This window comes from Pleurodeles waltl, chromosome 3_1, assembly GCF_031143425.1.
Source record: "Pleurodeles waltl isolate 20211129_DDA chromosome 3_1, aPleWal1.hap1.20221129, whole genome shotgun sequence".
NCBI classification, from domain to species: Eukaryota; Metazoa; Chordata; class Amphibia; order Caudata; family Salamandridae; genus Pleurodeles; species Pleurodeles waltl.
This window is the reverse complement of record NC_090440.1, coordinates 472,706,503-472,850,681: the sequence shown is the minus strand read 5'-3', so window position 1 is coordinate 472,850,681 and position 144,179 is coordinate 472,706,503.

Genomic DNA, 144,179 nt, shown 5'->3' with positions numbered 1-144,179 from the left:
CAAGGCTTTTTCCTCTTTTTATGTGTACTGCAGAATGCATCACAAAGAAAGATGAAATACTAGCAGAAATACAAATATTTCTCATTGTTGCTCCTCCCCTGGGAAGGTGTAAGATGTTGACACATTCACAGGTTTATAATGCTTTGTACATCTGGAAATGCACCAAAACCAATGGGTTTTACATGAGAAAACCCATTGCAACACCCATGGATCTCTGATGCAGTGTAAGGCAATGCAGCAACATGCTACAAGGCCATCAAAAGGCAAGTAAAGTGGCTTTGTGTGGCCTTGCAGATATGGACCTGCATTATGCGCCCCTGGTGCGTCACAAAAGGCGACGCGCCAGCGGTGCTGAGGGCTTGTAAATAAGCCCCTCAGTCTTTCTTAAGAAAGATGTATCACAGTACTCCTGCGTGATCAACTTGAATGTGGTGTGATATCTATCATTAGCTACTAAGGGCAGGAGGGTGAAATATGTTTCTTGTGAACATTTTCCTTTGGTTCTATCTTTCTTTATGTTTATACATTTCTGATAATAATGATTGACCAGACTTTAAAAATGTTTTTAAAAATCAAATGATGAATTGAAATACAAGGAGGGAGATAAATAGGTTCCTTCAATCTTAGTGAAACTGGCAGATTTATTACATGTTGGTAATTTGGGCATAACAGTAAGAAAAAACAGTTACATGGAATATTGGTTACGATAGAAACAAGGAACATACAATCATAAAATATGAAATTTGCAAGCCATGGGACACTAATTTGAGCTTTTGAACAGCATTAAGGGACTAAGGGCCACATGTACAAAATTCAGGTTTTGTGACTCACAAATTGCGAGTCATAGAGACTCACAATTTGCGAGTCGCAAAACTTGATGTACAACAATGTCAATTACACTGTTTGCCATTCCCAATGGGGTCGCAAATTACCTACCTCATGAATATTCATGAGGTAGGTCACAATTTACGACCCCATTGGGAATGGCCGCCCTCACAGGGATGGTGGCCTGCTGGAGACAGCAGACCACCATGTATGTGACTGCTTTTAAATAAAGCAGTTTTTTTTGTTTTTTTTTTTAACTGCAGCCCATTTAACTTAAAGGAAAATGAGATGCATTTCAAAGTCTAAAATGAAAACATTTCTTTAAATTTTTTCAGAGCAGGCCATGGTCCATGGGACCACTGCCTGCTCTGAAAAAATATTTTCGCTGCCATTCACAAAGGGAGGACCCCTTCCCGTTTGCGAATGGGTTAGCACTAGGTTGAAACTGGTGCTAACTGCGATTGTTTTGTGACCACGAATACCATCTGGATTCAGTATTAGGAAGGGACGCCCTTGTCATGCCCCTTCCTCATACCGAATCACAAAACCCAAACTGTGATTCGGTAACAAGTTACTGAATCGCAGTTTGGGCTTTGTACATCCCAAATAGCATTTTTTTCAAGTTGCAAACAGCCCGATTTGCTGTTTGCGTCTTGAAAAATGCTTCGTAAATCTGTCCCTTTATCTATCAGTTTGAAAGGTTCGGCAAACATGCAGACATTGCATTTGTCACAAGGTATGTGGCCTATCTCACACTGGAGGAGTGACCTGCTTGAGTACATAATTCAAAGTGCCAGAGCAATTATCTTTCAATTCGGCATCCAGGGCGCACTCTCTTTGAGAACACTGTAAGTATAGACCGCGATATACGTGTGCTGAAGTTTATTGAGGATATCTGGTGTCTGAAACACTTTCAGAACAAACACAGGAATGTCTCTTATTAATGCTATTGTCTCTTTATCTCAAATATATATTACAGTTGCAAGTGCTATGACAGGCAAAGTCTCATACCTTTCTCCCATCTTGGGTTACTAATACAAATGATAACATGACTTTTGCAACATTAAAAGGTGCTAAAATATTATTGTAAAATGTTGTATAAGATGACATTGCAATGACACTGATGAAATTTCTGTAATGGTAAGAAGTACATGTTTACCTTTACTAACGACTGTGATGTGTGATTGTGGGCATATTTTTCAGGTGGCAAATGACAACCATGTCATACAATACTTAGCCTGCTAATTTAAGGTAGTGAAGCCAAAAGTCAATTGGATGTTTAAGTTATTTCCTCCTTTGGTCTTGATGAATGCACTTTGCAAATGTACAGGAGTTGCAACATGTTGACTAGGGTGGCAGAGGAACGAATGGAACTTTACCCACAGAAATGTACATTGTGAATAATAAAATAGATTGCTGGAGTATTACTCTCACGACTCTAGATTTTCAGAGGGCTGATACTGAACTTGAGCCCTTTCCCATAAACCTATAACTTTACATTGAGGGTGAAAATAGTCAGAAGTAGAACAAAAGGTGGCAACACCACCACAGATTTGGACTTTTAGGCAAAGTGGCTGCAGAAGTTAGCATAGTCGATTCTGTCCATGTGCCAATGAGGTGTTCGGCAGTATACCTCTGTGGAAACGGTATCAATGACAAAAGTGTAGCAAATCATGTACAGAGTATAGATTTCCAGAAATCCAGTGCTTTGTGAGGTACCTTTACTTACAACATTTTTTTTATGACTGTTGGGTTTTGAGAGGTTAAAAGCGAATCAGCATTAGTCGAATCATACAACTGAGAGAGCGTAGCTTATATAATCTATATTAACATGAAATATGTATGAACTAATGTACAATAATGCTGCATAGAAACTGTATTAATATATTCTACTAAACGTGCGCTTGAAAAGTGCCCACGGGGAGTGGCCGCCAATATTTACGGGGACGAATAAAAATGACTAATGTTGATGAATTCTTGTATTAAAGATGTTTTTATACTAATTATTAATGATTATGTTATTAAAGATTTGCTAATAAATCTTTTAGGCCTTAGTTAGCATGAGTCGAGGCCTAGCTGCCTGACTCTCATATTAAATGTGTTTTTTTCTAAAGTGCAGTGTGCTGACTTGCTAAAGGACATGAACTCTTGTTTTTCCAAACTAGAAGCTGAATGTAACTATAGTGGATCCGTTCTCATGAAATTCATATTGCTTGTAGAAATGTACTAGCTAAATGCAACAGTGTAGATTAATATTAAACACAAGGTCGCCCAAACCGGTACAGACAATGGAGCCACTGACCGAAGATGTGCAAAGAATTACAAAAGGATGAAATCATACCGGACATTCTACTTCTAAAGACGTCAATCATATGGACCAATAAAGTGCCTGAGAACTGATGCGGGGTGAAAGATTCAATGACATAATGCAAGAGTCAATTGGCTAAAGATAGTGGGGTGGAACATCTGTCCAATCAAATTTTAGTGGAATGTTCAATGAAAAGAGGATAAGAACCCCTGTCACCAGGAAGTAAATCAGAATTAGGGAGTAGGAGACTAGGAGAGGGGAGATGCTGATGCGATTTATTATGATCCAGAGACTTTGTCACTTTGATTAGTGACTTGCTGATTTATTTAGAACCATCCTTGCCCTTAGATTGCCCATTTACACTTTACCTCCTTATGAGGGAAGTGCCCTTTCTGAGAGCTGAGTTCCTGACTGATGGCGAATCAACTGATGTCCTGAAGACGAACACCGAACCTGAGTGCTGACCCAAACTTGGAGGGTAACTATGACAATGAAATTGTAATTGTCTGTTTGCTTTTCCTTTCTTGGTACCAAGTGCTTACTTTTGACAGAGACCATAGTTAGATGTTTTCCAAATTGGTGTTACTAAATTGTTTTGCATGAAGCCCAACATGCCATTGCTATTTAGAGGTTAGTTGAGAGGGGTTCACCAAACTGATACAAATAGACAAATGACCGAATCCATGTTTCGTTGACGATACTTTGCTAAGGATAGTCTATGTTCACACTTTGCTATGTTCTGATGTTTGTGATTCTTGCTTTGATGAAATCTTACCAGAGTTGCTATATTGTGACTATGTTATTGTGCTTATTGGTTTTGAGACTAATAAACTTGCTAGTAGTATTGTAACAAAATAGGGAATAAATATCACTAAAAGTCATACTGAACTGTCGTGGTTATTCATAACTGCAAGGTCATGGTGGTGTCTTGAGTTGGTTAATGTCTTTGACTAAAGTGAATTGCGTAGTTATAGTAAATATTGATTACATTATTGACGTATTGATTGACATGCTAATTAGTTATCTCGTCCTAAGGTGTCTCTCAACTGGGTCAAATGATTCAATGGCCTAAAACAAGTCCCACTGTGTAATAATTTATTATAAAGGGTCGCGTTAACACAACAATGTTATGAGACACAGTAAGGTCTCTTTGGTTCTTAAACCAGACCATAGCATATTATCAGGGTATCGCAACCCTTCTAGTTGTACAACAATGCTATTATTTATATTGAATGTTCTTTTGTGAATATAGGCCTTGTTCAATTTCCGTCATTTCCTCTTTTTATATATTAAAAGACACAGTAATTACCTGAACTCTATGACAAACATCGGCTATGAATAAGTGAATCCACCACCGTTTGTGTACTTTTCACCAATAATATTTAGGGCTCCTAGCTGTCCTAGATCATATTTACAAGGAATGATTGTGAGAAGAAGCCTCTTTTTCCATGGTTAGCCCCCACTTTTTGCCTGATGTTGATGTGATCTAGAACTTGGTAGTGCCCAGGGTCCCTGCTAACCAGGTTCCTGGTCCAGAGCTCTTTCCCTAAATCTGTTGTGATGTTTGGCACAATTGGATTCACTCTTAAATACCCCTATAAGTCCCTAGTAAATGGGTACCCTAGTTCCCAGGGTAAGAGATATTAAGAGTAGACCCCTGGGAGCAGCAGCACTGTTTGTGCCATCCCCAAGGGCCCTGCACCCAGATGCACCCAGCACTGCCATTGCAGGCTGAGTGTATTGGGGCAAACCTATGTAGACAAACTCAACTTGGCTCACTCAATATGTGCTCTATGCACCCTACATTGCATATATTATGGGTAAATTACCCCTCTGGCAGGCCTTCCAGCCCTAAGGAAGTGTGCACCATATTACATGTGAGGGCATAGCTGCATGAGCAATATGCCCCACTGTGTCCTTGACAAACCAAAGACATAGTGAGTGAACAGAGAAGCCATTTCATATGCATGTACTGGGCACTGGTCCAACTAGAGTTTCCCAGCTGTATGATGGCTACTCTGCACCCTGGTTTGTTTGGTATTAAACAACTCAGAATAATACATCCAAAGTGGTACCATTGTTGGATTTAACCCTAAATGTACCCAGGGGCCACCTTAGAGGTGCCCTATGCAAAAGCTAACTCTAGTTGGTGTAGTTGCTGACTGGTTCCATCCACCCTGCCACTCCAGCTGGCCAATATACAAACCTGGGAGAGAGCAATGGCTCTCTGGTTTATAAGACAATGCCCTTCCTGGGTGGAGGAGCTGACACTCCCTCCCTCAGGAATGTACAACACCCTGTCGGTGAGCTTCAAAGGGCTACAACCCCTGAAACTTGAGCCCCAAGGCCTGCTGCTAGCAGCAGAGGGCTTCCCCCTTACAAGCCCCCACTTTGGGAGCAAAGATGGGAAAACAGACAAAGGGTAGGAGAAGTGGCCTCACTGAGAATGCACCACCCCCATGGGCTTGCATGCAAAGTGGACCCTCTGTCTCATTTTTCTCCATCTTGGAATGGAGGAAAACAGCCAATGAGTTTTAGGGAAGTGACCCTTCCCACAGGACGTGGTCACTGTAGCGGACGTAGCCACTAAGGGTAAGTGTCCCATTGGACCCCGACAGGTTACCCCTAAAACGCCTACTAAATTCAGTATTTAGTGGGCTTCCCTAGACCAAGAATTTAGATTGAACAGGAAGAAAGAAGACAGCACTAAAGAACCTGCCAGGGTGAGAACCGAGGACCTGATGCACCAGAAGAGGCTCCAAGACCTGTGCTTGTTGTACCAGAGTCCCAACAATTGCCACTGCGGAGGAGCTGACAACTGGATCGACCTGAAAAGCCCCAGAGGACCTCCAGGCTTTGCAAATAGCCTAAATCTCCCTCCTGAGTGGAGACTCCACTCAAGAAAATCCAGAAACCTGCAAAGGACCAACAAACCAGTGAGGTTCACTTCACTGAATTGCCAATATCCCTGTGACCGGAAGACACAGCTAGACCCGACAGCACACTGACAACCACCCAAATGAGACCCCCATCTATGACAAATTTGGTGGCACTGCATCTTCCAGTGGCCGAGTTACAGCAATACCCTTGATACTGGTCTGATGTCATTGGAACAGCAGAAAACTTGCTCCCCTAGAGTTAAAAAATGATTGGGGGGAAGCCCCAGTTGAGGGACTTTAAGAACACCCCAGACCTCCAACCAGAGTGTCCCCGTGGTCCTATAGGCTGCCCTCAAAGAGACTCACCTCCAGCTCCGGTGGACTCTGTTGTGCACAGCATCCAAAACCTCCAAAACGCCCTGCACCTGGGTGCCCTGGGCCTTACATCGCAGGATCTGCTGTGTGCTCTAGGTCCCCAATCCCTTGCTACCTCAACAGCCTGAGGAGACCCCAAGGCACCATATTTAACTCTGCAAACCAGCTCCTTTTCCAAGTGGCCCCTCCAGGTGGCCCTGTGCCTGTGCCAAGAACCTCTTCAACGCTGCTCCTGCTGGAATCAGGAGATGCCAGAGAATCTCCAGCCAGCACAGTGTTCCCACTGACCATTCCAGCCACCCTGCAAGAGAAGAGACTAGTAACTCAACTGTGTGATTTTTAAAGGTGACTGTGCATTGATTCCAATGGTGCGTAATTACGCACAGAAAGACTAACTTTATGAAAACGTATTTTTTTATAACTTCTGGTCTTGAGTTATTCTTTGAGTGTGTGTGGGGTATGGTGGATTTGTGATTACAGCACATACTAAGCACATCTACTGGATTAGCCTAACTGCTCGACCAGTTAGGAGCATTAGGTGGTCTCATTTTTACCACTGGAAACAAAGTGTGGTTGCCTGGACCCTCTGCATAGTGTACTCGATTTTGTACACTACAACAATGACGCATCACTGTGTTGCAGCAGCAATGCGTCAAAATCACTTGCGCTGCATCAAGAAAGCTTACGATGCCATGGATGTATCAAATTTACAATGTGGGTCACCTTGGCGTAGGGTCCCAAGGATGCATCAGAAATACTCAATCCAAAGCAATGAGGGCCCCTGCAACAAATAAAGAGAGCAGTTTACAGGGTAAATCAAGCTTTATAAAAGACAAACGTCACTGCATCTCCTTATGATTTTGATTCACTAAGGTATAATTAACTAATCTCTGATACTGATTTCTGTAAACCATGGAGCTAAAACATAGACTGAAACCTATATGAAAATAATATCTTTATTCCAAATATTTTGTTATAAGCATGATAATATTACATATACATCCTATACAAAACTAACAACTGTAATCCTCAAACTCATAATATAAATCTTATTTTTTCACTACTCATCCTTAAATATCTCACACCACAAACCACACTCATGCCAAACCATTTCCATACCAACACACACAACCAACATTAAGATAAGTAACATATTTGCATAGATAGAACAAAGGAAATACTGACACATACTGACACATCAGTGGGAAGGATGCTGCAATGCATCCGCCCAAAAAGTGATGCATTGTTGAACTTGGGTTTAGAGACAGCACAACTTCAGTACTATGTCAAAAACACATAGGCAATGTGTCAGTTCTAACTGGTGCAAGTAGCCGTGGGGGCCAAAGTAATTGAGTATGAAATAGTGGAAAAGTCAACTATTACTCCTTTACGTAGTAATGGAATGGAATGGAAGCAAGACAGACAAGGATGGAGTATGGCTATGTGTCACATTACAGTGGGCAGAGCCTACTTATGTGTACCTAATTACCTAAGTATGAGTGACATATTGAGTGACAGTGTAATGTGAGTGGACACAAGTATATGTTGTAATTTAAAGTGGGAAATCATGTGTTACCTACCTTATGTGTGTACTTAGCTGTTGTGCTTTGGAGTACACCTCTCTGGACTTGGAGATCCATTCCCATGTAGAGATGTGCAATTCTGGCCTGTCCCTTCCATGGAGTACACAAAGTCTCATTGCATTGCTCTAGTGGATGTTAATATCTCAGATGCCATGGTCCCAGGTTGGTCAAGGGATCCTACAACATAACTGTTGCATGTGTAGGCCTGCTACACATTGATGGAATGTGATTTACTTTCTCTTTACAGTGTGTTAGGTGACTTCAGCTAGTCAGATTCCTATTAGAAAGCCACTGCATCATTTCCTACGCCTGGGTTGAAGAGGCATTGGAATTGTGGCTTAGAGCAACACATCTCAAAGACGCATCACACATTGAAAACTTGTAAATATCACTACATCTGTCCGAAGTGGGTATTTACAAAGGAAACGGCTTTCCTGCATCCATTATAACCTGCGTGGCCCAGCTGGTTCCAGCACAGGTACTTTTTTGACGCAGGCCTACGAAAACTGATGCATTGAGTCAAATGCATCATTTGTACATATGGGGTAATATGGAGCAGAGACTGCACTGTGGATGCAAAAAAAAATGACACAATGGCAGCAAAGCTCCTTGTAAATATGCGCCCTTGTATAGAATAAGTCTCCCTCAAACTGTCCACCTTAAGTATGGAGATCGGAGTACCACTTTTATTTGATGTCAAATTAAGGCCCATATTTATACTTTTTTAGTGACGCATGTGCATCATTTTTTAATGCAAAAGCGGGCAAACTCACAAAATACAATTGTATTTTGTAAGTTTGCACTGCTTTTGCATAACAAAATGACGCAAATTTGGCGCTCAAAAAGTATAAATATGAGCCTAAGTACATTAATCAGTCTTAAATTTCAAATTGAGACTGAAGTATCACCATTGTTAATGACTGAAATAAAAAAATGACTTTTGTTCTGCATATTCATTTTAGGAAACTATATTTTATAATCTAGCATACTAACAACCTATTGCAACTGTATACCATTTTCCTACTCCGATGTCAATACAAAAGGGCTACAAATTTATGGCAGGATGGAACCTAGCACGTTAATAGTGCACCTGAATAAGAAACATTTTACAGCAGATGTCTACGCTGTTACTGGTAAGGAAGGAGAGGTCCTATTTTGCAAACAATTCCCTGTTTCTCAAATGTTTGGGTGATACTGCTTCTTTTAGTCTGGTAACTTGAAAATGCTTGCATGAGAATTCAACGGGTTATGTATGAACGTTTTGATTCATTATCTAGGAAGTAAGCCAAAGTCCGGTACGACAAGGACTAGAAAGAGTACTGACTAAAGCTTTGTTCCGAATGAGCTTTAAAATTATGCAGCACAGCGTGTTCTGATGCAAGCAATGCATTCCTTTGTGGCGACTGAATTCAGTCTATTGTGCGGGATAACAAACACTTTAGACTGGGAGCCACAAATAAAATGAAAACATCCAGATGCTAAATTGGTTGTTTTGCTTCATGGGAGACCAACGTGCTGTTGTGGTTTTTGAGCAGGAACAGTTTAATTATGTATGTAACAAATACAATTACAATGTCTACTACTAAATGTCGCATTATTTCCACTGTTCAGTCCCTCTCAATGATTCAAAGGGCGTCTATGGAGCTTACATTTGGGGATCTAAAGTGTCTAGTAACCAGAGGAATGGAAGTATAGCTGTGTTTATAGGAAGCCCTTTTCGGGCAAGGAACACAGCTAAACATTTGTAGGTTCTGTGCAGTCGAGGCTCGCTGTGCTCACAAGGGGTGGGGTGGGCACGGCGTGCAGGGGTAGTGGGGGGATAAAAAAAACTTACCTGAAACACTGCCACTCCTCTTTCTCCCGTTGCACTCCGCTCATCCTCGTCATCCCCAATGCCCCGCCCCTTTCACAAACAAAACAATAATAAACATGGTTTATTATTGTTTAGTTTGTGAAAGGATATGCAATGGCTGCTGCTTGCGGGTGGCAGCGCTCCTCCACCCTGAAGAGGGAGTTGCCACTGGTTCTGTGTTAGACGTGCCAGCCTTCGGGTGGTCTTTCATAACGTTTTTGCCTCCAAACTTCCTGTTTTGCTGACCTCTTTTTTGCTGGCTTTAGGACTCTGGTACTTTAGCACTGTTAACCAGTGTTAAAGTGCATGTGCTCCCTCAATGAAAATATGGTAACGTTGGTGTATTCACAATTGGCATATTCAATTTACTTATAAGTCTCTTGTAGAGTGCAGTATATGTTCCCAGGTCTCATAAAGTATATGGTATTGTGTCTGCCTGATCGATTGTGCCACCCACTTATTAAGTAGCCCTTTAAACATATCTCTAGTCTGCCACTGCAGAGCTTGTGTGCACAGTTTGACTACTGTATCGACTTGGCATTTAACTTTAAAACCCCTTCGCTAAGCTTTAGACTCCCTATTAAATTACATGAGTTACCCCTAAGGGAGGCCCTAGGTAGCCCATAGGGTAGGGTACTATATAAAAAGTATACATGTCCTTTTAAGTTTTACATGTCCTAGTAGTGAAAAGCCCTCAATTTCATGTTTCACTACTGTGAGGTCGACTCTTCATAGAGAACAACATTGGGGATTCCTTTTTACATTTAATAAGCTGTAATTCTTGATTGGAAGTGTTGGACCAGTGATGTTTAGTACTTATGAAATGTTAAGGATAAATCGTCTTTAATGGTAAAGTCAGATTTATTGTTACAATTTTAAAAATGCCACTTTTAGAAAGTTGGCATTTAATTGATTTTAGCCCTGTGTGCCTGCAGCCTGTCTCCAATACATGTCTGCGGTTGGGTGACAGCTGAACTTGTGCATTCCCTCTAGACAGCCAAACACAAAGGGAGCTTAAGTGTGTCTGATCGGCCATTCACAGCCTGATGGGTCATAATAGGCTGGTTGGGAGGGAAGAGCTGACACATACACCAGAATGCCTATGCCTCTTCCCACACAGAAAAGGCTGCAGAGCCCCCTGTAGTGAGTCTGGAGCCAGGGTAAGAAGGACAGGCCAGGACTCTGTCCACTTCAAAGGCCTCTCTTTGAATCTCCCCCTCATCAAAGGCACCACTGGGTATAAGAACCATACCTCAGCCGCCATCAACTCAGTACACTTCTGGACCTGTGGATACTCTGCCAGGAAGAAGGAATGCTATACTGCTGCATGGCCTGCCACTCTGATGAGCTGCTACTTTTCTGGACTACTGCTTTGCTGATCTTACCTGCCCCCTGCTGCCCTCTTGCCTGGGGAAGGAGAACTGGACCTTCAACCCTCCATCTTGAACTGAGGACCCAGCAGTGACTTGAAGGTCTAGTCTGCTGGCCTCCTGATCTGAGCCTCAAGGACATAGGCTTCCCACAGCTCCTGGATGTGTCTTCAATAAGCTCCTGAGCCCCAAGAGGCACCTTTCAGGTCCTCGGACGTTGGAAGTGTGCTAAATTCAATTTGGAAATAGCTAGGAAAATCATTTAAGGACTCATTTTAATAGTAATATAAAATCCAACTTGATGGTCAAGTTGTATTTTATATTACTATTTACTATGTTACTATTTTGGAAATGAACCATCTTGAAAGTTGCCATTTTCCTGCACAAAACTGACAGACTTCCCTACCAGTGTCCAGCTGTCAACTGGTCCCTGATGGCACCCTTGTGGCGAGATGTGTATTACTCCTTGACAGTGAACAAATGGCATTAGGTGTGTGGGAAGAGGGGCTCATCCCTTTGAAGGATGGCCTGGGAGACTGTGTCTAGACCATTCCTGAGCTTTGGAGGATGCCTACTGTGTCACTGGCAGATAAAGCTCACACCTAGTCCTTCCTCCCTTTTGACTCTCTAGTCAGGCTGGCATCAAACCCAGTGGGAGGGGAGGCACTGACCAAACCTGGTTTATGAGGTGGACAGAGACTTGCCATCCACGCACAGACTGGCACTTGGCATAAAAGTGGACTCCACAGACCTCTCCTAAGAACAGTGATGACTCACTTGTACCTAGCTACCACAGGTTTAAGCAGGTGTAGCTAGAGTCATTAGTAGTCACCTGACAAGTATTGTGATTAATAATTAATGTGGGTGCTCACCCCCTTAACTAATACTCCAATTGCTTACACACCTATATTTAATTGACATGCCAATGCTGATGTATGCAATCTGGATATTTCTTAGCAGAGGAGGACTTCCTAGTAAGTTTATGGAATCTATTAATTTCCTCTGATACCAATTTCCTTATGTCATTTTCTCTGTATGACCTAGCCGGTAGTGTAGCATTTCTTTACTCAGCACCAAAATGCCATGCACTACGGTAGTCCCTGTTCTCACCACAACACACATCTTCAATCACAGGTTTCATTTATGACTTCTGACAATACACTAGAAACTGAACATTGCATGCACTTCGAACACAGCATAGATATATCATACAGTTGATTATAACCTGGCTCACTAGGAAGCAGCAAGCACTGTTGTATGCCAGGACTCATTATGACCCTTCTTAGGAGTGATCACTGCTCTGAACCACTCTCCGTAGCCTTTGTTTCCAGTTTGTTTCCAGGTCTTAGATTACCAAATGTGAAAATATATTGCCCAGTTATCCCAGGTCTGCAAACATATACTTGTTAAACGTTGCTGGCTTCAGGCAGCTAATGCACTACACATTCCAAATGCGTTCCCTGTACACAATGTGGTGAGATGGAAATATATTGTTTCATTAAGTCATTACAAAAAAGAACAAACAAAAGAAATAAAATTGGTGTTCGAAGAATGCAAAACAAAATCAGGTTTGCTAGCAACAATTTTTTAACCTCACCTGTGCCGGAGGTAAAACTATTTTGCAAAAGATGCAAAACCACTTGCACAAATAAAGGGTCAGATCAGTCTAAGTGTGAATACAGATTTAAGATGTTTCTTGATTACCAACATAAACTTGACAGTTGTACACTGACCCCACTGAGGGATGTTATTACAGCTTGGCACCAAGTGTGAATATTCAAGGCTAAGAAAAATTGTTTCAACTGAGACCTTACTAATTGATCTGAGTAGGGACAGAATAGAGGGTGTGCAGTGTTGATTCTTTGCCATAAAGTCTGCAATTTTTGATGACTTCAGTTTTAATTCATGGAGGAGTTTCATCTTTGTAGAAACAGATGCCAAACAGATACTGTAGTAGTTTTCATTTGCATGTAGAGAGAATGGCTGCAACAGATATTCTTGCATCACTCCCTGAGTGTAGAAATTAATGCTAGTCCAAGCGTGGTTGGCATGGCCAGACCAGTCAAGATTGCAGAGGAAAACCTTTGAGGCTCTTCTCAGCTGTCTGCTTATCGACAATCATCCTGTCCTAGACTCCTGCCTGCTTACCACTGGGGGCTAAATCTATTGCCAGCAACCCCTGTCAGAGCTGACTGCAGTCTCTGGGGCCCTTTTGCCCCTCCCACGAGCCATGTAGTTGAAGAGCAGCGATGGCCTCCTCCCTGTCCAGGTTGCATGAGTCACACTCTAGTTAAATTCTTGCCGTCCAGCGGCCCTGCCTCCCTCTATGGTGGCTGGCCTCTTGGTCACTTGGAGGGGCCTGCTGCCTCCTAGTGAAAACACGCTAAGTGACCGGGTTCCCTGCACTGAGAAGTGATGCGGACATCGACTCCAACAGGCTCAGAATACCCTGCTGATGCAGCAAGAAAGAAGGCAGGCAGATAAATACCCATACCTCACTCGGAGTTCCTTTCCCATTTTAAGTTGCTGCACCATCTTCGGAGAATCATCTGCCCACTTTACCCTGCGGGACTCAATGCCATCTTCTCTGCCCATTAAGTACCCTTGCTCCTACACCAGCAACCACTGCTCCAGGGCGCATCTCATTGAGGACCCACAACATGGGCAGATTCTGCTTTGCCACCATGGCCCCAGCCTCATCGAGTATGCTTCCCCAATTCCCGACACACCACAGAGGGGATCCACTCTGAAGGCGCCCACATCAGAAAAGCTAGATAAGGTATTGGCCACCAAGAACACACTTGCATTTCGGTGGAAACCTGTTTGGGCACTCAAGCTACTGAACTCAGTTTTCTCCGCGATCATCATTGCAAGCTTTCTGATAAAGTATCAGATAGAGAGAAACAATTGGCCAACCTACACTCTATTACCATGGATAATCGGCAAACTTTCCGGAACCTGCAGGAACAAGTCCATCAACTAGAAGTTAGAGCAGACGACATTGAAGGCCAATCACAAAAAAGCAACATATACAAACTGGACCTACCAGAAGGAGTTGAGGGCCTAGACCCCATACAATACCTTGAAAACTGGCTTAAATCCTTCACACTAGCATCAGAACTCACACCTTTCGTCACACTGGAGAGAGTCCACCAGGTCCCCACCTGCCACTCCCCATGGGGTCCACCCTCAACCTATGGTAGCAAGACTTCTTCGCTTTAAATCCTAGGATGCTCTTCTGTGAGCAGCTCTCCGGGCCGGCCTACTCCACATAGAGGTTAAAGTGGTCACATTTTTCCCTGATTACACCAGAGTATTTCAGCATCAGCCAACCTCCTTCCTGGAGGTCAAACATCATCTACACCAACAGGGGTTCCAGTACTCACTCTTATTCCCAGCCCACCTAAAGGTCATCTCCGATGACACCACATTTTTCTTCACCGACCCAAAGAAGCTTGGGATTGGATGGAACAACACTATGGGACCTCAACAACAGACATTCCTGACCAAGTTAAGATAGAAACAGTGTAAAAGATCCCATGCAGGTGATGCCCCACGACCAGCCCAATAACACCTCCAATCCTTGAACAAATCATTTAGATAGACAACAGGCCATGCAGGCTGCAGAAGACATAGGAATCTAAAACAATACTACAAACGATGAGAAAGGCCCCCAAATCTTTACCACTGATGATGATTCGCTCCTCTCAGATGACTCCTGGAAGGATATCTTGACCCCTCCGAGTGTGACTATAAGCAGACTCTACTGATGTTCTTGGTCTGTTTGAATGCTTTGCTGAATACCAACATTTTCATGGCATGGCCATTTCTCCTCCCCTTTGCTCCTCCCTATTCCCGCCAACAGATTCAACCATCCACTCTGTGGCACCCGTGCTCCACAGTCACCTATACCAAAAAACACCCCTTGTTCTTAAGCAGCGTGTCTTGTCCACATGGCCCCCCGGGTATCTGCAGATCTCTGAACTTACTGCACTCGTACCAATGTCACTTGTACAGACCTCCGCCCCCAGTGGAACCAGTGGGTCTCCATGGCCCCTACACTTTTTCCCACTAGGGCATACGATATGTGGCACCCTGCACCAGCTCTTGGTCACCCTCTCACTACTTCTTCACCAGCACTGTTTGTGTGTACTGCCATTGCATTCGGCTCAACCCAGTTCCAGATAGTCCTATGTCCTACATGATTCCCACTTCCCACCGTTTGCATGTCCAGCCACTGATGTACAACCCCAACATTCAGAGATGGCAGGGTCATCATACTGACAGGGACAGTGATACCCCCGCCCTTCCCTTACACCCCCCACACTTTCTACCCACCATGCAGACCCCAAGTGACAGGCTTCACATCCTTACACTGAATGTATGCAGCATGTAGACTGCTTGAAAGAGCTATTCAGTGTACTCTTAAATAAAATGTCACCATGGACAAATAGTCTTCCTGCAAGAAACACACACAATGAGAGAGAAGATGGAGACCTATTGGAGAGGCTTTTTATACGCAACAACCTATATAGCTTACACCCAAAGTGTGCTGATCTGGATTAGACCTGACATCCCCTTTCAGGTACTTGACACCACAATAGACCCAGGCTGCTACATACTACTGGAGGGATGTCTGGATAGCCTTCCCCTGCTCCTCAGGAGGATGTATGCTCCCAACTCTAAATAAGGGGGATTTTGGGATAACATCTCCACTACACTGACTCATAAAACTGCACTTCCTCGGTTTCTTGATGGGGACTATAACTGCGCTTTCGATCTCTACCTTGACAAGTCACACGTCCTCCTCCCACAATCCTCCCCTTATACACAATCAGCACAACTGCTTAACTGGATACAATATTGGTCCCTAGTTGATGATTGGTGGTCCCATACCCTACGAGCAAACTCTACTCATTTCACTTAATATCTCACAAACTTCACATACATCTCAACTGCTTCTTATGCTTGTCACCCCGGTCCCCTCTAGTATGCCACTCAGATTACTTAGGCCACCTGGTCTCTGACCACGATGCTCATTTTGTAGACCTACAATGGATAGTCCCTAGATCGCCGACCCCTACCTGGCAGCTCCAATGCGACTATCTAGATGATCCAGTCTGCCAGGAAGAAAAAGACACCCATATCCAATCAATCAATCAATCAATCAATCATTACTTTACATTATCCAACATAACATCCAACATTATCCAACATTACTTTACAGAGTACCACGGTACTGCTTCCATGAGAATTGTGTAATGGGACGCTTTTAAAGTGGTGGCACGCTAATTCTGCATAAAACAAGTAGAAAGCATTCACAAAACTTTAGACAATGATATAGCAGATGACGAGAAAAATCTCTCAGAGCTGAGTGAGGCGGTAGATCACGACTCTGTGAAGATTAAAAACTTACAATCATGAAAACATCCTACACACTGCTCTTAGAGCACCTCTGTCACTTTAACGTCACAGGGATCTACAGGGAGGAGGACAAGGCAAGCTGACTCCTGGCCTGGTTAACATTGGAGGAACACTCAACAGCCCTCATCACAGAACAGATAGCACTGACTGGTACCTACATTCGTAGAAATACTTCAAATCTTTCACACTTATTATTGCCTCTGTGTCACACTGTGCATGACCAATCTCATTGCTCCCCTTCCCAGCCAAGGTAATAGAAAAAGCTATCAAAACACAGCTCATGGAGTTCCTTGAGGGAAACCACATCCTAGACCTCTCCCAATCCGGATTCAGGAACAAAAATAGCACCAAAACTGCTCTCCTTGCAGCCACAGATGACATCCAGATCCTACTGGACCACGGAAAAACAGCTGCCTTCATCCTCCTCGACCTCTCCGCCACCTTCGGCATCATCTCACACAACACCTTGTGCATCAGACTACATGACACAGGCATCCACGGCAAGACCTTGGAGTGAATCCGCTCCTTTCTCACCGGAAGAACCCACAGAATTAGACTCACACCACTCATCTCAGAACAAAGATAAATCAGCTGTGGAGTCCCCCAGGGTTCCTCTTTGAGCCCCACCCTCTTTAATATCTACATGTCCTGCTCGTCCGACACCACAGTCTCAACATTATCCCCTATGCGGACGCCACACAGATAATTCTATCCCATACTGATAAACCATTAATAGCCAAGAGCAACTTCCACAGGGGAATGAGGGCAGTCAAGGACTGGGTGGAAGACAGCTGCCTCAAGCTCAAGTCAGACAAGACAGGGATCCTCATCCTGGACCCCACACCCATCGCCTGGGACAACTACTGCTTGCCAACTGCCCTTGGAGCTGCCCCTGCCCCCGCCGACCACGCACACAACCTTGGCATCATTCTTGACTCCTCATTGTCCATTGCATGCTAAGTCAACATCACCTCATCATTGTGCTTCCACACATTTCACCTGCAAGGACGGTCACCTACGCACTCAACAAACTCAACTATGGCAATGCAGTTTATGCCGGCATCACAAAAAACTTCAAACAGGACTCCATAGAATACAGAACACAGTGGTCAGATTCATCCTAGACATCCACCCCACAGCCACATCTCCGCCCACCTGAGAAAACTGCACTGGCTCCCCATCAACAAATGCTTCACCTTCAAACTTCTGACACCCGCTTACAAGGCCCTGCCTATCTTACTACTACCTATCCTTCTACTTATCCTCCAGACAACTCTGCTCTGCTCAACGATCCCTCGCCGCCACACTTAGAATCAGGAAAAACATAGCAGGAGGTATATATTTTTTCTACCTAGCTGTGCAGACCTGGAACAGGGTCCCACTCCCTCTGAGGCAGTCCCCCTCACTGAAGCAGTTCAAGAACAACCTCAAGACCAGGCTCTTCAACTGATCAGTGCCCCCTCACCAGCACCTTGAGATCCCACGGATGAGAAGTTGCACAATACAAATGATTGATTGATTGATCTCCCAAGCACACTCACACACTTCTTGTGGACATCACTTTACCCCTTATCACCACCTCTACTAGGCTCACTCTTGATACCAAAGTAACCACAAATGATGTCACACAGGTGATCAGGCACCTGGTCCACAACAAAACCTCAAGACTTGATAGCCTACCACTTGAATATTACAGTGCCTTTCGTACACTTCTGGAGCCCAAACATGCATACATGTATGTATGAACTTGGACAAACTTCCCCAGTAGCTCATGGAATCACACCTGGTGTTGATCGCTAAACAGGGCAGAAATCTGACACAACCATCATGGTATGAACCCATTGCAATTTTAGAGACTGATTATAAAATTCTGTGATAAATATTGGCCGATCGCTACACCTGGGTTCTCCTGGACGTCATCTACATAGATCAAAATGGGTTTGTCTGAGGGCGTAGCACCTCCCAAAACATTCACTGGTTATTTTAGATTCAAGATTGTGTTCAGGGACGATACCAACCAGCGGCCTGTTTGATTTTGGACCTGGAGAAGGTATTTGATACACTGATGTGGCATTACCTTTTTTAGGTCTTAACTCAAATGGGAATCAGGCCTGACTGTTGCATACACTCAACTTCTCTACACCACCCCAACATGTTGAATGTGCCTGGGACATCTCCTTTCTGTTCCAATCTCAGTGAGCAGAGGAACTGGACTGACATTACTTTTTGCCCTCATGATGGAACAGCTAGCTATACATTTACGGGCCGACGGCCACAATTGGGGAATACCCTTGGAGGGCGGGACTCCTGCAGTGTCCCTGTATGCCGATAACCTCCTCATCTACTCAAAAGACAGCATATCAGACCTTTCCCTATTGCAAAACACATTTGAGATGTTTAGTAAAGCTGCCAGACTTGAGTGAACTGAGGTAAATTGACCAAAAACCCCCTCCACCCCAACTAAACACTGTGATCCATACGCCTATGCGACACCCCCTCTTTGCTGGCAGGGAACGGCTCCTCGTCCCCTGGTGGTCCACCTTTATCATACCACTCCAGATATCTTTGATGGCAACCTTAGGATGGTGATGATGGGCATTAAAGTGCAAATGTCTGTTCCCTCAACAGATGTCCCATAACTCATGTTTCAAAAACCTTCAGCGCTTTATGCTACACTGAGCATAAATCACCCCTGGCCAAATAAATCATTTTGTTTCCCCAGGCAGGCGCACGCTATCTATGCTGCCGACTTCTGGACGCAGACCTGGTGCATATGCTTTGATCCTGCCCAGCCCTCCACCATTACTGGGTAAAGGTGCATGCCATACTACAACAGGTCACGAAACACACAGACATTCACACCTACCTACACACACCTGTGCGGCATGCTCCTTTGGCATCTTCAAATGGTGCAAGCGATACAAAGTATGCACATGCTTGGTCTCCCTGGCACTCCTTCTTGCCAAACGCACACTCAATCTCCACTGGTGCTTCCTGACAACCAGTGCACAAGCTGCTTGATATGGGACAGTCTGTAAATGGAGGATGGCTGAAGAGGTCAGCCTTTAATACGAGGAGGTGTCAAACCTTCCCATGTGACCCATCTCCTCTCACTGGGCTACCCTTCTTTCACAGTGTCTGCAGCACACTCGAAATGATGATCCCCCACCATAATAGTTCCTTAACAAGATAGCTACTCGCTGTCACCTCAAAAGCAACATTCTGTTCTTCACTGCTCCTAGAGCATTCCACTCTCTTTTCTCCACCAACATGTCTTATCTTCCTGACAGATACTGCAAGTCGAGCTCCCTCTTCCATGCTCCTCACATTCCCTTCTACCTTAGTTTGCAAACCAGACCTCATTTCAGACGGTCTTGACAACATACTCTTCACTTACTAATGTAAGCATTTTTTGCAGCCTTGCTCATGACACATTTTCCCAATTGCTAATACTTGATACACCTTTATTTATTCATCACCCAGATGATCTGTACAAACGGACATGCATGCCCAATCAATTAATTGCTATTGACTGTATTTGTTTCCATGTTTATAAAACCTAACTAAAATGATTTTAAAAAATAACAGTACAAGCATGAGAGTGTTTGCTAAAAGTATTTTATATGTTCTCCATACTGATTTGTTTGCTACTTTTTGATGTGAGTGTGAGTTTAGCTGCCTGTCCCATGCTTCTTCTAAGTCTACATATTTTATTGTATTTTGTAAACGGACTGGCCACTGCTTTTTCGTGAATGAGTTCCTGCAATTGATTTCATACCAGATGTTAGACTTTTCATCCTTGGCGTGGTCTCCCTTAACTTTTTGCCTCTGTTTCCCAGGTTGTTGATGCATACTGGACTCTGATTTTTTCTGTTTGTGTTACTCTGGGCACTTTACCACTTCTAACCAGTCCTAAAGTGCAAGTGCTCCTTTACACAATGTGTATGTAATTGGTTAATCCATGATTGGCATATTTGATTTATTAGTAAGTCCCTAGTAAAGTGCACTAGAGGTGCCCAGGGTCTGTAAATCAAATGCTACTAGTGGCCCTGCAGCACTGGTTGTGCCACCCACATAAGTAGCTCTGTAATCATGTTTCAGACCAGCCACTGCAGTGTCTGTGTGTGCAGTTTTAACTGTAAATTCGACTTGGCAAGTGTACCTGCTTGCCAAACCTAAACCTTCCCATTTCTTACATATCACACAACCCTAAGGTAGGCCTTAGGTAGCCCCAAGGGCAGGATGCAGTGTATGGTTAAGGTAGGACACATAGGTGGTCATTACAACCCTGGCGGAAGGTGTTAAAGCGGCGGTAAAACCGCCAACAGTCCGGCGGTAAAAAAAATGGAATTACGACCGTGGCAGAAACCGACAACATAGACAGCCACTTTAACACTCTGACCGCCACGGCAGTACAAACAAACACCGCAGTGGTAACTGCCAACAGCCAGGCGGAAGACAATGTACCGCCCACAGAATTGCAAGCTACCAATCCGCCACCTTTTCCGGGGCGGATTCACCGCAAACAAAAACATGGCAGAAACAGGAATTCGAAGGGAAAACGCTCACCTCTACACACCCCACGAGGAACCAGGACGCCATGGATCGGAACTTCAGATACTCCCAGCCTTTATCTTTCTGCTCCTCTACCAGGAGCACGAACGCCAGCGGCGAAGACCACAGTGAGTACTGCACCTACAACATCGGGGAGGGGGGAGGGAAAAGAGAGTGACACCCACACGCAACACGCAACACTCCCACCCCCACCCTCACCCACAACACCATACACACAAATACATATTGATAAATCACAGTTACACCCCTCAAACCCCCCGGAAGAATGCAAGGACAAAAGGAAATGAGTTGAATGATTGTAATATATTAAAATACAGTAATCAAAAATATTTACATATATACACATTTACACTATGAACAATTATATACACCAAGAACACAAGTCCAAGGGATTCCACCATCATAGTCCGTGGACCACTGGGCCCAAAAGGCATGGGCGAGGCCCACACTCAATACCTGAACAAGATGGAGAGAACGCTGCAGGGGCATCAGATAGAAATAAAACAGTCACCTCAGGGGGAAGGGAAGGGGGGGCATTTCATCCGGATGAGTGCACGACGCCAGCTCCACAAGGGGGCTCCATGCCCATTGATGTATCCTGGGGACTGCAAAGCCACAGTCTCTCAAGTCTCCCCAGTGGGAGGGTTGCCCACTGCTTTATCCTGGGGAGTGCAAAGCCACAGTCTCTCAAGTCTCTACAATGCTTCTGCAGGCAGGTCGCTCCCCGATCCGCCGCCCAGCGCCACCTCCTCACCGTCTCTTACTTTGCTTTAGTCAATTCCCCCAGCCGCTGCGTCCCCTGCGGCCCCTCCCGCCTCTCCCCTCCTCCTCACCTCAGTTTCTTTTTCATTTTTTCCCGCCGCTGCCATCCCCTACGGCCCCACCCCACCAGCCTCCCCATTCGAGCTGCCCTCCCTCCTCCCAGCTGCCACTCCCACCCTCCCCTCCATTTATGGCAGCCGGGGCACAGTCGCGCTGCTGGCACGCCAAAGGTGCACCAAAGGCAAGCCCATCTGCACCCGTCCGCACCAAGACTGCGCCCAGCGCCAGTCCCCTTGGCCCTCTTAGACAAACCTACTCACCCTCCGCTAACTCACCCAGGCCCTCGCCCCACTTGCACCCTTTCCTCCAGCCCCACACACACTCATGGCCCCTTCACTTGCCACAGCTGTCATTTTTCCTTCTCCTCCTCCCTCACACCACACACCAACCACAGCGACCCCCCCCGACAACACACACAACCCCCCAACGTAACACACACCTGCTCTGTCCCCACCCCCACTAACCAGCCCGCAGCACACCACCCCACAACCAGAACACACACTGCAACAACACCCTCATGCACCACACCAACGCCACCCAACACAATCGCCTCAACTGCCTGCTCCTCAACACCTGCTCCCTTCACAAACAAGCCATAGAACTCTGGGACCTCATCACACTCACCCGACATCGCCTTCCTCACGGAAACCTGGACCAACCCCTCCTCAGAACCCAACATAGCTATCGCCACCCCCAAGGGATACGAACTCCAACGCAAATACCGCCTCAACAGGCCAGGGGGTGACATCGCCATCCTACACAGGGACACCATCAAAGTCACCACCAGCTCCCAAGACACTATTTACAACACAGAACACATGCACTTCCTAATCCACATTAACAACAACTCCACCCTCAGAGGTACACTAATCTACAGACCACCAGGACCACGCCCCGCCTTCTGCGACATCATCACCGACTCCATCAGCTCGCATGCCCTCACCTCTAGAGACTAAATCCTCCTCTGTGATTTCAACTTTCACCTGGAGAACCCACAAGACCACAACTCAACATCCCTCATCGACAACCTCACTAACCTCGGACTCAAACAACTGGTCATCGCACCCACCCACTCAGCAGGACACATGCTTGACGCAATTTTCACCTCAAGCCAACACATAGCCTACACCCACACCACCGAACTCCTCCGGACTGACCACCATTGTGTCCACTTCTCCTTCGCCAAACCCCCCACACACCACCATCAACACACCACACCCTACCGCATGTGGGACAAGATCCCCACAGAACACCTGAACTCCCAACTGGCTCACAACCCCCCCCACACCAACAACCCCAACACAGGAGCCCACAACCTCTCAAAATAGATCACCACCTGCGCAGACACACTAGCCCCCCTCAGAAAACACATTGCCACCAGCAAAATCAGGAACGCCCCATGGTTCACCCGTGAACTCCAAGACTCCAAGCGCAAATGCCGCCAAGCGGAGAAAATATGGCAACAAGAACCCTCTACAACCAACTTCTCCACCCTCAAAACCACCATTCGCACCCATCACCAACTCATACGCACCGCCAAAAGAGACCACTACAAGACACGCCTTGACAACATCTCCCAAAACAGCAAAGAACTCTTCACCATCATTAATGTACTAGCCAAACCGAAAGCCAGCAACATAGACCCTTCACACACACAGCCCCCATGTGACGCCCTCTCCAACCACTTCCACCACAAAATCCTGGGCATCCACAACAGCTTCATACCACCCACACCCACCACACACACCCCTCACTCACCCAACTCAACCCCCACTCATGATCCCCCCACCACACTCACCACCTGGGCCCCCACATCACACGAAGAAACTGAAAAAAACATTAACTCCATCTGCTCCAGATCCCCCTCCGACCCCTGCCCACATCGCATCTACAAAAAAGCCAGCCCAACCATCGCCCCCATACTCCGTGACATAATCAACTCCTCCTTCGACTCCACCACCTACCCAGACCCCTGGAAGCACATGGAAATCCCCGCTCTCCTAATAAAAAACAAGGCCGACCCAGAGATCTTCTCTAACTATCGCCCCATCTCCCTCCTCCCTTTCCCCGCCAAGGTTGCCGAGAAACTAGTCAACACCCGCCTATCCCACTACCTCGAAGCAAGCAACACTCTTGACCCCTCACAATCCGGGTTCCGCAAGAACCACAGCACGGAAACCGCCCTCATCGCATGCACTGACGACATTAGGACCAAAGTCGACAAAGGCGAGACCGTCGCACTCATCCTCCTAGACCTCTCCGCAGCCTTTGACACTGTCTGCCACCACACACTCCGCACACGCCTCCACAACATAGGAATTCACCACAAAGCCTTAGACTGGCTCACCTCCTTCCTCACTGAACGGACCCAGTGAGTCCACCTCCCACCTTTCCACTCCACCGCCACCAAGATCATTTGCGGAGTCCTCCAAGGGTCCTCTCTCAGCCCCACACTCTTCAACATTTACATGATCCCCCTAGCCAACATCCATGATCACACGGAATCACTATCCTCGCCTATGCAGATGACACCCAACTCATCCTCTCCCTCACCCGCAACCCCACCACTGCCAAAACCAACCTACACGCAGCTCTACTCGACTCCGCCAACTGGATGACAACTAACCACCTCAAGCTTAACTCCAACAAAACTGAGATCATCATCTTCGGCCCCAACAAAACCATATGGGATGACTCCTGGTGGCCCATTGCCCTAGGACCCTCACCCACCCCTGTAAACCACGCACGCAACCTCAGCATCATCCTGGACCCTTCCCTCTCCATGACACAGCAAATCAATGCTCTTACCTCCTCCTGCTTCCTCACACTCCGCACTCTAAAAAAATCCTTCAAATGGATTCCCCCAGAGACAAGGAAGACAGTCACCTATGCACTCATCAGCAGCAGACTAGACTACGGTAACGCCCCCTACGCCGGCACCACACTCAAACGCACACGCAAACTCCAGAGAATCCAGAACACAGCCGCGCGCCTCGTCCTTTGCCTCCCCCGCCACGAACGAATCTCATCACACCTCAAAACCCTTCACTGGCTCCCCATAAACAAGAGAATCACATTCGAGATCCTCATCCATGCACACAAATCCCTCCACAACACCGGCCCGACATACCTCAACGAAAGAGTGAACTTTCACATTCCCACCCGCAACCTCCAATCAGCCAACCTCGCCCTAGCCACAGTCCCCCGCATCAAACGCACCACCACAGGAGGCAGGTCCTTCTCCTACCTCGCCCCCAAAACCTGGAACTCCCTCCCCACCAACCTCCGCAAAACCAAAGACCTCCTGCTCTTCAGAAAAAACCTCAAAACATGGTTGTTCGAACAGTGAGCCTCCTGCCGCCCCCAAGGGCCTTGAGACCCTCACGGATGAGTAGCGTGCTTTATAAATTCTTTTGATTGATTGATTACAGTGGGTGGGTTGCCCACTGTTCAATCCTGGGGAGTGTAAAGCCACAGCCCCTCAAGTGGATAACAGTCTCCACTGGTTCTGGAGGGGGCTTGGTGCCCAGAGTGCTTCATCCTGCCAAGGACAGAGGTAGTGGATGCCTTTCTCCACTGGTTCTGGAGGGGGCTTGGTGCCCAGAGTGCTTCATCCTGCCCGTGGCGGCCTCAGTAGCGTAGTAATCATTGTCGCTCACTGTCCTGCTGTGGTGCTGGCAGTCTTGTCCTGGGCAGCCGGGCTGCTGCTGGCGGTCCTGTCTTGGGCAGCGGGGCTGCTGGCGGTCTTGTCCTGGGCAGCGGGGCTACTGCTGGCGGTCTTGTCCTGGGCAGCGGGGCTGCTGCCTGTGATCTTGTCTTGGGCCACGGGGCTGCTGGCGGTCTTGTCCTGGGCAGCGGGGCTGCTGCTGGCGGTCTTGTCTTGGGCAGCGGGGCTGCTGGTGGTCTTGTCTTGGGTAGCGGGGCTGCTGCTGGCGGTCTTGTCTTGGGCAGCGGGGCTGCTGGCGGTCTTGTCCTGGGCAGACGGGCTGCTGCTGGTGGTCCTGTCTTGGGCAGCGGGGCTGCTGGCGGTCTTGTCCTGGGCAGCGGGCTGCTGCTGGTGGTCTTGTCTTGGGCAGCAGGGCTGCTGCTGGCGGTCTTGTCCGCCGTGCTGATCTTCCCAGACTTGCCGGTTTTAATGTGCCCCTTCCCCAGCTTGGATGGTGTCGCAGCTGTCTCCACACTCCCAACTGAACCCCTGGGAGCAGCTTTGGTGGCTGATTTCTTTCCCCTCTCCCGCCGGGCACTGGGCAATTTTTTATGCTTGACAGGTGGGGGACTGTCCGTACTCTGGCTCCTTGCCACACAGGCTGCCCTGCTGCCTGGTGCACTCCATAATCCGGTGACTACTGGCACCACTGGTCCCGCCGATGTTGAGGCTGAGGTGCTAGGTTGGGACCTGGAGAGTCGGGCCCTAGGAGACTGAAGGGGTGGGGAAGGTGATGGAAAGAGGTCAAGGTTGGCCAGGAAAAGTTTCTTCGGAACACTGGGACGGGTAGCTGGAGGGGGTTTGGGAGTGGAGGAAGAGGTAGTGGTTGTAGGAGGTGTACGTTGGCTGACTTTGGGTGAAGGTGCATGGGCTGGAGGCTGTCGTGAGGTGGATGGCTGTTGGGTGGGTGTGTTGCTGTGTTTGTGTACCTTGGGAGGTGGCCTCACAGACACACTGGGAGAGGACACAGGGGACTTGTGAATGGTAGTGGGGGTGGTGACTGCACGTGAGCGGGGTGTGGTGGTGGGTGTGCTGGTGATGGACGTAGTGGCTGACGATGTAGTGCATGCAGGTGTGAGCTGAGACAAGACAGGGAGGGAGGAGGGAGATGAGGAGGAGGGGGACACAGTGGAGGCAGTGGATGTTGGTGTGTCTGCATGGTCTGATGCTTGCTTGAGTGCCTGTGGGATGTGTGGTGCTTATGTTTGCCTGAGCTTCCTTTGTGTGTTGAGGTGTGTGCATGCTGGTCTGATGGTGTGCTTGGGATAGGCTGAGGTACAGGGGTGTGGGTCTGGGTGGAGGAAGTTGTAGGGGGAGGCTAGAGACAGGGACAATGGCTGCTATCAGTGCTGAGGACAGAGTCTGAAATGCTCGCTGAAGGGCTGCCTGACCAGAGTGAATGCCCTCGAGGTATGCATTGGTTTGTTGCAACTGCCTCTCTACACCCTGGCTAGCATTCAAAATGGTAGACTGCCCAACAGTGAGGGACCTGAGGAGGTCAATGGCCTCCTCACTGAGGGCAGCAGGGGTGACTGGGGCAGGGCCTGAGGTGCCTAGGGCGAAGGTGATGCTCACCCTCCTGGGTGAGCAGGCACGCGGCAAAAGCTGAGGGGCTGCTGGGAGGGCGGTGCTGGTAGGGGGGGTGGCGGCTGTACCTGTAGATGCGAGGGGCACAGATGGGCCCACCACCGCAAGGGAGCTCCCATCAGAGGAGGAGTCCGTATCGCTGGTGTCAGCTCCTGTCCCCGCCGTGGAGCTCCCCTTGCCCTCCGTCCCACTGGTGAATTCAGACTCCGTGGTTTCACCCTCCAGGGCCATGTGGGATGCAGCTCCCTCCTACTCCGGTGCCACTGCTCCTCCACCTGATGATGCTAATGCACACAAGAACAGGGAGACCACAAAAAGGGGGGGAAGACAGAAGAAAGACATGTTGAGTGCATGCAATACCGCTACCGTTGGCGGACACGACAGACACAGAAGCCCCCTGCACTACGCTGCGCACTTGGAGTCCACTATTCAATCCCAGGGACATGGGTTACAAGGCTATGACTGATTTCTGCACCCATGGATGTCACAGGAGCCTGACTAGGTGTAGTTGGCACTGTACACAGGTGGGGTGGGGTGCCACAGGGCCTGCCTTAAGCAGGGTCCTTGCCTACTAAGCTTGCCCTGGCCTAGGGGAACCCACAGCCCACCTCCCCCACCCAGACACCTGCAATGCTGTGATGCCCTCAAGCACCCATCCAACTCTGGGTATGCCACAGCCAGGATCCTGAACATCAGGGGGGTCATGGTGGAACGGGCACCCCTCCCACGTTGGGAGGCCATCCCCAGCTGGGCCTCCGCCGTCTTCTTGCTCCAACGCCGAATGTCCTCCCATCTTTTCTGGCAGTGGGTGCTCCGTCTGTGGTAGACCACCAGGGTCCGGACTTGCTTGGCGATGGCACGCCAAATGTCCTTCTTCTGGTGGACGCCTACCTACAGGAATAGTACAGGGGAAAAGGAGAAGATATTACCGCCCGCACCGTCACAGTCATTGGCCCGCATCCCTACCCTTGCCATGACGCACATGCACTCACTATCTTCTCATGCATGCCTCATTCTCACCCCCCCTATCTTTCATCCACCCCACTCCACACAGGAATTGCCCATACAGCATGCTCACAGTGTACTTACCTGTTTGTCTGGAGGACCGTAGAGTAGCGTGTACTGGGGGAGGACCCCATCCACGAGTTTCTCCAACTCCTTTGTGCTGAAGCAGGGGCCCTTTCCCCAGACACACGAGGCATTGTCTCTTCCAGACTGAGGTCACAGCAGCACTTGCAATGTAGGTCCTCTCCTGTCGAAGATCAGATATCAAGTGATTAAACAGAGAGAAAATGGTGGTCACGTCTGCGGCGGTGCGTACCGTCACCGCCGGCGTACATCGTCATTGGCTCCTGGGACCCAGAGGGTCCAATGTTAACCAATGCAGGATTGCGCCGTGGTCTTCGACCGCCTACCACAACGGTGTACAACACCAGCGCAGTTACCTCATATCCCCTTGTCCCACTTTACAGGTCAGGCAGCCGCCATTTCATGGGCCCACATGGCATTATTTTTTACTGCGTCACACATATGTAGGCCTTGCCTAAACACTCATACAGGCTAATTTCGAATTGCCAATATTTTCAGAGTAAGCTGTGTTTACGTACCTCAGAGTTGGTTGACACTCTGCTCGCTGTTCTCTTCACTGTCCGCTGGGGCATGTGAGGAGATGGTGGCATCCTCCAGTGTACAGATCGCTGGTGGACCTCTCTACAATGGAGGAGCGACATGTGATCATCACCTACACGCTTTATCGTGCCACAATCTATGAACTGTGTGCCCAGTTGGAGCCAGACCTGATGCCAGCTATCCGCCATCCCACAGGAATCCTCCCTCAAGTGCAGGTTCTGTCAGTACTCCATTTCCTAGCAAGTGGATCTTTTCAAACTACAGTGGCCATGGCATCAGGGATGTCCCAGCCTATGTTTTCCAACGTGTTGTCCAGAGTGTTGTCTGCCCTGCTGAAACACATGCGGAGATACATCGTTTTCCCTCAGGTGGAGGATTTGCCTACAGTGAAAGGTGATTTCCATGCCCTGGGACATATCCCCAACATCATAGGTTCCATTGATGGGACACATGTGGCCTTGGTACCCCCCCCCGCAGGAGTGAACAGGTGTACAGAAACCGGAAGAGTTACCATTCCATGAATGTGCAGATGGTGTGTTTGGCAGACAAGTACATCTTCCATGGCTCAGTTTAATGACGCTTACATCCTGCGGAATAGCAGCATCCCTTATGTGATGGGGCAACTCCAGAGGCACCGGGTGTGGCTATAAGGTAAGCACTTGGACCCAATACAGTGGGAGTAGTTGTCTGGGTCTGTGGATATCCCTATGAGTTTGTGTGTGCCTAACTGTTGTCCCTCGCCATTTGCAGATGACTCTGGTTACCCCAACCTGTCATGGCTACTGACCCCAGTGAGGAATCCCAGGACAAGGGCAGAGGAACCCTGCAAAGAGGCTCATGGGTGGACTAGGAGGATTATAGAGCGGACCTTCGGCCTCCTGAAGGCCAGGTTCCGGTGCCTCCATATGACAGGTGGTTCCCTATTCTACTCACCAAAAAAGGCATGCCAGATCATCATGGCCTGCTGTATGCTTCACAATTTGGCCTTGCAATGACAGGTGCCTTTTCTGCAGGAGGATGGTCCGGATGGAGGTCTTGTGGCAGCTGTGGACCCTGTGGACAGTGAAGACGAGGAAGCAGAAGAAGAGGACATCGACAACAGGAACACGGTGATCCTGCAATACTTCCAGTGAGACACAGGTAAGAAGACAATACTGCCTGCTAAATCTGAGTTAAATGTACTACCTCTGTACTGTCTGTCATTTTCACCCAGTGTATGGTCACTGAGTTGTCACTTTCCCTTATGATTTCACAGATGTGGGTCCCACTGTGAGACATCTGCTTTGTTTCCTCATGGACTATAACTATGTGACATAGGTATGTTGACATTACATTTGAATGAGCATTTTGCCACTGTAATTGCTAATACACTATTTCGAAATCACAGACAGACTCCTGATTGTTTTTTGCTTTAAGGGTGTTTATTTAAGTTCTCAATATTGGAGGGGGTTGTAAAATGGTGAGGGGTGATGGTGGAGGAATGTCTATGGCAGAGTCTAGTCTATTAGTCTCACAGGTGCATTGTCCAAAGGGGCATAGGAAGTGGAGCTAGGGCAGTTTAAGAATGGACAGGGTGACAAGGTGGGACAAAAGGATGACAATCTGGGTGGTCTCATTTCTTGGCGGGGATCTTGGCATCATTCTCTGTCTTTGTCCTGGATCTCAGGGACCATTTTCGGGGTGGTTCTCCCTCTGCAGGGGGTGGGGTGCTGGCGTGGTGGTCCTTTGGCGGTGCCTCCTTTCCACTTGCGCCGGCGGAGGTGGTGGGCAGTTCATCGTCCAGGCTAGTGTCAGGGGCCCCTTGTAGTGCCACAGTGTCCTTCCTGGTGTTGACGAGTTCCTTCAGCACCCCTACAATGGTGCCCAGGGTGGAATTGATGGATTTGAGTTCGTCCCTGAAGCCCAAATACTGTTCCTCCTGCAGCCGCTGGGTCTCCTGAAACATGGCCAGTACCGTTGCCATTGTCTCCTGGGAATGGTGGTAGGCTCCCATGATGTTGGAGAGGGCCTCGTGGAGAGTGGGTTCCCTGGGCCTGTCCTCCCCCTGTCGCACAGCAGCCCTCCCAGTTTCCCTGTGTTCCTGTGCCTCTGTCGCCTGAACCGGGTGCCTACTGCCACTGCCACTGCCCCCAGGTCCCTGGTGTTGTTGGGGTGGTGGGTTAGCCTGGGTTCCCTGTAGTGGTGGACATGTCCTGGGGACAGAGGTATGGGCCCGCTGGGTGGGTGCTGTGCTGGTGTTTCCAGAGGGGGAAGGTCTGTAGTGGCTTGTGCCAGTGTGAGGGGAACCGACTGTCCCAAGGTCCCAGATGGGCCGGGCTGGTCATCTAGATCCAGCTTGACAGAGCTGCTGTCATCACTGTGGGCCTCTTCTGTGGGTGGAGTGGACATATCTGGACCCTCCTGTCCGGTGACGATAGGTATGGGTCCTGCAGGGGTGTAAAAGCATGATTATTGCATCTGTGTGTGCCATGGTGTGTAATGGGTGGATGACCGTGTACCCCAGTGCTTGCATTCCTGTGTAGGACCTTGTGTGATAATGGTTTAGGGGGGTGTATGGGTATGTGCAGTGGCCATGCTTTGGTGATGGGTGTCCATGCTTTAGTGTTGCATGCAGGGCTTGGGTTTGGGATGTGTGATTTGTGATATTGGGACATGTGTGAGGAGTTGGAGTGAAGGGGGTGAGGGCGAGGGTGGGGGTATGTGATGGCATGCAGGTAGGGTGTGGGATGAAGTAGTAAAGATTTGTCTTACCAGAGTCCATTCCTCCAGCTACTCCTGCGAGGCCCTCAGGATGCAGTATAGCCAAGACCTGCTCCTCCCATGTTGTTAGTTGTGGGGGAGGAGGTGGGGTTCTGCCGCCAGTCCTCTGTACCGCGATGTGGTGTCTTGAGACCACGGTACGCACCTTCCCCCGTAGGTCGTTCCACCTCTTCCTGATGTCATCCCTAGTTCTTGTGTGCTGTCCCACTGCGTTGACCCTGTCCACGATTCTTCGCCATAGCTCCATCTTCCTAGCTATGGAGGTGTGCTGCACCTGTGATCCGAATAGTTGTGGCTCTACCCGGATGATTTCCTCCACCATGACCCTGAGCTCCTCCTCAGAGAACCTGGGGTGTCTTTGCTGTGCCATGGGGTGGTGTGGGTGATGTGTGGGGTGGTGTGTGTTGTGATGTGTGGGGTGATATTTAGAGGTGTGTTGTGTGAGGTGTGTGGATGTTATGTGGCTGATGGTGTTGAGTGCCTCTGGATGCGAGTTTGTAGATGGTGGTGTCTGTCTCTGTCCTTCTGTCGCAATTGTGGTCGTAGGGGATTGTGGGTGATGTGGGTGTGTGTTTTATATTGTATTGGGTGTGTGGGAGTGGTGTGTGTATGTGTATCAGGTGTGTATCTAACATTATATGCACATAACATGCACAGAGTCAAAGATAGGTGGGAAGGATGACACAGCAGGCAACACATATGTAGAGCAGTGTAGAGATACACATATATATAAAACACAAAAAGAGAGTACTGGGAGTATCGCTATCCCACACCACCTCCCAATAGAAATCTATATAATCACTAAGGGTGTGGGGTAGTAGAAGTTGAGGGTAGAACTGAGTCAGTGTTCCCTCGGTCGGCGGTGTCAGTTAGGTCGCCTTATGCTGTGAAATGGGGAAAGAATGGGTGAAGAGTGTCCCAGCGGCGGGGCGCTGTGTTGTCCTACAGGGGGAGGGGGGAGTTCCCTTATGGACTAGGTGGTCTCACACACATAATAGTGTCTTGCTTCATCATTTGACCACCTAGCCCCACCCAAGTAAGATGGTACTACTTGGGCGGACTCAACCTCTTGGTTAAAAGAACCAGAGGTAGTGCTGAAATTAAACTGACTGGATAATTACAGAGATCCAGATGAGGTGGAGATAAAATTACCATACATGTCACCGGTTGCTCCTAGTTAGTTTTAATGGGGGTGCATGTTGGTAAGGTTAAGAACAGGGGACGAGGCTCATTCGAGGATAATGTCTCTTAGAGTCTAAAAGAAAATACGTATGAACATGTTCCTGCCCTCACAAAGTGCTGGTAGGTCAGGGGCATTCGTCAGGGTCGGGGCACTAGCAGTAGGTGAAGTGCTCAAAGTGAATCATGAATGGCCTACCTGAACAGGTAGTTCATGGTGTGGTAGGTCTGTAATAGCTGATAGATAAACCACAAATTAATACGAGTGAGAGGTGGCACACCACTGCACACAACACAGCAAAAAGTGACAGTGCATGGGAAAAAGAACTCACACACACATGCATTAGTGACTTACCCCGGAGTCGGGGGCGGGTGGCCTCTGGTCTGTCTAGTGCCGGGGGAGGGGTTTCCCTTGTAGTCACACTCTGAGGAGATTGAAGGTTTAGCGGGGGAAGATAGGGAATGAAAAGAAAGGGAAAAGGTAAAGGAGAGAAGAAAAAAGAAAGAGAAAGAGAAGGAAAGGAAAAATAAAAAATAAAAAGGAAGAGAAAAATAGAGGAGGAGGGCAACAGGGGAAACAAGAAAAGGGGAAGAAAAGAAGAAAGAAAGGAAAAATAGACAAAAAGAAAAAAGAAAGAAAGAAAAAAGAAAAAAAGAAAAAAAGGGGGGAAGGGGAAAAAAAAGTGAGGGGAGGGAGAGAAAGGGAAGAAGATGAGGGAAAAAAGGGCTGGAGAGGAGAAGAGAGAAGAGAAAATAGAGGCAGTAGGCCAAAAGGGCTGTGGGCCAAAGAGGGTGTCTCTGGTATAGAATAAGGAGAAGTCCAAAAGGCCAAGAAGGCTCAAATTTACCACTCCAAAGGGATTACCGGGGGGACTACCTACATGCCGGTGCCAGGCCGCTCTGGTACTCAATGGAGGGCTGGCCTGGTATTTATGGTGGCAATAGCCAATCAAATGCGAAGCCAAAGGTAGCAAGCAATCAACACGGGGAATGAGAAAAAGATGTGCCCGGCATCGTCGGGCAACGTGCGTCCTGACTGGTTGAGACGCATACGAAACACCTGCGTTCCGACTGAAATCAGCGAGGGGGCCGAGTGCGGCCGGGCACATTAAAATGACGCACTGGGTCCGGACGGGCGTGGCCCACCGAGGGACCCGTGGGAAATGGACCGCGGGACTCTGGGAAGAGAGTCCCGCGGTTGTGGCCCAGCACCCCGCGAGTGCCGCAGAAGTGGTGGGAAAAAAGGAAAGGGGGGAAAAAAAATAATAAAGATAAAGGGGACTTGGAGGGGGAGAGAAGGGAGTGTAGTTAACAATTAAGGGGGGGAGAAGGGAAAAAGGGAAGAGAACGAAGAAAAGAGAAACGAGGGGAAAACCAATAAAAAGGAAGAAACACAAAAAAATGGTGAAAAGGGCAGAAAAAGAAAAGAAGGGGGGGGGGGGGAAGGAAGAGACCAGGAAGGAAAGAAAGAAGGAAAAACAGAGGAGAAAACAAATGAAAAAGAAAGAAACTAAGAAAAACGGGAAAGAAGGCAGGAGAAGAACAGAAGGGATGGGGGGGAAGGACAGGAGGGGGTTTAAACCAAAGAAAGGGGGGGGGAAGAGGGGGAAAAAAAAGAAGAAGCGGAGGGGGGGGGGGGGTTGGGTATTGTATAGGTTGGGGATTAATAAAAGGAGAGAAAAAGAAGAAAAAGAGGAGAAAGAGAAAAGGCAGAAGGGGATTGACCGGATCGAGCTGCAAGGAGCTGGGAGAGAAGGGAAAAAGCGAAGGCTGAGAAGAACGAGCATGAAGGATAGAGCGAAAAGGGAAGAGAAGGAAGAAAAGAGCGAAAGAGAGAGACAGAGGGGGTTGAAATGACAATAGCTCTTATTAAGAGGTTATATAGAGGTTATATAGATGAACCGAGGACATTAAAATGCTAGATGGTGATTGTCATAGTAGGATATTCCAAAATAAACGTAATATGGAAGTTGGTTGCATGCTGCCATTGGCAGAGGTAGTTATATGCTGGGTAGAGATAATGCGAAGTCTATCTTAGAAGTCTATCTTAGACAGGATCTACTAGTGTCAAGCCATTAGCCTAAGGCTGACCACTGGACACTGTCACATGTGCATCTCTACATGCTGTCTACTGTGTGGTTGATATAGGTGAGTAACATGTCCCTATACAAAATAATATGTCCACATCTGTGTATTAAAGGTGGCAACTGTAGTACTATGTCTTCCTAGGAGACCCTTTACCTGTAGCACTTATCACATTGTCACAGCTGAGATACTTAGACATCATACACCTAACTGTCAGAGGCATATACATTTGTTTAGTCATTACTTACTCCCTTATGGCTGCTGTGCTGCCCTCAAACAACCAGACACCTCAGGGTAGGCCATCGCCACAATGAGGGCCATTAGGTGGGTAAGGGTCTGACGGGCACCCCTTCCTCATTGGGAGGACATCCCCAGCTGGACTTCTGTGGTCTTCTAGGACCAGCGATTCAGGTCCTCCCACCACTTCCTACAGTGGGTGCTACACTGTCTGTGGACCCCCGGGATCTACATTTGTTTGGTGATGGCATGCCAAATTCCCTTTCTTTGATGGGTGTTGACCTGTCTGGATGATGCAGACAAAAGCAAAAAGCCATGTCCATATGCACCAAAACAAAACAAGTGGACAGAACACTTTAGTGGCAGCAAGTAGGCAACATTACCACTGTCTCAGTTCACACATGCATCGACACCTACACATTTCAGGTACACAATCATATACCACAACGTTTACACATTGGTGTACCATTGCACTAATCTGCTCCTCTGGTGCACCACATACCTGTCCATATAGGGGTATGGCCTCCTACATAAGCATGCCCAGCTCTTCTGGGGGGAAGGCTAGGACCCTATCACCTACAGGATGTGGCATGATAGATCCGAGAGGCAGTATACAGCAGCTCAGGTAGGCGGACATCGGAATTGGCCCAAGTCCGCCAAAGGCAGCAGTGTGTTCCAATGACGATTTCCACTGCGGCAGTGACCGCCCACCACCATCTTTTTCACATGTTCAGTACAATAGATCAGGCGGCTACCATTTTGAGCACATTTCATGTATGGAAACGTTTTTGAATCTGTGTCCTTAACAAAACCTTATATTGATCTAATTATTAGTGAGTACTGCTGTTTGACCTGACAGCTTTAGGGTGATCACCCCTAACATTTTGCCTGCCTCACTCCACTTTTTGACACTGTTTTTGCTGGTTTTAGGACTCTGCGCACTTTACCACTGCTAACCAGTGCAAAAGTGTATATGCTCTCTTCCTTAAAACATGGTAAAATTGGGTGCTGTATAGGCAAAAGGTAGGACATTTACCTGTGTGTTTTATATGACCTGGTAGTGGAAAACTCCTCAATTTGTTTCCCGCTGCTGTGAGGCCTGCTTCTTTCATAGGCTGACACTAGGGCTACCCTCATCTATTGTTTGAGTGGTAGATTCTGATCAGAAAGGAGTATGCAGGTCATATTTAGTATGACCATAATGGCAATACAAAATCCTGGTGACTGGTGAGGTTGGATTTTATATTACTATTTTAGAAAAGCCACTTTTAGAGAGTGAGCATTTCTCTGCACTTAAAATCCTTCTGGGTATTACAGCCTGTCTCCAATCCATTTCTGGGCTGGGCTGGCTGACAGCGCCCGTGTGCATTTCACCCAGACAACCACAAGCACAGGATGCTCAGTCACACCTGCACACATATGCATACTTAATGGGTCTTCTTGGGCTGGAAGAGTGGTGGACCTCACACTTATATTTCAAAGGACAGTGGCCTACCCTTGCACAATGGACTCCCAAACCCCCAACAGGGACCCTGGTAGACAGGTCTGTACTGAAAGGGGACCTTGTGCACTTCATCACCACTCTCTTTGAAGTATTCCCCACTTCAAAGGCACATTTGGTATATAAACTGGGCCCCTGACCATACCAACTTAGACACTGCCTGGGACAGATACTCTGAACCACACCCTGCAACCTGCCAAGAGGAGGTGCCTTGCTGCACAAAGGACTCACCTAGACTGCTTTGCTGTGAAGGACTGTTGCCTTGCTGATGCCCTGCTGCCTTGCTGGCCTCTGGCTCTGCTGAGAGGTGCTCTCCAAGGGCTTGGATTGATCTTGCCTTCTGTTTCCTGAAGTCTCAGGGCCAAAAAGAATTTCTGCAAAGGAACACCTTGTGAGGTGAAAATCGACACACAGCCTGCCAGAATCGATACACACCCTGCCTAGTGGTGAAAGAATCACTGCATCGCCAAACCGGAATGGCGCAGCCCGGTTCTCCAAGTGAAGATCGACACAGTGCCAGCATTGTGCCCGTAACTTCGATGCACAGCCCACTGAATCGATGCATCGACGAGCCGGAATGACACAGCCCAACTTCCTGTGGGAGGAATCGACTCATCGCTTGCTATGCAACAGAAACTCTGGTGCATCATCTACCAGATCAATGCAGCACCTGTGACATTGCCCTGCATACCCAGGATTTCCACGTATCATCCATGGGTGTTAAAAGACCCCGCAAAGAGGGTTCAAGTCTGTGCACCGGAATTCAACGCAACGTCCTTGCCGTATGGAAAATAATCGACTCATCATCTGTGTGCACCCAGAAATCCGATGCACACCCTTCGTTTTCCTCGCATACCCTCCTCTGCGGTCTCGTGCATGTAATTTTGAAGCATACCAGGTACTTTGCTCTTGCAAGAGACCTTTGTTGCTTTTTAAAGACTTAAGACTCTTCTTATGATTGCAAAAGTGATATTTCAACTTGTACTTATCAAATCTTGATTGTTTTGACCTTAATTCACTCAGATAAATATCTTATAATTTTCTAAATTTGTGTGGTGTATTGTTATGGTGTTTTCACTGTGCTATTGCATGATTTATTGCACTAATACTTTACACTTTGCCTTCTAATTTAAGCCTGACTGCTCAGAGCCAAGCTACCAGAGGGTGGGCACAGGATAATTTGGATTATGTGTGACTTACCCTGACTAGGATTGAGGTCCCTACTTGGATGAGGGTATATACCTCTGCCAACTAGAGACCCCATTTTTAACATTGGTGATCAGCGGTGAGGATAGGACTTGTGTTTCTGCAGTAACATACAATAGCTAAGTGTACACTAACTACCCATAGTTAAATGTCAACATGATTTTTTTTCTTTTTCTGCAATTTTGTTTTTCTGCTTGACATTTTAACCAAATCCTCAATCAACATGTCTCTAGCTGGGTCTCAAGTAGGAGCTGGAAAGTGTGTCTTAGCCAAGCTGGAGACACACACTGTCAGCCAGCTGAAAGGGTTCTGCAAGTGGATGGGAGTACCTACCCGGGGTGCCTCCAGGAAGGAGGAGTACCAAAAGGTGCTGAGAGCCTGGGCAGAATCCCGTTCACAAAGGATGCTGAGGTGGAGGAGCCAGAGGATGGCCCCTCAGAGGATTTGCCACCATCAGTGGGGTAAGCTACCCCTGGAATTATGCCCCCTGCTAAACCAGGGAACACTGTCTCTGGCCATGGCCTGACCACACAGGAAAGGAGGGAGGAGAGAGAATTTCAATTGCACATGGCGAGGTTAAACAGAGAGGCAAAGGAAAGGAAAGCTCAGAGTGAGGCAGAGGAGAGGAGAACTGAGACTGCAACGGAGAGAGCCTAGACACACAAACTGAGTTTCAAAGAGCTGGACCTCAAGCCTGAGTCCAGCCGTTATGGTAGGAGCTTACATGCAGGACCTACTGGAGAAAGTAAGGTTTGGATGCCCAAAGAAGTAGTGCCAGGTTATGTGGTGGGAGATGACATGATAAGTGGTTAGCTGCATATGAAGTTGCACTAAGGGCCCATTGGTTTTCTAAAGACCAATGGTGGTGGGTCTGTGACAAAATGTTACAGTTGTTGGGAGGGACACACTCCACACATTAGACCGAAAGGGTCAGAACACATATTCGGCCAAGAAAGCCATTTTGATTGCCAAATTTGGGCTGATCCCTGAAAAATACAGTCAGAGGTTCAGGGACAGCACCAAACTCTCCACACAAACCAGGGAAGACTTTTTAAAATTTTCTAGTAAGGCACTGAATGGATGGGTGCGAGCAGTAAAGTAAATGATTATGTGGGGTTGTATAATTTGATCCTGAAAGAGCATATGCTCAGTGGTTGCTTTACAGAGTTGCACCAGCACTTGATTGACAGTAAGATCACTGATCCTGGCAAGCTTGCTGAGGAGGCAGACCTCTGGGCTAGCACCAAAGTGTCCAAAAAGGTGGTCTAGGTTTCTATCAGAACAAAGGTGGGGGAATTAAAAATAAGGAGTTCTCAAAAGGCCCCCAAAATAATTCCAAGGGGGCGGTGGTAACCAGTCCCACCCTGATTCTGTAAAGAAGCCAGGGTTCTTTGACAAGAAGAAAGGGACGTTTGTACCCAAATGCTTTGAGTGCACTAAGTATGGTCACTACAAGGGTGACTCTAAGTGTCCCAGGCAGGCACAGCCCCCCCACTGGAGGGCAGACACCTGGGTTGGCTAGTGTAGTGCTCAGGGAGGAGGTAATCCCAGATAGCTTTGGGGAACAGATAGAGTTAACCCCAGTGTCCCTGGGAGATGAGGAAATGGTGCCAAAAGCCCACATGCCTGCAAATACTTCTAAGTATAGGCAGTGGGTCACTATTATTGGGCAAAGAGTGGAGGCTCTGCATGACACAGGAGTCAGCATGACTTCTGTCAGGGGTCAGCTGGTGCTAGCAGAGCAGGTCATCCCCAATACATTCCACCAAGTCATAGTCGCTGTCAATCATGAGAGTCACCTCTCAGTGGTTCTCGTTCCCTTCGATTGGGGGTGCCTCTGATGCTCTAAAAGTAGCTGTGAGTCCTGCCATGCCTGTAGATTGTCTGATAGGCAATGACCTTGAGCATATTGCCCGGAAAGAAGTAGAGCTCAGGTCTCACCTGGAGATGTTAGGTTTGTCTGAGTGGGTCTGCATGACCACATGGTCCATGGCTGCCCGGGAAGAGAGTCAAGGGGATCTGGAGCCTGTAACAATGGCCCAGACAGTTGCAAACAAGAGGGGCAAGTGGTACGGGAAACTGGCCCCAGAAGATCCCGCAGTGGTTGATGGGATCCCAGAGGAGGAGGCCCCTGGGCCAACTGGGGAGGACATTGCCGCCCTGGGTAACCTGCCTGAGCTTGCTGGCTGGCAAGTTGAGGGTGGGCAAACCAGGAAGACGTTCTCCAAAGTGCAGAGAGAGTGTCCCACTCTTGAGGGTTTCAGGCGACAGGCCGCTGCTCACGCAGCAGGTAAAGCCTCTGGCAATCACCATATCTATTGGGAGAATGATCTCCTTTACAGTGAGCCCAAGGTGCCAGAATCTGGGGCAGCATGTGTGCTAGTGGTCGCCCAGTGCTACTGAGCCTTCCTACTGAATTTAGTTCATGACATCCCCCTGGTAACACTTGAGGCAAGACAAGACCTTCACCAGGCTAGTCACCCACTTTTATTGGCCCTGAATGAGGGTAGCCTCAGATGCGTTCCCAACCGGCCAGGCTAGAGGGAAAAGGCACAAGGCCCCTCTGATTCCACTCCCCATCATTGGCATCCCCTTTGAAAGGGTGGGCATCAACGTCATTGGTCCCTTGGACCCCAAACTGCCGTAAGCAATAGGTTTATCCTTGTTTTGGTGGACCATGCCACCAGCTATCCAGAGGCGATCCCTCTAAGGACTGTGACTGCACTAATGGTGACCAGAGCTCTAATGGGGATATTTACCCATGTGTGATTCCCAAAAGAGGTTGTGTCTGACAGAGGCACAAACTTCATGTCTGCGTACATGAAGACTATATGGGATGCGTGTGGGGTGACCTACCGGTTCACTACCTCTTACCATCCTTAATCCAATGGGCTTGTGGAAAGGTTCAACAAGACCCTAAAACCCAAAACTGGGACATCCTCTTTCCAAGCCTTCTCTTTGCTTATTGAGAGGTGCCCCAGAAAGGGGTGGGGTTCAGCCCCTTTGAGCTTATCTATGGATACCCTGTCAGGAGACCCCTAAGCATAGTGAAAAAGGGGTGGGAGAACCCCCCAGGATGTGGTCAGTTACATGATGACCCTCAGTAATCAGATGTAAGTTAAGCCACTCAGTGCCAAGTTACCAGAAGGTGGGCACAGGATAAGTAGGATTGTGTCTGGCTTACCCTGACTGGGATTGTGGTCCCTACATGGACAAGGGTGTATACCTCTGTCAACTAGGGACCGGATTTCTAACAAATGCCTTCAGGTCTATTAGTCTATTTTTGCATGTGAGTAGTTAAAACAGTGTAACAGAGGGATTTGTGTTGATGCAAATGTACACCTATTCTCAACATCCCATGTGTGTTGGTAATGTAGATGATATGTTACAAAATGAGTTTCACATGTAAAGTCGGTTTGGTTAAGAAACGCTGGCAGTCACAAATAAATATGCTTATATAGTACATTAGATAATTGAGGGAATGTGCACCAAGGGGAGTGTCATAGGGTACATAGAAATATGCTGTCCTGTAGATGTCAGATGTGATAACCAAACTCGATTGCAGCTATGTGTTACTTGTATATGTACGTTGTTAGACCTGACATCCTTGGTGTGGCCTCCCCTGTCTTTTCAGACTCTGCTTCTCATGTTTTGACTATGTGATGAACTCTGTCTTTCCTGTTTCTGGTACTCTGGGAATTTTACCACTGCTGACCAGTGCTAAAGTGCAAGTGCTCCCTGTATACATTGTATGTGTAATTGGCTTTTTCATTATTAACATATTTGATTTACTAGTAGGTCTCTAGTAAAGTGCACTAAAGGTGCCCAGGGCCTGTAAATCAAATGCTACTATTGGGCCTGCAGCAGTGATTGTGCCACCCACATGAGTAGCCCTGTAAACATGGCTCAGACCTGCCACTGCAGTGTCTGTGTGTGCTGCTTAAACATGCAAATTCAACCTGGCAAGTGTACCCACTTGCCAGGCCCAAACCTTCCCTTTTTATACATGTAAGACACCTCTAAGGTAGGCCCTAGGTAGCAGGGTGCAGTGTATGTTAAAGGTGGGAAATGTACTGATGTGTTTTACATATCATAACAGTGAAATACTGCCAAAGTCGGTTTTCACTGTTGCAAGGCCAATCTCTCTCATAGGTTAACATGGGGGCTGTATTTAAATATCCTTAGGTGTGGTTTCTCTTTGTGAACATACTGAAATATGGTGTTTAGTGTCTGTGAACTCACACTTTAAAAATACATATTTTGGTAAAGTTGGTTTTTAAATTGTCAGTTTGAAGATTACACTTTTAGAAAGTAGGTATTTTCTTACTTAAACCATTCTATGACTCTGCCTGCTTGTGTATTTCCTTTCTGGGTCAGACTGACAGTTGGGCTGCTTGTGAATCCCCTCTAGACAGTAACACAAAGGGATCCTGAAGGCCTTCTGGGATGCAGTGGAGGGAGGAGTAGTCACTTACACCTGAATTAGCTGTACCTGCCCTCACACAATGCAGTCTTCAACACCCTGGTGTGTTTCTGGGACCAATCCTGGGCAAGGCAGGATCTTGTGAACAACATAGACTTTCCTTGGAAGTTTTGCATACTTCAAAGGTGGAAAGAAGTATAAGTAATGGATCCAAAACCCCAGATTTTTAGATTACTTCTGGAATCAAGTGGAACCCCTGCCAAGGAGAAGAGCTGAAGAGCTGGAGGTGGAGTACTGCCCCTTTGCCTGTGACTGTGCTGTGCTGGGTTGGCCTGCAGTTGCTACTTCTGCCTGAAAGAGGACAAAGACTGGTCTTTGTGTGATATTCCTGCTTGTGAAGAATCTCCAAGGGCTTGGACTGAGCTTGCCTCAGGGCCTTCAACGACTTCCTCTGCCAGCACCTGGACACTCTGCTGAGACTCCTGCCCTCCCAAGCAGTACCCTATCCAGTCCCTGGGCCCTTGAGAGGTGAAGTTGCCAGAACAAGGATTGAAATCCACGCACAGAATACTGTGCGGGGAGAAGTTTGTATGTACCACTGCAACGTGGCTGAAAAACGATTCACCACCCCCTTCGCTGCTAAAATTGACGCTCCACTTTCATCGCGGCTGGGAGATCAATGCATCGCAGCTGGAGAAACAATGCAACACCCTCTGGCAGTTGCTGACAACCACTCAAACTCTGCGTAGCACAGTTTTTCAACACCGTGTGGCTGGATTTCTCATGCATCATCGCTGGGTGTCAAAGTCGTTGTGAACATGCACGAATTCGAGGTATGCGAGGTACCCTGTCTGGAAATCGATGCATTGCTCTTTTAGGGGGTGGAAAAACGGCGCATCGGCGACCCGACTGGAGAAGAAACAATGCACGGCCTCACTTGCAAGTAAGGATTCAACACATTGCTGCCTTTTCTGGGACACGCTCGCCCGTACAGCTTTATTTTTTACGCAAACCAGGTACTTTGTGCAAAATGAGCATTTACATTGTTTTGTATGGAGTGAGACTCTTATTTTTATGGGTATGTGATACAGCTTTAGCAGGTGATACAAAGGACAAATCTGTATGCCTCATGGCTTGTAGGAAGACTGACATGTCCCTAATTTCTGTATCCTGTGGTTTAGCAGTGTCTGACACCTTAGCAAATATCCTGATGTTACTGACAGTTATACTCTATTTGCTCTTTGCAGATCTACCAATAAATGTTTGTGGATGCTATATACAACTGTTTTTTAATCTTTCCATGTTACAATCCTATTGTAATGAGTCTCCTGCTGATAGAGTCCACGTGTGATGTTGTTAACAAAGGTTGCACAATACAGATATACATATTGATAGGTGAATTGGCATGCATAACAAATATACATTGTTGATAAATGACATATACAAAGGACCTGTGTTTAGGTATAATTTATTGTGGACAGTAAAACAATATGTGTAACTAGAAACGTAAATGCACAAAAAATGTGAAGGGTTCAGTCATGTTGGCAGGAATCATGCCAGTAGCTGCAACACCATTAGGATACACAAGTCCAGTGTCCTTGCACCATGGGAAAATGGGGTGCATATGTGGCACACAAGGGGAACAGGTCAGAAGAGATTTGCTTCCTGGCACTGGGTTTTTTTTGGCATCTGCTCCTCTTGGATGTATGGGTGGACATCCACGGTTGATGTAGGTTCCTCTGCTAAAGAGGGTGGGTGTCTGAGATATGTCCTTCCCCTGGCAGGCCCTCAATTCCACTAGCAGCCACAGAAGTTGAAGGATCTGAAGAGTCATTACTAGTAGAAGAGGCTTGATGTTGTGTTGCAGATCCACTCAGGGTAGAGATGATGACCCTCGGCACCCCAGCAATGGAAGCCACAATGGCATTTTGTGCCTGCCACTGCTGCATGACTTCCTGTTGGTTGTACCTATGCAGCTATTGGCTTTCATCCTAGCATGAAGATTACCCGGCCGATCATCCCTTGGGACATCTGGTAGGCTCCCAAAACTGGGGAGATGTTTTCCAGGCCAGTATTGTACCTTTCAGCCCCCATCCTCTGGCCCACAGCATCCCTCCCACGTACTCTACCCACACGTGCCTGTGCCACTGGCACATTGTGCCCACTATCAGTGGTGGCAGGGACATCATTGGCAGGGGTGACAAGAGAAGACTAAGGTACTTATACTGTGGGGCAAAGAATGGATGAGACAGTCCTTGGGACCCAGGTTTGGGGGTCAACGGTTGCCTGTGATGTAGATGGAACAGGGCTGGGAGTAATCGATGTGGGCAGGGTGAGGCTGACAGTTGTTGACTGACCCGGTGTCCCTGATGGGTCAGATTCCTCTTCAGTTCCACACATCCAAGGGTGTTGTCCAAAATAGGGCCTTCATCCAGAGGGGTTGTGGCAGTCTCTAGTATCCTGTGGGAGAAGTGGAACACAGAGATGCTGTTACATGTAGGGTATTACTGATGTTGTGGGAGATGCAGACAGTGCCTTTTGATGATCCCTAGAAATGACAATGACAGCTGCTGCACACTCTTGCTTTCTACAACATGAGACTCTAATTTCAATATCATACAATATGATTGAAGCTGTTAAACTATCTTGGGAGTGATTGGACTGCTAATGCCATCTTCTGTTCCCTGATTATTGACATAGGTGTTCATCTTTGTTGCCTAGAGAAGTGTCATGATACACAGCACACAAAAGAGTTGTATAATGTACAATAGTCTCAAAGTAGTGAAAAAGTATGGGAGTAAGCAATAGACATTGACCTGTATCTGGACTACTGAATGTGCATCCACTTTGGCATCTAGATTTCCACCCCAGGACGGTATATTTCAATCTTAGTTATCTTTATTCTAAGGGCATTGTGATTGGGCACTCAGCTATAGCTGTGGTTTGCTTGTGATGGTAGTGGGAGTAGACCATTGCATTGCTGTCATTAGCATTAACTGTTTCACACTTGCTCCATCAAGATGGGTTAGATTGGTACTTAGTTTGGCAATCATGGCATTTCACATTTGGTGCACTGTTCAGATTTTCACAATGGTGGGGTATTGCATTCTGGGAATAGTAGTGCTGTGAGTTGCAAGTACTTCATGTGTCATTCCCAAGGGCTGTGGAGCCAGGTGAGCTTATTGGACTTGTAGCATGCTAGAGAGCGGTATTGGAAAATTTGGAGAGAGGTGTAGTGTTTGGTATATTAACTGGGGTGGGTCAAGGTGGTGTGGGAGCATGCAGGATATGAACATTGGGTGACATGGATTTTGTGGGAACTTACCCAACTCCACTCTCCCAGGTATTCCTGTCAGGCCCTCAGGATGCAGTATGCCCAAGACCTTCTCCTCCCAAGACGTGAAAGTAGGGGGAGGAGGTGGAGACTCACCGGCAGTCTTCATAACTGCTAGCTGGTGCCTAGATACCATGGAATGTACCTTCCTCCCTTGACCATGGATAGGTGCCTCCAGAATTGACCCTGTTGACTATTATTTGCTACAACTCCAGTTTCCAGGCAACTGATGTTTGCTGAACCTGTGCTCCGAACAGATGTGGTTCTACCCTGACAATTTCGTCCACCATGACACTTAACTCCTCGTCCATGAAACGTGAATGTTTTTGTGGGGACAAGGTGGTGGTGGTAAAGACAGAGTGGTAGTATTTAAAGAAAAAGGCTGGTGAAAAAGGTAAATGGTGAGGTGTAGGTGCTGTGATGTGAGTGAGTAACTGTTGTCATGGATTGTGTGTGGGAGTGAAATTTGTGTTGTGTATGTTGTACAGGTGTGTGATGTGTGCATAGTGAAATGTATATGGATGCCTACTGTTGGTTTTTCTACATCTGAGTCCGATTGTGCTTGTCTGTGACTGTGTGTGTTGTTCTGTTTGCAAAGGATTGTCGCTTGTGTAGAGGTGTGTTATATAGTGCACTGTGTAGGTGTGTTGGGTGTGTGGATGTGTGTCAGGTGTGGGGTATTCAAACTATCCAATGTGGTGCTGTGTTCATTGTGATGTGAGTTTAGTCCACCACAGTTCACACTGCCACTAGTTTTATGCCATGGAAGAACCACTGATTTGTGGATCGTTTTCTGAAGGGTGGATTTATGTCAGTCTGGTGATGGGGCCGCCTCTTTTCTGTCCTCCAGTGTCCTGGCCGTTTCAGAAATGTGGCTGTTTTTTTACGGACTTCTCAGTGTAACTCTTCATACGGTGCTCAAGTTACCTTCAACATAGCAGCTTTTGGGCAGCCTCCACTGTGACGGGCTTACCGTCAGACAACCAAACTCGTAAACAGGCCCTAAAACGTGCATGTACACAATCAATACTCCCTAGTCACATATAATTTTTATGCATTAAATTAAAGTACTTAGAAGACACAATAACCAAGACTAAAAACATATAGATTCAAAATAAAACATTGCCACGTAAAGCAATGGGCCTCCTTTACGAAACCCTAGTGGCACACTGCACCACTGGAGCATCAGTTGCTTTGAGGCTCCAGTGGCACAGTGTATCAGCCCATATTTACATGGCCACGCAAAGCCACCTTGCATGGCTTTTCATGGCCTAGTAAATATGGACCCCTTTCACGCATAACACTGATGAAAGGGGCATTCCATGGGTGTTGCTTTGGGTGTTCCCATGCAACACCTATGGAACGTGAGGAATATGATGCATTACCAGATTTATGAGTCTGGGAATGTGTCAAATTCCTATGCCACCTCAGGGGGGGGCATCAAAGTGACGTAATTGGGAGAAGTATTTTTATTTCTCCCCGCTTGTCTTCTTCCTATGTGTTCTGCATTCTGAGCGTGCTAGTGTGCTACATATGCCACAGACACCGCCCTCTGGAAAAAACCGTCAGCCGACCCTGAAGTACTCAGCAAATACTGACTCATCTCGCAGTGAGGGCCCCTGCACTGCCCATGCCACGGTCATGGGCAGTGCAGGGCACCCACAGTGGCCCCCCCTGCACTGGCTTTCCACCAGCCTTTTCATGGTGAGGTTCCCACCATGAAAAGGTTGGTGGAAAGTTGAGTTGTAATCAGCACAGTAGTGCTGAGAGCAGCACCACTGTAGCTGGCCACAACTCAGACCACCATCAGCCTGTCAGAAACCAGGTTCCTGGTGGGGATGACAGTCCCCTGGAGATCTGACTGCAAGGCCATAATGTGGCAGTCAGACTGAGTGGAGTGAGGTGATCGGACTGTCACAAGAGGCTCATGCTCCCTAACCTCAAATGAGCCCCTTAGATCTCATCCAGGACACTAAACTCACAATTAAGTCCCAGGTCAATGTCATTACCTCCTCATGCCTCCACATTCTCCACATGGTATGTTAAATATTTAAATGACTCCTACTGGAAACTAGACGTACCATCACGCAGGCCCTAATCACCAGCAGATTGGACAATGTGCCAGCATAAAAAGCCATCTTCTACACATACTTCAAACCATCCAAAATGCTGCCACCAGACTCATCCTTGTCCTGTTCCACTGGTCCCATAACACTCTACTCCTCAGAGAGCTCCACTGGCTCCTCATCCAAAATCACTGCCAAATCAAACTTCTTAAACATGTATTCAAGTCATTACACAACACTGGACCTGCATACCTCAATCACCAACTTTACTTCCACCGATCTACCAGACAACTTTGCTTAGCATCGCTGTCACTCTCACATATACCCTGCATTAAAAGAAGAAGAACAGGAGGTCAAGCATTCTACAACAAAGCTGCCAGATCCTCTTATGAACTCCCTAGCACATCAGGGCCTGCTCCTCTCTTCCTGAATTTTGCAAGATACTGAAGAGCTGGCTATTCAATTAGTCTTCTTCTGTACTCAGGCCGAACCTCACCACATGCTTACTCTTGACTATTCAGCACCTGGATACTCTTATTGGTGACAAGCAGTGCTCTAAAAATCCACCGTACAATTTTGTTTCATAAAATTTGAAATTAAAAAAAATTAAAACAACAACATTTAAAAAACATAAAGAACTATAGCATTTCCTAGAACAATTTAAAAAAAATACATTTGATAAATTAAACGTATGTATTAATTTGCACATCATTAACAAATGGACATTACATCTAAATTGAAATATTAATCTCCCCACCCTTTTCCCCAAAAACCCCATCATGTTACTAAGAAATATATATATCCACATGCAACTGAAAAAAAAAATACTTTAAAGTAATAAATTATCCTACAAACATGCACATTAAGAAAATTACTAAACACAGAAAATCAAACACAATACAATAAAATACATATAAAATAACACAATTGTATTCAACACTATTTTCTAAAACAATATTTTTTACAACAATAATAATACAACACATACATTTATATTCTTACCTTTGTAATGCCTGTCCACAATATTTTTGACCTCCTAATATTCTTGACACAATATTTTTGATTCATGGTATTTTTAATTGTTGATATTTAGTTCAAACACCCCATCTTTTCTGTATCTGTGGCCCTCTTATGAAGAATGTATGTTAGACCTATCAACCTTAGGGTGGTCTTCTCCCAAAAATGTAGGGGGTCATTACGAGTTTGGAGGTCTAAGGACTGCCATGTTGGTGGTGGCAGTCGTACCGCCAACAGGCTGGCTGAGAAGACTGCCAAATCATGACCATGGAGGTATTCACACCAGAATAAAGCCAAAGCACTCCCGGCACTGCCACTGCAATCTGGCTGCCACGGATGATGGTGCCCACCTGCAGGCTGGCGGAGACTATGTTTCTGCCAGACATATTACGAGGTTGCACACCGCCAATGTTTCTACATCGGTCGCACCACCACAGAAGCCCTGGTGGAAACCAACTGCATAAATAGAGACACTCACCTTCAGGAAGCCATTCTTGTCCGGAGCTGCCATGGAACCATGGAACCATCATACAACACATACCCTAGCACTTTCAAGCAAAAGAACTGCACACAACCTCACATACTGCCTAAACAACACATGTAGCCCAAGCAGCACACATACAAACACAGACACACAATGAATGTCAACCAGGAACAACTACATACTAAGGAAAGAAATGCATGACAAAGATGTAACCAGGAAACCAACAACTGGTTGGTTCAAATCATAATTAGAACAATGTTATTTGTAAAACAAAGGCCATAGGCCAGTCCATCATTAGAATTCGCAATGCACACAGTGCACAAATGTGTGCCCGGAACGTGACTCCCGACTGCCATGTAACCTCCACATGTAGGGGCATCTGAGGGGCAGGCAGGCACCTCACGGGTTATCTGGGTGAGGGCGGAAGGGGGGTTTGGGTTTCTGAGGCGGGCCTTTGGGATCTGGCATGGGAAAGGGGCGTTGGGTCTTTGTCTTAGGTTTAAGGGAGGGTTGGCTCTTAGGTGGAGGGGTTGACGATTTGGCGGGGGGTATGTGAACTTGCAGGGGGACAGGGGAGTTCTTGGAGGTGGAAGTGCTGTACTTGAGGAGGCACACAGACTGTTTAGGGGTATCACGGGGTGGGAGAGGAGTAAGAAAAAAGGGCAAACTCAGAAAGGAAAGCTTTTGTAGACACACAGAGAAGGTAATAGCAAAAGGATTTGGGAGTGGAGTTAAATGGAGTGATTGTCTGAGGTGTTGGTGGGGATGTCTTAGGTGCATGTTTGTGCGAGGTAGGTTTCTGGGTGGTGGGTGTCTGTTGGGTGGGTGAGTGAGGGTGTTTATGTGTCTTGCGAGGAGGGAAGATGCTGGTGCTGGGGGGTGGCATGGTGGATAGGTGAGTGTCTGTTGGGGTGGTGACTGCAGGTATGGTGGATGTGCTGCATGTAGGCGGGTCTGTGGTTGTGGTATCTGCGGGTGTGGTGACTGGGGTGGATGTCTGAGGGTCTGCTGTGGTGCTGTCAGTGGGTAGGATACGTATAGTGGCTGGTTCTATGAATGTTGGTGCGGTGTCTGCAAGTGTGTCAGGTGTGCTGTCTGTGATGTTGGGGGTGACGGGTGTGTCAGGGCAGGTTATGACTGTTGCTGTGTGTGCAGGTGGATGTTGCTTATGTGCATGCCAGTGGTGTATCTTGTGGTGCTTCTGTTTGTCTGACCTACCCTTGGATGTTGAGTTGGATGCATGCTTTGCTGTCTGTGTAGTGTGGCAAGGTCGGGGAGGAGGGGTTTGGGATTAGAGGAGGAAGGTGGAGCGGGGACATAGGATGACTGGCTGACATCAGTGTGGAGGTCAGAGCCTGAAAGAATCTCTGTAGGCCAGCCAGTGCACTGTGAATGCCCTCTAGGACAGCATTACTCAGTTGGACCTGAGTTGCCAGTCGCTGGATGGCATTCACAATGGTCGACTGACCCACAGAGATCAACCTCAGGAGGTCAATGGTCTCCTCGCTGAGGGAAGCAAGGTTGATAGGGGAAGGGGCAGAGGTGCCTGTGGCAAAGGAGAATGGGCACGACCAACTGGGTGGGGAGACACAGGGAGGAGGTAGTAGTAAGGGGGGGGTGGATTGAGGTGGTGCTGTGGGTGGCCCCAGATGGGTCCACCACAGAGTGTCCATTGGAGAAGGATTCCAAAGATGACAAACTCGATCCTGTCTCCCCGTGGCACTTTCCTGACCATCTGGGCCACTGGGTGCCTCTGTGTTGGTGATATCAGCACTCTGGATCCTGTGACCAGCAGCTTCCCCGCTCAGTTGTGCCCAGTCTCCTTCGCCTGCCGATGTGAGGCAGAGAAACAGAGAGAGAGAGAGAGAGAGAGGGTCATCACATTCTTAACATACACATACATTGCATCATGCACAACAGTAACACCACATCTATGTTTCAGAAAACCACAGGTAGGAACCATTTATAGCATACCTCAGTCACAACTACATACTTCCAACAATCCTATATGACAACAGTCTCACACACAACAGAAGCCAACCATCTGACCACTACATCACCATCCCATCAATTCAGCTGTAACACTAACTATTCATGCACAAGATGAATTGGAAACATCAAAAGTCTCTCTCTACACAGGTCATCACTGTGCATCAACAAATCATCCTTAGCAAATGCTCTTAACTGACATCACAATATCATGTCTACCCCTAATCCACAGTTGACCAGTCCATCAACAGTACTCATTTTCATGAAAGTAAACTCATCTCACTTTAACTACAACACAGCATGTTGCTTTGCAATCACGTATCTAACATGTGTCTCTGTCCATACCATTCACAATGTCAAATACCTCAGATGAAATCACCACATTTGGCATACCCAAAAATGTCATTAAACATCTATCAAAAGTTCATTAAAAATGTTTGGATTGAGTTTCTGGACCCACTTATCTTATTCATTGACACAAAGACAACAAAGTAATGTCCAGCAATAGGGGCCTACTTAGCACACAGGATAAACCCACAGACAACGACAGGGAGCATACTAACATCTCCGATACAATGGACACTAATCATGTGTGATGGACCTGGCCCCTTTTGTGGGGTCATCCTCAAACTTTTTGCCTCCTTCCTCCTATTTCTTCTGACCTCTTGCTGTTGGCTCTAGGTCTTTGGGCACTTTATCATTGCTGATCAGTGCTAACATGCAGGTGCTCTCCCTTCTAAAGTTGGTATGATTGGCTTACACCTAATTGGCACATTTAATTTACCTGTAAGTCCCTTGTACAGTGGTATCCCTATACCCAGGGCCTGTAAATTAAAGGTTACTAGTATGCCTGCGGCGCTGCTTGTGTCACCCACAGAAGTAACAGCATAGTCAGTTTGCTACCAGAGGGACCTGGAATCTAAATTTACTTGCCAGGCCCAAAACACCCCTTTTACTACATGTTAGTCACGCCTAAGGTAGGCCCTAACTAGCCCTATGGGCAGGGTGCTATGTATGTAGAAGGTAGGACATGTGCCTGGTTGCATGGCCTGCACTGGTAGTGCCATACAGACTATTTGGTTTCTCACTGCTGTGAGTGCTGCTTTGCTCATAAGATTGCACTGGAAATGCCCTGCCTTGTGACTAGGGGGTATTGTCTGATTTATGAGGGGTAGCGTAGGCATGTTTGGTATGCTTGTAATGATGGTGATAAATGCTGCTTACTGGTGTAGGATGATTTTTTATTACCATTATAGAAATGCCACTTCTAGAAAGTGAGCATTTCTCTGTGCTTATGACACTGGTATTTTGCAGCTTGACTCTAATCCACTTTGGGGCACAGTGACAGCTGGGCTTTGTGCATACTTTTCAGACATCCTGTACTCAAGGAGGGTGGAGGTGTTACAGAGGTGCATCTGCATATTGAATGGTCTTCCTTGTCCGAGAGAAGGGTAGGCAGGGCACACCTGCATTGGTAAAGGCTGAGCCCTGACCTCACACAAAAGGCTCGTTTACCCCCAACTGATGGCTGGAGCCTGTGCTGGAGGAGAGAGGGGACACTCCTAGAATCAGTTGTAGCTGGTTGGAACCTCCTCTCCCCCTTATTGAAAAAGCTTTGCAAAACTGAGTATAGGTAAAGGGATTTTACCCATGTAAATCCACAAGAAACATACTTGAAAGTGGACAAAGAATGCTGCTTCCCAGCACAAGGATAGCATTGTGGTTGTTGCCCCCATTGTTGGATCGATGCACCTGGAGAGAGCTGTTCTTCATGTGCTAAAGTGCCTTGAGTAGTGCCTTGTTCCTACATTACTCAAGTGTCTGAAATCGTTCCTTTGGATATTTTTGTGGCACCTGCATAGCATGCTACCTTTTTGTGGTCGTAGCGCCTTGGGAGTGCTGGGTCATAGTTGCCTAGTGAAACGATCACAGCGTGATCCAGGATTCCTCAGCGCATTCCAAGGACAATCCTTAACATGCCCCTGGGGTACGCGAAAGGAAAAGGCAGGGGCAGGCACAGTCCTGGTGGAGCTCCGGGGGTGCAGTGTACTGACAGGCAGGCACCTGCTTCAGTGAATTCACCGCTGTGATCTGGGACATGGGAAATAAGAAGGCTGCAGGTCGGAGTCATCATGCTGTCAGAGGCAGCGGCCTCAAGAGACAGAGTGGAGCAGCCCGCTGGACCCTGGAGGACCCCGGGAGGGCCCCAGATTACCAGCACCATAGAACCCCACCAGTGGGATAGAGAGGTGGGGAGTTCTACCGGCCAGACGGGAGTGTGGGGCTTTGATACCCCAGAGCCAGGAGGTTTGACCATAATCCCTAATTCCCCTTATCTGGGAACCAGACATCCACAGCTGCACCACGAGGGCACTGGAGGCTGCCCCTGACTTACTTGGTCAGTGTTGGGCCCAGCACAGGAGACCCAAGGAGGCTTCCCAGGGGGCTAGGAGGGAGCACAAGTTCATTTCCAGGGCATGTTGAAGAGGCACTACCTCCCCATGTGCACTGATCATAGCATGGATGTTTCCCCTCACGTGTTCTATGATGAGGTTGGGCCTCCATGCTGATGTGTTGATCATGCCATGTGCATTTTTAAAGATATTGCCTCTTCAGTCCATTTATGATAATGTCCTGGCCTTTTTGGTTAATAGGCTTACTAGTACTAATGTATTTATGATGAGGCATCCTCATGACTTGCCATGTGTTTTTCTGATGTTCCTTTTATGGGCATCTATGTGTATTATGACCTTATGTATTTCTGGTGACGTTTTCTTAACCATGATAGGTGAACTTCTTTAATAAAGTTATCCTGACTCCTGCTTAATCAGTAACTTATGTGTTTTATGTGACTACTGCTGGTGTTCGCATTGTACTAATGTTGTGTAATGTTCTCTCAACTCTTTATGTAGCAGGGTATTACTGACATGTCATGTTTGGTCTAGTGACGTTGTGTACAATATCGTTTATTTTTATATAACTTGGTGTTGTGTTTCCTTTATGGTGGGGATAGTGTGTCACATGTGTTGTGGGTGTTGTACAAATGTTTTACACATTGCCTCTGGGATAGGCCTGACTGCTCATGCCAAGCTACCAAGGGGGTGAGCAGGGGTTATTCTGGGTGTGCAACTCCCTTCCCCTGACTAGAGTGGGTGGGTTCTTCCTGGCTTAAGTGCATACCCTATCCAACCAGAAACCCCCTTTCTATCCATGTGGATTGAGGCCACATTCTATTCCACTATTCATGCTCAGTAGAAACTTCTATATGACTACATCAAAAAACCCACGTCACTAACATCTGTCTAGGCATGTGTGAATTAACATCTCAGGACTGAAGTAACACTGACTTAACCCACTTCTAATGTAACCATGATGGACACATACACCTAGAATCCAGCAAAATGACTGACAACATATCCCATTCCACCAACATGTTCATGCCAAATGGAACACCTGCTACACCACTGAGTCAGGTTGAAATGAGCTGAACCATTATAAAAGCTGTCTTAACAACCTCAGATTAGCAAAGGTAAGAATGGCAAAGTACAGGCCTCAACATAGCAAAAGGCATGAAGTACTAATTGACACACGATGCAGGCACAAAACAGTGTATGTTGTAGCCATATAGGTAGTACGCTGCCCTATGTAGCATGGACAAAATACATGGCCTAAGGGATCAGCAGCCTAGCCACTTACCTTCTCAATACCATATACATGGTACAAACTGATTTAAAACATGTCAATGAAATGTCTTGTACTGTTAATGTATTATTACCACCATGCTTTTCACTATGTAGTATGTGAACCCTGATCATACATCACATTTGCCAATTTATAGTTCAAACATAACAACGGGGACACCTCTTGACACCACAGATAGAGTGTAGTAGGTATGACATTTCAAATTCCTGATTGAGATGACAGCCTCACATGAAGTTTTATCTATTGCAGAACACAGGATTTTGTGACCCTGTTACTCATCTGTCAGACCCAATGTATTACATAGAGCTAGATCTAGTAGAATAAGACTGGTCAGAGACCAGAGAGCTAGAAAATTAACCAATTGGGTATATGGAGTGTGGATCAATAGGTGGGAAGGATGACACAGCAGGTTACACATATGTATAGCAGTGAAGAGATACACATGTGACACTGTCACATGTGCATCACCACATGCTTTCATACTATTTAGTTAACATAGGTGTGTTACATCCCCCTATACACTATACAATGTCCACTTTGTGTTTAAATGGTGGCAATTGTAGTACCATGTCTTCCTAGGAGACCTTTTGCCTGTAGGACGTACGCCATTGTCACAGCTGAGATACATCATACATCATACACTTAACTGGCAGAGGCATGTACATGTGTTTAGTCATTACTAACCACCTTGTGGCTGCTGTGCTGCCCTCAAATGCCTATCCACCTCAGGGTAGGCCACTGCCAAAATGCGGGCCATTAGAGGGGTCAAGGTCTGACGGCACCTCTCCCTCGTATAGAGGATGTACCCAGCTGGGTCTCTGCAGTCTTCGGCCCAGAGTCTCAAGTCCTCCCACTGCTTTCTACAGTGGGTGCGTCGTTGGCTGTGTACCCCCATAGTCCACAAATGCTTGGCAATGGCACACCAGATTCCCTTTTTTTGATAGGCGTTGACCTGCATGGATGGCACAGACAAAAGCAAAAAGTCATGTCCACATGCACCATACCAACACAAGTACACAGAACACTTCAGTGAAAGCAAGTAGGCAAACATTACCATCCTCTAATTTCACACTCATGCACAATTTTGCATCTGCATGCATCAACACCTTCACAACTTTACATTTAAGGTACACCATCATACAACCCACCTCTCACACATTGGTATGCCATTGGACTCACCTGCTTCTCTGGTGCACCTCGTAGCTGTCTATACCATTGGACTCACCTGCTTCTCTGGTGCACCTCATAGCTGTCTATACAGGGGTAGGGCTTCCTCCCCAAGCTTTTCCAGCTCTACTGTGGTGAAGTCTGGGGCCCTATCTCGTGCAGGACATTGTATGATAGCTCCCAGAAGCAGTACACAGCAGCTCAGGTAGTGGAGGTCTTGTTGGCAGCAGTGTCAGGAGTCAAGTGAGCAATATTGCAGAAGATGGCGGTCACGTCCTCCACATACAGGTTCATCACCGCCTGAAGACATTGCCATTGGCCCAAGTCTGCCAAAGACAGCAATGTGTTTCAATGGCAATTTCCACCGCGGTTGTAACTGCCTACCGCCATGACGACATCTGCCGGCTGAGTTAGGTCACTTCCACATGTCCAGTACAGTAGGTCAGGTGGCTGCCATTTTGAGCACATTTCATGTATGAAAAAGTTTTTGAATGTGCATCATTAGCAAATCCCTATATTGTGCTAAATATCAGTAAGTACTAGTTTCAGGTTTTGTAATCTATTTGTGCATGTGAGTAGTTAAAGTAGTGTAACAGAGGAATTTGCGGTGACTTAAATGCATACCTATTCTCAACATCCTATGTGCATTGGTAATGTAGACAGTGTTCTACAAAATGTGTTTCACATGTAAAGTCGGTTGGACTAACAAACACTGACAGTCACAGAAAAACATGCATGAACAGTACATTAGCAAATTGAGGGAATGTGCACCAAGGGGAGGGTTATAGGATGCATAGTAATATGCTGTACTGAAAATTTTAGATGTGGTAACCGACCTCGACTGCAGATATGTGTGAGTTGGATATGTACATTGTCATTATGTGTGCACTAATCATTTCACATACAAAATTGACTGGTTGGTAAGTCACATTTGACATGTGTGTTTTCAAAGTTTATCTCATGCTATCATAACTGTGCATGTCCTCCCTATATGTTTTTGTTTTTTCACCTATTTGGTTACAGGTGACTCTCGCTACCTAATCCTTCCTTGGTTGTTGACACCACTGAGATACCCAACTACACCAGGTGAAGTCCGCTACTATGAGGCCCACGGAAGGGCAAGGTGTGTTGTGGAGCGGGCGTTTGGGCTCCTGAAGGCAAGATTTTGGTTCCTGGACAAATCAGGAGGAGCCCTCCTCCCAACAAAGTATGTCAAATAATTGTTACCTGCTGCATGCTCCACAATTTTGCCCTGAGACTTCAGATACCATTCCTATCAGATATGGGGGAGGCAGCGTAACCTGTGGGTGGAAATGCAGATTTGCCAAGTGATGAAGAGCCAGATTAAGAATAAGCAGGAGACTACGGGGCAGATCTCATCAATAAGTAATTCAACTCACTCAAGGTAGGAAATGTCTTCTTACTGTTGTGGTATAAATTTGTAACCTAGAGTTGATGAGTAGCATGTCACCTCATTTTTACCATCAGCTATAAGGTTTTAGTTAGATCCAATGCCTATGAGTGAGTTGTGCATGCAGACTGTAAATATGTATTCTATACAGATCAGAGTGGTCTACAGTGTCATGTTTTGTTAATACACATGCCAAGTCACTCTTGTGTACATGACTTGTCTGAATAGAGGAATGTTCACTGCTACATCCTATCTCTTATCTCTGTCATTCATTGATTTGCTGAGTTCCACTTTGGCTCCTTATCCTTGGCAAATCACTGCCAGTGTCAGAAGCAGATGAGAATTGCAAACAGACATGAGGAGTGGACATCGGTGAAACCAGGTAATCATTGTCATGAGTATGTGGAGTGTTACTAACATGGCCAGACCATCAGGACATGGGGTGGAATTGTGTTTACCCATCAAGATAACCTGTAGGGTACTGGAGGTGGTGTAATTGTGTCATTTGTGTGTCCATGTGTGCCTGACACGTGAAAATGTAAAACCATAGCCTCTACCATCATAATGGTTTCTGTTGTATGTAATTTACCTTCAACCTAGCTGCTTGTTTGTTCCTACTTTGCAGATCCGTGTGCATATCTCTGTGGACTCACATAGGTGAGTGGCAAGCCTACAGGTATATAACAAACATAAGTGTAAGATCCCAGGAGTGGGGACATCAGTACCATATCTGTCTGTACTATGGCATATTAATATTAGGAAGCTAAGGTACGGGTATGTGATAAGGTTTACCAGGTGATACAAAGGATCAATCCGGCTCCTGGCTTGTAGGAAGAATGGGTTGACCCTAACCTCTGTATCCCATGGTTTAGCAGCATCTGACACCTTAGCAAACATACTGATGTTCCTATCAGTTAAACTCTGCTGTTTGCATATCTACCAATAAATGTGTATAGATGTACTATACAATTGTTTTTTAATCGGTCCATGTTACAATCCTAATATAATGGTTCTCCTGCTGATAGAGTCCATGTGTGATGTCCATAACAAAGGTTGTACAATACTGAGGGACATATTGATAATGAAGTTGGCATGCATAACAGTTGTACATGGTTGACAAAATGACCCAAACACAGGACCTGTGTTTAAGTGTAATTTATTGTAGACAGTAAAATAATATATGTGACTAGTAACATAAAAACACACCAAATAAACAGGGAAGGGTTCACTTATGGTGGCTGGAATCATAAGAGTAGCTGCTACACCATTAGGATACACAAGTCCAGGGTCTTGGCATCTACTCCTCCTGAGTTTTGGGTGGATGTCCATGTTTGGGGGGGTTCCTCTGCTTCAGAGGGTGGGGTGTCAGAGGCATGTCCTTACCCTGGCAAGAACTCAATTCCACTAGCAGTTGTTGACTGACCAGGTGTCTCTGATGGGCCAGATTCTTCTTCAGAGTCCACACTTCCAGGTGTGTTGTCCTTACTGGGGCCTTCATCCAGAGGGTTAGTGACAGTCTCTGGTATCCTGTCCATGGTGACATTGAAAAGGTTATCCATGGTAGAAGTGGGAAACAGAGCTGTTGTTACATTTAGGGTATTATTGATGTTGTGTGAGATGCAGACAGTGCTTTAACATGATCCCTAGACATGACAATAGTAGGACTGCCTCTTTTCTGTCTCCCAGTGTCCTGGAGGTTATGGAAATTTGGCTGTTTTTTGGCAAAATTCACAGTGTGACTCAATACGGTGGTCGAATTATGACCAACATGACAGTCTTTTGGCAGCCGGCACTGCGGCGTTCTTACTGGCAGACCGCCAAAGTCATAATGAGGCCCATTTAGCCTTCTCCCTTCCTGTTTTGCTCTATTAGTTGTTGCTGACCTTAGGACTCTGTGCATTTTACAACCACAATAAGTGCTAAAGTGCCTGTGCTCACTCCTTAAAATATTGAAAAATTTGGTCACACCAGAGCAGCAAATTTAATTTAGTTATAAGTCCCTAGTAAAGTGATAATCCATGTAGCCAGGGCCAGTAAATGTAATGCTACCCTTAAAACTTGTCACAGAATTCCAAATGCAGCTTTAGGGCCTGCAAACCTGGATGTGCTCCAGTAAAGAACTCTTAAACCATTCACCTGCCTTTGCAGGGACCAATGTTTGTTGTAACTCCATAAGAATGTTTTACAGATACTAATGCTTGTTTACAAATACCAATACTTGTTTGAATCAATGTTTGTTTAGGACACGTGTTGCTCAAGCCTCCAGCAACCCTTTGACTTGTCCTGGGAGTGTCTCCCTATGACTGAGACTGGGTGTGGCTGGATGCATCAGGTATGTAAACCACATCAGCCTGAGTGAATTGCTTGCTGTGAAGGTCACCCGCTGCAGAAAAGGAGTCTTTGCTTCTCCACATTTGATCTTAGTGTTCAGTCCTGTATCCTGGATGCCGTTTCTCGGGAGCAGAAGAAATCGAGAGAATTGATTACTGAAAAGGAGGCAACGCACTGCGCATGCTTGAAAAACATTTTTTTGTGCAAACTTGACACTTGCTGACGTCATATTCGAAAGTTGGATGATTCTGAGTCTGATGTGCCTAAGAAGTCACATCATTGGTGTTTAAGGTCATTGGGATGCTCGCCACTAGTCGAGTAACAACCCTTATCGTTGTTGCTTGCTGTATATTGCAGAAAGGAAATTCTTTTGTGTAATTATCTTCAAAACGATGGATTGTGAATATGTTTGTTATTGCTAAGTTTAATATGACATTTGCATAATTGGGGGTGGTGATATGGAACATACTGCGAATGGTCTGAAAGTTTCATTGCTATTCTCAACTTGCGCCGTGATGTAACAATGTTAAAAAAGATTGATTGTGTTATTGATATTAACCTTATGTTTCCAGAGTGTTATAAACATTGCACTGTGATCTTTTTATATTAACCCTATTTTCCCAGAGTGTTACAAACATTGTACTGTGATCTTTTGATATTAACCCTATGTTCGTAGAGTGACACAAACACTGTACTGTGATCTTTTGGTATTAACCCTATGTTTCTAAAGTGATGTAAACTTCGCACCCTAATCTTTGATATTAAATTTGTGTTCCTTGTAATACTAAGTACAGTGTGTAAATTAACCCATGAATGTCTGCAAACCTACTTACCTGAGAACTTGTTGTCATTATTTGTTATCTACTTAAATGTCTATGGAGTCAAGTGAGTGAGTGTAAGAAAACGCCACTGTTGGAATGCTTACCTCCTAACTTTTTGCCTTTTGTTGATGCCAGCTTTGATTGAAAGTGTGCTGGGACACTGCTAACCAGGCCCCAGCACCAGTGTTCTTTCCCCTAAAACTGTACCTTTGTCTCCACAATTGGCACACCCCTAGCACACAGATAAGTCCTTTGTAAAAGGTACCCTTGGTACCAAGGGCCCTGTGGCCAGGGAAAGTCTCTAAGGGCTGCAGCATGTATTATGCCACCCTGGACACCCTTCACTCTGCAAATGCACACTGCCTCACAGCTTGTGTGTGCTGGTGGGGAGAAAAAGACTAAGGCTCTCATTATGACATTGGTGGCAAATGCCGCCTACCGGTACGGTGACGGCCGCCAACATACCGTGGCTACCGACCGTCCATGGCATTATTACCATAGATGGAATATCGCCAGAAGGCTGACGGAATTCCATCAACGGTCATGGCGGCGGATGGCGGTAAGGTGGCGCTGCTGGCAGCAGCACCACCACGCCAGCAATACACCACCTACCGTATCATGTTCCACATCCCATCTCCTGCCGTAGGACCCCCTGCAAGCAGGTAAGTCGGGTTCTCTAACAGGAGAGGAGGGTGGGGGGTATTGTGTGCATGAATGGGGGGGTGTGACTGTGTGTGAATGCGTGCATGAGTGTGCAACTGCAAAGGACCAAGAACTCCAGAGGACAGTGGAACTGCACACCTCAAGCAAGAAGAAAAATTCTTTCGGACTCTCACCTCACTCCAGAAGCATGAGTCGACACCACTCTGCACCGACACCCCTGGCCCGTGTCCAGTGAAACCAAAAACCCAGAGAGGATCCCCAGGCAACTCTGATGACTTGTCTACCCTGGGCTAACCTCTCTGCACCTTCATGACGACGCCTGCAGAGGGACTCCAGAGGTCCCCCCGACCGTGACTACCCTGGCCAAAGAAACCCAACGCCTGGAAGAAGCACGGCACCCTCAGCCCCCAGGGCTGTAAAGAACCGATCACCAATGCAGCAGTGACCAGCAGGTGGCTCTCACCCTTGCCTAGTCAGTGGCTGGCCCAAGAAGACCCCCTGTACCTTGCCTGCAACGTCTGAGTGACCCCCGGGTCCCTCCATTGAAATGTATTGCAAACCATGTTATTTGGGCTCCTTTTTGACCTCTGCACCTGACCGGCCCTGTGTTGCTGGTGCTGGGTGTTTGGGGTTGACTTGAACCTCCAGCAGTGGGCTACCTATGCCCCAGATATTAAAATTGTAAGTGCTTTACTTAGCACAATAACCTGACTGTACTTACCTCCCCAGGAACTGTTGAAATTTGTAGTGTCCACTTTTATAATAGCTTATTGCCATTTTATGACAAACTGTATACATTACTGTTTTGATTCAAAGTCCTATCTATACCTGTGCAACGTACCTCACATTTAATGTACTTACCTGCAATTTCAATCTTGTGGTTCTAAAATAAATTAATAAAATATTATTTTTCTATAAAAACCTGGAGTTAAGTCATTGAGTGTGTGCTCCCATTTATTGCCTGTGTGTGTACAACACATGCTTAACACTACCGTCTGATAAGCCTAACTGCTCGACCACCCTACCGCAAATAGAGCATTAGTATTATCTATTATTGCCTCTGCCAAGCCTCTTAGGGAACCCCTGAACTCTGTGCACACTATCTCTCACTTTGAGATAGTATACAGAGCCAGCTTCCTACAGTCAGCATCTTAGGAAATCTCAACAAGGTCATCAAACAAGATATCCACGGAACTTCAAGTATATTTAGGTAGGCATTAATTAAGATGATGTTGGATCAATCTGGGTCAATCTGGGGTTACAGTCGGAGGAGTCATAAATATTATAGAATGTTCAAGGTTCTTATTTAATTACAGGTAATCCACATTGTTTCCTGAAAATTCATAGAGAGAGGGAGAGCCATTTTAAGGGAGAAAGGGGCACCTAACAGGTACACCTAGCTTGCACATAGTAGTCAGAGATTAGCATATACATGGTTGTAAGTTATGACCTGTGGTTCCAGTGTCTCTCTCTCTCGTTCATCCATCCTCTTTCCCCGGGGCAATCCGATGCCGATCATTTGTGCATTTAAGTGGGAGATGCGTAAGGTCTAGGAGGAATGGGGAATAAGCAACTTGGTCGACATTGTGACTCTGTGGGATAAACAGGTAAGTGCTTGGCAGCAGCCTGTGTATGGTTTTTAACTGCCAAGTCAAACTGGCAAATTAAGGCCCTCATTATAAACTTGGCAGCAAACACCTCCGACCGCCAAAGAAAGACCACCAGTGGCGAGGATTGCACACTGCCGTATAATGATGCCAAAAGCCATACTGCCCAAAAATTGACAATCTCCACCCCCCGCCAAGGCCAATGACAGCGGAAATGCAGTACACATCACCCCGCCAATGCCACACATACAAATCCCTCGGCCACCAAATAATGATGCACAAATCAGCACAGTGGTCAGTGAATGTTGAATGACTATTGGCAGTACCGACCGGCGTGATGTCAACACCAGAGCAGTACGCACTCTACTGGCGACAAAAATGCAAAAACCCAGCACTCTCAAAACAACGTAATTTATGCATTGTGCTGATATGTTGTGGTTTAACCTTTTGCATTGCAGAGTTCAATCCTGAAAACGTATTTTTAATATGCTTACAAATACTGTTCCTTCACAATGTATTGCTGCAGGTTTTCAGAGTGTGTTAGGGTGTGGCCCCTTTCCAGGGCCTTCCAGAGACTTTCCCTGCAACATGCCTGGGCGTGGTTCTGGGCTGGGCCAATACTCTATAAAAGAAAGCCAGCCCAACTCCCAGTGCTCACTATTCAGAGGTCCCAGTGCAGATCAGCAGCTCCTTCCTGAGCTCCTGTTCCGGCGGCCTATTTGGATCTTCCAGTCTTTTGCCCTCATCCTTCATTGGTGACCATTGTTCCAGGCGGTAAGACGGTGGTTGGACTGTCCCGACACCGTTATTGAGAATTTTCATATTCTTGGTTTAATTCTTAAATGAGTAACAGATTACTTGCGCGCTACCATTTCTTGACATTTATATGGTACTTTACAAATAGGCATGACGCGCAATTCATTTCATAAAGGTTTGACTTTGTTATTCATTACGCGCTACCATTTCTTGACATTTATATGGTAGTTTACAAATAGGCAAGATGAGACAATTTATTTCAGAAAGGTTTGACTTTGTTATTCATTACGCACTACAATTTCTTGACATTTACATGGTGGCTTAAGAATCTGCAAGACGCACGATTCGTTTTATGGTGTTTAAACATTGTTGTCCATTGCGCGCTACTATTTCTTGACATTTACATGATGTTTTACGAATTGGCAAGACGCACAACTTGTTTCATGAGCATTTAACTTTGTTGTTCATTGCGCGCTACGATTTCTTGACATTTACATGGTGGCTTAAGAATCGGCAAAAGAAGCACGATTTGTTTAATTGTACTTTGATCTTGTTATTTATTGTGAGCTGTTATTCCTTGACATTTATATCGTGTTTTACGAATCGGCAAGACGTGTGATTCGATTAATGATGATTTGACTTTGATATTCATTGCGTGCTACCATTTCTTGGTATTTTACATGGTAACACTCAAATTGGCAAGACGCACGATTCTCTCCTCAAGTTTAATTCATGTTGTTAATTGTATGCCACTATTCTAAGATATTTATTTGTAATATTCGAGTTGACAAGTTATGTGATTTGTTTCCTGAATCCATATTGTGTTATTCATGGTGCACAATCCTTTTATGGTGTTTACTATATATATATCTATATATATATATATATATATATCTGCAATATGCGCAATTTGTGTTGAAACATTTTAAGAGTACAAAGAAGGCCAGAGTTTCTAGATGCAATATTGTATGGTCCTAGTATACATTCTCAAAACAGGATTTATATGACTGATTTAAAATTTAGTCAGAATGTTTTTTCTGATTCTCATGTAAAGGAAAGTACTTGAATAAGAAAGTTTTCATTTAATTCATCTTGATTCCCCTACAGGTATCCAGCCATCTTGAAATTAGTCATTTTAAACATAACTCTTAGATTGTTCATGTTTTCAGAGTGACTAGGCTTAGAATCATAGTCTAGTATTGACTTCAGGAGGTATAATTTTCATATTGTATGTCCTAACCTTTTTCTTACTACAGGTCTCCTTCCAAGCTGTTCCCTTCCTAATCCAATCTTCCCCTCTTGAACTCTCTCAGTCTCTGTGATTTATCTATCAGAGTCTTGGAGCTGTTCAGTGGTGGACATGTTGGGAACGTGCACAGACCCCGAGGATCTGGTGACTCTGACACGTGGTCAGCAATGGGAACCACCAACAACAAATGCACACATTGGCAAAATTGAAAAGCACACACCTGACACACATTCACACCACTAGAAAACACACACATACATACCCCACAATCCTTTACAATGCCAAAAGCACAACAGATATTGACAATACAACACACATACACTTAGCTAACCATCACACAAGTAGCACACACAAAGCCACCACCAAAACTCAAACACTGCACACCCACCATTACAAAACACACTTCCAACCATACAACAGCAACGTCACCAACTCACCTACAACACACCATCCATAACACACACCATGGCACCCCCTAAGCACCCCCGCTTCACCGACATGGAGCTATGTACCATGGTGTATGAAATACTCAGGGACGAGCCACAGCTTTCGGGGCACAGGTGCAGCAGACACCCGTGGCCAAGAAGATGGAGCCATGGCAGAGGACAGTCAACAAGTTCAACGCTGTGGGAAACCATCCATGCACAAGGGATGACATCAGGAAGAGATGGAATGACCAGCAGGGGAAGGTGTATTTCATGGCATCATGACACAACATCGCGGCACAGAAGACTGGCGGTGGTCCCCCACCTCCTCCTCCTGTATGCACTGCTTTGGAGGAGAGAGTTTTAGCTATCCTGCACCCGGAGGGCCTCACTGGACTCCCTGGAAGACTGGACTCGGGTTAGCCAACGACAATACCCTAACAGTCACCACACCTGTAATGCATGTATCACCTCATCCATCTCACTATCACCATGTACCCATCCCTTATCCAGCCCACAACACCCAGACATTACTGTCCATTTTTCCTGCATGCCCACCACCCCCATACAAATCACTATCCAGCCCCCTGTGCACAGTCACCAGCCCATGCATGTAATGTCAGGAGCACTACAACACCCAGAATGCACCACCACCCCTTCACTAAATTCATCAAAAAGAACATGAAGGGACCCTGCATGCTACTACATGGGAATGTAAACACCAATTACTGGTGAGCAGTGCTGCAAGGGACAAGAAAGTGCAGGACACCCATACCTCTGTTCTCTTACACACAGGCACCACCACCCATGCCACCCAGACGGAGATGTCAAGGAGTGCCAGTCTTCCACCTGAAGATGAAGGCTCCACTCAGGAGAGTGTAGATGGATGTCAGGACACAGAGGAAATCCCTGGGCCATCCCACAGTCCTGGACAGTCATCCTCCAGAAGCCCCACCCAGGAAACCACTAACACCCCAACTACTCAGCTCCACCCTCAGCTGTGGCCCAATGTCCCCACACCAGTGTCTCCACAGACAGGCTGCCCACATGTACAGAGGATCAAATCCCCACCCACCACCAGGCAGGATGATGAAGGGTCCAGCGTAAGTGGGATTGTCAGACTTGTGCAGGGTACACAGGCACAGGGAGATAGGGCCAGTGGGAGGGTATAAGTGGCCCAGGGGGGTGGCCCTAGGAGGGATGCTGCTGCCCAGGAGGGCATTGCTGAGGTCCTGGGAGCATACCACCATTCCCAGGACAGGATAGGCCAGATCCTGGCAATGTTGGAGGAGAATCAGAGGCTGCAGGTAGCACACCACTAGGAGGTCATGGAGCAATGGAAAAAGCTTGATGCTACCATGGTCTTTATTGCAGGGGTGCTGCAGCACCAGACCAACATCCAGCCTGAGACCTCCACCCACCTGTAGGCCCCTTCCACTAGTCAGGACACTGCCCTGCTATCTACATCTGCAGCAGCTAGTGGACTGGTGGCACTGCCAGAGTACTCAGAGGACACCAGCACCCCTTCCCCTGCAGCCTAGGTTCTCCCTCACAAATGTGTCCTCAGACACAGATATCCAAGTGAAACACCATCCAAGACCAAGCCCACCGCCAGGATGTGACTCTGCCCTGAACTGTCTCCCTTGCATGCCACTGAGCTACCTTGTTGACATGCCACTACAATTTCACCATCTTCCAATGGTCCCATGGACTATGCCCCTGTGTTACCAATAGCTGTGAAAATGTACCTGATTATAATGTTCAACATGAGCCCAACCCCTTCCACTGTCCCATCACTCATGGATATTTTAGCTTCAAATAAATACACTTGTACAAACAAAATATCTGTCCTTATTTAATACAATGAATCAAATGTTAATGTGTATGTATCAACCAGTTTCCATCATAATGCCACTTTTATTGCAGAAGGGGTCTAACAGACTGTAGTGTTTGAAGTATGTCACACTGTTCATTCCATTGCTGTAACACATCTGCTTCTTCATTCGTAAAGTTGCCACATCACTGGTAAGGGACACTACAGCACTTAGTACATAAGTCACCCTGAAACAATGCAGTAAACCCTTTTGCATAATAGAACATGTACCTGAGAGTCACTGGAAGTATAGCCGGATTAGTGGGTTCTGGAGTTGATATCTTCCCCCTCTTCTTCTCCATCACTCTCAAACATCCTCCGAGTGGCAGGGGTGGATGAACAGCATTCTCCTCTTCCAGAAGTGGGACAGCTTTCCTGACAGCCAATTTGTGCAGCATGCAGCAGGCTAACACTATCTGACACATCTTGTCAGGCACATAGCACAGGGATCCTCCAGAAAGATGCAGGCAACAACATCTTGCCTTAAGGAGTCCTATGGTCTGCTCAATCACCCTGCTAGTGTGACCATGTGCCACATTTTAATGAATTTCTGCATGTTTCCTGGGATTTCTCACAGGTGTCAGGAGCCATTGCATGTTTGGGTAGCCAGAATCCCCTGGAAAAGTTGGTTAAAGAGGGTTAAAACACACATTTTCTACTTGTATGCAGCCTGCCTGTCAGGTATGTAACTAATACAGTGTCATGTATACTCTCCTATGAGGCAAGTTCTGTCCCCCTGTAGTTGTCTCATCATGTGTGGCACACTGCTATTTTTCAGTACAAAGGAATCATAGACTGATCCTGGGAACCTTGCATTTACATGAGAAATGGACTGATCAGCAGAACACACCAATTGGACACTCATGCAGTGAAAGCTTTTACGATCCGTTAAACACCTGTTCATTTACTCTTGGGAGTATAAGGAGGGCTATGAGGGTATCATCAATGGCACCTATCACATGAGGGATATTTGCAAAAGCATAGAATCCTGATTTAATGGTGGTGAGATCAGCCCTTTGGAGAAACTGGGCATACCTTTGCAGGTTTTGCACAAATAAATTAAAAAAGTTAGACAGAATGTGGCTGAAAATTAGCTGAGATAACATTGTTGTCAATGGGGAAGCAGGACCAATCATGATCACCGCCAGTGGTGACGGTACACTCCGCCGCGGTATATACCATGCCCTTGCCACTTGACTCCTGCACCTCGAGTAGGAAGGAACTCCACTGCATGTGCTGCTGTGTCCTGACTCTGGTCCTTGAGATAGCACTTGCTACGGGGAACAGAGCAGCTGGAGAAGCTGGTGGACAGCTTCCTACCCCTGTATGCAAAGCTGTATGTGCAAACAGAGGCCCAGGTGAGTTGCTATTTGTCCTCCTTGAATGTGTGTGAATGTGGCCAATGCTTGTAGGTGTTTTTGTTGGCTGTGTGAATGCTGTGTGTAGTGTGTCTGGCAGTTCTTGGCTTGGCTATTGTCTATGTGTATGTCTCCATGGCCTATGTCAGGTTGAACTGGCATGGCATTTTTTAATGGTGCACCCACACTGACTTCTGTTTCTTTACTCTGTGTGTCTCATGCAGGTCAGTGCCCATCAGAAGAAAGGATTGTGGCAGGTCATCGCTAACAAAGTGCGGACCCTGGGGTTCTACAACTGGCGGAGTCCCCACTACAGAAAGTGGTGGGAGGACCTGAGGCATTGGGCCCGCAAGATCGGACAGGCCAACCTGGGGACGGCCTCTCATTGAGGGAGTGGTGCTCATTGGACCCTGACCCCCCCCTAATGGCCCGCATTCTGGCAGTGGCCTATCTATATTTGGATCAGCGCTTGAAGGCAGCAGAAGAGCCACAAGGGGGTGAGTACCAACACTATTGTGATGCTATTATGATGAGTGTAGTTAGGTGCTATCGGGTGCATGCATTGTAGTGCTAGGCCCATAGACCGGCGTTTCCATCCAGTCCGTCCCCCCTCTAAGTCCATGAGATAGTGTCCTTAGGTAGATATGGCTGGGAATGTAGGCCTGCGAGGGGTCCCCTGTTTGGGCTATTGGTTTTAATGTAGCCTCATGGATTTAAAGATTCAGGACCTACACCGAAGACCCGTCCTTCCAAACCTGAGTCTCCACACCTGCCACCCCCTTCCCCTGATCCCTGAGGTGCCTGACTGCACCATTGATGCCCCTTCTCAGCAGTCACGGTCCTGGAGAAAGGCAAAGAGAAGCACTGGCATTATTTTCAACTTTCTCTCCATGTCGGCGTTGGTCGGACGGAGGGTGAATGGATGGGCCGCTGCTGTTTCTCATGTGCTTCATTATATGGCGGTCTGGACCACCAGCCTGTTGGTGGTAGTTACCGCGACCACCGGTGGGGCGGTCTTTCCCACCAGGTTTACAATAAACACCATAGTAATTGAACTGACACCCTCACATTGCTCACATGCCATGGCCTATCGTGATATTGAAGACACATATGTATGGATGTGTCATTTAATCCAAACACCCCTTCCATGCAACATCCCTATAATAGACCCACACATACCACCCACTCACAATGCAATGACACCCCGAATTGGATTACCACCTACATATCCATCCATTGAATATCTTCTCTTGTCCTGGGTGACACTACCGCTGTTCCCATAGTCAGTGCAGATACACTAGTCCATGCACACTGCTGTCCACCACAACTTCACTTCCTGATCACTGCCATAGGAACCTCCAAAGGAAGTGTCATCAAGTGGGCATGCCAGACACCTCAGTGATGAACCTAGGGTTGGGTGGGGTGGGGTCTGATTTAGGATGGGTGGGTTTGGTTTTGGGAGGAGTAGGCTTAACTTGTAGAAGAGTGGGCTTCTTCTTGAGGGTGCCAGGAGTATGGCTGGTTTGGGTGTCAGGGTAAATGGGGAGGACTTGGACATGGAAGGGATGGGTTCGGATGTTGGTTGGATCCTTTTAGTTTTAGGAAGGGGGTCTCACAGGGGTAAGGGCAAGGTCAGACAGGAAACTTTCTTTGGGAAAACAGGTAGGGTCTGCAGAAGGTATGAGGAGTTGGGAGTTGGTGGAAGTGATTGTGTTGGCTGCTGGTGTTATTGGTGCTGGTGTGTGTGTCTGAGGTATTCTTGGGTTTGGGTGGTGTCTGTTGTGTGTGTGAGTGTAGGCGTTTATGTCTTTTGGGGCTGTGAGGTAGAGGTGATGGCTATGGTGGGTTTGGTGCCTGTGCCTGTGGGTCTAGGGGCACTGTATGGGTGTAAGGTATATGTGGTGTATGGTCTGCGGTTATTGGGGTGATGTCTGGGGTATGGTATGTGTGGTGTGTGGGTCTGTGGTTGTTGGGGTGTTGTCAGATGATATGGTGTGTCTAGTTTGTGGTTATGTGGTGGTAGGGGTGGTGTCTGGAGGTATAGTGTGTGAGGTGGCTCTGTCTGTGTATGTTTTGGTGATTTCTGCGGGTATGGTGTGTGTGGTGTGGGTCTGTGGGTATTGGGGTACTGTCTGGGTGTATGATAAGTGTGGTGTGTGGATCTGTTGGTGTTGGGGTGGTGTCAGGGAGTATGGTGTGTGTCGTGTGTGGGCTGCAGGGCTGGGGTGAGGTAGTGTCTGGCGGTATGGTATTTGCAGTGGCTGTGTCTGTGGGTATTGTAGTGGTATCTGTGGGTATGGTGTATATGGTGTGTGGGTCTGTGGGTATTGGGTGCTGTCTGGGAATATGCTGGATGTGGTGTTTGGGTCTGTGTGTGTTAAGGTGGTGTCCGTGGGAGTGGATAGTGTGATGGTTTGTGTGAGTAACTGTTGAGTGCTTGCCTGCCAGTGGAAATGCTTATGTGTGCTGCTTGTGTGTGTGAAGGTAGGTGTGTGCGGATTTATATGTGTGCTTGGGACTAGTATGGGAAGAGTGGAATTGGGTGATAAAGAGATAGGTGGTGGGGGTAGGGTTGTGGGGTGGAAGGCTGCTGTCGGTGAGGAGGCAGGGACTGAAGAGATCTCTGTAGGCCAGACATGGCACTGTGAATGTTTTACAGGTACGTAACCACTGCCAAAGCTGGCTGTCCAACACCTGGATAGCATTCAGAATGACAGTCTGACTCACAGAGATACTCCTCAGGAGGCCTCACTCAGGGCAGCAAAGGAGTAGCCCACCCTCTTTGGGGAGCGGACAGGGCCAACTGTGTGGGGAGCAACAGGGAGAGTGGAGTTGAAACTGGGGATGGCAGACAAGGATGGAACAGGTACAGGTCATGATGGATAAACCACCACTAGGGAGTGGCCACTGGAGAAAGAATCAGAAGATGAAAATGTTGATCCTGTTACCTCCTTGGCACTCCCCTCTCTCTCGCTGCCACTGGGTCCCTCTGTGTCCGATGTCTCTTGACTGGAGGTACTGTGGCCAGCTGCTTCCCTCCTGGTTTCAGCCATGTGTCCTCTGTTTGCCTGTGCTGATGCAGAGTTTACAAAGACAAATTGGGTCACTATATGTGTCTGATCACACTTGAACTACAGCTTTGATCACCAAACATTATCCCCCAGGTACAATCTACAGCAAAGTGTCTCCAACATTTGCTATACCATATGCATGCAATTAATTACAAGAGGCACACATAAACAATCTTCAATACTTATGAATTTGTTATAAATTCAAATAAAACAGTACTCATATGCAGGTAATCATTCAATCATGAATAAATTTAAGTATTACTGCAAGAAAAAAGAAAAAAGAATGACATTCATTCTATATGTCAGTGTCCTTCATATACATATCAATGTCCAAATCCAAAAAGGCCGATTAATCAAATTTTGTTGCTCCCAGCTTCTTATATATTCCAGGGTCAAAGTTTTAGATTTCTTCAATTCAAATAAATCCTTATTCCTCAGATATCTTGCAATTCGTGTTACTTCCACTCCTTGTTCAGATTCACAGCCAACACGTGTTTCGTCAGGGAATTTCCCAATGACTTCATCAGTGCAACATTATATAGGTCCACAAAATATATCTTAAGTAATCCTTATTATCGTGTCCAAATAGCTCCTATTCTGAGATATCTCGTTGGTGAATGTGCAGCATATCCCGTCGTCTGCAGCCCATAGCGAGTACGCGTAGGGTTATACAGTGCCATAGGACCAAAATCACATTATAAAGCATTACTGATTGTATGTATGCTAGAGTGGATACAGTGACTAATGCTCCAACTCATTTAATTTCACAAATAGGTTACCTGGTAAAGGGAGAAGGTAGCAAGCTGTAGTGTACCGTCCATTGCCAGACCTTCAAACAATGGAAGAATGCATATCATCAAACAGTTCCATCGAATAGGCAAACTATTGTGGATGTATGTCATTAGGTGGAGCCAGATCATATGCCTGAAAACACAAATTCAACATGCATATCTCCCACCATTAAACTGATGTCAGTATTACATTTCCTGGACACAGGGTGTAGGAAAGTACCATCTTGCTTGGCATGTTACCCCCATTTTTGCTGTATGTATGTTTGTTTTTGTCTGTGTCACTGGGATCTAGCCAGGACCCCAGTGCACATAACGTGTGCCCTGTATGTGTTCCCTGTGTGGTGCCTAATTGTATCACTGAGGCTCTGCTAATCAGAACCTCAGTGTTTATGCTCTCTCTGCTTTTAAAATTGTCACTGCAGGCTAGTGACAAATTTTACCAATTTCAATTGGCACACTGGAACACCCTTATAATTCCCTAGTGTATGGTACCTAGGTACCCAGGGTATTGGGGTGCCACGGAGATCCCTATGGGCTGCAGCATGTCTTTTGCCACCCATAGGGAGCTCAGACAATTCTTACAGAGGACTGCCACCGCAGCCTGAGTGAAATAACATCCATGTTATTTCACAGCCATTTTACACTGTACTTAAGTAACTTATAAGTCACCTATATGTCTAACCCTCACTTAGTGAAGGTGAGGTGCAAAGTTACTTAGTGTGAGGGCACCCTGGCACTAGTCAAGGTTACCCCACATTGTTCAGGGCAATTTCCCCGGACTTTGCACGTGTGCACTACATATAGGTCAATACCTATATGTAGCGTCACAATGGTAACTCTGAACATGGCCATGTAACATGTCGAGGATCATGGAATTGTCACCACAATACCATTCTGGTATTGTGGTGACAATTCCATGCATCCCCGGGGCTCCAGTATAAAGCCCGGGTACTGTCAAACTAACTTTCTGGGGTTTTCAATGCAGCTACCGCTGCTGCCAACCCACAGACAGGTTTCTGCCCCCCTGGGGCCTGGGCAGCCCAGTCCCAGGAAGGCAGAACAAAGGATTTCCTCTGAGAGAGGGTGTTACACCCTCTCCCTTTGAAAATAGGTGTGAAGGGCCGGAAAGGAGTAGCCTCTCCTGGCCTCTGGAAATGCTTTGAAGGGCACAGATGGTGCCTTCCTTGCATAAGCCAGTCTACACTGGTTCAGGGATCCCCCCAGCCCTGCTCTGGCACGAAACTGGATCAAGGAAGAGGGAATGATCACTCCCCTGACCAGCACCTCCCAGGGGAGGTGCCCAGAGCTCCTCCAGTGTGTCCCGGACCTCTGCCATCTTGGATGTAGAGGTGTGAGGGCACAATGGACACCTCTGAGTGGCCAGTGCCAGCAGGTGACATCAGAGACCCCTCCTGATAGGTGCTTTCCTTCTTCGGTAGCCAATCCTCCTCTGAGGGCTATTTAGGGTCTCTCCTGTGGGTATCTCACCAGATAACGAATGCAAGAGCTCACCAGAGTTCCTCTTCAACTTCTGCCAAGGATCGACCGCTGACTGATCCAGGACGCCTGCAAAACCGCAACAAAGGAGCAAGAAGACAACCAGCAACATTGTAGCACCTCATCCTGCAGGCTTTCTCAACTGTTTCCTAGTGGTGCATGCTCTGAGGGCTGTCTGCCATCACCCTGCACTGGACGCCAAGAAGAAATGTCCCATGGGTCGATGGAATCTTCCCCCTGCCAACGCAGGCACCAAACTTCTGCATCACCGGTCCTCTGGGTCCCCTCTCATCTTGACGAGCATGGTCCGTGGAACACAGGAGCTGGATCCAACTGTCCCCGACAGTCCAGTGGCCCTTCTGTCCAAATTTGGTGGAGGAAAGTGCTTGCCTCCCCACACCAGACAGTAATCCTGTGTACTGCATGAACTGCAGCTGCTATGGCTTCGGTGCATTTTTGCAAGACTTACTTTGTGCACAGCCTAGCCCAGGTCCCCAGCACTCCATCCTGCATTGCCCAACTCACTGAGTTGGACTCCGACTCCGTAGGACCCTCTTTTGTTGTGCTGAGTTGACCGTTGTGCTCAGATCTTCTGAATGCCTGTTCAGGTGCTTCTGCAGGTGCTGCCTGTTTCTGCATGGGCTCTCTCTATTGCTGATCAAACCCTCTGTCTCCTCCTCCAAGGGGCAAACTCCTGGTCCTTCCGGGGCCCTGGCAGCACTCAAAACCTTCAACTGCGTCTCTTGCAGCTACCAACGCTTGTTTACAGTCTTTCTGCATGGAAATAACTCTGCATGCTCCAGCACGGCGTGGGACATTTTCTGACCAAAGGAGAAGTTCCTGGCACCTTCCGTTTTTGCAGAATCTTTGGCTTCTTCCACCTGGAGGCAGCCCTTTTCACCCTCATCTGGGGTTTAGTGGACTCCTGCCCCGCACGGACACTTGCGTGACTCTTGGACTTGGTCCCCTTTCTTTACAGGTCCTCAGGTCCGGGAATCCATCTTCAGTGCTTTGCAGTAAGTTGTTGTCTTTGCAGAATCCCCTATATCGAATTTACTGTCTTTCTGCTTTACTCCTACTTTTCAGGGTCTTGGGTGGGGTATCTTGGACACCCTTAGTGTTTTCTTACACTCCCAGTGACCCTCTACACACTACACTATGCCTGGGGTCCATTTGTGGTTCGCATTCCACTTTTGGAGTATATGGTTTGTGTTGCCCCTCAGCCTATTGTCTCCTATTGCATTCTATTGTGTCCTACAGTGTTTGCACTACTTTTCTAACTGTTTACCTACCTGATTTTGGTTTGTGTGTATATTTTGTGTATATTACTTACCTCCTAACGGAGTATATCCTCTGAGATACTTTTGGCATATTGGTGGTCATTACAATCCTAGCGGACAGTGTTAAAGCGGCGGTAAGACCGCCAACAGGACGGCGGTAAACAAATTTTAATTATGACCGTGGCGGAAACCGCCAACAAAGACAGGCACTTTAACACTCCAAACGCCACGGCGGTACAGACAAACAGCGCGGCAGTCACCGCCAACAGACAGGCGGAAGACAATGTACCGCCCACAGAATCACAACCTACCAATCCGCCACCTTTTCCGGGGCGGATTCACCGCGGATAAAAACACTGCGGAAACAGCCATTTCAAAGGGAAAACGCTCATCTCTACACATCCCACTAAGAATCAGGACCCCATGGAGCCGTAACTCCATATTCTGCCAGTGATAGTCTTCCTGCTCCTATACGAGGATCATCAACGCCGGCGGCGAAGAGCACGGTAAGTACTGCATCTACGACATAGGGGAGGGGGAGGCAAAAACACAGGGACACACACAACCAACATCCCAACCCCCACCCCGACCCTCACCCACTACAACACACACACCAATGCATATCTATACATTACAGTAACAACCCCCAACCCCCCTGGAAGAATGCAAAGACCAAGGCAAATGAGTTGAACCATTGTAATATATCAAAATACAGTAAGCAAATATATACAGATATATATACACATTAAACAAAAAATACACCACGATTAGTAGTGCAGGTAATGCACCATTCATTGTCCGTGGACCACTGGGCCCAAAATGCATGGGCGAGGCCCACACAAGATACCTGATCAAAACGGAGAGAACACTGCTGTGGCATCAGAAAGAAATACAGCAGGCACCTCAGGGGAAGGGGGGGCACCTCAGCCGGATGAGTGCACCACGCCAAATCCACGAGGGGGCTCCATGCCCATTGAGTTATCCTGGGGAGTGCAAAGCCACAGTCTCTCAAGTCTCTACAGTGGGTGGGTTGCCCACTGCCATATCCTGGGGAGTGAAAAGCCACAGTCTCTCAAGTCTCTACAGTGGGTGGGTTGCCCACTGCCATATCCTGGGGAGTGCAAAGCCACAGTCTCTCAAGTCTCTACAGTGGGTGGGTTGCCCACTGCCATATCCTGGGGAGTGCAAAGCCACAGTCTCTCAAGTGGATAACAGTCTCCACTGGTGCTGGAGGGGGACTGGTGCCCAGAGTGCAGCACACACCCCGTGACGGTCCCAATTGCGTCACTGCCCCTGCCGCAAATGGGCTAGCGGTGCATTCCATGGCGGTCTTTGCCCTGTTCAGCGGTCCCTGGCCTGTTCAGCGGTGCTTGTGTTGCCAGTGTCAGACCTGTTCAGCGGTGCATTCCATGGCGGTCTTTGCCCTGTTCAGCAGTCCCTGGCCTGTTCAGCGGTGCTTGCCAAGGTGGTCCTTCATTGCCCAGCTGGGCTGTGGCTGGCGGTCCTTCATGGGTCAGCTGGGCTGTGACTTGCGGGGCCCTCCTGGCCAGCTGGGCTGTGGCTGGCGGTGGCCTCCTGGCCAGTGATGATGGGGCTGGCCTCCTGGGCAGTGACTCTGGCGGTGGCCTCCTGGCCAGTGACGATGGGGCTGGCCTCCTGGGCAGTGACTCTGGCGGTTGCCTCCTGGCCAGTGACAATGGGGCTGGCGGTAGCCTCCTGGGCAGCGGGGATGATGGCGGTCCTCTCCGCCATGCTGCTCCTCCCAGACTTTGGAGATTTCTTCTGCCCCTTCCCCACCTTGGGAGGAGTCACAACTGAGTTGACACTTCCCCTGGGACCCTTGTGAGCGTTTGCTGGCTGGAGTCTTCCCCCTCTCCCGCCGGGCACTGTCCAACTTCTGGTGCTTCACAGGGGTGGGGGACTGGCTGTGCTGTGGCTCCATGCCACACTGGCTGTCCTGGTGGCCGGAGCACTCCACATACCTGTAACAACAGGCACCACTGGTCCCGGAGATTTTTTGGCTGAGGTGCTAGTACGGGACCTATGAGTTGAGGGGATGGTGGTGGGAAATAGGTTAAGGGGGGCCAGGAAAAGTTTTTGGGAGAAACTGGGACGGGTAGATGGAGGGGGTTTGGGAGTGGAGGAAGAGGTTGTGGTTGTAGGAGGTGTACGTTTTGTGGATTTGGGTGCAGGTGCATGGGCTAGAGGCTGTTGTGAGGTGGATGGCTGTTTGGTGGGTGTGTGCCTGCGTTTGTGTATCGTCGGATGGGGCATCAGAGACACACTGGGAGAGGACACAGGGGATGTGTAAATGGTAGTGGGGGTGGTGAGTGCACGTGAGCGGGGTGTGGTGGTGGGTGTGCTGGTGCGGGACGTAGTGGCTGTAGTGGTAGTGCATGCAGGTGTGAGTGTAGACGAGACTGGGAGGGAGGAGGGAGACAACGAGGAGGGAGACACAGTGGAGGCAGTGGATGTTGGTGTGTCTGTATGTGTGTGATGCTTGTGTGAGTGCCTGTGGGATGTGTAGTGCTTATGTGTGCCTGAGCTTCCCTTGAGTGGTGAGGTGTGTGCAGGCTGGTCTGATGGTGTGCTTGGGATAGGCAGAGGTACAGGGGATTGGGTCGGGGTGGAGGAAGTTGGAGGGGGGAGGCTAAGACACATGACAATGGCTGCCATCAGTGCTGAGGCCAGAGTTTGCAGGGTTCGATGAAGGGCAGCCTGACCAGAATGAATGCCCTCCAGGAATGCATTAGTGTGTTGCAATTCCCTTTCCACACCCTGGATGGCATTCAAAATGGTAGACTGCCCAACAGTGAGTGACCTGAGGAGATCAATGGCCTCCTTACTGAGGGCAGCAGAGGTGACAGGGGTAGGGGCTGAGGTGCCTGGGATGAAGGTGATGCCCACCCTCCTGGGTGAGCGGGCACGGGGCACACGCTGAGGGGATGCTGGGATGGCAGAGCTGGTAGGGGGGTGGCGGCTGTACCTGTAGAAGTGGGGGGCACATATTTTACCGCCACCACAAGGGAGCTCCCATCGGAGGACGAGTCCGTGTCGCTGGTTGCAGATCCTGTGACCGCCGTGATGCTCCCCTCGCCCTCCGTCCCACTGGTGTATTCTGAGTCCGTGGTGTGGCCCTCCATGGCCATGTGGGATGCAGCTCCCTCGTGCTCCGGTGCCACTGTACCTCCGCCTGATGATGCACACAAGAACAGGGAGACCACAAAAAGGGGGGGACGACAGAAGAAAGACAGGTTGAGTACATGGCTTACCGTTACCATTGGCAGACAATACAGACACAGCAGTCCCCTGCACTACGTCGCGCTGTTGGGCTCTACAGATGCAATTCCTGGGATATGGCCTACAAGACTATGGACAACATCTGCACACATAGAGGACACAGGGGCATGAATACCTGTACTTGGCACTCTACAGAGGTGGGGTGGGGTGCCACATGGCCTGCATTACGGAGGGGCCTAGCCTACGGAATTCGCCCTGGCCTAGGGAAACCCACAGCCCTCCTCCCCTACCCCGACCCCTCCACTGCGCGCAAAGTCAGCAGAATGATGTTGTACTCACCCCCTTGTGTCTGCTGTGATGCCCTCAAGCGCCCATCCAACTCAGGGTAGACCACCGCCAGGATCCGGAACATCAGGGGGGTCATGGTTCGACGGGCACCCCTTCCACGTTGGGAGGCCATCCCTAGCTGAGCCTCCGCCGTCTTCTTGCTCCAGCAGCGAATGTCCTCCCATCTTTTCCGGTAGTGGGTGCTCCGTCTGTGGTGGACCCCCAGGGTCCGGACGTCCTTGGTGATGGCACGCCAAATATCCTTCATCTGGTGGGCGCTGACCTACATGACATGTACAGGGGAAGAAGAGAAGTCATTAACAATGGCACCGTCTAAGTGAGTGGCCCACATCCATACCCTTGCCATGTGGCACATGCATTCACAGTCCATCATGCACGCAGAACTGTGCCCCCTTCATTCTTACAACCAGCCGTCTCCACACAGGCATAGCCCATACAACATGCTCCCTGTGTACTTACCTGTTGGTCTAGAGGACCGTAGATTAGCGTGTACTGGGGGAGGACCCCGTCGACGAGCTTCTCCAACTCCTCTGCAGTGAAGGCAGGGGCCCTTTTCCCAGATGCACGAGCCATTGTCTCTTCCAGACCGAGGTCACAGCAGCACTTGCAGTGTAGGTCCTCTTCTGTCGAAGATCAGGTATCGAGTGATTCAACAGATAGAAAATGGCGGTCACGTCCGCAGCGGTCACGTCCGTGGCGGTGCGTAACATCACCGTCGGCGTACTTCGTCATTGGCTCCTGGGACCCATAGGGTCCAATCTAACAAATGCAGCATTGCGCCGTGGTCTTCGACCGCCTACCGCGACGGTGAACAATGCCAGTGCAGTTACCTCACATCCCATTGTCCCACTTTAGAGGTCAGGCAGCCACCATTTCAGGGGCCCACATGGCCTAATTACCAACTGCGTCACACAGACCTAGGCCTTGTCGCACAACACAAATACAGGCCACATTTTGTGTATGAATGTGGGTACATACCTCTGAGTTGTTTGACTCTGTGGTCGCTGTTGTCATTCCTAGGCACCGTCTGCTGGGACATGTGAGGAGATGGCGGTATCCTCCGGTGTACCGACCGCTGGTGGACCTGTCGACAATGGAGGAAAGACATTTGATCATCACCTACAGGTTTGACTGTGCCACAATCCAGGAACTGTGTGCCCAGTTGGAGCCTGACCTGAGCAATCCGCCATCCCACAGGGATCCCCCCTCAACTGCAGGTGCTATCAGTGCTCCATTTCCTTGCAAGTGGGTCATTTCAAACAACAGTGGCCATGGCATAAAGGATGTTCCAGCCTATGTTTTCCAACGTGTTGTCCAGAGTGTTGTCTGCCCTTCTGAAACACATGCGGAGCTACATCGTTTTCCCTCAGGTGGAGGATTTGGCTACAGTTAAAGGTGACTTCTATGCCCTTGGACATATCCCCAACATCATTGGTGCCATTGATGGGACCCATGTAGCTCTGGTCCCCCCCCACAGGAGTGAACAGGTGTACAGGAACCAGAAGAGTTATCATTCGATGAATGTACAGATGGTATGTTTGGCAGTCCCAGGTAAATGCTATGTTCCCTGGCTCAGTGCATGACGCCTACATCCTGCGGAATAGCAGCTTCCCTTCTGTGATGTGTCAACTCCAGAGGCACCGGGTGTGGCTATTAGGGGACTCTGGTTACCCCAACATGTCATGGCTACTGACCCCAGTGAGGAATCCCAGGACAAGGGCAGAGGAACGCTACAATGAGGCACATGGGCGGACTAGGAGGGTGATCGAGCGGACCTTCGGCCTCCTGAAGGCCATGTTCATGTGCCTCCATATGACAGGTGGATCCCTATTCTACTCACCAAAGAAGGTGGGCCAGATCATCGTGGCCTGCTGTATGCTTCACAACTTGGCTTTGCGACGACAGGTGCCTTTTCTGCAGGAGGATGGTCCAGATGACGGTGTTGTGGCAGTTGTGGAGCCTGTGGACAGTGATGAGGAGGAAGCTGAGGAAGAAGACATTGACAACAGGGACTCAGTTATCCAGCAATATTTCCAGTGACACACAGGTGAGAACACATTCCTGCCTACTACAAGTACTTTCACACGTCTACCTCTATCCTGTCTGTCGATTTCAACCAGTATATGGTAACTGAGTTGTACATTTCCCTTACAGTTCCACAGGTGTGGTTTCCAATGTGTGTCATCTGCTTAGATTTCTCATGGACTTGAGATGTGTGACATAGGTATGTTGACATTACATTTGAAAGAGCATTTTTACACTGTAATTGCTAATACACATTTTCGAAATCACAGACTGACTCCAGATTGTTTTGTGCTTCAAGGGTGTTTATTTAAATACAAAATATTGGAGGGGGAAGTTAAATGGTGAGGGGTGATGGTGGAGGAATGTCCATGGCAGAGTCCAGTCTATTAGTCTCACAGGTGCATTGCCCACATGGGCATAGGAAGTGGAGCTGGGGCAGTTTAAATATGGACAGGGTGACAAAGTGGGACAGTGGGTTGACAATCAGGGTGGTCTCATTTCTTCATTGGGTGGGGTGGAGATGTCTGGACCCTCCTGTCTGGTGACGTTGGGTAGTGGTCCTGCAGGGGTGTAAAAGGATGATTATTGCATCTGTGTGTGTCATGGTGTGCAATGGGTAGGTGACCGTGTACCCCAGTGCTAGCATTCTTGTGTGGGGGCTTGTGTGATGATGGTTTGGGGGGTGTATGGGTATGTGCAGTGGGCATGCTTTAGTGATGGGTGTCCATGCTTTGGTGCTGCATGCAGGGCTTGGTGTTGGGATGTGTGGTTTGTGTTATTAGTACATTTGTGAGGAGTTGTAGTGATAGGGGAGGGGGCGAGGGTGGGGTTCTGTGATAGCATGCAGGTAGGGTGGGGGATATGAAAGTTAAGATTTGATTTACCAGAGTCCATTCCTCCACCGACTCCTGCGAGGCCCTCAGGATGCAGAATCTCCAAGACCTGCTCCTCCCATGTTGTTAGTTGTGGGGGAGGAGGTGGGGGTCCGCCGCCAGTCCGCTGTACCGCGATGTGGTGTCTTGAGACCACGGAACGCACCTTCCCCCGTAGGTCCTTCCACCTCTTCCTGATGTCGTCCCAATTTCTTGGGTGCTGTCCCACTGCGTTGACCCTGTCGACTATTCTTCTCCATAGCTCCATCTTCCTTGCAATTGAGGTGTGCTGCATCTGTGATCTGAATAGTTATGGCTCTACCCAGACGATTTCCTCCACCATGACCCTGAGCTCCTCCTCCGAGAACCTGGGGTGTCTTTGCCGTGCCATGGGGTGGTGTAGGTGATGTGTGGGGTGGTGTATGTGGTGATAAGTGTGGTGATGTGTAGTGGTGTGTGGTGTTTTGTGCGTTGAAGTTGTGTGGGTGATGGTGTTGTGTGCCAGTGGATGCTGTTGTTCTTGCTGGTGCTGTCTCTCTCTGGCCTTCTTTCAGAATTTTTTGTCATGGGGGTTTGTGGGTGATGTGGGTGTGTGTTTTATATTGTATTGGGTGTGTGGGAGTGGTGTGTGTATGTGTATCAGATGTGTGTATTTTGAATTGTCCAATGTGGCTGTGTTTTGTAAGAGTGTGTGTATTTTGAGCGGGGCGGTGTGTACCGCCAATGGAATACCGCGGTTGAAAGTCCGCTGCGTGAATTCATCTGTCGTGATAGTGTGGGCGTATTTCTGTTGGTGTGACGGTGGAGGTTTTGTTTTCGCCAGTTTATCACTGACCTTTGGTGTGGCTGGATTTTGTCGGATTTCGACCTGTGGGTCATAATAGCTGTGGCGGAATTCCGCGCCCGCGGCAGCGTGTTGGCGGTCTTCTGCACGGCGGTAAACGGCTTTTACTGCCAATGTGGTAATGACCCCCATTGTCACTAAAATAAAGTATCTTTATTTTTAGTAACTCTGAGTATTGTGTTTTCTTATGATATAGTGCTAAGTGATATAAGTGGTATGGTAGGAGCTTTGCATGTCTCCTAGTTCAGCCTAAGCTGCTCTGCTATAGCTACGTCTATCAGCCTAAGCTGCTAGAACACTTCTAATCTACTAATAAGGGATAACTGGACCTGGCACAAGGTGTAAGTACCACAAGGTACCCACTATAAGCCAGGCCAGCCTCCTACACAGGGTCCTTCCAATATACAGTGGCCATATATGGTGGTATGTCCCAAACTGTGTTCATTGGTGTGTTAAAAAACGTGCTATCAGCAATGATGAATCACATTGACTGCCATATCATGTTCCCCAGAAGTGAGGATTTAGCTAATGTGAAGGCTGACTTCTATAGTTTTGATTGACTCCCACATGTGGTGGGAGCCATTGACGCATACATATTGCCTTGGTGCCACCACATGCCAGTGAACAAGGTTATTGCTACAGAAAGCACTTAAGTTGAAGTAAGCCTCAGCAAGGCCTAATAGTGCAAGGGGTTCACCTTTCTCTGCACAAAGTCCTCAGACCATGTAGGAAGAAGTTGGCACAGAAACTGGAATAAAAGACAAAAGTTTATTAACCTCATGAGGTGGTACTACAGTTCAGACAGCACCCTTGGGTAATGTCTGAAGTAGCACACTGAACTGAGAGAGCATGGTCCTTTTATACCCACACAGGGGCTAAAAGGAGATGGTACAATTATGGAAACAAGACTTGTATACATGTAAGGTCATGTGGAAAATGCACAGTCGACAGGTAGGAGGAGCTAACAGTTTCCAAGGACTAACAGCTGCAGACCTTACTGAGCATGTGCGAAAGTAAGAGATGCTAAATATAACTTGTCACTAGGCAGATTTCAAGAGCAGTTAACAGAAAGGTAGGACAGAGCACATGGTGAGCACATGGCAGCATGTAGCAGAGAAAATGGCTGCCATGAATACAAAATGGATTCCGCAAAATGTTCACAATAGTTACTAAATACAAGATGTCTTCTGCTAATGCTTAATCTAATCACTGCTAAATTACAACACTTCCCTTCTATCAATGTTCAAGTTGTCTGCTTGTCAGATGTCTACATCTCAAACATCTATGCCCGGTTTCTGGTTCAGTCCATAATTCCTTTGTAATGCGGACCAGCACCATACCCCAGTTGATGTCACAACTGCGACCAAAGAGGGCCTGTCTGGTTGGTAAGTCTTATCTGTCCCTATTTTGTGTGTTCAATGTCAGGTGCTACAATCATGAAGTCAGTGACTCATTGTGGCATTTATGCCTCATTCCAAAACAAGAGACTCAGCATATTCAAACCTTCCTTGGTTGTTGATACCACTGGGGTATCCAACTACACCAGGGAAAGCCTGCTTCAGTGAGGCCCACGGAAGAGCACGACAGGCAGCAAAGTGGGCTTTTGTGCACCTGAAGGCCAGATTTTGCTGTCTGGACAAGATGGTGAAAGCCCTCCTCTACTCACCCAGGAAGGTGTGTCAGATCACTATGGCATGCTGCATGCTCCATAATATTGCGCTGTGGCGGAATATCTCTTACATCCCAGAGGGTGGGGAGCCTGCGGTGCCACTGGGTGAGAATCCTGAAATGCCAAATAAAGATGATAGTGGTGAAGAGGAAGGAGCAGACTTGCGACAAGTTCTTAGCTTCTTCTCATGAGTGTAAGTATGTAACGAGATGCCATGACTTTGACTGCACAATGTACTGTAGGTTTGATAACATATGGAGTATATTTTTGGAAATAGTTAGGAAGCTGATGCTCAGGAAAAATCTGCCAAACGGTGTTTGATGCGGAGGCTTTAGACACATTCACATTTTAATGAAGGTGCTTTATTTGTGTCAGATATTTCTAATGGATTTTGTTCTCCAGATGTAAGCTATGTGACCTGTGTCATATGTATGGTTTCATAACTATACTCCTTGCTTTGATCTTTGTTCAGGTACCATCACCATGAGATCTTTATTTGGGCATTTCAGAGTTGTGACATAGGCAGGTATATTGTGCTGTTGGGGCATACAACGTTTACATGTATTGTTCCTGGGAATGTATTTCACAGACTTTGGATGCAGAAGAACTGTGCCAATACAGCGTGCACAGTGATAGAATGGAAGTGCAGAGGACTCTGTTGGACATTTTCTTTGTTGTGTGGTGGCCATGATGCATCACATGTGCCATCATGTGGTCAGTATAAATGACGTTGTAGGTAAAAACATGTCTCTTGCCCATCACATTGGCTAAACACTCTTTTTTGTATGAACTATTTGTAGCTGTTAATGTATTTCATCATTGTAGACCAGTGGCACATCACTGACATTTGTTTGTGCCATACCACCAGATTCAGTTGCACTGGATTGTAATGAACCTGACCAGGGACAGTTGTACTGCCATCTGTCTGGGTATTGCCTTTTAATAAGGTGGTCTTTCTTTTGAGAGCTAGGAGATATGGCTATTTAATAGGACAATGTCTGAGATGTCCATTCCTGCAATGTTCTGGGGGTCTCTACCAGTATATTTGGTGGCCTACACAGTCTGATATGGCCATGTCTGAATTTCAATGTTTCTGACATCTGGACAGCCTATGTGCTGAACAATGTAAGAAAATCTCCTCTGAAACAAGGCACCTGTATATAGACATATGTTGGTATGTAATGGTTGCACTCCTGAGCTGACAAATTGTACATGCTACATAACCCTGCTTGCAGAAGTAGCTCGCATCTTCATCGTATGGTTTACATGGTCTTACATATCCACATGGCTAAATGTGAATTTTAAGACAGCGGACAATGAGGAGGAGCCAAAATGGCGGGCGGGACGGTCGCTTGATTCGAGCGCTCCATCCCGGGCTCGACTACGATATCCTGAAGGGCGCCCCTTGGAACCCCGCAGCCACATTTGAGGCGGTGGCTTACCCGGGGCGGACTGGGGCACTCGCTGCGGATCGGGCGCGGCTCGAGCGGTGCGGGCGGGCCGAAGCCTGACCGTGTGGGGCTTGCGCCGGACGCGGCGACCGGCGCGAGGAGCTGCTTCGGCAGTTCCGGACGCGCTCTCACCCAGCACAGCCGGCGCCCGCTTCCTCCACTCGTGGCCGTGGGTGCTGGTGCACCACGACCGCACACGCTGAACCTGGGCCGCCGACCGGGGTTGGGTCAGAGCGGGCCGTGACCCGGGGGCGGCCCCCTGCACCCTTGCGGCGCGGCGGGCGGCCGGCGCGAGGCCGATGCATGTACCCGGAACTGGGCCAAGGAGCTGAGGCGCCATTTTGAGCAACGCTGCAGCGGAGCTACAAGGACGCATCCTGCCGAAAAGAAAGGGCACTCCTGCCCAGGATTAAAGTATATTGCAGCCAGTGGCCCAAGAAGGAGCAGAGGAACATATGCAAAAGCCGGCATATCGCGGTAAGGGGGGAAATCCGGGGGGATTAACTTGATCCACGTGGATGGGACACATCTGGACTCCTAGCCCCCCCCACTGCCTCATTATCAGCACAATACATCTGCGCCCCCTCAAAATGGAGGCAAGCAGCGCTTGAACCTAAAAAAGGGCTTAAGCCCAGTATACACCGCAGGCCCCTACAGGCTTAGCCTTGACAGCTCGCATAGCGCTGATGGCTGGCACGTGCCGTGAGCGCTAGGACTGCGCCTGGGCCCCACGGACGACACAGGCCCTACTTGCCATGCGCCAACGCGGAGCCTGCCCGCAGCTCCGGACATTCGCTCCACTTCTCGGTCCCTCCGGGCTGCGCCACCTGCCTCGGTCTTCAGCTACACCCCCTCTTCTCTCTGGGGACACCTCTGGCACCAGGCTCTGCCGCCACCTCTGAGGGTGAGAGCACTTTACTCCAGCTGTTACGCTCCCCACCCCCCTCTGGGGGCACTGCGGATAGCCTCATGGGGACCTAACGTTGGACCGCCGTGGGGCTCGGCGGGCGCTGCATCTATCAGTAAACACACGGCCACGGGCAACAGTCACACATAAACAGGAATACGCTCTCCCTTGGCGCTGCTAGCTAACTTCACACTCCTAACGCCAAACGTGCACACCATATTGAAGACATACAGCTAAAGTCTAACTTGCCGAATCAAAAGCTCCAAATAGTGTGAAACTACTGCAAGCTAGGAGACCCTGGGACAGCTAAAATGGCCGGCAGAGCCAAGTCAGCCAAGAACCTGGACCGTAGCACCCATGGACCAACACCCACCGACCAACAATCTAACCCGTCCCTACAGTCACTGGAAAACACTCTCATGTCGCATTCTGCTCAGTTCGAGAAAGTATTGCAGGCGATTTTGGACACTAAATCATCTCTAGAAAACAGAATCGACGCAGTTGCACAAGACTTGAACCTCCTACGCGTGGACCACCGAAGTCTAGCTGAAAGAGTGAAAACGTCTGAGGTTGAAATATCCGACTTAATCCCAATGACGCAAGGAAACCAAAAACAGATCCAGCGCATGGACGCGGAGTTGAAGGTACTCTGGAGGAGATCAGAAGAAATGGAGAGCATAACGTGAGATTCCTGGGCTTTCCAGAAAGTATGCAGCAAATGGAAATCCCCCTAGAGCAATGGCTAATCAAGGAGGTGTTAAATGGGGCTCCATCCAAGTTTTTCTCAGTTGAAAGGGCTTATAGAATTCCGGGCAGACCCCCGGCCCCTGGGCAGCCACCAAGACCACTGATCGCCAGATTCCTGAACCATAGAGATCGGGATGCAATATTACAACAATTTCGCAACAAAGGCCCATTTAAGTATGAAGATTCGACTATTAACGCATACCCAGACTTCACACAGGAGGTGCAGAATCAACACAACTCCTTCGTTAAAATTAAACATCGCCTACGAGAACATAACATAAAATTTGCCTTGCTCTTCCCCGGAAACTAAGGGTAGTAGCGGAGGACCGCACCCACGTATTCACAAACCCTGACGATGCTTGGACATGGCTGCACGCCAAGGGCCTAGCTCGCCCCCGGGAAGATATGGAAGGGGATGAGGAATGGCAAACTTCTGCTGCAAGGAAGCGATCCAAGAGACGAACCAGGGGCCAGCCCAATGACTGGCAGGAAGCAGAAGAAAGAGCAAAAGTGCTGAAAGAGACGCCTTTACACATGCAAAGCAACTGTGCAACTGCTAGGAATCCCCCAGAGTTGGGCTCGGACTCTGACTTGGCCAGTTCCACATCTACAATAATAGGAGAGTTGGGTGGGCCAAAGGTCACCCCCAGGTCCGCAGACTAACTTTAAGTTGCATACATCTACCCCGATGGACCGCCGGTGATGATGCTCGAAACCCGAAAACCTCCAGTGACTCTGTGGTGCCATCGAGATCTGGGGTGAATGCGCCTCCAGCAATGTGTATCTTTGATATAAATACTAAGCTAATCTATAGGGGGCACTCGGGGCTGGCCGCGAGAGGCGGAGCGGTGCTGGAGGGAATAGTCTCACGTCCCGAGGGGCGCCCAATGGTATTAGCAGACTAAGGTGGTCATTCCAACCCTGGCGGTAAAAGCCGCTTACCGCTGTCAGAAGACCGCCAACATCCCGCCGCGGTAAACCGCCACGGTCATTCTGACCCACAACAGGCAAACCGCCAAAATACAGACATCCACAAAAGTCCGCCACACCAAAGGTCAGCGAGAAACTGGCGATGACCAAACCTCCACCGCCACGCCAACAGAAATACGCCCACACTATCACGACCCACGAATCCACGCGGCGGTCTTTCAACCGCGGTATTCCATTGGCGGTACACACCGCCACGCTCAAAATACACACACTCTTACTCAACACAGCCACATTGGACAATTCAAAATACACACAACTGAGACACATACACACACCACACCCACACACCCAATTAAATATAAAACACACACCCACATCACCCACAAACCTCCACTCCTAGAGAATCGGTACCACGCACAGAGAAATAGATATCCGAGCACCCAGACTCGCATATTACATTCACCCAGCAATATTACCACGCACTTCACACAACACACCAATACACATCACCACACTTAGCACCACACAATCCACCCCACACATCACCCACACCACCCCATGGCACTGCAAAGACACCCCAGGTTTTCTGAGGATGAACTCAGGGTCATGGTGGAGGAAATCGTACGGGTAGAGCCACAGCTCTTCGGAACACAGGTGCAGCACACCTCCATTGCCAGGAAGATGGAGCTATGGAGCAGAATAGTCGACAGGGTCAACGCTGTGGGACAGCACCCAAGAAATAGGGACGACATCAGGAAGCGGTGGAATGACCTACGGGGGAAGGTGCGTTCAATGGTATCCAGGCACAACATCGTGGTACAGCGGACTGGTGGCGGTCCACCACCTCCTCCCCCAGAATTTACAACATGGGAGGAGCAGGTCTTGGCGATCCTGCATCCTGAGGGCCTCGCAGGAGTATCTGGAGGAATGGACTCTGGTAAGTCTCATCTTCACTACTTCATCCCCCCCACCCCACCAGCATGCCAACTCATACCCCCACCCACACCCTCACCCCCATCACACCTACTCCTTGCAAATGTCTCACCATCACAACCCACCCATCCCAACCCCAAGCCCTGCATGCGACCACAAAGCATGGACACCCATCACCAAAGCATGCCCACTGCACATCCCCATCCCCCCCAAACCACTGTCACAAAAGCCCCCACACAGGAATGCAAGCACTGGGGTACACGGGCACCCACCCATTGCACGCTATGGTACACACAGATGCAATAACCATCCCTTTATACCCCTGCAGGACCCGAACGCCATGTCACCGCGCAGGAGGGTCCACAAATGTCGACTCCACCCCCAGAAGAGGCCCACAGTGATGACAGCACCTCTGTCGACCTGGATCTAGATGACCAGCCCGGCCCATCGGGGACAGTCGGTTCCCCTCAGACAGCCACAGGCCACAGCAGACCTTCCCCCCTCTGGGAACACCAGCACAGCACCCACCCAGCGGGCCCATACCTCTGTCCCCAGGACACGTCAATCAGCGGTGTGTCCACCACTACAGGGCACCCAGGTTAACCCACCACCCCAACAACAACAGGGACCTGGGGGCAGTGGCAGTGGGCACACGGTCCAGGGGACAGAGGCCCAGGGAAACAGGGGAACTGGGAGGGCTGCTGTGCGACGGGGGGGGACAGGCCCAGGGAACCCACTCTCCACGAGGCCCTCTCCTCCATCATGGGAGCCTACCATCATTCCCAGGAGACGATGGCGACGGTACTGGCCAGGTTTCAGGAGATCCAGCTCCTGCAGGAGGAACAGTATTTGGGGTTCAGGGAGGAACTACGAACCATCAGTTCCGCCCCGGGCACCATTGTAGGGGCTCTGAATCTGGTAGTCACCACATTGTGGGACACTGTGGCACCACAAAGGGCCCCTGACACTAGCATGGACCAAGAACTGCCTACCACCTCTGCCGGCGCTAGTGGACAGGAGGCCCCGCCACAGGACCAACAGGCCACCAGCACCCCACCCCCTGCAGAAGGAGAACCACCCCGCAAGCGGGCCCAGAGATCCAGGAAGAAGACAGAGTAAGATGCCAAGACCCTCGCCAGGAAAGGATACCTCCCTGATTGTCATCCCACTGTCCCACATTGTCACCCTGTCCATCCTTAAACTGCCCCTGCTCCACTTTCCACAGGCATTTGGACAATGCACCTGTGATACAAATAGTCTGGACTCTGCCATGGACAATCCTCCACCATCACCCTTCACTAATTTGCAACCACCCACCAATATAGAGCACTGTAATAAACACAGTAATTGCACAAAACAATCAGGAGTCTGGCTGTGATTTTGAACAAATGTATTAGACATTAACGTGCCAAAATGCTTATTTACATTGTGATGCCAACATACCAATGTCACACAGCTGTAGTTCATGGGGAAACAAAGCAGATGTCACGCAGTGGGGCCCACATCTCTGAAATCGGAAGGGAAAGTCACAACTCAGTTACCATACACTGGGGGAAAAGGACAGACAGTAGAGAGGTAGTAGTGTTTAAGTATATGTAATATGCCGGTGTGTATTCTTACCTGTGTGTCATTGGAAATACTGCTGTATTACTGTGTTCCTGTTGTCTATGTCGTCTTCTTCGGCTTCCTCGTCTTCACTCTCCACAGGCTCCACAGCTGCTACAACACCACCATCTGGACCATCCTCCTGCAGAAAAGGCACCTGTCTTCGCAAAGCCAGGTTGTGAAGCATACAGCAGGCCACGATGATCTGACACACCTTCTTTGGTGAGTAGAATAGGGATCCACCTGTCATATGGAGGCACCTGAACCTGGCCTTCAGGAGCCCGAAGTTCCGCTCGATCACCCTCCTAGTTCTCCCATGGGTCTCATTGTAGCGTTCCTCTGCCCTTGTCCTGGGATTCCTCACTGGGGTCAGTAGCCATGACAGGTTGGGGTAACCAGAGTCACCAATTAGCCACACCCGGTGCCTCTGGAGTTGACCCATCACGTAAGGGATGCTGCTATTCCGCATGATGTACGCGTCATGCACTGAGCCAGGGAACTTGGCATTAACATGGGAGATGTACTGGTCTGCCAAACATACCATCTGCACATTCATCGAATAATAACTCTTCCTGTTTCTGTACACCTGTTCACTCCTGTGGGGGGGAACCAAAGCCACATGGGTCCCATCAATGGCACCTATGATGTTGGGGATATGTCCAAGGGCATAGAAATCACCCTTCACTGTAGGCAAATCCCCCACCTCAGGGAAAACGATGTAGCTGCGCATGTGTTTCAGCAGGGCAGACAACACTCTGGACAACACCTTGGAAAACATAGGCTGGGACATCCCTGATGATATGGCCACTGTTGTTTGAAATGACCCACTTGCAAGGAAATGGAGCACTGACAGTACCTGCACTAGAGGGGGGATCCCTGTGGGTTGGCGGATTGGTGACATCAGGTCTGGCTCCAGCTGGGCACACAGTTCATGAATAGTGGCTCGGTCAAGCCTGTATGTCAGTATGACATGTCTTTCCTCCATTGTCGACAGGTCCACCAGCGGTCTGTACACAGGAAGATTCCGCCATCTCCTCGCATGTCCCAGCGGACGGTGCCTATGAAGGACAACAGCGAGCACAGAGTCAATCAACCCACAGGTACGTAACCACAGCTTGCACATAACACGATTCTCACTCCATTGAATGCTTTGTATGAGTGTTGATGCAAGGCCTAGGTATGTGTGACGCAGTAAAAAGTAAGCCATGTGGGCCCCTGAAATGGCGGCTGTCTGACCTGTGAAGTGCGACAATGGGATGTGAGATAACTGCGCTGGCGTTGCACACCGTGGCGGTAGGCAGTCGAAGACCGCGGCGCAAAGCAGCATTGGTTAACATTGAACCCTATGGGTCTCATGAGCCAATGACGATGTGCGCCGGCGGTCGCGGTACGCACCGCCGCGGTACGCACCGCTGCGGGCGTGACCGCCATTTTCTATCTGCTTAATCACTCGATACCTGATCTTCGACAGGAGAGGACCTACACTGCAAGTGCTGCTGTGACCTCGGTCTGGAAGAGACAATGGCTCATGCGACTGGGGAAAGGGCCCCTGCCTTCACAGCTCAGGAGTTGGAGAAACTTGTGGATGGGGTCCTCCCCCAGTACGCGCTACTCTACGGTCCTCCAGACCAACAGGTTAGTACTGAGGGAGCATGCTTTATGGGCAATGCCTGTGTTGAGTGGGGTGGATGGAAGATGGTGGGGAGGGGAGCGATTGAGGCATGCATCAAACGACGGTGAGAGCATGTGCCACATGGCAAGGGTAGGGATGGGGGGCCACTCACATTGAATATGCAGAAGGTGATGACTATTTTTCTCCCCCTGTACATTTCACATAGGTCAGCGCCCACCAGAAGATTGATATTTGGCGTGCCATCGCCAAGGACGTCCGGACCCCTGGGGGTCCACCACAGACGGGGCACCCACTGCCGGAAGAGATGGGAGGACATCCGCCGCTGGTGCAGGAAGATGGCGAAGGCTCAGCTGGGGATGGCCTCCCAACGTGGGAGGGGTGCCAGTCGGACTTTGACCCCCCTGATGTCCCGGATCCTGGCGGTGGCCTACCCTGATTTGGATGGGCGCGTGAGGACCTCACAGCAGACACAAGGGGGTGAGTACACTCTCATTCTGTTGATTTTGCGCGCAGTGGAGGTGTCGGTGGGGGAGGACAGGCTGTGGGTATCCCTAGGCCAGGGCGATTTCTGTAGGATAGGCCCCTCCGTAAGGCATGGCCCTGTGCCCCCGCACCCTACCTCTGTAGGGTGCCTAGTACAGCTATTCATGGCCCTGTGTCATCTATGTGTGCAGATGTCATCCATAGGCTTGTAGGCCATGTCCCACGGATTGAATAGTCGACCCCAAGTGCGCAGCGTAGTGCAGGGGGCTTCTGTGTCTGTCCTGTCCGCCAACGGTGTCGCCAATGCATGCACTCAACATGTCTTTATTTTCTCCCCCCCCCTTTTTTGTGGTCTTCCTGTTCATGTGTGCATTAGCATCATCAGGCGGAGGAGAAGTGGCATGGAGCACGAGGGAGCTGCATCCCACATGGCCATGGAGGGCCATGCAACGGACTCCGAATTCACCAGTGAGACAGAGGGCGAGGGGAGCTCCACAGCGGGGACTCGGGCAGACATCAGTGACACCGACTCGTCCTCTGAAGGGAGCTCCCTTGTGGTGGTGGCAACATCTGTGCCCCCCGCAACAACAGGTACAGCCGCAACCCACCGCACCAGCACCGCCCTCCCAGCAGCCCCTCAGCGTTTGCCCCGTGCCCGCTCACCCAGGAAGGTGGGCATCTCCTTCGCCCCAGGCACCTCAGGCCCTGCCCCAGTCACCCCTGCTGCCCTCAGTGAGGAGGTCTTTGACCTCCTGAGGACGCTCACTGTTGGGCAGTCTAACATTTTGAATGCCATCCTGGGTGTAGAAAGGGAGGTGCACCAGAGTAATGCATACCTGGAGGGCATTCATTCTGGTCAGGCTGCCCTTCAGCGATCGTTTCAGACTCTGGCCTCAGCACTGATGGCAGTCATTGTACCTGTCTCTAGCCTCCCCCTCCAACTTCCTCCACCCATACCCTATCACCTGTACCTCTGCCTATCCCAGACACACCATCAGACCAGCCTGCACACACCTCAACACCCATGGGAAGCTCAGGCAAACATAAGCACCACACATCACCCAAGCAACATCCACATACAGACATACCAACACCCACTGCCTCCACTGTGTCTCCCTCCTCCTCGTCTCCCTCCTCCCTCCCTGTCACGTCTCCACTCACACCTGCATGCACAACATCTTCAGCCACTACATCCCTCAGCAGCACACACACCAAAACACCCCGCACACGTGCAGTCACCACCCCCACGGCCATTTACACGTCCCCTGTGTCCTCTCCCAGTGTGTCTGTGACCCCCTCTTCCAAGATACATAAACGCAGGCAGCCACCCACCCAACAGCCATCCACCTCATGACAGCCTCCAGCCCAAGCACCTGCACCCAAAGACACCAAACTTACAACTCCTACAACCACAACCTCTTCCTCCACTCCCATACCCACTACACCTACCCGTCCCACTGCTCCTAAAAAGTTTTTCCTGTCCAAACGCAACCTCTTTCCCCCAACTCCCCCACCCCGTCCATGTCATAGGACTACAGTCAGCACCTCAGCCACGACAAAACCGGCCCCTGTCATCACAGTCTGCCATGGACTGTGGAGTGCCCCACCCTCCAGGGCAGCCAGTTCGGTACGAAGCCAAGGCACGGGCAGCCCACCCCCGGAGAAACATCCCAAGATAGGCAGTGGCTGGCGCGAGAGGGTGAAAACACCAGGGACTAAAACCCCTACCATGGCTCCGGCAGGAAGTGTGGAGACAGTTGGCACACCGCCCAAGGTGGGGAAGGGCCACAGGCGATCAGCGAAGGCTGGGAAGGGCAGCACATCCGACAACACCGCCATCAGCCCAGCTGGCCAGGAGGGCCCCGCCAGCCCCATCCCAGGTGGGCAGGAGGCCACCAACAGGCCCGGCACAGCTGCCCAGGAGGGCCCCACCAGACGTAGGACAGATGGGCAGGAGGGCCCCGCCAGCCACAGGACAGGTGGCAAATGACCTCCCCGCCATGGCCGGATCCGCTGAACTGGGCCCTTCATCTCAAGCACGGCTGCACTGGGCACCGCCGTCTCAAGTACCGCTGCACTGGGCCCTTCATCTCAAGCACCGCTGAACTGGGCCCTTCATCTCAAGCACCGCTGAACTGGGCCCTTCATCTCAAGCACCGCTGAACTGGGCACCGCCGTCTCAAGTACCGTTGAACTGGGCCCTTCATCTCAAGTACCGCTGCACTGGGCACCGCCGTCTCAAGTACCGCTGCACTGGGCCCTTCATCTCAAGCACCGCTGAACTGGGCCCTTCATCTCAAGCACCGCTGAACTGGGCCCTTCATCTCAAGCACCGCTGAACTGGGCACCGCCGTCTCAAGTACCGCTGCACTGGACACCGCCGTCTCAAGTACCGCTGCACTGGGCCCTTCATCTCAAGCACCGCTGAACTGGGCCCTTCATCTCAAGCACCGCTGCACTGGGCCCTTCATCTCAAGCACCGCTGCACTGGGCACCGTCGTCTCAAGCACCGCTGAACTGGGCCCTTCATCTCAAGCTCTGCTGAACTGGGCACCGCCGTCTCAAGCACCGCTGAACTGGGCCCTTCATCTCAAGCACCGCTGAACTGGGCACCGCCGTCTCAAGCACCGCTGCACTGGGCCCTTCATCTCAAGCACCGCTGAACTGGGCACTGCCGTCTCAAGCACCGCTGCACTGGGCACCGCCGTCTCAAGCACCGCTGCACTGGGCCCTTCATCTCAAGCACCGCTGAACTGGGCCCTTCATCTCAAGCACCGCTGAACTGGGCCCTTCATCTCAAGCACCGCTGCACTGGGCACCGCCGTCTCAAGCACCGCTGAACTGGGCCCTTCATCTCAAGCACCGCTGAACTGGGCACCGCCGTCTCAAGCACCACTGCACTGGGCCCTTCATCTCAAGCACCGCTGAACTGGGCACCGCCGTCTCAAGCACCGCTGCACTGGGCACCGACGTCTCAAGCACCGCTGCACTGGGCCCTTCATCTCAAGCACCGCTGAACTGGGCCCTTCATCTCAAGCACCGCTGCACTGGGCACCGCCGTCTCAAGCACCGCTGAACTGGGCCCTTCATCTCAAGCACCGCTGAACTGGGCACCGCCGTCTCAAGCACCGCTGAACTGGGCCCTTCATCTCAAGCACTGCTGGCCCATGAGCGGCAGGGGCTGGCCCGCATCTGTGTCGGGCAGGGCTGCACGAAGCACTCTGGGCACCAGGCCCCCTCCAGAACCAGTGGAGACTGTTATCCACTTCTGAGACTGTGGCTTTGCACTCCCCAGGATGTAACAGTGGGCAGCCCACCCACTGTCTGGACTTGTGAGACTGTGTCTTTGCACTCCCCAGGATGTAACAGTGGGCAGCCCACCCACTGTCTGGACTTGCAAGACTGTGGCTTTGCACTCCCCAGGATTGAACAGTGGGCATGGAGGCCCCTCGTGGATCTGGCGTCGTGCACTCATCTGGCTGAGGTGCCCCCCTTCCCTTCCCCCTGAGGTGCCTGTAGTTTTGCTATCTGATGCCTCTGCAGTGTTCTCTCTGTTGGAGTCAGGTATCCTGTGTGGGCTTTGCCTATGTGATTTGGGCCCAGTGGTCCACGAACAATGCCTGCTACAATGCTTGGACTTTTACATTTATGTATATAAGAGTTTTTGATGTGTATATATATTTTTTGGGCAGTAATACAATATATTCCAATGTTTAGAATCATTTCCTTTTGTCTTTGCACTCTCCCGGGGGGTTTGGAGGGTGTCACTCTGATGTGTTGCTATGCATTGATGTGTGTGTTGTAGTGGGTGAGGGTGAGGGTGGGTGTGTCGTGTATATGTGTACCCGTAATAAGTTCTCCTCCCCCTCCCCCTCCCATGTGTCGTAGGTGCAGTACTCACCGTTGTCTTCTGCGCCGGCGTTCGTGCTCCTGGTAGAGGAGCAGGAAGACTATCGCTGGGAGTATGTGGAGTTCGGGTTCCATGCTGTCCTGATTCCTCGTGGGCTGTATTGAGGTGAGCGTTTTCCCTTCGAAATGGCTGTTTCCGCCGTGTTTTTATCGGCGGGGCTACCGCCCCGGAAAAGGTGGCGGATTGGTAGGTTGTGATACAGTGGACGGTACATTGTCTCCCGCCTGTCTGTTGGCGGTGACCGCCGCGCTGTTTGTTTGTACCGCCATGGCGGGCGGTGTGTTGATGTGGCGGTCGCTGTTGGCGGTTTCCCCCAGGGTCGGATTTCCATTTTTTTTCCCGCCAGCCTGTTTGCGGTTTGGCCGCCGCTTTAACACCGACCGCCAGGGTTGGAATGACCACCTAAGTCTGCGGAAAGATGTGAGCCCCTTATAAGAGCCACATCTGGACGATATGAGAATCCCAATATGCAAATCCAACCGTATATGGGTTAGTTCACGTGTTTTCAAGTTTAATAGTTTCACACTAGTTGTAAGTAGTAACGGGGATTTATTAAGGGGAATTGGGGTTAGTAGTTTAGTAGAAATGCATGTACTGCAATCACTCAAAACACAAAATGAACAGCTGCACCCGCCATATTTAACAAATAGCAGCTACAGAAGGGTAGTGACCAGGTGGGCCAACATCAAAGCCCAGACCCTAAACACAGAGACTTATCCCCAAAACTTCATATGACGCCTTCCAGTAAAAATACCAAAAACCAGTATATTATAGTAACATGGAATGTTAGGGGCTTGGGGGCGATGAGTAAGCGGACCAGAGTACATGCTCGACTCAAACGACTAGGAGTGCATATTGCCATCCTACAAGATACACACATGCTAGAAGGGGACTTACGCGACCTGCGCACGAAATGGGGAGGCCTGTTGATAGGCACAATGTATTCGGCCTTCGCGAGGGGGGTGTTGGTCTGGATAGCGGCGGGAGTCCCATTCCTCTTATTGACACACAAGATAGACCAAGGAGGGAGATATGTGGTAGTGGAGGGCAGACTAGACGGCAGACAAATAGCAGTGGTTGGTATATACGCTCCAAACAGTGGTACTACGGGTTTTCTCACCACCCTCACTCCAACATTACTGTCCCACCCCATGGCCCTGGCCCTTTGGGGCGGTGACTTCAACAGCACACCATCTGCAGTATTGGATAGATCTAGTGCCTACCCGAGCTCACTAGCTAACAGGAAACCCACAGTTCCCCTGCAGGATTGGGCAAGCGTTATGAGACTCCACGACATATGGCGACTAGGTCACCCAAAACAAAGAGAATATTCATTCTACTCAGCACCACATAACACCCACACCAGAATAGATATAATATGGGGCACTCGCGATATAGGGGCACTGGTCAGCGACTCAGAATATTTAGCAAAGACACTGTCGGATCATGCGCCATTGAGAGTAACACTGAATTGGGGAAGGTCAGGCCAGGCGGTTCCCACCTGGCGGTTCCAGGCGGAGGCACTACAGGACCAAGCATTCGCCGAATTATTGAAAGAATCTATAAGCCAGTACTGGGATATAAATGCCATGTCCGCAACAACACGAGCGACAGAGTGGGACGCCCATAAAGTAGTAGTACGTGGAGTATGTATATCCTCCACGTGGGGAGTGAGACGCTCTTTACAGGTAGAGATTGGCAGACTAGAGAAGGAGCTCAGGGCAGCAGAAATAGCGGTAGCACTAGGGGAAATCCCCCATACTGTCCTAAAAGAAAGGCGCTTAAAATACAATGACGCTGACAGCAAACTCCGTTGCCATGATTACAATTATCACTTAACTAGGCTGCAAACGGAAGGGGATAGATCAAGCAGAATGCTAGCATGGCTGCTCTGTGAGGATAGACAGCAATCTCCAATAGGGGCCATTCGAGTGGGCGCACATGATATGGCTACCACACAAGTAGAAATAAACTAGACGTTTAGAAAATACTACTCAAACTTATACACTAAACGCACTTCATGCACTGCTTCACAACTAGAGGCTTTTCTCGCCGATTCCCTCCTGCCTCAAATATCACAAACGGATAGAGAAACAATTGAAACTCCCATGACAATGGATGAAATAGAATTAGCCCTTGCACAGTTGCCTAGAAATAAAGCACCTGGGGCAGACAGCCTCCCGTCGGAATACTACAAAGCCCACTTATCCTGCCTGAAACCTCACCTTCTAGGCGTGGTCGTAGAAGCGTGGACTAACGAATGCCTGCCCACATCCCAAAGAGAAGCTATGATTGTGGTACTCCCCAAACAGGGCCGGGATCCCACAGATGTCAAATCCTATAGACCACTATCGCTTCTAAACTTAGACTATAAAATATTAGGCAAAATACTAGCTAACAGATTAGCTCCCCTCATGCACTCATTGGTACATGCAGACCAAAATGGCTTCGTTCCAAGGCGTAACACCTTCCTAAATATTCGCAGACTACTGAGTATAATGGGGGATACTCCCCGTGACGCACAAGAAGAAATGGTGCTCTGATTGGATATCGAAAAGGCCTTTGATACGCTCGAGTGGGATTTCCTTCTGGCCACAATGGCTCGCATGGGAATAGGCCCCAACTATATTCGCTGGGTCCGGACACTGTATTCAAACCCAAGCGCGAGGGTGAAGATGGGTGGGGCGATCTCCGACAGCTTTTCGATCTCTCGGGGCACAAGGCAGGGCTGCCCCCTATCCCCGCTATTGTTTGCTATAGCAATGGAACCATTAGCGGCAAGAATACGTCTCATGGAACATGAATGGGGAATAATGAGGAACGTGCTTCATCATACGATCTCATTATACGCAGATGATGCCTTAATATACATCAGGAACGGCCGCGCAGTTATTCCCTCAGTAATATCCTTATTGGCTGAGTTTGGAGACCTGTCAGGCCTAGTGGTAAACTGGGAAAAGTCATGTGCGTTTCCTCTGGCAAAGCGGTCACCCAATAATCAGGATGCTCCTCAGATAGGGCGCTTAAAGTGGTGTCCGGAAACGTTCAAATATCTTGGGATAAATATATACCACGACACAGAAGATCTAAGAGATGGGAATCTGGGGAGGGCGCTGACCTCCATAAAAGGCTCACTGCAGTTTTGGAACAAGCTCCTGCTCTCGCCACCTGGCAAGGTGGCGATCACCAATATGTTGATCCTACCTAGGCTGCTATACTACTTCGCGGCCTCACCGATAACTATTCCCAAAAGCTTCTTTAGCAACTTAAACACAGCCTTGCTGCAGCTCATCTGGGGTGGTGGCAGAGCACGGGTGGCCCTAGCCACGCTACAACGCCCAGTGGACATGGGTGGCCTGGGAGCCCCCAACTTTGAACGCTATTATGCAGCCGCACAACTACAGTGGGTTCAGAACTGGATCCACAGACCAGCGCAGGCAGAACTCACGTGCCTGGAGTCCCGGTTGAAGGGGACCTCCCTGATAAGGTGGCTGACATCTAAACACCCCAAGACGGAACAGGTCAACCCACTGCTTACAGTTGCGCACGCGTGCTGGGCTAAATTTGTGCAAAATGGAGCGGATAAGCTCCCTTACTCCCCACATATACCACTGGACTACCTATTGGCGGGGATCGCAGCTGGAATGCGAGCGTCGCGGGTGTGGAATGAAGCAGGAGTTCAGACAGTGGGCGACTGCTTCGAAGATGGCAAGTTAATGTCATTCGAGGCTCTCCAGGCCCTCACTGAGATAAGCCCCGGCCAGTTCCTGACATACCACGCTATATGCCACGAAATTACAAAAATATGGGGGGAGGGTATCTCTGAACCGGCGGTCTCCCCTGTGATTCATCATCTCTTTCAATATAATGACCAAATAAAAATAATATCCAGTCTGTATAAAATCCTCAACAAATCTCCCGAGCCACAGGCGGAGAAAGCCCGGGAGAGATGGAACGCTGTACTCCCCGCCCCGATCCAACAAGCGGACTAGCCAAAAGCCTTGTTTCACGCCCGCGTCGTGTAAAGGAATCCCAGATTTAGGTACACTCAATTCAATTTCACGCATCAAACATATTTATCCCCAGCCAGGATAAAGCGAATGTTCCCCGACTCTGAGCCAGCATGCCCAAGATGCAAAGCACCGTCAGTACCCTTCTACCACATGGTATGGGACTGTCCTAACATACAAAAGGCCTGGTCGGAGGTGGTATGGGAGATCTCCGAGTTAACTGGGCTTGTGTTGACAGTAGACCCCGGGTCTTGTCTACTGGGATTGAGAAAGAGACCAAAAAAACAAAGATACCTGCACAAGTTCGTAGATCTAGCCTATTTAATGTACAAAAGATTGATAGCAATACACTGGAAAGCCCCCAAAGCTCCTGATCGTAAATCTTGGTACACTCTAATACTACGCTGGGCTCGCACTGAATACCAGGTACTAAAAAAAACTGGCGCGAGAGGGGCGACAACATACAGGGTGCACCACCTGGGAAACACTAGTAACCAAACTGGAGGCCAAAAACGACGAGATGCCCCCATGAGCCAGGGAATACATACCTGTAACAATCGCGATATAAATCTCTCTGCATCTCCCACCACAGAGGCATAACCCGGAGGGCGGCCAGGCATAACAGCACATACACCCCACCCCCTTCTTCCTCCTGTATTTATAACTTACCAGCTCTCCAACACAAGATCACCAACAATGTACAGGGCGTAGTGCCACCCGGGCAGTCATCAGCGCTTACTAACCTGAATGGGGCCTTCATCAGGCGGCCAGGGAATTTATACCCAGCAAAATAGGGTCCACACTGGTCACGAGCGAACACCCCAGAAGATAGCTGACAAATGATAAACTCATGGCAATTGCAGCAAGAAATGATACTGTAGGATTGGAAGTGTTCCATGTCGTGTTTATAGGGTAGGGTTGCGATTGTTAAATGGTTTTAATATTGGATAATGCTCTAGGTGATCCTGCCGTTGATATTTGTACAGTTTGTATTGCATATCTGAAACATAAAATCAATAAAAAAATATTAAAAAAAAAAAAATAAGACAGCGGACAATGAGTTCATGACTGGTGAATTTATTACAATGCTAATAATTAAAATAAACGTTGGACAGACAGAAACAAAAATGGAAAGTTAAAGTGTCAGTCATGGTGAATGAAATCATTGGAGTAGATTCCACACCATTGAAAGTCCAAAGTCCAGAGTACTCCTCCCATTGGACCTGGAATGTGGTTAAGGGTCAGTCCACTGAGTGTATGTGTAACACAAAAATGATGACATTAAGGAAGAGGTTTCTTGCTGGCAGTGGTGGAGTTCTTGCCATCCTCACCTCCTGGATTCTTGCATGGACGACCTGTATATGAGGGGGGATCAGCTGTTGCAGAGGCAGGGGTACCGAGGATGGGTGAGTCCCTAGCAGGGCCTTCCTTCCTGTGGCTGCTGCAGATGTCCCTGGGCTTGAGTTATTTGGCACACAGAAAGGGGTGGATGGTGGTGGAAAAGCACTGCTTAGGGGTGTGTGGATGTCCCTCTGCATTCCTGTTAGGGTTCCTATGTTGGACTTGTGGTCATCCATTTTTTGGATGATGTCCCTTTGCAGCTGCCTCATTTCCTGGATTTCAGTTAACACCTGGCCCATCATGCCTTGGGACTCCTGATAGTCCCACAAGATGCGGCTGATGGTATCCTGCTCGATAGTAGCCCCAGTGGCCTTACTCTGCTAACATAAAGCATTCCTCTCATGCACCCAACCCCCATGAGCCTGTGGTCATGGCAGAGGGTATCCTCTCTAACTGGGTCCTGGACCCTCAGTATCAGAAGTGTTAGGTTGAACCCCAGGATCTAGGACAGGGGGAGCAAGATGGTCGAAACTGTACTAATTACACAGGTCGGGGGCTCTTTGTTGCCTGCGACGTTGATGCAACAGTGCTAGTGTTGTAGTGGGCAACAAGAGACTCACTGCTTCCATCCCACCAGGTTGCACAGATGTGCCAGGACAGTCCTCCTCACCCACAAGTCCAGGATTGTCATCATTACTGGGGTCTGCATCCGGGGATGAGTGTGAGTCTCCTCAGTGGACGAGGTCTGCCCAGGGGCTGTGCCAGCTCGAACTGTTGGGTAGGAGAGTACATTGTTTTTGTTTGAAGTGTGATATCTACTTCCAAAGATTTTGTGTTACAGTAAGTAGAGACATGGGACATTCTTAAGTGATAGGGTAGCTTATTGTGCCATGTTACCATGGTATTGGAGTATTTGGCATGACATGTGTGAAGCTTGCCTACACTATTAGACTCAAGCAGCTCATTAGATGTGCTGATCAGTTGCACTTTGGATAAGGGAATAAAAATGACATCTTACCAACAGTGAAGCCGACACAGTAGACAGGCAACATGTGGATTTGACCATTCGGAGGTCTAGTTGATTGTAGTACAGACAAGCACACAACTTTGTTGTAACTGTATCTGAAGTCATCATGTGTGCAGTGCTGTGTCAATGTGTTTGCTGCTGCTACCAATCTCCTGGTGCAGCTTATGGCTTAAGGAGTACTTGGTATACACACTTGGTAAGATGTCATTCCTGTCATCAATGGTTTCATCTTGGCATACCAGGCCAAAATGGAGCTAGGTAGACATACATGTCTCTGAGTTGAGCATGATCTATATATTGCTCACTCCAAGGTGATTACACTTCATTTGAGAGTTCACAAACAGGTGCATTTGGGCACATGAACACTAAACTGGTAGTTGGAGTTACAGAAACAGGGCTTATTGGACTTTGCAGTCAGGTCGCTCCCTCTACTTTCCAACACTTGACAAATTATACACTCCCAGGTGAGTTAAGAGTATTTGATAGTTCACAAACTGATGTATTTGGGCAAGTGAACAACGGGGTGGCATTTGGAGTTACAGAGACAGGGCTTCCTGGGATTTACAGCCAGGTCAAGCGCTCTAATTCCCAAAACATGACAAATGGTATAGTCCCAGGTTGCTAAACGTCATTTGAGAGTTCACTAACAGGTGTATTTGGGCAAGTAAAGATGGGGCTGATCATTGGAGTTACAAAAACGGGGCATCTAGAGAGTTGGTCACTCCTTCTACTTTACACACTAGAAACATGTTGGGTATTACATATCTGTTGCCATACTGCATTTAAGTGGAGCATCCATTTACATGTTAAGTCATATCATGAGTTAAGGGATAAATATTTGATATTGAAACACTTATAGGCACCATCCCATCCTATGGCAAATGATGGACCTTTAGTAGCTGTGATGTTAAGTCCAACAATGCACATTGACAGTCTTACATCTTAGATACTCTGGGTATTGAATGCTGTTGAAGTCAATGAATGACACAATGACAAAAGCTGAGAAGAGAGCATGCATGATATCGCAGTTTTGCAACTGTTTTTGTATTGTAACTTACCAGGCTCCACTCTCCCATGTATTCCTGTCAACCCCTCAGGATGCAGGATTGCCAAGACCTCCTCCAATAGAAAGAATTGTAATGTGGCACTGGGAGAGCCACCACCAGTCTTGTTGACCCCCATCTGTTGTCTTGAGGTCACGGAATGCACTTTGCTCCTTAGGACATTCCACCTCTTCCTATAGTCCTCCTTTGTGCGCAGGGTGTTGTCTATAGCAGTCACTTTGTTGACGCTCCTTTGCCACAGTTCCATTGTCCTACTGAGAGGAGTGTGCCGGATTTGGGCTCCAAACAATTGAGGCTTTACTCTTATGATTTCATCCACCAGGATTTTCAACTAATCCTCTGAGAAACAGAGATGTTTGAGATGTGACATGGTGGGGAATTAAAGTGAGTGACATAGAGTTATTTACAAAAGGAAGGTGTTGTGGGGAGTAAATGGAGGAGAGTGTGTGAAAGGGCTTTTAGGGATAGTGAAAAAAGGAGTGTTTTATTGCTCTGAACAAAATCAAATCTTCGTTGTAGTGGAGATGCAAAGGATCATGGTCTATGAAGGGGTGTGTTTTATATTGTGAGTTGCTGGTGTATCTACTGGACCCATGCTTGTCAGCTCTGTTGTTTTGAAATTCATCCAAAAGGCACTTGTCTGCTGCTTTGCTGATCGCGTACCGCAGTGTTTGATCGCAATTGCCGATCCACCACAAGGGGACCGCCACATGGACTCTGTGTTTGTAATTGGCTCTACAGTTGGCTGCTGCACTGACAATGCTGGAGTATGGACAAACAAGATAACAGGCCATCATGCCGCTGGTGGTAAGCACTTTGGCTTGGAGGCGGTTCTGCCTGTATACATAGTAAAATGGCGGTTTGGGGACTGCCAAACTCGTAATCAGCCCTAATTACGTATGTAGACATTTTCACCACAATTTTGTCTACTAGTTCCCTGATGATGATGCCCCCTCCAAGGACACTGCAGACAGCCTTGCCCCACTAAACTTTAGCTTTCTACAACTTTTGACTTTGCCCAGCCTCCTGTGACTAGATGTCCACCATTAGAGCTTTGATCTTAGGTGATATTTTTTACTTCAAGCTTACAAAATTCATAACAGTTCTAGGTACTGATTTGTGTTCTTTTGGTATCAAATAGATTAATAAAATTCATGCTATGTTCCTAAATTGATGTGTGATATTTTGTGTTGTGTTTTCACTTTATTACTGTTTAAGTGTTCCATGAATACTTTGTACATTGCCTGACTGCTTGTGCCAATCTACTAAAGGTTAAGCACAGGTTAATTAGTGACTTTTGTGGCTGACCCTGACAAATATTTTGGATGTTGCTTGAGAAGGGCTCACAACATCCCTCAACCAACAAACCACATTCTCACAATGTTTTTTGCGACTGCAAAGAGGCGCTTTTGTTGTTCTTATACATCCAGATCTCATCCTTAGATTGCTTGAGGACAAAAGACTTAGGCGGTCATTCTGACCCTGGTGGTAAAAACAGCCAGGGCCGTGGTCCGCGGGAGCACCGCCAACAGGCTGGCGGTGCTCCTTTGGGCATTCTGACCGCGGCGGTACAGCCGCGGCCAGAAACGGAAAGTCGGCGGTGTACCGCCGGCTTTCCGCTGCCCTGGGGAATCCTCCATGGCGGCGTAGCTTGCTGCGCCGCCATGGGGATTCCGACCCCCATACCGCCATCCTGTTCCTGGCGGTTTCGGCCACCAGGAACAGGATGGCGGTATGGGGTGTTGTGGGGCCCCTGGGGGCCCCTGCAGTGCCCATGCCAATGGCATGGGCACTGCAGGGGCCCCCGTAAGAGGGCCCCACTTAGAATTTCAGTGTCTGCTTAGCAGACACTGAAATTCGCGACGGGTGCTACTGCACCCGTCGCACCCCTTCCACTCTGCTGGCTCCATTCGGAGCCGGCTTCCTCGTGGAAGGGTGTTTCCCGCTGGGCTGGCGGGCGGCCTTTTGGCGGTCGCCCGCCAGCCCAGTGGGAAACCCAGAATGACCGCCGCGGTCTTTTGACCGCGGTACGGTCTTCTGGCGGTTCCCGCTTGGCGGGCGGCTCCCGCCGCCCGCCAAGCTTGGAATCACACCCATACTGTCCTCAAAGGAATTTCTGGAACAGTTTGAATGACATGAAAAATAAATGATACAGGGGGAATGAGATCTGGATTGTTTCTGCTCCAAAGTATCATTCCTACATTGAAGTTAATGAAATTGTGTAATTTATTTCCAGGGAGACGTTTACAAAAAAATCTGGTGGAAGCCGTTTGCACTTGATTCTGTAAGCACCAGCAGCAGGAATTGACTCAATGAGGGGGCATGTGGGAGGCTTGATGAGATTTCTACTGCCTGATGATGTTATACGGTTCCCACTAGAAGCAGGACTACATATTAGAATGACAGAACATAAAGATGCAGGTTCTCATTTACAACAAAATGGTGCATCGATCATGGTGTGCCTGTTTGCTAGTGCCGCCTTGCACCCCCCAACCAAAACCATAGTAGTGCTGTATTTATAACATAGCACACCATGAAACTCGTTAGCACGCCTGTGTCAGAATTTCTTACACAGTTGTGGCGCTTTGCTGGACAAGCGTAAAAAATGTTGACACTAGCCCAGCAAAGCTCAGGGAGATCCATTTAAAAGAGCATAGTGTCACTTTAACTCCTGCCCCTGAACAGCTGTTAAAAAATGATGCTAGAATGATGCAGTGAAATCTTGTACGTTTCATTGCATCATTCCTGTGGGCCTCCTAGCAGGGAAACACCTTCCTTGCATACACGATTCCTGGTGCAGCTATAATATGGCTCAAGGGTTGACAAACTGGCACAATGGTCCCATTGCATCAGTTTGTAAATATGGTGTGGGTTGGGGGTCTGTTCTGTGTTGCTGTAGCGTTAAAAACAATGACACTACGGTGGCACAAGGGGCTTGTGTATGATTCCCTCAGGGACTCAGTCCATCTACACCATCAGGAAATACCGGCCCAATTGTGTCTAATTCTCACATTCCTGGATAGCTTGGCCAGAGAGTCCATCTAGGGCGAAGTTAGCAATTCTTCTCTGCAAGATGAAAGGTTAGCATCAGCAGTGCTGCATATGAAATGCAGGATCCATTCTAGGCAGTCAAGGCCGAAGTTCTCCTCTGTGTAGGGCAGTGCATTGTTTATATAATCAAAACCACACTGTTTTACAAGTGCATCTCGGACGCGATTAAGAGTCTAGGATTCAGAAGCTGTTTCCAAACAGATAGCACTAGCTCTAGAGTATACTGTTCTATGGCGGTCATTCCAAACGCGGCGGGCGGCAGTAGCCGCCCGCCATGCGGTTACCGCCGAATGACCGCGGCGGCCATTCTGGCTTTCCCGCTGGGCCGGCGGGCGACCGCCAAAAGGCCGCCCGCCGGCCCAGCGGGAAAGCCCCAGCAACGATGAAGCCGGCTCCGAATGGAGCCGGCGGAGTTGCTGGTGTGCGACGGGTGCAGTGGCACCCGTCGTGATTTTCAGTGTCTGCTTTGCAGACACTGAAAATCATTATGTGGCCCCCAGGGGCCCACGACACCCGTTCCCGCCATCCTGTTCCTGGCGGTATTTACCGCCAGGACCAGGATGGCGGGAACGGGGTCAGAATCCCCATGGCGGTGCTGCAAGCAGCGCCGCCATGGCGGATTCCTTGGGCCAGGGGTAAACCGGCGGGAAAACGTCAGTTGCCCTTTTCTGACCGCGGCTTTACCGCTGCGGTCAGAATGGCCCTGGAAGCACCGCCAGCCTGTTGGCGGTGCTTCCGCGGTCCCCGGCCCTGGCGGTCATGGACCGCCAGGGTCGGAATGACCCCCTATGTGCCTAACCTTGTATAAATGTACAGATTACATGGCGAGAAAGGCTTACTGAAAATGAGCAGCATGTACAGCCCCTTTGTGACGTCAGCGCGAGTCACTGTTTTGTTTTCTCCATCGGAGCAGGAAGTGGCATTGCAGCCGCTTCCAGCTCCAATGGGAAAACAGCCCCAAACGGCCTTCCCGACATGAGGGAAGGCCTCATTTGAAAGGGGAGACACTTTTTCCTCACATTTCAGTGACAGAAAGATCTGGGAAAAGCCAAAAATGTCCTTCCACCCAGCGTTCCCCCAAGTCTCCCGATAAAAATGATACATCACTTGTGTGGGTAGGCCTAGTGCCCGCGAAAGGAAATGCCACAAAACACAACGTGGACACATCGGATTTTTCCACAGAAAACAGAGGGTTTTTTTGCAAGGTGCCTACCTGTGGATTTTGGCCTGTAGCTCAGCTGGCACCTAGGGAAACCTACCAAACCTGTGCATTTTTGAAAACTAGAGACCTTGGGGAATCTAAGATGGGGTGACTTGTGGGGCTCACACCAGGTTCTGTTACCCAGAATCCTTTGCAAACCTCTAAATTTGGCTAAAAAAACACTTTTTCCTCACATTTCGGTGACAGAAAGTTCTGGAATCTGAGAGAAGCCACAAATTTCCTTCCACCCAGTATTCCCCCAAGTCTGCTGATAAAAATGATACCTCACTTGTGTGGGTGGGCCAGGAGCCTGCAACAAAAAAAGGCCAAAAACTCGTAGTGATTGAGGGGATAGCACAGCGAGTTGATAAGCACATATTCTTCTTTTACACATCTTTAGGCTGACTCTGCTTTGGGAACCCACACAAGTGAGGTGCCATTTTACTTGGGAGACTGAGGGGAACGCTGGGGAGTAGGAATTCTGTGCTGGAGTGGTGATCATATTAAGAAAAGACAGGAAAATATGCTTTTATAAGCAAATTTTGAGGTTTCCAGAGGAGTCTGGGTAAGAAAATGTTGGGTGATCCACGCAAGCCACACCTCCCTGGACTCCTTGGGGTGTCTAGTAAAATGTCTGGGTTTGGTAGGTTTCCTAGATGAAGGCCGCACGCAGGACCAAAAACACCGGTGCCCCCTCTCCCCAAACACAGGAAGTTTTGTAATATATCATTTTGATGTGTCCACGTACGTCTGTGATGTTCCAAACACTAAAATTGTGAAAAGAAACGCACTTAGGTTATTTGAAAAAGACCCCCCACCCACCAACCAAGTTGGTGCCATGCTTCATCATCGGGGTTCCACCAGAGACACCTAGGGGCATATTTATACTCTGTTTGCGCCGGAATAGCGTCGTTTTTTTTTTACGCAATTCCGACGCAAAACTAACTCCATGTTTATACTTTGGCGTTAGACGCGTCTAGCGCCAAAGTCCATGGAGTTTGCGTCATTTTTTAGCGTGGACACCTACTTAGCGTTAATGATATGCAAGGTAGGCGTTCCCGTCTAAAAAATTGACTCCGCGGCATGTGCGCCATATTTACACTCCCGGGCAAAACTCACGCCCGGGAGTGGGCGGGTCAAAAAAAATGACGTCCAGCCGCTTTTGCGTCGTTTTTTAGCGCCTGGTCAGGGCAGGCGTTAAGGGACCTGTGGGCTCGGAAGGAGCCCAGAGGTGCCCTCCCATGCCCCCAGGGACCCCCCCTGTCACCCTTGCCCACCCCAGGAGGATGCCTAAGGATGGAGGGACCCATCCCAGGGAACATTAGGTAAGATCAGGTAAGTAATGTATATTTTTTTTTGTGGCATAGGGGGGCCTGATTTGTGCCCCCCTACATGCCACTATGCCCAATGACCATGCCCAGGGGACAGAAGTCCCCTGGGCATGGCCATTGGGCAAGGGGGCATGACTCCTGTCTTTGCTAAGACAGGAGTCATTTCAATGGGGGTTGGGAGTCGAAAAAAATGGCGCAAATCGGGTTAAGGCGAAAAATTTGCCTCAGCCTGACTTGCCCCATTTTTTGGCGTCCAAGCTCCACATTCCCCTACGCCGGCGCTGCCTGGTGTAAGTCATTTTTTTTCACGCACACCAGGCAGCGCCGGCGGGTAACGCCGGCTAACGTCATTGAATAAATACGGCGCCCGCATGGTGCTTCAGAATGGCGTTAGCCGGCGCAAATTTTTTTGACGCAAAACTGCGTTAGCGCAGTTTTGCGTCAAAAAGTATAAATATGGCCCCTAGCGTGTCGCAAGTGTGCTGCGATGCCTGATTACAGCGGAGCAGGTTTTGTCATTTTTACCACACATACTGGTTGGATTTGGCACGAGGGTGAGTGATGGTTCAGTAGATCAAATTTTATTAACAAGAGATTTCACAAAAGTGAAATGCACTGTTAATAACTGAAAGGCCAAAAAACTGAACCAATGACTCACAGCTTGTGAGCTGTATAGCTGCGTCAAGGCACCAACTGTTTTACAGTCCATTCACACACCTTTCACACATGAGATGCACAAGACCATTCACTCCGCCAGCCATGGGCCCAGCACATTACAACACTCGCATCGACAGACAGCGCCTCTGAAGGGCCCATCACTTACATACGCCCACATGCCTGGTACAACAGTCATACTAGCTGATGGGAGTGTGTGGACTGACTTTTGGCTGGCACTGCCAGCCAAGCACCACCCCACGCACACCGCCAGCCAAGCACCACCCCACACACACCGCCAGCCAAGCACCACCCCACACACACCGCCATCACTTTTTTCTTGTTTATAAACAACAAAGAAACCACTAACTAATTTTAAAATAAGTACAAATCTACAAACACAAAAGCTCTAACTAAATACATGACAGTAATTTCAACCGTGAAACTGAACATATGAAAATATAAAATAGGCTTACGCTCGCGGTATTTCCAATATTTTTTTTTTTGTGTGGTAACTTCTACAACAGCCGGCCACACACAACCCAGGCTTTGAAGGGCAATCAGGGCAGTACATCCTGCTCTCCCTCTGGATACCTCTCCGGGCACATACTCTACATTTCTTAGTGGGCAACTCTTTTTTGGGAGTGGGAGGAATGTGATCTGGAAAGTGGCGATCTTTCAATCTAGCCACATCTTCCACCACTGCTACTCTAGGATCTCATGCCTGTTCCACCACAATAAGGCTCTCTATCACTGACTCCTGAAATTTAACAAATTTCATCCTTGACTCAGGTGAACAATCCTTGAACACAATAAAAACATTAAAAGTTGCCAAACGAAATAAATGTAGGGCAAACTTTTTATACCACAGGTAAGACTTACGAAGAGCAGTGCAAGGTTCCAACCTCTGATCTACTCTATCAACACCACCCATGTCCCTATTGTAGTCCGAAATGCACATAGGTTTGCGCACGTCGGCAACCTGACCCCAAACAGTCACAGGGGAAGTACTCTCATCATCTCCTGTCTGAAAATTTCAGAGCTAGAAGCCCATTATTCCGCAAGGCCCTACACTGTTCCCTCTCAATATTTTTACAGACAAGCTCCCTTGGATAGCCTTTCCAGTGAGAATGGATTGTGCCACAAGCAACAGTGTCCACTCTAAACAAATCCTTGAACAACTGCACTCCAGTGTAGAAATTATCTACGTACAAATGGTGACCTTTGTTAAACAGTCATCTACCAAGTTCCCACACAATTATTTCTCTAACTCCAAAAGCGGTCGGACAACAAGGAGGGTCAATACTGGAATCCCTACCAGTGTAGACCCAGAAATTATACACGTATCCTGTACTACTTTCTGACAGCATATACAAGTTACTTTCATACCGTGCCCTCTTACTAGAAATGTACAGCTTCAAAACTAAACGCCCCTTGAAAAGGACCAAATACTCGTCCACACTTATCTCTTTGCCTGGAACATATACCTCTGAAAATCGATCTACAAAATGATCAAGGACAGGCCTAATCTTAAAACGACAGTCCCAATCAGGGTGATCTCATGGCAAGGCTAAAGCATTGTCTACAAAACACATCATACGAAGAAGAAGCAAATAGCGATTACGTGTCATAGTTGCAGGAAATATAGCCATTGCCATCAAGGGACTAGTAGAACAATAAGAAGCCAGTGACGGCTTCCTTATCAACCCCATCAAAAAAGTCAAACCTAAAAACTTTTTCATCTCTTCCAGATATGTGGGAACCAACTGAGTAGCTCTAGACTGAGGCTTAAGTCTGGCACCGCTGTCCCTCAAGTATTGCTCCGCATACAAATTAGTCTGCTCCACAATCTCTTCCAAAAATGCATCGTCCAAAAACAAATGAAAGAAATTGACAGGCAAAACATTTTCCATATTGACTCTACACCCTGGGAGACCAGTAAGTGCAGGTAACTGTGGCTGCTCCATGTTTGGGGCAATCCAGGTGTCAGGTCCTATAATGGGAAACCCTTCAGCCCCAGGCTGCTGCACTCTTGGCAGATCAATGTCCTCCTCTAAAACAGGCCCTTCATCTGCACTGAGAGTGGCTTCCTCATCAGAAGAATCCTCTTGGACAGAAAACTCACTGCCAGAATCTCTCACTTCCCCCTCTGCCTCAGATGCATAGTCAGTCTCGTAATCATGGCCTGAAAATGACTCAAAAAGCATGCCAACAACCTGCTGAGCGGTCACTCTGCGGCTAGCCATGACCCTCACTAACAACAAATGGAATGCCAACAACAACCAGCACTAAAATAAGTAATAAACAAAGTGTAGCTTTATCACAAAGAGTTATTTACTAAAAAACTATACCACTCACTTTCCTAAAAAAACTACTTACCAGCAACTACTCTGCATAGACACAGCAATCACCAATGATATCCCACTAAAAAGAAAAAAGAAAAAAGAAAATTAGACATATGACAACACAAATATCAATGTGCTCAAATCTAAGGACAATTTCACACACAATACTGCATTTAGTACACCACCTACAAACATGTTATTCATGCATATCAACAATACTCCTTTGGAGTAAATTGCTTTTACTTAGCTAAAACATGCAACTATGCAAACCGCAGGACAACTACTGCCAAAACCACAAGGATCCACAGCAAAGGAGGCAAAAGCTTTGAACTAGAACAAAAAGAAGAAATAAACTGTTATAATCACAAATAAAAATACTTCGTCATTTGACAAACACCCTGCCACCAATAACTTAGAAATTGTCCCAGGTGCCTAAGTGGCAGATGGGCCTAAAAAAAAGGCCGATTTGCAGAAATGGCCAACAGCTCTGTACCCTGCTGAGCGGGGGCGACCCTTGCCAAAGGGGGCAAAAGGGGGTGCCCCCACCATAAAAAACTAAGGGGAACAAAAATAAAATCCCTCACGTCTTGGTGGCTTCTGCCCCCTTGGGGGCAGATAGGCCTAAAAAAATAGCCTGATCTGCCCCCAAGGGGGGCAGAAATGGCCTTCAGTAATGTGCCCCCCTTTGGGGAGCGACGCTTGCCAAAGGGGCCACCTCCCCCACACAAAACACACACAGACACAAGATCCCTGGTGCTTAAGTGGATTCAGCCCCCTTTGGGGGCAGATGGGCCTAAATAAAAATAGGCCAATCTGCCCCCAAGGGGGCAGAAATGGCCAACACCACTGTGCCCCCTTTCGGGGGTGACCATTGTCAAAGGAGGAGCACCCCATAACACAAAAAAACAAAGGGAACCAAAAATAAAAAATCTCTTACATCTTGGTGCCTTGTACCCCCCTTGGGGGCAGATGGGTCTAAAAAAAATAAGCCAATCTGCCTCCAAGGTGGGCAGTAATGGCCATCATTAACGTGCCCCCTTTGGGGGGTGACCCTTGCCAAAGATGCCGCCCCCCACACAAACCACACACACACAGGATCCCTGGTGCCTATGTCGATTCTGCCCTCCTTGGGGGCAGATGGGTGTTAAAAAAAAATGTCCGATCTGCCCCCAAGGGGGGCAGAAATGGCCAACAGCTCTGTGCTCCTTTTAGGGGGCAACCCTTGCCAAAGGGGCAAAAGGGGGCACCCAAGCCCAAAACAAGAAAAAGGGGGGAAAAAACATTCCCTGGCATATTGGTGGCCCCTGGGGGGCAGATGGGCCTAATAAAATAGGCCCAAATGGCCAATACTAATTCTCCCCCCTTTGGGGGGGTGACCCTTGCCCAAGGGGTACCCCCAAACACACAAAACACACAATCCCTGTCACCTAGTGGGTTTCGACTCCCCTGGGGGGCGAGATGGGCCAAAAACATGCCCGATCTAGCCCCAGGGGGGCCGAAACATATAAAAAAAGATTACCCTGGGGCAGTGACCCTTGCCTAAGGGGTTGCTGCCCAAAAACGAATTCAAAACATAATCCCTGGTGGTATAGTGGTTTTCGACCCCCCCCGGGGGCAAATCGTCAAAAAAAAAGCCGATCTGCCCCCAAGGGAGCGAAACAGGATTTGGAACAGCCCCCCAGGGTAGCGACCCTTGCCCAAGGGATCGCTCCCTGAAATAAAATGAAAACAAAATCCGTGGTGCCTAGTGGGGATTGCTACTCTACGATCGCGGGCCCCACCCGCGATCGTGGAGCAGGAATCCACTTAAAACAGGCACGGGGAAAGGAAAAACTCTTTCCTTTACCCTTGTGTCTGTTTTCCCCCCTCCAAGCCCCCCCAGGAGAAGGACTTACCTGTTTCAGGTCCTCTCTCCACTCTTGCTGGAAGCAAATGGCTTCCAGCGCGTTCTCGGCAGCTTCTGATGACATTGACGTGCTGAGAGCGCGCTGACATCATCAGATTGCCGAGGGGGGGTCGGGGGTGGAAGGGGAAGTGATTCCCCTTCCATCCTCGGCTGGGGGAATGCGGGTCGGGTGCAGGACGAGCTTGTCTCATCCAGGGCACACCAGAACCGTGTGCCTGGACGAGACCAGCTTGCCCCAGGCACCCTGGGGGTTAAATAAGTGATATACTACTTCACCAAAATGCAGAGAGAACTTTGTGCTCAGTAGCAAATGTACTTCAGGGGACAACCTTGCTACTTGTAATTCAAATGTTTCACAGAATGATATAAGTGCCAATCTTTTTGAAAGAAGAAGGCTTTTAATCTTCTCAATTTGTCAAAGTTAACCCTAAAAGTTGGAATAGAAGGCCACAGGACAACTAAAAGCACATTATTACAACATGTCACTATTTGAAAGACTGAAACCACATATGCGACACTTGCTCTGATCCCATAACAGCCTTGATTGTTCAACATCAAACAACTTCCATTTAAGCATGATCAAAACATTGGAAGAATCAAGGAAACTGGTACTCCCTTCAAGTAAAATGCCAAATTTTCCATAGAAGCATTACATGCCCCATGCAGTATTGCCTGTTCAAAAGTCAATGAGTGGTCGAGTGAAGATTCACATTAATTTCTGGTAAGAAAGGTATCTTTCTCCCCACTTACATGTTAGTAATTGAAGGGCGAACTTCTCAACTTGTGAATGAAGTTCTCCCCCAAAGCTTCATATCTGCCTACTGGAAAATGTTTCCATCATGATGTGAATGCTGAAACGTTGAAATTGACTATGAGATCACCCCATGAATATACCATACTACTGATGGTGTCTCAGCTACTGTAAAAGGCAGCATTTCTAATCTTTCAATATTTAACAGTGCATAAGTAGCATCCTTCTTCACCATTAATTGTTACCTGCATGTTAAATTAAAAGGCAAAAACAATTCAGTTGTGTTCAGGTGCTTCCATGGCATGTGGTTTGATTTTAAAACCTGTAGTGTCCAGCGCAACTTCATAATCACTCTAAGCTGACTTTGACACTGGTGTTAGACGGACATATCATTTTGTATGATATCAATTGTAGATGATACAATGTTATTTAGTGCGTAAATATGAGTTGACAACATACTCATTCCATAATCAACAACAAACAATGCTTTTTCCAAATTAGCCCGATCAGTTTGCCTTAAATGAGCAGCAGCTTCCATCTGGGTAAACTTCGAAATGTCATTATAGACAGCATAAATGTATCTTTTAGAACGTGGTGGCCTAGGACATAACAAGAAATCTTGAAAATCCATGACATCAGAATAAGAGAAAGATATTTTTTACTGCAGAGAAAGTGGAATGTTGGATCAATTGCTGGCATAACTTTCCCACGCTGTAGGTAGCAACTACCACTGAGTGTTGGTACTAGATGCAACATTACCTTGGTCTGGTTGCATTAAAACCCTTTAAAGACTTTAAAAAAAGCATGCATTATAACAGTATTTGTCCACTTGCCACAGTAGCCACCTGTCTCTGCCTGAAAAGAAACAGTTGTATATACCATTCTGAATCAAACTATTGAGCTGTTCTTCTGTTTAATTTATAAGGCCTTGACAATTATCAAAATGTACAATAGAGGTAATGCTGGACAAATTAATCTCTTGAATTTTTGCTAGACCCATGGCAGTTGTGTGTAGCACTGTTTTGTCAAGAAAATTCATCTGTATTGGAATGAAACAGGCTATGCCTGGTACCTACCAGTGGTATTCTCCAAACTGATTTTGATTCAATAGTTGCCTTTCAATAGCCATAACCTTTCACTGCCAGTTGGGAAAATAATCAGTCTGAATAAATGAATTTTTATCTGGGTAAGCATATTTTTCTTTGCTTTTGAAGGGGTACGTTTATACTAGCACAGCACTGGATCGAAGGCATTATGACCAGAAAAATATGCAAACGTGTTCAAATAGGTTCTAAAGCTACCCACTGGTGGAGTCAAGCAAAGTTCCTATTGTGTGTAGTTGAAAACTAGCTCTACTTTAATAGTGATGTGCATAGTGAGGGTTACAAAAGTTTTTACCATAATTAGCAGAATTCATATACAGGTCCTCACTTTCAGATATCGAGCTCACAGAGTATAGATGTTACAGTCTTAACATCACAATCATCTGAAATAAAATCTGTGGTAATCAAGTTAGTTGTCCATGCCTACCTTAAATGCATAAGAAATATGCAGATTTTCTGTGGGACCAAATATATCATATGGGACTTTCTCCCAAACAATTCAATCAGGGACTGGGAAAGCAGAAATGTTCATAAGGGACAGGTCTCTTCTTACTTTATGTAAAGACAAATGAGGTCTCAATAACTCAGCTACCGGCTCTACAGCAGGGAGTTGTGGGAGATAATGTACATTTATGACCATGAAGAAAACAGTCATAAATGCATTCCAAAAGAGTAGGAAAAGCAATAAAATTGTAAACCAAATGCAAGAAAATGGAGGGATAAGATAAGTATGTTTCAAACAGCAAAGAAAATCATGCACACCATGTAGTGAAATACGTGAGGAAGCAGCGAAAAAGTTGTCAGCATCAATAAAAGAACCAGAAGTATTCTGAGTGAAAACAGGGGTCTCATAATAAACAACTCTGTTGTTCGGAGTATCAGTAGAAATCTTTAGACTAACATCTGATGTGTGCCTTGCATTTGCAGTGGTAACAGGAATCAGCAAAAGTTCATTCTCTACCCTCCCCAGCAGAGGTAAAATAATATTAGTATTATTCACTACTGGTAAAGGTACTTCCAGTAGAACTGTGAGAGGAGTTAGGGAACTACTCAGGATTCCTCATAGCCTACAGTGCTGAATGGACCATATGATGCAATTTTCCTTGATCAGCTAAGCCAAATCATTTGTCTTTACAACCAGCAAGGGGTGGCAAAATTAGGGTTCTGGTACTGTGAATGCCGAAGACTGGCACAGGTGCATGGTATGATGGGCCAAATTCCTTCTTCACTGTAATCTTCTCTCAAACTAGAGTCCAAACTTTTGGAATCTAGCTCGAAAATGCTGGTTGCTCCTTCACTCCGACAGTGGCAGAATATTTCAAAAATTAATTTGAGCGCTCATCTCAGAAGTCTTGCAGTGTTTGTAAGGCAGTGAAACATAAATGTATGTCAAAAACCATGTCTGCTGCTACTGTGCAAGGATCGTTGAGATCTGGAACATGCATCTGGATGTCAAGGAGGACCTCACAGGGTATTTGGCCACCCAAGGATTGCTTTGGCAATTTTTGTAATGCTCTCTGGACACCATACAAGTAATGGTTGCAATTAAGACCTAAACCAAATACACTGCCTGTTAAGGAATGCTCTCCACAGTTGAATATCCCTAAGGATGATATGGAGAGGAGTGATACACAGCCACACCCAGGGTTCCCATGATATCCCTTTAAGCCTCAGAGGCAAAACCAGGGTCATGGTTTGAATGGAACGCAGCTACTGCAGATGTCCCCACAACAACGTGCAAATCTATTATAACAGTTCGAGTATCAGCAGATCACTGTGGTCACACCAATAGAAACCTTGAGCAAGAATCTACAGCAAGTAGAATGCATTTAAACAAACTATCTGCGGTGATTGAGAAATGCAAAAAACTAGGAGGGGTGTGGCTGTGGGTGAACAACGGTGGAAAATTTACTTAGCTGACAAATGTCACCGTTGAGGACATATTGTTTTTAGGTAAGGGAGTACCATTGTGCAAAGCAGTGCCAGCAACCATAATACATGTATCCACCCTTGTGTGAAAATGAGCAATCACAGCAACAGTTGTGGATACATTTCCTACAACGTACATTGTAACATGCTGATGTCTCAATGTGTATATCATATAAACCTGCGGCAAACTGTCTTTAAGTTGTGCCACCTTTCCCCAAATGAGCTTATGGTGGATAGAATCCCCTTTTGAGCCTCTGAATCTCTTCAGATACCAATAATGTAAGTTTTCATTAACAGGCTGAACACAATAATATGGACCACACGCTATGAGTGTGGGGATTTCTGGATCCGTATTTTCTAGAGCCACAATTAAGGCTTTCACTTCAGCTGCTTGTGTATTACACTCCCCTAAGGATTGTGAAAATGTTTTTGTGGATTGAGCTGTCCATCCTTCATGACACCGTGTACTGAGGTGCAGTACGCAGAGTATTGGTGTTTGGTGCCTATAGCAGGTTGGCTGAACTATCAGTATATATGATGCATTTACACTGTTCAAGAGTCATTGGCCCTCATTACAACCCTGGTGGTAAATCCCACTTACCACCGTGCTGACGGCCGTCAAGATACCGTGGTTGTGGCAGAAATCCGCTACAGATATTACGACCCACATCTCGTAATCCGCCACAATACAGACACCCACACAAGTTCGCCACAAAAAAGGCCAGTGATAAACTGGTGATAGCAAAACCTACACCGTCACACCAACAAGAATACGCCCACACTAGCACGACCCACAATCAAAGCAGTGGTCATTCAACTGCGGTAACCCATTGGCGGTACACACTGCCGCGCTCAAAATACACACACATTTAAAAAACACAACCACATTGGACATTTCAAAATACACACACCTGATACACATACACACACCTCACCCACACACTCACACCACTATAAAACACACACCCACATTACCCACAACCCCTTACAATTACATTTTTGGAAGAAGCAGAGAGAGAGAGAATAGCAAACACAACACCAGCATTCCCAGGCACACAACACCATCACTCATACAACATCCACGCACCTCAAACAACACATACCAACACAACACATCACACAGCACAACAAACATCACTTCACACATCACCCACACCACAATATGGCACCTCAAAGACACCTGAGGTTTTCTGAGGAGGAGCTCATTGTCATGGTGGAGGAAATCATCCGGGTAGAGCCACAGCTATTCGGATCACAGGTGCAGCAGACATCAATTGCGAGGAAGATGGAGCTATGGTGGAGAATTGTCAACAGGGTCAATGCAGTGGAACAGCATCCAAGAACATGGGATGACATCAGGAAGAGGTGGAACAACCTACGGGGGAAGGTGGGTTCTGTGGTATCCAGATACCAGGTAGCCATACAGAGGACTGGCGGTGGAAACCCACCTCCCCCCCACAACTAACAACATGGGAGAAGCAAGTCTAGGCGATCATGCATCCTGAGGGCCTCGCAGGAGTAGCAGGAGGACTGGACTCTGGTAAGGCAAATATTTACTATTATATCTCCCCCACCCTACCTGCATGTCATCACAAACTCCTACCCCTACCCTCACACCCATCACCCCAACACCCCACAGATACCCAAATATCACAACCCACACATCCCAAAACCAAGTCCTGCATGTAAAACCAATGCATGGACACCCACCACCAAAGCATGTCCAGTAGAGAGACTCACCCAGGCCCCAAAATCACCAATCACACAAGGTCCACAGCAATAATGCAAGCACAGGAGCAGAGGGTAACTCACCCATTGCACAAAATGGCACACACAGATACAATAACTATGCATTACACCCCAACAGGACCCCTACCCAACGTCATCGGACAGGAGGTGCCAGCCATATCCAGTCCCCCCTCAGAAGAGGCCCACAGTGACAACAGCAGCTTTGCACGCCTGGATCAAGATGACCAGCCCTGCCTATCAGGGACCTCTGGACAGTCGGTTCCCCTGCCACAGTCCCAAACCACCACTGAACCTCCCCCTCAGGAAACACCACCACAGCACCCACCCAGCGGGCCCATCCCTCTGTCCCCAGGACACGTCAATCAGCAGTGTGTCCACCACTACAGGGACCTATAACTACGAAGGGGTTCCCTGATAGGATGAGCGTAGCTCGAACAGGGAAATAACAAATGTAGGAAAAAACTACTAAACGAGTTACAACAATAGGCCTGAAGATATAATAGTCTTCAGGAATAGATCTCAATGGATGCGGATAATTACATCATGATATACTCGAACCTGACCATAGCACATGATACAGAACGGCTGAACATGAATAGATAATAACAGATAAGAATGTTGTGTCACAAAAATTTATAATTTTATTAAATAGTTTTACAAAAGTTAAAATACATAGAAAATAGGTTTAAATGTGTGTCAATAAAAAACAGAGTACCTAACTCAAACATACAAGTATTTTCCTACACCACTACAGGGACACCAGGCAACCCCACTAACCCAAGACAATCAGGGACATGGGCTCAGTGGCAGTGGGCACACGGTTCAGGGGACAGAGGCACAGGACATCAGGGAAACTAGGAGGATTGCTGTGCGACAGGGGGAGGACAGGCCCAGGGAACCCACTCTCCACGAGGCACTCTCCGATATCTTGGGAGCATCCCACCATTCCCAAGAGACCATGGGCACAGTACTGGCCAAGTTTCAGGAGACCCAGCGGCTGCAGGAGGAATAGTACCTGGGGATCAGGGAGGACTTGAAGTCCATTAACACCACCCTGGTCACCATTGCAGGGGTGCTGGCAGACATGGCCAACACCATGAGGGAGACAGTGGCACACCAACGGGCCCCTGACACTAGCCTGAACGATGAACAGCCCTCCACGTCCGCTGGCGCTAGTGGACAGGAGGTCCTGCCACAGGAACAACAGGCCACCAGCACCCCACCCCATAAAGGAGGAGAACCAGCCCACAAATGGTCCCTGAGATGCAGGCACAAGACAGAGAACATTGCTAAGACCCCTGCCAGGAAATTAGACTCTCCTGATTGTCACCCTTCTTTCTCACTATGTCACCCTGACAACCTTGAACTGCCATTACTCCACTTCCTATGCCCCTTGGACAATGCACCTGTGATAGAAAGAGACTGGACTCCACCATGGACATTCCTCCACCATCACCCCAGCCCATTGCACATACCCCTCCACTCAATAGCACTTAAATAAACACTCTTGATCTGGAGTCAGTCTTTACTTTCACAAGTGTTTTATGACAACCTCTGCCAAATAGCAATGTCAATATTCATTTTCACATACCAATGTTTGACAGTTGTTGGGCAGCAGTTAACATAGCAGAAGGCAGAAAGTGGTACCCAGATCTGTGAAATGGAAAGGCAAAGTGAACTGTCAGGGTCCATACACAGAGGTAAAAAGGCAGAATCATGCAATGTCCAACAGTAGTATGATATGAGAGGAGCAGTGCCAGTCTCTTACCTGTGTCTAACTGGAAGTATTGCATGATGATGTTGTTTTGGTTGTCTATATCTTCTTCTTCTGCCTCCTCTTCTTCACTGTCCACAGGCTCCACAGCTGCCACAAGACCAACATCAGGCCCATCCTCCCGCAGAAAATGCACCTGGCGTCGCAAAGCCAGGTTGTGCAACATACAGCATGCCACAATGATCTGGCACACCTTTTTCGGTGAGTAGTAAAGGGAGCCACCTGTCAGATGGAGGCACCGGAACCTGGCCTTCAGGAGGTCAAAAGTCCGCTCTATTATCCTCCTAGTTCACCCATGTGCCTCATTGTAGCGTTCCTCTGCCCTTGTCCTGGGATTCCTCACTGGGGTCAGTAGCCATGACAGGTTGGGGTAACCTGCAAATATCGAGGGACAACCGTTAGACCAACACCAACCCTTAGGGACTCTCCCATACCCAGACACATATTCAAACTGTGTGGGGACCTTGGGCTCACCTATTAGCCACACACGGTGCCTCTGGAGCTGGCCCATCACATAAGGGAAGAGGAGGTAAACCAACATTGGTAACACCTGTAACTTGGGCTCCATGGCGTCCTGTTTCCTCTTTGAGTGTCAAGTGGTGAGTGGTTTCCCTTCCAATTCCTGTTTCTGCCATGCTTTTGATGTCGTTGGTACTACCCCGGAAAAGCTGGCGGATTGGTCCTTGTAATAGTGTGGGCGGTACATTGTCTTCCACCTGTCTGTTGGAGGTTACCGCTGCAGTGTTTGTTGCTCCCGCCATGGCGGTCGGAGTGTTAAAGTGGCTGTCTGTGTTGGCGGTTTCCGTCATGATCATAATTCCATTTTTATTACCGCCGGCCTGTTGGCGGTATTACCACCGCTTTATCACCAACCGCCAGGGTTGTAATGAGGGCCATTGTATCTCTGGGCATGGGGTAAAGTTTGTTCATATTGGATAAAATATTGAGTTTGTAAAGTGGGTTTAAAGACATGGGGCCTGATTTAGAGTTTGTCAGATGGGTTACTCTTTTACAAATGTGATGGATATTCTGTCAGCCACATTACAATTTCCAAAGGATATAATGAAATCGTAATATGGCGGATGGGATATCTATCATGTTTGTGACAGTTTGTGACAGATTAACCCCCTGTGCCAAACTGTAAATCAGGCCCTTAGTATACATTGGTTGCTGTCAGGGAAGTGGCCCATTGTATCCATCTAGGATGTATAGCTTTCGTGTTAGGAACGCTGGCCTTTGTGATAGCTAAAGTTCTTTCGGTATGACAGCCATCTGAACTGCAGTCCGTAATTTTTCAGTGGAGGCAAAATGCATTTCAGCATTAGAATATAAAGATAACTTATAATATATACTGATTAAATGTGACATATGTGTAACCAGTGGAACCTTCAATTATACAGATCACTAAGTTTGTTTTATTGACAAGTGTGTATAAGTGTCTAGCTGTCAGCATGTCAGTCTGTAGTGACCTAGGTATTGGAGTATTTTTTTATGTCCATTGTGAACAGGAGAAATCAGGGTGAATTACATCGACAATGGTTTTATGCATTGAGCATAATCTGGGATGTATGTTCTACCAAAGCTGAGAAAACCTAACAATGATTGTAATTTATTAATGTGTTTGGAGGTTGATAATTCATATACTAAAAACAGGACAAAAAGAAAAGCAATTTTAGTTTTTTGAAAATAAACTTTTAGCCATGGTCAGCAAATCTGAAGACAATGTGATCTACTCTGGCTGTATTTAAGTCATCATCCGTGAGATATGTCATCAACATAGGTGAGTAGTTCTGGGTCAATATTGTGTAAAATTGCCATTATTTGTGCAGCAAACAGTCTAGGACTGTTTCTATACCCTTGAGGGAAGTTGACAAAATCAATGGCGTGGGCCTACCACAGAGAACGCTATTAGAGCTCTGCTTTCAGGTGCTATTTTCACAGAAAAAAATCAGTAGAAATATGCAAGGTTGTTTTATATTTTTTTGGGACAATATAGTTCATTAAAGCTGTACTGTGTGACTTTTGAATTTCAAATCTGCGTGTATGACTGTTTAAATGTTTGTAAGCTACTGTAGGGATGATATGGTTTAGCTATCAGGAAAAAAGGGTTATTCATAGAACATAAATAGGGTTCAATCACTCCCAGGTTTTCTGGTTGTGAGAAAATTTCCCTCACATGAGCTTCTGCTTCATGTTTTATAGGATATAGTATTTGCACTTGCAGGCTGGACCTTATGTGTATAATGTGATAAAATGAATCCTTAGCCCAGCCTACATGGTTGTGGTTCAATGCTGGGGCTTGTGCAACATCCCATTCTGAGGTATACACTTGTTTAACCTCTTCAGGGACAATAATGGTAAAAAGACAATAGTATTACATCTTCTCCTTACGGGACTGTTCAAGCAAACTCTGGCAGTCAATTGACTTTATCCAAGAGAACGTCATAGGTAGGTGTTAAATTGTCCCAGAATATTACTTTATTAGTTTATGTTTGTCACCCTTAATTTGTACATTTAATTTGCACAGTCTGTCAGGAGAGCAGGAGGGCTGACTTGTTCTGGGGTTTCAACTTCAATAAAGTTGTTAGTTGCTTTCATATTCAAAAACTCTTGAAGATTCTTGTGAACTATTATAACTTCTGCCACTCTGTCTAACAGTGTCACTGCCAATGTATTGTACTGAAGGAGCGCTTTCAACATGTGTGGCATACTTAGCTGAAATACCAACCACTTTCTTCTTTTTGAATTGGATTTTTTGTTGTGGAAGTTTCTCTTTCTTTTTATGATGACGTCAGATGACCATTTTGAGTCGTTTTTCAATTTTGCATTATCTTCTGGTTTGCGCTTTGATCGACCCTCTCTCTCTGATCATTTTTCAGATGTGTCCTCAAAGGAACAAGAAATACGTGTATCAGTGTACTGATATGTATCAGGCTGTTTAATTTTATGACACTTAAGTATGTTATAACATTTATTAAAGGACTCTAGTTGTAGAGATCCATTTTTATTTTTCTGTTTGCCCCAGTATTTTGTAGAAAACTCCAGTGCTTGCTTAGTAATGTTCTTTTCAAAACTACCCTGACGTTGTGGCTCATTTGGCCTGGCTCCCAAATTATCTCAACCCTCAGGCTTATAGGTGTCAGCAATAGTTTTTGGTAGTTCGCTCTCCCAGTCTGCAAAGGTTACCTGCGGAAGGAGTTGATGTCTTGCCAGTGTTTCTGCTTCCCTCTTAATATTACTTAATATGACCGAGGAGATGGTAGCAAAATTGCCAATTAATTTCATCCCCAAATCCAGGGCATGGACTACACCATATTCATTTGGAATCTGCTTTAGCACTTCAGGCAAACCAAAACGTGATGGTGTACCATGTGTATTGGAATATATTGCAGCAAAAACTGTACCACAAGTGGTGCATTCATCAGTAGGGGGAACCATTCCAAGTAGTCAGGACATGGTGACAATGTTATGTTTGTCCTAGGGTCATATATAGGGAGTCATTGCTTAAGGCTGGTTTCTTTTTTGTGCAATCTAGAACGGAATCTCCTCCTGTGTAGTGGGTGCTAAAGGTAAACTAACTGTGGATGGACTGCTTGAACAGCCCTTGCTGGGGTAGTTGTTAAAGTATGCATTACAAATTCTGTTATAAATCTATACAGTGAATAGAGTACAGAAATCACCCATCTTTAGCTCTACCAAGCTTGGATATGATGTGTAGCCGATTAACGCTGGCCATGTTGCCCCATCATTGCTGAGGGGCCCAGTCTAATATTTAGTAACACATGTGGAAGGGTGCATTGGAACCAATTTTGGTGTACCTGATATGATAATGATGTTTCTAAATCATTAGAAGCTCTGTATTGGCCTGGTATGGCGTTTTCCATGTGAAATGTCTGTGTATTAGTGTACACTGCATGAAAAGTGATCCCTGAATAAAATACTTCAGATTTATAATCTTTGTGAGCCTTAACCACAAAGGTAATATCTCATCCTAATAGGTAGCCCATGTACTGTTAAATGTGCTGTAACAGCATGTCTGTAATTAGTAGGAATATTAATAGTGTGCCATTTTAATGAATGGAATGTAGAGAGAAACATAGGCTATCATTGCGACTTCAACTGTCTTGCGAAAAGACCAGCAAAGCTGCGGGTGCCACAATACCGCCAGTGCTGGCGGTATTGGTGGCTCCATATTTTGCCATTTCCGCTGGCCCAGTGGAAAAGTCACATCAACATTGCAACCGGCTCATAATAGAGCCAGCGGCAATGTTGATCTGCAGCGGGTGCAGCAGCACCCGTCGCGCACTTCACTGCCCGGAAATCGGTCATTGAAATGCGTTATGGGGGTGTGCCTGGGGGCCACTGCACTGGCTATGCCAAGCGCATGGACAGTCCAGGGGCCCCCAGGGGCATCCCGAGACCCCCTTACCGTCAGCCTTTCCATGGTGGTGTTTACCGCCATGGACAGGCTGGGGATTGGGGATTATGACCACCTGGCGGAAGCCTGCAAGTCAAGTGGAGGGGCCGGCGGTATGACCGTGGCTAATGAGCCACGGTCATAATACACTGTCGGAACACTGCCAGCCTGTTGGCAGTATTACCGCCACTGTACCACCGGCTGCCAGGGTCGTAATGACCCCCATAGTGTAGTGGGGTACCCTTTTAAATGTTCAAGCTTGAACAACCTACCGGCACAAATAGGTACTTCCTATTGTGCCATTTTAAATGTGAATAGCTATTTTTGGGTGCACACAAGAACTGCTTAGGAGACCTGTTGTTAGAAATGGTGTCTCTGGTTGGCAGTCAGTTTGTACTCTGTCCAAGCAGGGACACTCACTCTAGTTAAGGTAAGGGAGATACACAGCTCAGATTAGCACTGCTTACCCCCTTGGTAGCTTGACTCAAGCAGTCAGGCTTATATCAGAGGCAATGTGTAAAATATTTGTACAAACACACACAGTAATACAGTGAAAACACTCAAAAGCACTCAACACCAGTTTAGAAAAATAGGCAACATTTATCTGAATAAAACAAGGCTAGAATGACAAACATCCAACATACACAAGCAAAGATACAAATTTTCACAGATTAAACTTCAATATAGGACTTAGAAACACAATAGCTCAAACTGTGGCTATCATGACGTCGTTGATGGAGTCATTCCCAACAATTTGATGCCACTCACAAGGAGGGCGACACTGGTCACTGAATCTCATGGACCCCAGGTACAGTACCTCTGGTAAATGAGGAAACAAGCAGGTGCACTGAGTCAGGGAGGTGAAACTTCGCTGGATCCGGTGCGGCGTCAGTTCCTTACTACAGAGCATGGGAGGAGATACAGCGTTGGTACGAGGCGTTGGTTCCTGATGATCCGGCAGGATCAATGAATCTGGGGGGTCAAGACATGATGAGCGACCACACGGGGTCTTGGTCATGCCACAGGGCTGCAGGTGGACCCAGCCAAATGCAAATCAGTCTTTACCCTAACTGGGGGTGAATGTTTGATTGGTTCCCCATTCCGTCTATCATTTGTGTTTATTTGCTTTTGTTGCCTTAAGTGCGCCTGGTATGCCCAGACATGGGTCCCGGGCTCAAGCTCGCCTAGCTGATGAAGGGTAATACACTGAAACTGGTCCCAGGATGCTTGTTTCCAGTCCAGGAAGGACCTGGCCTGGTACTTCGGTCTGGACTGCTCCCATGGGGAACAGGGTCAAGGCTGATTTGCAAATGGCTCAGATCTGACTTCTCCCCAAGAATTGGGAAATAAGGCAGACAAATGGGTCAGAACAAGAGTGAGCAGAAAAGCTCACACAGGTGGTGACAATGATGGCAAGAAGAAGGATGGTAAGTCTTCTGACAAGGGTGGGAACAAAGATAAAAAATATTCTGAGTATTCATCATGCCCACAAAAATCCTCTGGGGGAGGTGGGTCCAAATCCTCTTCTAACAATCAAAAGAAGCCATGGTGTTATTTATGTAAAAGTAAAGACCATTGGGCAAGTGATTCCACTTGTCCAAAGAAAAACACCAAGGCTCCCACTACCACAACCCCAACTGCGTCCTCTAGTGCCCCTAGTAATAGCAGTGGTGGTGGGAAGAATACTACAAATAGCCAATCAAAGGGTGTAGCTGGGCTCACCATTGGTAATGTAGTTAGGGTTGGTCTTGTTAGGGAGACCACAGAGGATGTTTTAGTCTCTGATTGTGGTATTGACTTTGCCACCTTGGTTGCTTGTCCCCTTAATATGGGTAAGTACAAGCAGCTTCCCCTAATAAATGGTGTTGAGGTTGAGGCCTATAGGGATACAGGAGCCAGTGTCACAATGGTGATTGAGAAACTGGTTCACCCTGATCAACACCTACTTGGTCAACAGTACCAAGTGACTGATGCTCATAACAACAATCTTAGCCACCCCATGGCTGTTGTGAATCTCAACTGGGGGGGTGGTACTGGTACAAAGAAAGTTGTGGTAGCCACTGATTTACCTGTACACTGCTTACTAGGTAATGATTTGGAGACATCAGCTTGAGCTGAAGTTGAGGTGGAGGCTCATACAGCAATGCTGGGCATTCCAGGGCATATCTTTGCTCTCACAAGAGCTCAGGCCCAGAAGCAAAGGGGACAGGGAAGCTTAGATCCTGGAACAATGGACCAAGTGCTCCCAAAAGCTAGGGGTAGAAAGGGTAAGTCCTTGCCCACACTCCCCCCTCTCCAGAAGATTCCCCTTTAGAGGAAGAGGAATCCTCTCCCTGTGCAGAACCAATACCAGATGAGCTGGCAGCAGACACTGCTGAGCTTTTGGGTGTAGGGGGGCCTGCTAGGGAAGAGCTGAGTGTGGCAAAGCAGACCTGTCCCAAGCTAGAGGGTTTGAGACAGCAAGCTGTCAAACAGCAGAATGGGGATATCACTGATAGCCATAAAGTCTATTGGGAAGATAACCTTCTCCACACTGAGTCAAGGGACCCTAAAACTGGAGCTGCCAGGAGATTGGTCATCCCTTTGCAGTATAGGGAGCTTCTTCTGACTTTGGCTCATTATATTCCTTTGGCTGGGCATTTGGGCCAGAGTAAAACTTGGGATAGACGTGTTCCATTGTTTCACTGGCCTCACATGTCAGAGGACACTAAGGAGTTTTGTCACTCCTATGTGACCTGCCAAGCCAGTGGCACGACTGGTGGCACACCTAAGGCCCCCTTAATTCTACTGCAGTGGGAAAAGCCCTCTTGGGAATCTTTTCCAGAGTGGTTTTCCCTAAGGAAGTGGTGTCAGAGGTAGTAACTTCATGTCTGCATACCTCAAAGCTATGTGGAAGGAGTGTGGTGTAACTTACAAGTTCACTACTCCTTCTCATCCACAGACAAATGGTCTTGTTGAGAGGTTTAATAAAACTCTCAAAGGCATGATCATGGGACTCACTGAAAAACTCAGGAGGAGATGGGATGTCCTGTTGCCATGTCTCCTTTCAGCTTATAGGGAGGTACCCCAAAAAGGAGTGGGCTTTAGCCCCTTTGAACTCCTCTTTGGGCACCCTGTAAGAGGTCCTCTTGCTCTTGTGAAGGAGGGTTGGGAACAACCTTTAAATACTCCAAAGCAAGACATTGTGGACTATGCACTTGGCCTGATCCAGAATGGCTGAGTACATGAAAAAGGCCAGTAAAAACATTCAGGCCAGCCAAGAGCTCCAAAAGCAATGGCATGACCAGAAGGCTGTCCTGACCCAGTACTACCCAGGACAGAAGGTGTGGGTATTGGAGCCTGTGGCCCCAAGAGCACTCCAGGACAAATGGAGTGGACCCCATCTCACAGTAGAAAAGAAAGGTGAGGTCACCTATTTGGTAGACCTGAGCACTGCCAGGAGACCCCTTACGGTGCTCCATGTCAATCGCCTAAAACCTTATTATGACAGGGCTGACTTAACCCTGCTCATGGCAACTGATGAGGGGCAGGAGGAAGAGTGACCCTGTCCCTGACCTCTTTTCCACCACTGAAGCTGATTGCTTAGTGAAGGGAGTGTTGCTTGCAGATTGCCTTACTGCTGAGCAGAAGGACAACTACATAAATCTCCTAGACCAGCTAACTGGCCTCTTCTCACTGATCCCAGGTGCAACTACCTGGTGTGAGCACACAATTGACACTGGAGACAGTTTATCTGTCAAAAATAAGATTTATAGGCAGCCTGACCATGTCAGAGACTGCATAAAACAAGAGGTATAGAAAATGTTAGATCTGGGAGTGTTTGAACCTTCTGAAAGCCCATGGGCTAGCCCAGTGGTGCTTATCTCTAAACCTCATAGTAAAGATGGTAAAAAAGAAATGAGGTTTTGTTTTGACTATAGAGGACTCAATCAAGTAACCAAAACTGATGCTCACCATATACTCAGGGCAGATGAGCTAATAGATACACTGGCTTCTGTCAAGTATCTAAGCACTTTTGACTTAACTGCAGGGTATTGGCAGATTAAGTTGTCAGAAGATGCTAAACCTAAAACAGCATTTTCCACCATCGTAGGACACTAACAGTTCACTGTTATGCCCTTTGGTTTGAAAAATGCACCTGCCACTTTTCAGAGGTTGGTGAATGAGGCCTACAAGGATTGGAAGCTTTTAGTGCAGCATATCTAGATGATATAGCTGTCTTTAGCTCCACCTGGGATGATCACCTGGTCCACCTATGGAAAGTTTTGGAGGCCCTGCAAAAGGCAGGCCTCGCTATCAAGGCTTCAAAGTGCCTAAAAAGGTATTGTGGACAGCTAGCTGACAGAAGTCTTTTGATGAGCTCAGCTCTGCACCTGTCCTAAAAAGCCCTTGTTACTCAAAGAAATTCATAGTCCAGACTGATGCTTCTGAATTAGGGGTAGGGGCAGTTCTAGCACAGCTTAACACTGAGGGCCAGGATCAACCTGTTGCTTTTATCAGCAGAAGGTTGACCCCTAGAGAAAAGCGTTGGTCTGCCATAGGGAGGGAGGCCTTGGCTGTGGTCTGGCCACTGAAAATGGTGGAACCAAGCCTGTTTGGTACTCACTTTATTGTTCAGACAGACCACAAACCTCTATTATGGCTTAAACAAATGAAAGGTGAAAACAGTAAATTGTTGAAGTGGTCCATCTCCCTACAGGGAATTTACTATAGTGTGGCATCCACTCCAATGCAGATGGACTCTCCAGATAGTTCCACTTAGACAATGAAGACTCATCTGGGCAAGGTTAGCCTTATTGTCCCTCGTTTGGGGGGGGTTGTGTAGGAAAGAACCATCTTGCCTGGCATGTTACCCTCATTTTTACATGTATGCAAGTTTGTTTTTGCCTGTCTCAATGGGATCCTGATAGCCAGGACCCCAGTGCTCATAGTTTGTGGCCTGAATGTGTGTATCTGTGTAGTGACTAACAGTGTCACTGAGGCTCTGCTAACCAGAACCTCAGTGTTTATGCTCTCTCTGCCTTAACAATTGTCACTATTGACTAGTGACCATTTTCACCAATTCTAATTGGAACACTGGAACACCCTTATAATTCCCCAGTATATGGTACCTATGGTACCTAGGTACCCAGGGTATTTGGAATCCAGGAGATCCCTATGGGCTGCAGCATTTCTTTTGCTACCCATAGGGAACTCAGACAATTCTTTCACAGGACTGCCACTGCAGCACGAGCAAAATAACGCAAACGTTATTTCACAGCCATTTTACACTGCACTTAAGTAACTTATAAGTCACCACTATGTCTAATCCTCACTTAGTTGAGGTTAGGTGCAAAGTTACTAAGTGTGGGGGCACCCTTGCACTAGCAAAGGTGCCCCCACATAGTTCAGGGCAATTTCCCCAGACTTTGTGATTGCAGGGACATCATTACACATGTGCACTACATATGTAGCCTCACAATGGTAACTCCGAATATGGCCATGTATCATATCTAAGATCATGGAATTGTCCTCCCATGCCAAATCTGGTATTGGGGTGCCAATCCCATGCATCCCCCGGGCTCCACTATGGACCCCGGGTACTGCCAAACCAGCTCTCTGGGGTTTTCTCTGCAGCTACCGCTGCTGCCACCCCACAGACAGGGTTCTGCCCTTTTGGGGTCTGTGCAGCCCAGTCCCAGGAGGGCAGAACAAAGAATTACCTCTGAGAGAGGGTGTTACACCCTCTCCCTTTGGAAATAGGTGTTAAGGGCTGGGGAGGAGTAGTCTCCCCCAGCCTCTGGAAATGCTTTGAAGGGCACAGATGGTGCCCTCCTTGCATAAGCCAGTCTACACCGGTTCAGAGAACCCTCAGTCCCAGCTCTGGCGTGAAACTGGACCAAGGAAAGGGGAGTGACCACTCCCCTGTCCATCACCACCCCAGAGTTTGTGCCAGGGGTGGTGCCCATAGCTCCTCCAGTGTGTCTCAGACTTCTGCCATCTTGCATTCAGAGGTGTGAGGGCACCTCCTGATAGGTGCTTACCTGACTAGTTGGCCAATCCTCCTCTGTGGGCTATTTAGGGTCTCTCCTGTGGGCTTTTTCTCAGATAATGACTTGCAAGAATTCACCAGAGTTCCTCTGCACCTCTCTCTTCAACTTCTGCCTAGGATTGACCGCTGACTGATCCAGGATGCCTGCAAAACTGCAACAAAGTAGCAAGAAGACTACCAGCGACATTGTGGTGCCTCATCCCGCCGGTTTTCTCAACTGTTTCCTGGTGGTGCATGCTTTGGGGGCTGCCTGCCTTCATCCTGCACTGGAAGCCATGAAGAAATTTCCCGTGGGTTGACGGGATTTTCCCCCGCTCCAGCAGGCACCAAACTTCAGCGTCACCGGTACTCTGGGACCATTCTCATCCTGATCAGCGTGGCCCCTGGAACACAGGAGGTGGACCCAAGTGACCCAGACTCTCCAGTGGTCCAACTGTCCAAATTTGGAGGAGGTAAGTCCTTTCCTCCCCTCTCCTGACACTAATCCTGTGCACCCCGTGAACTGCAGCTGCTAGGGCTTCTGTGCACTTTTGCAAGGAATCCTCCATGCACAGCCTAGCCCAGGTCCCCAGCACTCCGTCCTGCAATGCTCAACTCCCTGAACTGACCTCTGGCTTCTTTGGACCCCCTTTTGTAGTGCTGAGATGACTGCCATGCTCTGTCTCCTCTCCCAAGTGGTGACATCCTGGTCCTTCCTGGGCTTGGGCAGCACCCATTTTCATTAAACCACAACCTTTGAAGCTAGCAAGGCTTGTTTGTGGTCTTTCTCCAAAGAAACAACTCTGCATCCTCCAGCACTCCTTGGGACATCTTTTGCAGAAAGGAGAAGTTCCTAGCACCTTTTGTTGTTGCAGAATCTTCAGCTTCTTCCATCTAGAGGCACCCATTTTGCACATTCATCCGGGGTTTAGTGGGCTCCTGCCCCCCTGGACACTTGTACGACTCTTGGACTTGGTCCCCTTCCTTTGCAGGTCCTCAGGTCCAGGAATCCGTCTTCAGTGCTTTCCAGTCTGTTGTGGTCTTTGCAGAATCCTCCATCACGAGTTTAGTGTGTTTCTGAGGAAGTAGTGGCACTTCACTCCTACTTTTCAGGGTCTTGGGGTGGGGTATCTTGGACACCCTTAGTGTTTTATTACACTCCCAGCAACCCTCTACACACTAAACTAGCCTAGGGGTCCTTTCATGGTTCACATTCCACTTTCTTAGTATATGGTGTGTGTTGCCCCTAGGCCTATTATCCTATTGTATTCAACAGTGTTTGCACTACTTTCTGACTGTTTTACTTGCCTGATTTTGGTTTGTGTGTATATTTTGTGTATTTTACTTACCTCCTAAGGGAGTATATCCTCTGAGATATTTTTGGCACATTGTCACTAAAATAAAGTACCTTTATTTTTAGTAACCCTGAGTATTGTGTTTCTTGTGATATAGTACTTATATGATATAAGTGGTATAGTAAGAGCTTTGCATGTCTCCTAGTTCAGCCTTAGCTGCTCTGGTATAGCTACCTCTATCAGCCTAAGCTGCTAGAACACTACTAATCTACTAATAAGGGATAACTGGACCTGGCACAAGGTGTAAGTACCCTCAAGCTAGGCCAGCCTCCTACAGTAACTTTGCACCTAACCCTCAGCAACTGAAGGCTAGACATATAGGTGACTTATAAGTTACTGAAGTGCAGTGAAAATGGCTGTCAAATATTGTGTGCACTATTCCACGCAGGCTGCAGTGGCAGCCCTGTGTAAGGGTTTGTCTGAGCTCCATATGGGTGGCAAAATAAATCCTGCAGTCCATATGGATCTCCTGGAACCCCAATGCCCTGGTTACCTAGGTACCATATACTAGGGACTTATAAGGTGGAATCCAGTATGCCAATAGAAATTGGTAAATGAAGTCACTGGCCTACAGTGACAAATGTAAAAGCAGAGAGAGCATAAGCACTGAGGTTCTGGTTAGCAGAGCCTCAGTGAGACAGTTAGGCACTACACAGGCATACACATTAGGCCACCAACTATGAGCACTGACCAGCAGGATCCCAGTGAGACAGGCAAAAACATACTGACATACATGTGAAAAATGGGGGTAACATGCCAAGGAAGATGGTACTTTCCTACAATATGCTATTTTGGGCATTTGTGTCACCAAAATAAATTGCCCTTATATATGTAATTTCTTTCTTGTGTGTGAGTACTGTGTGACTACAGTGGTATTGCGTGAGCTTTGCATGTCTCCTGGATAACCTTGTCTGCTCATCCACAGCTACCTCTAGAGAGCCTGGCTTCTAGACACTGCCCACACTACACTAATAAGGGATAACTGGACCTGGTATAAGGTGTAAGTACCATAGGTACCCACTACAAATCAGGCCAGCCTCCTACACATGTTGTACACACAAAGATGCAACCCATGCTTGGTGCTTTGCGACAGTCCAAAAATGTTTAACATACTTCCAAAACACAAGAGCTATGTCAAAGTAAGATATGCATGGCCTTGCATTGGAAATGTCCCATATCATGTCCAAAACAGTCTCATATAACAGGGAACATCAGTGCACAACACATTGTTTGCAGATGTTCAATGCCCAAAGAATTAGGAGTATGGACAGTAGGCATCTGCTCTGGATTAGGGAGCCAACAGGGCAATGTGATCATGGGACCTGTCAAGGATATGTAACACAAATGGTCAGAGTTGATCTGAGCACATCTGTTACTGTTCTCTAACAATCCACTATTGCAATGACAATAGTAATCAATGGGTATAGGCTCAAATCGATGAACCTTAGTAGTGAGGCATGATTTTCAGCTTTCACATGCTGTTTATTGATACAGCATGTCGCTACTGGCTCACACTTGCAGTGCAAATCATATTCTATTACAGCCCAGATGTCAATATTTGCAGAAAGTGGCAAATGAAAAGGCAAATTTCTCTGCAGGCAGACCACACAAATCAACACATAATACAATGTCCCATAAGGTTAGATGCATCACAATACTTCATGTATTCCACAGCCAATTGCCAATGGCTTTCACTGTGCAGCACTTAGGTCCATAGATTGTCATTAGTTGGCTTCAATACTACACTACAACAGGCCCAGATGTGGTCACAGATGTATGTACAGATACAGAAAGGGCACAAGTATGGGGACAAACTGGCAACAGCATATATCAACACCTCCTGTTGTCATGTACTCACATATGACTACACATCAAGCACATCTAATGATAGGATTTACCTTGTGTTGGCTGTCATGGAACTTTAGCTAAGCATGTGCATCAATCACAAAGTAGCTCAGGGAACACTGATTACACACTCTCCACAATGTCTCAGGACTCAAAACCTGTCACTTCACCTAGTAACTTGCCCAAGAACTCAATCATTTCAGCACCCTAATAGCACATACAGGGAATTAAGGACACATTCTGAAATTTTGCACATACGTCTAGGCTAAAAATGTAACAGATTAGCAGAGCTACAGAAATATATGCGCACATGGTGCTCTTACCTGATCCTCTAGTGTACCATAGAGCTGTTCATACAGGGGTAAGACCTCCTCCACAAGCTTCTCCAACACTTCTGGTGAGATTGCAGGAGCCCTATCACCTATAGGACACAGCATGATTGCTCCCATAGCTGCTAAGCTTGTGGAGATCTTGCTGGCAGCAGTGTCAGGTGTCAAGTGAGGGATTAAGGAGGAGGTGGTGGACACGTCCACTATGCATACATCTATCACCGTCGGCAGACAATGCCATTGACCAAAGACCGCCACAGGCAGCAATGTCATCCAGTGGCAATGTCTGCCATGGTAGCATCGGTCTACAGACATGATGACTTTTGCCGCCGGATGATTCCTATTGTCCAGTAGCGTAGGTCAGGTAGTCACCATTTTAAAGCCTTTCGATGGTCGTAAAAGGTCATTATTGATGCTTTATGATGAGGAAAACATTTATACAGCATAATCGTTACTGCTGGCATTGTCTGAAGATGTAAATTTGTGCTGATTGAAGGATCATGTTGTCATGTTGTTCTGCTAATTTCAACAAATCATTGGTGGCACAGTCACCACCTTCTCGGCCATTTGCAATCTAGTTTTTCGGGCATTTAATCACCGGCATTGTCTAATGTTAATATCACATAGTCTCGCTGATGTATTAGTTTATATGTACATAAATTATTTGAAGAAAGGGATGACATGTGATGTCTGTGCCACTTTTACCCTTGGTTTGTGCAGTGTATTATACTTTCACTGTATCAAACGGTACGTCACAGTTTTTATGGGACATATGTAATGTCACTTTCAAGGGGCACAATGTGTGATTGACATACTTTCCTATAGTCTCTCACATAGTTACCCTGGAATGAGAAGGGTCAGACAATCTCCTGTGTACAGAACACTAGCAGACTTGCAGACCATGAGAATAGCCATGTCATATAAATGTACCGCCTGGATAGGCAAACAATCAAGGATCTCTGTCATCAGTTGGAGCCAGATCTGATGCCTGCCATCAGTCATCCAAATAGCATGCTACCCATTGTTCAAGTCATGTCAATGCTGTACTTCCTGGCCACAGACTCCTTCCAGAATACAGTGGCCCTAACTGCTGGGTTGTCCCAACCTATGTTCAGTCTGGTCTTGAAGGATGTACTCTCTGCAATGTTCAAAAACCTGGACAGCTACTTCTGATTTCCACAATGTGAAAATGTTGCACATGTTTAGGGACAGTTCTGTGGTTTGGAACTCATCCCACATGTAGTGGGAGCCGTTGATGGTACACATGTAGTCTTGGATCCCTCACATGCCAATGAACAGGTTCATCGGAACAGGAAGAACTTCCACTCAATAAATGTCCAAGTAGTTTGTTTGGCTGACCTCTACATTTCCCAAGTATGTTCACAGTACCCAGGTTCAGTCCATGATGCCTTCATCATGCAGAACAGTGCTATCCCACAACTGATGACACAACAGTACCCAGTGAGGGCCTGGCTGATTGGAACGTTACATATGTCAGTCTGTTTGTATGATTTGTCTGCTGCCAAATGTGATGATGTCCTGGACTCATGTTTGCACACGTCACAATTCCTTACTGGGGACTCTACATACCCAAACTGTCCTTGGTTGTTGACACCAGTGAGGAACTCAACCATGGCAGGGGAAGTCCACTTCAAGGAGGCTCATGGAAAGATGCATCATGTCATGGAGCAGGCTTTTGGGCTCCTGAAGGCCAGATTCTGCAGCATTGATAAGTCTCCTCTACTCACCCTCTAAAATGTGTCAGATCATTGTGGCCTGCTGCATGCCCCACAACCTTGCCATCAGATGACAGATCCCAAACATCCCAGATGAGGGGGAGCTAGCAGTTCCACTGGGTGAGAATGCAGACATGCCAAGTGAGGATGACAAAGATGAGTATGAAGGTGGAGACATATAGGGCAGATCTCATCAATCAGTTCTTCACCTGAGTGTGAGTATGCAATGTTCTGTGATTTCACTGACTCCTTGGGGTACTGTAGGGGTCAGGATTGGTTGAGAAGGGTCTCTTTGTGACCAATCAGACAGGACATTTTATGTTATGCAGTAGACAGTTCAGGTTTTCAAGCAAGTTTAGACATGGAGTTGCTACACTGTGAGGATCTCCTTTGTTTGGGGCAATCAAAATGCACAATCAAAGAAAGAACAATATTTGGATGTAAGCCTTTACCTGCCTAAATTCCTTATTTATCACTTTTCTCTTCCAGGTCTATTCACAATGCCATCCTCATGTGGACATTTCAGAGTTGTGTCAATGGCAGGTGGCTTTAGATGGTCTGACGTGTGAAGTAGACATGGATTGATCCAGGTACTGTGTTGAACTTTTTGGTGTGTATGAGCCCCATGTCCAGACTGCCAGAACAGTGGGATGGCAGAGATCAGTGCAACACAATGAACCTGTTTGCCATGGTATGAGGGTCCAATGGTATCAGGTGTGTGATCATGTGTCTTTGACGTATGTCATCCTGTGCAATCCATTCCCTCAACCTTCACATTGTGTTGACAATGATCCTGTTTGTATGTAGCTGTCATGTGTACCCTCATTGCAGGCCATACTACATGTGTCTCAACACAGACATGGGTGAGTAACATGCCTATAGATGCCTGAGCATTGTAAGGGGAAGGTTATCTGACTAAGGACTGTTGTACTGTGCTCTGTCTGAATTCTCAGGTATGTTGATTTGGTAGGCATGGTATTGGTATGTGATAAGGGTCAAGCTAATGATAATTTCCACCAATCTGTTAGCCTTTTCTGACGGACACAGTCTGACATGTCCCTTACTTCAGTGGTCAGTGGGATGTTACTGACTGACACCTAGGCAGAAGCAAAAAACATTTAGACATACTTGACCCTGACAGTTCTGGCATTTGGGCAGCCTATGTGCTTCACAGTGCAATAAAAAAGAGTTTGGTGACTGTCCACTTGTGTCATTGTGTTGGTAGTGAGCCTCAGCATGACGCTACCTGTGACATGGCCCTCCTCACATTTCCTTCTTATGAGTTCATCATGAGCATGAAATACATTTCACAGTGATGTGTATTTGTTGTGGTTATTTTTGTGTGCACAGGAGATTAGGATAAATGTGAGGAAAAAATTATGTTCAAACAGTGGAGGGATCAGTCATGGAGGATGTTATCATTAGAGTAGCTGCCACAACATTCGAAGTCCTAAGTCTAGTGTCCTACTGTCCTGGAAATTTGGAAATGGGTTGTAGAAAGTCAATAGGGTACATCTGAGGCACACAAAGGGAATCTATCAGTTAGAGGTTACTTTAATGCAGTGGTTGTTGTCTTGCCATCTGCACCTCCTGGTTGTTTGGGTGGACGTCCACACTTGTAGGGAGGTTCTGCAGCTACAGAGGCAGAGGTGTCTGAGGCAGGTCCTTCCCCTGGCAGGGCCTCCATTTTACTGGCTGCCACAGATGTTAAAGGGGCTGGTGTATCGTTGCCTGTGGAAGGGGTCTGGTGTTCCCTGCTGAGGGAGGTGTGATGTTCTCAGCACCCCTTTTCGGGAGTCCATGTGGGCACTGTGGGCCTCCCTCTGTTGCATGTCTTCCTGGTGGTTGTTCCTCTGCAGATACCTATTCTCCCCCTGCATGGCAAGTACCTGGCCCATCACGCCTTGCAATTGTTGGTAGGCTCCCAAGACTTGGCAGATGGTGTCCTAGACAGAACTATCTCTACAGCGGCATGCCAGTGGCCCAAACCATTCCTCCCATGCACCCTACCCCCATGTGCCTGCACCCTTTGCACAGTTTGCGCACTGTCACTAGTGCCAGGTCCGTCAGGATTTTTGAGTTGTGACTCCGGTACCTGAACTGGGAGGCACATGATGGTTGTTACTGTCCTTGGGACACAGTTTTGGGGGCAACAGGCTGTCGGGGATGTAGATGCAACAGGGCTGGGAGGAGTCGATATGGGCAGGGTGAGGATGACAGTTATCATCTAACCAGTTTCTGTAGCTAGGCCAGAGCTGTCCTCAACGTCCACACATCCAGGAGTGTTTTCATCACCGAAGGCTTCATCCAGGGGAGAAGTGGCAGTCTCAGGAGTGCTTTCCATGGTCGCAGTGGCAGGTAGACCTGTTGAGGGTTTGAAACAGACAATTACAGGTTGTATTGTGACATGTAGCCAAAACCCTTACAGGTAAATATGCTTTGGGACATATACAGATTGGTTTTGCTTGAACACCTTATGTGACAGTGACACCTGCTTCCAATAATATAGACCTGACATTTGGGGTACTGACATTTCCTTTTTAGGTCACCTTGCTACAGGATGTCTATGTACCTTGGCACTTTGATGTCTGTTCATTGACTTATATCTTGGCAGCAGTGGCGTATGATGTGTTTCAGGGTGTCTCCTAGTTAGCAAAACGTCATTGTTGAGTTAACAGACAGCTGCACAATGTCATGTGGACACTGACCTGGCCATCAGATTTAGAGTAACCATCCTACATGGCTATGTGTGGCAAATTACACCAAGTACAGCACATTGCAGATATGTGAGACCTCACCAGGTGAGTAGAGTACAATAGGTGATGGGAGGTAGAAGGGACAGAGTAGCAGAGGATACAGTTGTAGCTGTGTGTAAGTAGTATACCAGTGGCAGGTGTCCTTAGCATTTCTTTTAATAGCTGTCCTATGCCAACAGTCTATACAATTGTTAGTCCCGTAGGTCAGCACAGTTCTCTAGGTGATAGGAGGTAGCAGATGACACAGTTGTAGCTGTGTGTTAGTGGTATTGTACTAGCAGTTGTCCATAGCATTGCACTCATTCCCACAGACTATACAATTGTGAACCATTCAGGTGAGTACACTCCATTTTTTTAGTATACATGCAAGACTATTTTCAATATAGTTCACTGTTCTGGTTTCACTAATCCCTGTTGGGAGTTGTAGTGCTGTCAGTGCCTGTATTACCCACACCATACACAGACACAGTGCCTCCAGGTGGGTAAACTTCACATGTGATATGCCAGACAGGGGTATTCAGACATTTGGACACAGGAGTGGTGAGTGGTGTGACAGTGGAAGTGGCAAAAGGTGATCAGTGAACATGCACAACAATACATTTTAGTGACATTATTGGTGTTGTGAATTACTTGCCTCCACTCCCCTGTGTATTCTTGTCAAGCCTTCAGGATGCAGAATGGCCAAGACCTTCTCCTCCCTTGATGTGAACTGTGGGGGAGAAGTTGGGGGACCACCGCCAGTCTTGAGGACTGTCTGCTGGTGCCTGGCAGACATGGAATGCACCTTCCCAATGAGGTTGTATCACCTCTTCCTGATATCCACCCTTGTGCATGAGTAGCTGCCTGCACAAGTCACCCTGTTGACTATTATTTGTCACATTTCCATTTTCCTTGCAATTGTAGTCTGCTGTACTTGGGCTCCAAATAAGTGTCACTCTACTCTGAACTAGTCATCCGTGAAATGGGGATGTTTTTGTGGTGACATGGTGGTGGTAGACAACACAAAAAAGGATGATGGTGTGTAGGTGCTGTGTGGTGAGGGGGTGACAACAAATGATGTGTAGAAGTGCTTTTATGTGTAGTGGGTGTGTTGTGCAGCTGTGGGATACATCCTATGTAAAAGTTGTAGGGGCGTCTAATCTATGGTACTGTGTCCCTGATTTTGGGCTCTAGCTTCTGTGTGTGGCGTTCTAGATGCAAAGGATTGTGATTCTGCTGAGCAGAAGGACAACTACATAAATCTCCTAGACCAGCTAACTGGCCTCTTTTCACTGATCCCAGGTACAACTACCTGGTGTGAGCACACAATTGACACAAGAGACAGTTTATCTGTCAAAAATAAGATTTATAGGCAGTCTGACCATGTCAGAGACTGCATAAAACAAGAGGTACAGAAAATGTTAGATCTGGGAGTGCTTGAACCTTCTGAAAGCCCATGGGCTAGCCCAGTGGTGCTTATCCCTAAACCTCATAGTAAAGATGGTAAAAAAGAAATGAGGTTTTGTTTTGACTATAGAGGACTCAATCAAGTAACCAAAACTGATGCTCACCCTATACCCAGGGCAGATGAGCTAATAGATACACTGGCTTCTGTCAAGTATCTAAGCACTTTTGACTTAACTGCAGGGTATTGGCAGATTAAGTTGTCAGAAGATGCTAAACCTAAAACAGCATTTTCCACCATTGGAAGACACTAACAGTTAATTGTTATGCCCTTTGGTTTGAAAAATGCACCTGCCACTTTTCAGAGGTTGGTGAATGAGGCCTACAAGGATTGGAAGCTTTTAGTGCAGCATATCTAGATGATATAGCTGTCTTTAGCTCCACTTGGGATGATCACCTGGTCCACCTATGGAAAGTTTTGGAGGCCCTGCAAAAGGAAGGCCTCACTATCAAGGCTTCAAAGTGCCAAATAGGGCAGGGAAAAGTGGTTTATCTGGACCACCTGGTAGGTGGGGAACAGATTGCACCACTGCAGGGGAAGATCCAGACCATTATGGAATGGGCTCCCCCTACAACTCAAACCCAGGTGAGAGCCTTCTTAGGCCTCACAGGGTACTATAGGAGGTTCATTAAGAATTATGGCTCCATTGCAGTCCCTCTTAATGACCTCACGAGCAAGAAGATGCCTAAAAATGTATTGTGGACAGCTAGCTGCCAAAAGGCTTTTGATGAGCTCAGCTCTGCACCTGTCCTAAAAAGCCCTTGTTACTCAAAGAAATTCATAGTCCAGACTGATGCTTCTGAATTAGGGATAGGGGCAGTTCTAGAACAGCTTAACACTGAGGGCCAGGATCAACCTGTTGCTTTTATCAGCAGAAGGTTGACCCCTAGAGAAAAGCGTTGGTCTGCCATAGGGAGGCATTGGCTGTGGTCTGGGCACTGAAAAAGTTGGAACCAAGCCTGTTTGGTACTCACTTTATTGTTCAGATAGACCACAAACCTCTAATATGGCTTAAACAAATGAAAGGTGAAAACCGTAAATTGTTGAGGTGGTCCATCTCCCTACAGGGAATTGACTATACTGTGGAACCCACTCCAATGCCGATGGACTCTCCAGATAGTTCCACTTAGACAACGAAGACTCATCTGGGCAAGGTTAGCCTTATTGTCCCTCGTTGGGGGGGGGGGTTGTGTAGGAAAGTACCATCTTGCCTGGCATGTTACCCCCATGTTTACATGTATGCAAGTGTGTTTTTGCCTGTCTCAATGGGATCCTGCTAGCCAGGACCCCAGTGCTCATAGTTTGTGGCCTGAATGTGTGTATCTGTGTAGTGACTAACAGAGTCACTGAGGCTCTGCTAACCAGAACCTCAGTGTTTATGCTCTCTCTGCCTTTAAAATTGTCACTATAGACTAGTGACCATTTTCACCAATTCTAATTGGAACACTGGAACACCCTTATAATTCCCTAGTATATGGTACCTAGATACACAGGGTATTGGGAATCCAGGAAATCCCTATGGGCTGCAGCATTTCTTTTGCCACCCATAGGGAGCTCAGACAATTCTTGCACAGGACTGCCACTGCAGCATGAGCAAAATAACGCAAACATTTTTTCACAGCCATTTTACACTGCACTTAAGTAACTTATAAGTCACCTCTATGTCTAACCCTCACTTAGTTGAGGTTAGGTGCAAAGTTACTAAGTGTGCGGGCACCCTTGCACTAGCAAAGGTGCCCCCACATAGTTCAGGGCAATTTCCCCGGACTTTGTGATTGCAGGGACACCATTACACGCGTGCACTACATATAGGTCGATACCTATATGTGGCCTCACAATGGTAACTCCGAATATGGCCATGTATCATATCTAAGATCATGGAATTGTCCCCCCATGCGAAATCTGGTATGGGGTGCCAATCCCATGCATCCCCGGGGCTCCACTATGGACCCCGGGTACTGCCAAACCAGCTCTGTGGGGTTTTCTCTGCAGCTACCGCTGCTGCCAACCCACAGACAGGGTTCTGCCCTCCTGGAGTCGGGGCAGCCCAGTCCCAGGAAGGCAGAACAAAGAATTACCTCTGAGAGAGGGTGTTACACCCTCTCCCTTTGGAAATAGGTGTTAAAGGCTGGGGAGGAGAAGCCTCCCCAAGCCTCTGGAAATACTTTGAAGGGCACAGATGGTGCCCTCCTTGCATAAGCCAGTCTACACCGGTTCAGGGAACCCCCCCGTCCCC